The sequence below is a fragment of the Trachemys scripta genome, chromosome 5 (assembly GCF_013100865.1).
Source record: "Trachemys scripta elegans isolate TJP31775 chromosome 5, CAS_Tse_1.0, whole genome shotgun sequence".
NCBI lineage: Eukaryota > Metazoa > Chordata > Testudines > Emydidae > Trachemys > Trachemys scripta.
The window spans coordinates 87,562,131-87,698,435 of NC_048302.1; the positions used below are offsets into that span (position 1 = coordinate 87,562,131).

Genomic DNA, 136,305 nt, shown 5'->3' on the forward strand with positions numbered 1-136,305 from the left:
AATTTAAATGGTATATTTACATATGCAAATTTTATTAATATATGAATCATTTTTGCATAATGTCTCAAGCAAATTTAATATGTCAATTATCCATGTTGATATGCAATAGCAACTTTATGTCTGCCTTCGCACCAGCCTTAATTAACCCACCACTAATGTAGTGAGATATAGGTTTTTGAATGGCATTAATTAAAAAGGAATCTGCTGTATGTACATTTTATTTCTTTATCATAAGTCATCAACATAGATATCAATGCTGATGTAAGAATGTCAGCTTCTAACCAGAGATAACTTGAGTTTTTTCAAGAAAAGAATAATTTAATATGTAACGGAGGGAGTCTCAGTGAAATTCCTTTCAGGGAGGGATATACAAGACTATGTTTGAAATCAACATTACAATACACAGTCTCTTATAAAGATGGATTTCACCCAGGGGTGCTGGAACAATTTGTATAGTGAGGGTGCTGAGAGTCATTGAACAAACTGTAAACCCTGTATATGATGGAAACCACTTCAAGCCAGGAGGTGCAGCAGCATCCTTAGTTCCAGCACCTATGATTTCACAGAATCTCAGTGGGAAAAAGCACTTTTCAGCAGTCACCAATGTAGTCAAAAATTGAGATAACAGAATACATTTGAGCAGTCCAGGGCAGTTAGCAGCAGCAGTGATTGTGTTAGCACTACAATTTCATGTGCTCTATTATGATTCTAATTCTGCTCTGAAATACAATTGAACAGAATGTATAAGATGCAAGTTATTGCAAAATTTGTCCCCGGTGTTTAGACTATCTACATTGTTCTGAGCTCTTTGATCTCCAAAGATTCACAATGCACTCTTCCTAGCATACCACTGCCAGTGAGCTCTTTGAAAATATTATTCAGCACTGTATGTATAAATTTTGCCTTTGAAAAAACCTAAAGATTCCTGGATTGATCTTGGGGGGGGGGGGGGGGGGGGGGGGGGGGGGGGGGGCGAAAACACACCAAAATCCCTTGAATACATACACAGTAAACTAGTCAAATATGAATAATTCAAAGGGTGAAAAAACTTGTTGCTTGAACTAGTTCATGAGAAAATTTAAAGATGTGGATGCAGTCATTTCAATATATGCGGTCTCTATAAAAATAACGTATACAGTTCTTATACTTCATTTAAGTGTGAAAAAAACAACTATGACATTCATTCTGTCCCATTTTTATTCTTATTCCATTCAACTATGATGTTTGTTGTAAAAAACTTTTTATTGATACACACATTGAAAGATCCCAAAGCACAACTGATACCCAAACTATTGCATCATAAATTTTCCAAGGATTGACTGAGGCACCTGGCAAAAGGTATAAAACAGTGACCTAAGGCAAAAGAATAGAAGCCTCTAAAAGTCACTATTCTTATTTGCAGCAATCGAAATTCTGAATAATCTAAAATGTGTCACTTTTGACAAATATCCACAATTAAATATGTAAAACAAAAACAATTTTAATAAAACAATGGTCCCTTTTAAAAACAAAACCAGTTTATTATGCATAGCAACACTAATATTTTAATCATCAACATAACTTTTGTTATTTGCAGAGGGATGACTTGAAAGGTTAATTTAGTAGTAAATAACGCAAACTTTATTCTTTAACTCAACATTACAATAACTTTTATTAAAGACATTTAACAACCTGTATAACTTCATAAATCAGTAGAGTAAAATACTTAAGGATTCAATTTTAAAATATTTGTAATGTTTTCCTTAACATGAGAATATTGTGGAAACATTAATAATTCATACAAATAGTGAGCGCTATTCCATTACCATTTGCTGCCAGTGCTATTTAAAAAATTATTATACATCATACAAAGAGAGAGTTACTAAAATGTAAACTTGTCTTATATATGCAAACAGAGTTTCCAAATACTGCATATTTACATTCATGGTAGATGGCCCTTTGAAAGTGTGCTTAATTAAAAAAGGATGTGCTGAGACACAGTAACTTATACGGTAAGTAACAAATAGTAGGAATCTCTTTGGTTAGTATCCATTTTTAGAGTCTTTATAGCTATCTTTAAAATCTTGAAATATGCGAGTATAGGTTGCTTATTGTTTCCACACACTTCACAGATACAGTCCTATATTTTAAACTCATTGTTATAATGAAATATAAGACCAAGAAAGAGCCTTTGATTGAATAAGTTTAACAATGAAAGTTGGATTTAATAAATATTTTGCTTAAATTCCTGAACTGGATTAAAACTGTCTAAAGTGGAGTTATATGTATAACGGATACATTTCTTATATATCCAATGTGTAATTTTCTTCATTAAGATTGTATTGTTAGTTTCTGTTGCCTACTTTAATGTTCAGAAATAGCTAAATAATTTGATGCCTTTTTATGGGGTATCTAGCATTATTTGGTAGTGATAATTTCTACATTTTAATTACTAAACATTAAGTGAAATTCAACTATGACCACTATTATTTTTAGTCTAATTAAATAAATGGCACTAGGTCCCCAAAATGCACACAATACCAATGTAAGACAACAGCTACCTATTTTTATAATAATACACCATTTATGAAGCATACATTGATCAAGCCGACAACTAAATTAATAGAAAATTAGCTACAGAATATTTATTATACACCATTAGTTATAAATAGCACTTAGCACAGAAAAGGGTAACTTCCCCCCCACACACACACACACCTACTAGCAGATCAGTTTCAGTGCCATTATTGTCAAGCACATTAAATTTTCAGGATGCATGGTGTGGTTTCTAGGTTCTCTTTAACCCCCTGAACTGTGTTTTTAAAATTAGGCATTTTATATTTAAAAAGCCAGAGCAGAAACATTAATAAAAATATTCTGCAAACTTTCACAACAGAAGAATAAAAATGTGTAGTTTGTAGATCTTAATATGAGCAAAATTGGTCAAAATAAAATGATAGCATTCACTGGAGATCTGCTAACGTTACAAGGCAACAATTTGCATGGGTGGTTCATTCGCCCCCTCCCCCCAACAGAATGAGAAATGATTAAACTGAAGAAATTGTGTAAGAAAACAGATGAAAACCAATTTTACATTCAAGACATCATAATCTTTAGTTTACCTATTCCAGTTCTTATGGAAAAGGTAAAAACCAGAAACCATGGATTATATATTTTAATCATGAAAACCAGCAGATTTCATAACTCATTACAATATGACGGCAGAGGTTCGTGATAAATGGCTTAGAGGAGGTTAAACAAAGCAATGTAGCTCTTGAAGGTGATAGTGTGGAACAAAAGTCATGTTTCTGAGACCTCTTGCTTTTCAGCAAAGGAAAATGAATACAGGATTCTTCTGGGAAATGCTAACAAAGGAAAATATTGAATAAATTTAAAAGAGCCAATCCAGCTATTAAATTCTCAGAAAGCAACGAAGTAGCACCTTCAATGAACACACTCAGACATTCCTAATTTTTTATTTAACAAAGACAGTTTTATAGTAGGAGATACTGCTTACATGCTCTTTTTTCTGATCTATTCATTGTGCATCCAACTGTTACTAGTGCATATAATCTTCGCAATTTCTTTCATTGATATTAACAGGGAAATATCACAGGTAGCAAAACTGATGCTAATCCCAGGCTCACAACAAACAATCACACACATGTCCTTTAATAATCTTCAAGGAAAGACTAGCCATGTCTAACAATAGAAAATAGCCCTGAACATCAAATAGCCCTGACAAGCAAGAATCGTTGAGTAGAAGCAAAGAGATGCTAATGAGTGAGAGACAAGGTCAGGATGTGAGGAAGCATAGTACAGTGCTACAGCTTTCCGTGTGGGGAAAACCTAACTGCTGCCATTTACGCTGAAATAACATTTGTTAGGGAAACAGGAACGTCCTACCTCTTTCACTCCTCCGTTTGGTGAGCAGCGATGTAGTGTGGGGTGGTTTCCTTTTGCGATGGATGCAGCAGCAGCCGCCCAGCCTGTCTCTCAAGCAGCCTCCATTGCTCTCCCCGCGGCTGCCACACCATGGCAATGCAAGCTCAGTCACTCCAGTGATCACATGCTCCCTGCAACCCACCAGACCCAAGTTGGGCAACAAGAGAAGGCACGCTCCCGCTGCCTCGCCAAATGGGAGAGTTTGGGTAAAAGTTGAACCCTGCCGAATTGTACAGAACTGCTCCTACTGGGGAAAAAGGTAAAAACTGGATTCCACCTGGATCCCGGTGATATTTGTACCCAAGCCTCCAAATTCCATTGCGTAAACAGAAATGTCTAACTCTGGGGTTCTCAAACTGGGGGTCACGAGATTATTACATGGGGGGGTCACGAGGTGTCAGCCTCCACCCCACACCATACTTCACTCCAGCATTTATAATAGTGTTAAATACTTTAAAAAGGGATTTTAATTCATGGGGGGTGGGAGTGTATCGCACTCAGTCCTGTGTTAAAGTGGTCACCAGTACAAAAGTTTGAGAACCACTGGTCTAGCTGCTTCTACTGCACAAATAAACCAATTCTGACCACTGATTGGTTCTGGTGCACTAGCACAACAAAAACCCGGTTCTGGCCTCCTTAAGTAGACAACAGGTTTAGCTGCTTCTACTCCAGCAATGAAACACAGATACCAAAGCATCCCAATTCAACTGAACAGAAACCCTGGCCCTGGTGGCCTGTCACCCCAAAAATCTGGCACCTACTCTTCAAATTTCACTGCCTAAACAGAGAACATGGTTAGCCTTTGCTATTTACCAAAAAAAAAAAAAAAAAAAAAAAAAAAATGTAGACACCAACACAGCTAGGTGCAACAGCAGAGCAAAACCCAGATCCAGCCCCTGATAGGCATTGGATCTTTCTCAGTCCCTCTCCCTCAAATTCCACTGCCTAGGTAGAAAACATGTTGAGGCTTAGGAGTGACTAAAAAAATCCAGACTCTGATGCAACTCACAGGAATAGTGCCACAAAATCTTGGATAAAGCATCTGGACCCTAGAGCCTTACCAGTTTTGGCTCCAGAAAGTGCACCATCAAAATGGAGAGAAAGTGTTGCTTCTACTGTTCCACCAAAAATATCTGGACCCAATAGACATTTGTACAAGAAAGATGCAAAAACTGCACTTTCACCACTATAGTATCTGAATGCTTTACAAGCATTAATTTATTTTCACAATACTCCTGTAAGGTGAAAGTGTACGATCTCCATTTTAGAGAGGAGGAGCTGTCACAGTTGCGCTACTTACCACTGGTCTGGCGCCTCCATCTCATCATTTCTGGGGATTAGCTCTTGAGGCCAACACCCTTGTCTGTAGCTTGCATACCATCACTCTGACTCTAGGCTGCAGCTCCTCTCACTGCAGGACCCACAGCATCCTCTTTGTGATTAAGCCCTCTGGCTATGTCACTCAGTGTTCCCCTTCTGGGTTTCAACCCATTAACAGTCCTACGCAATCTTCCAATTCACTGCCCCAGATCCACTCCCTCAAGCTCCAAGAATCCTTCAAGAATCCTCCTCCCTCTTACCAGGGAATAACTGCTGCCTGCTTTTCTCAGCAGCCCCCAAACACTCTCCCTTTTCCCAGGAAGTTTCTCCCCTTTCTCAGCAGCTGCCCCTATCTGTAGACAGCTTCCTGCACAGGTGAGCCTGTTCCTAATTAGCTGCCTCCAGCCAAAAGCTCCAGTATGAAACCTAATTAACTGATTGGAGCCATCTACCCCAAGTCTACTCTTGCAGGACTATGAGGGGGAGGGGGAATCTCACTCCATCACAGGAGCTGTGGCACAGAGTTTAAGGTAAAAAATGTGCATTAATTTTGGGTGCCCAATTTGAGATAACAAGAACTGGAGAATTTAGCATTATATACAGGGCTGGCTTAACCTTTTGTGGGCCTAGCACCAAACATATTTGTGGACCCCCATAGGGGCAATGCAACATGGCGTGGGGGGAGGTTGGTTCCTGGAGCGAGGGGCCAGCCAGGAGCAATGGGGCATGGCATAGCATGGTAGGGGTGCCCTCACTCTGCCCAGCCCAGTGCGAGGGCACTGTTTACAAACTGGCAGTTGCCAGACACACAGTGGCCTGCTGCCAGCATGCCCCTTCCCCTTGGGGGCGGGCCTATGCCATGCCACACGGCCCTCTCCCCAACACCCCCGACTCCCTATGCCCAGCACCCCCCGCACAGACTTGCCCACATCCCCACCACAATGCCCAGCACACCACACAGAACCCCCACTCCCTAGCACCCCAACACACACATCTCCCACTGACAGCGCCCTTTCCCACAGCCCCACCACCACAACGCCCCAAACAGACCCCCCACTGCCTGTCATCCCAACATGCACAAACCTCCCCCACTGCCCAGTGCCCCCCAGAGACCCACTTCCCCACACCCTGCCCCCCAGCCACACTCACCAGCCCTTCTGAACCAGCTCAGAGAAGGGATCCCCCCTCCCAGCACAATGCTAGGGGGCAGGACAGCTGAAACTCAGGAGCACAGAGGGGCCCCATCCAGCCCTGCCTGCCTGGCACTGGTGGTGCCCATAGCATAGAGGAGGCATTTCCTTGCAGGGGTGGTGGAGGGCAGCTGCCCACTTCTCCAGCCTGCCGCTTCCACAAAGTGGCAGGGAGAGGTGGGCCCCGGCAAGCCTGAAGCGGATGGTCACCGGCCTGGAGCAGCAGCGACTGAGGGCTCTTCTCCACCCCTGTCCCTGGCAGTGCTGGGGGTGGAGAGGTGCCCATCCCTCAGCTGGCTGAGAGAAGCGAACAGTGTGGGGAAAGGGGGGAAGGGCCAGAGGGTGGAGAGGAGCCAGCAGCTTGGGATGCATCGTGGGCCTGGTGCCATGGCACCACTGTAAACTTAGTACTGATTATATAGCACTTTGTGTTCAAAACACATGTCCCAAGTCCCCTTGACTTCAGTTGCAGCTATGAGTGCTGAGAACTTCTGCAAGTCAGACCCCTTGGTATCAGGTCTTCAAAGATCTCTGTGTAGCTTGAAAGCTTGTCTCTCTCACCAACACAAGATAAAAGATATCCAGTAAAAGATATTATCTTTGGTCCAGTAAAAGATATTATCTCATCCTCACTGTCGCTCTAATATCCTGGGACTCAAAGGCTACAACACTGCATACACCATAGAGAATTATGCCACAGGAGGAGAGTGAAGGTGTGTGTTAATGGCAGAAACAAAGAGAAAGGGGTGGGCTATTGCGGAAATCTAGATCACTTTTCTTATACAAGTTGTCCCATTGAGTTCATCATCCTCATCTACTCAGAATATCACCTTCATGAAGCTTTTCAACAGTGACCACTGCAAGATTTCTCTAACTCCTTAAACATGTACCCATTACCTGATGCAGTCTGTGTATCTAAATTGTGCATGACCTAGATTGCAAGTTCCTTGGAGCAAGGACTGAAAGGACTGCATCTTATTTTATGTACGCATACTATACTTGGGTGGCTCACCCCTTAAAGACTGGAGGGCTGGGGCTAGTCAACCTTGATTACAGAATGAGTCAGATTTGGGAGAGATTAGGGTTATTGCCCTATTAAGGGCAGGAGGCTGCAATGAGGGAGGAAATACTCAGGGATTAGAGGCTCCTAGGAATGAGCAGGTTCTAGCAGAGACTCATCAGTAATTTTCCTTGGACTCCAGGGAGATACTGATGAAGGTGGGAAGCTGAGTAGCAGATACTGCTTCCAGCCTCCTGGGGAACCTGCATGGCGCATATAAAAAGCTCAGTGTTCTAGAGAGCTTTTCCTGCCAGGCATCTCAGGAGGGGAGGTGCAGGGCATATCCCAATCTCCCTGTGTTTGTGTGTGGCTCTGAAGTCTGAATTTCAAGCAGTCACACACACAAAACAGTTGGTGTACCTGGTCCCGGTCAGTCTGTGACTGTGAGGAGCAGGAGTGAGTGGAGGGGCTAAGGGGTGCAGTCCCAGTCCAGGTAAATTTGTGTGTGTGTGGGGGAGGAGGCAGTGAAACCTGGCTGGATGGGGGAGCCACAGCCCCCCCAGAGTGGGATGCTGCAGCAAGGAAAGTGCACTGAAACCCCTCAATCTCCTTGCAGAATGGGTGAGGGGGCAGATGCTGCATGCAAGCAGGGCTTTGGAGCTGTGCTCCGGCTCCGCTCCAGCTCCGGGCAAAAACCTACTGCTCCGGAGCTGCTCCGTGCTCCAGCTCCAGGCTCTGCTCCAAAGCCCTGCATGCAAGTCCCACTCCCCTACCCCTTTTTTATTTCTAGTCCTAGTTTTGCTGCATACAACATTAAGTTACACATTAAAATTATTAAAATACATTTGTGCGTATTTACATTATTACTAAAAAAAATTCTGGAATCTGTATAAACACTCTCCACCCCTTCTGGACTTGTTTTGAAAGGGTAAGGGTGTGTGTGTGTGTGAGTGAGTGACTTGGCAACTCTGGTTAGGACTGAGACTCTAGCAAGGCAGGGCTTGGAAGTGGCCTGTCAAAACAAGGAAACCTTTCCAGGTAGGGAGGCCTGGGCGAGGCCCTGATCAAGCAGGGGAGGGACTACAAAGGCCCTAGATAGGAATGCCTGGGAGGAGGAAGAGAAACTTTGTGTTGAATAGATTTAGAAATGGGATTGTTTTGGGATTTTGAGTTTTATTTGCAGTTTACTTTAGACTAATAAACCCAATCCCCAAGGATGGCTTTTTTGACCAAGAAAAAAACAGAAGTTTTATTTAAACAGTCCAAGGGGAGAAACTGAGGCAGGCTATAGCATCACCCCAAGCCATGAGGGGGCACAAGATAGGCAGCCTGCCCAGTTACAATACTCAACTAAGAAAGGTTAATATTAATTACAAAAAATAAATTGTAGAGAGTCAAAAACTGTTTATTTAGAGAATAAAATGTTTTAATTGTTTTTTAAATAAAATAGAAAGCAATAGTCTTTATCTTTAAACAATGAAGAACAATTTGATTTATTTCTGGATAGCTGGGACATGTAATTTATGAATCACTATTGAGTATAAATCTCTTCCACTGTCCAGAACTGGTGCACCGGACACCACACACAATTCCTCATTGCTCTTGCAATGAACCTTTGGTCAAACTTGATCCATTCCATAATTAAATTCATATTGGTTATAAGACTTCAGCTATTTAAAAGTGTTAACTCTGCTACTTTAGATAAAGCAGAGGAAGAGAATGCTGTGAGAAGACAATTTCTTGCTGCAAGATACGTATTGATAAAGGTATGTTTTCAAAAAATGTAATATTGCAATGACTGAAATAGACAATCATTTTGCCTGACAGATATGAGTGCACCACAATGACTGCACCATTATTTATCACTGCAACTATTCAGTGACAGTATAATCTGAGTGGCTCAAGGAAGCAACTGTTTCAGGCAAAGAACAAATTATCCAGAGAGGAAAGGTAAAAACCAGTTACTTACAGTAAGTGTGGGTCTTCGAGTGCTTGTCCACATATATTCCACTGTTGATGCACGTGTACCCAATGCACTCAAGTTTGCATACTTTTGACTTGCAGTGTCCACTGGGTGCCATGCCTGCACCTTAAATGTGTTTGTACCTTCGAGGGCGTAAAGAGCAGAGCAACCCCCAGTGCCTCTCAGTTCTTTCACCAATACAGAAGCCAGGTCTTATTGAGACCCTGTAGTAGTGTGGGCAGATGACAGGAGTGAAATATATATGGACAACACATCTCAAAGAATCACAGTGACTGTAAGGTAAATAATCATTTCTTCTTTGAGTTCTTGTCCAGAGATATTCCACTGCTGGTGACTCACGAGCCATAACCTGGATTACCAAAGCTGAGTGCTAGTTTACCTAAACAAGACTCCTACCAAAATTGGCATTAGATTAGGATGCTTCAGTGCTGGGTGAACATGCACACTGAGCCCCAGTGGCTGCCCTACATCTATCTAGTATTGAAACATTTCTCAAGAAGCAACAGAAGCTGAGTGTGCTCTTGTAGAGTGAGCTGTCACTCTCATTGGTGGATCTATGCTGGCTAATTCATAGTCCAGCCTGATGCAAGTTGGAAGCGAGTCAGAAAGTCTCTGTGTTGAAATGGCCTGACTTTCACCTCATTCTCATCCCCATAAGCTATGAACTGTCTGGGGGATACTCTAAAGGCATTAGTGTTATGAATGTAGAAAGAGCATGCCCTGGAAACATCTAGGGTGTGAAGCTTAGCTTTAGTATGAAAGTGGTTTGGGGTAAAAAACACAGATAGGTACATAACCTGGTTTAGATGGAAGCTGGAGACTACCTTTTGATATGAATTTTGGGTGAGGTCTCCGGGCCAATCTACTCAGCACTGGTGAGGTCTCATCTGGAGTACTGAGTCCAGTTTGGCTGCCACAATTTAAGAAAGATTTGAACATACTGGAGAGAGTCTAGAGGAGAACAATGAAAATGAGAGTTTTAGAAAACATGACCTATGAGGTAAAGTTGAAAGAACTGGGCATGTGTAGAGAGGTGGGCACATAAGTCTTTAAATATGTAAAAGGTTGTTATAAGGAGGATGGTAATCAGCTGTTCTCCATATTCACCAATGGTAAAAAAAGTAGCACCAAGGGGATTCAGATTAGAGATATAGTTAGAAAGTTTGGTCGGGACACGGGACAAAGAAGCAAATATCGGGACGTCTGGTCACCCTACTTCCAACCCTTTATTGCTATATGCTGCTCTCAGAGTAATTCCATGGCTATTGTTTGTTGTTGTTTCGGTTTGGTGGAGGTTTCAGAAAGTGGAGGAAGTAACCAGGAGAATAGTCATTTCAGACTTGATTCTCACACGGAGGTATTTTGTTGCAAATCTTAAAGTGGAAGGCAATTTGGGTAAAAGTGATTAAGAAATGATAGATTTCATGATTTAATGAAAGGAAGAAGTGAAAGTGGCAGAATAGGACAAAAGACTTAAAAAAAGCAGACTTTAAAGAACTCAGAGAACTGGTAAGTAAAGAAGACGGAAAGGAAGGCAGGGAAGAAAATCTAAGGAAAAAGTTGTTCAAGAGAACTGGCAGTTTCTCAAAGCCCCAATATTAAAGGCACAACAGCAAACTATCCTGATTTGAAGGAAAGATAGGCAGAACTGGAGCTCTTAATTACCTGAAAATCAAAAAGGAATCCTACAAAAAGTGGAAATGCAGACAAACATGGACACATTTGCTAAGGAAGAGTACAGAAGACTGGCACAGGCATGTAGGGATAACAGCAAAAAAGCTATGGAACAGAATGAGTTAGATCTAGCAAGGGGCATAAAAGACAATAAGAACTTTTTTTTTACTACATTAGGAGCAAGAGAAAGACCAAGGAAAGTGTAGGTCTTATATTTAGAGATGAAGGAGAGCTAATAACAGACAACATCAAGAAGACTGAGGCGTTTAATCCCTATTTTGCTTCACTCTTCACTAAAATGGTAAATTGTGACCAGATACTTCACATATTTAATATTAACAACAAGACAAAAGAACACAAGCCAAAATAGGGAAAGAACAGGTTAAAGAATATTTAGAAAAGTTATATTCAAGTCAGCAGGGTCTGATGGATTTTATCCTAGGATACTTAAGGAACTACCTGAAGCAATCTCAGAAGCATTAGAATTAATGGAGGAGGGGTGAAGTCCCAGACAACTGAAGAAGGGCAAACATAGCATCTATCTTTAAAAAGGGGAACAAAGAGGACCAAGGGAATTATAGACCTGTCAGCCTAACTTCGATACCTCCTGTTCTGCCTATCTTTCCTTCATATCAGGATAGTTTGTTATTGTGCCGTTAATATTGGGGTTTGAGAAAATTATTTAAAAAATTGTAAGCACGTAGAGGATAATAGGATTATAAGGAATAGCCAACATGGATTTGTCAGGAACAAATCACTCCAAACCAACCTAATTTTCTTCTTTGAAAGGGTTACTGACCTAATAGTGGGGAAGCAGCACTTGATTTTAGTAAAATTTTGGCACAGTTCCACATGACATTCTCATAAGCATACTTGGCAGGGGGATATCTAGTGGGATTCTGCAGAAGTATATCCTGGGTTTGATACTATTTAATATTTTCATTAATGACTTGGATAATGGCATGGAGAATATGCTTATAAAATTTGCGGATGTCACCAAGCTAGGAGGGGTTGCAAGCACCTGGGAGGACAGGATCAGAATTCAAAACAACCTTGACAAATTGGAATCAACAATATGAAATTCAAGAAAGACTAATGCAAATTACTAAACTGAGGAAGGAAAAAATCAAATGCACAACTACAAAATGGGGAATAACTGGCTAGACAATAGTACTGCTGAAAATATCTGGGGTTATAGGGGATCATAAACTGAATATGAGTCAACAATGTGATGCAATTGCAAAAAAGGTGAATATCATTCTGGAATGTATTAACAGGAATGTCTGATGTAAGATGTGGGAGGTAATTGTCTTAGTTTACTCAGTGCTTGTGAGGCCTCAGCTGGAATACTCATTCAGTTCTAGATGCCACACTTTAAGAAAGATGTGGATAAATTGAAGAGAGACCAGAAGAAATTAACAAAAATGATAGGAGGTTTAGAAAACCTGACCTATGAGGAAAGGTTAAAAAAAAACTTGGGAGGTTTGTCTTGTGAAAAGAAGACAGAAAACCTGATAATAGTTCCCATTTGTTAAAGGCTGTCATAAAGAGGATGGTAATCAGTTGTTCTCCATGACTACTGAAGGTAGGACAAATAGTCATGGACTTAACCTGCAGCAAGATTTAGGCTAGGTAGTAGGATAACTATAAGGATAGTTAACCACTGGAATAAGCTTCCAAGTGGGTCTGTGGAATCCCTGTCACTGCATCTGAAGAAGTGAGTTTTTTTTATCCACGAAAGCTTGTGCCCAAATAAATCTGTTAGTCTTTAAGGTGCCACCAGACTCCTTGTTGTGTTTGTGGATACAGACCAACATGGCTACCCCCGATACCTGTCACTGTAGGTTCTTAAGAATAGGTTAGATGAACACCTGTCGGGAATGTTCTAGGTTTATTATGTCCTACCTCAGAGCAGGGGGTTGGACTATATGACTTATTAAGGTCCCTTCCAACCCATTTCTCTGATTTGATGGCAAATACAAAAGTGTCATAGGCTTCTTGACATAGAGGGGTGCATTTTGCTCCCTCTTGTTTGTTTATATAAAACATGTCTGTGGTAATAATTCACAATTTGAAATGTTAGTTCTTTTAAAATGGGAGGAAAATTATGCATGCCCAATAACTAGCTCTTAGCTCTAAGATACTTATATGAAGGTGTGTTTCCTGAGAAGTTCACATACCTTGTGTCTGAAGGTTGTCCAAATGGGCTCCCCAACCAAATCTTTCACCAACATCTTTGAAGGCATTAGTGGAGACAATGGTACTTTCCTTGCAGACTTTCAGAGAGTCTTTCCACCAATTAAATGACATGATTTCTGGGGGAACATGCACTGACATATCCAGGTGATGCCTGCTGATATAGACTTTAACCACCCTTTTATGCAAAAAAGATGAAGTCTGGCAATATTGAGTTACGTATATGCAGAAGGCCATGTATCCTAGGAATCTGAGACAAGCCCTCATCAGTGTCTTGGGATGAACTTGCTGTTGGGATGAATGGGTCCAGTATAGTCTGTCGTTCTTGTGGCAGACAGGTCATTGACATCTTGGAGTCTAAAACTACTCCTTTAAAATCTATTCGATTTAGAGGTTAGTATTAATTTTTCTTTATTTTTAGACCTAAGGAAGCAAAAAGTTAGAGTCCATTGAATGGTTTGTTACTTGTTGATGCAACTTTCCATGACTGACACAGTTTTCCAAGTATGGATAAACCTGGACTTCTTGTTTCCTGAGGTAAACTCTCTCTACCATTAGGCATTCTATGAATATCCCTTGTGCTGTTGATAAGCTGAATGGTAGCACCCTGTCCTGGCAGTGGGAATTATCCACTTACTCCTTTTTGTGGGCAAGGTGAATCTTTATATGGAAATAAGCATTTTGGAAGTGAAGAACTACATACCAGTCATGTGGATCTAGGGCTGGAATCATTCGCAGCCAGAATCCATCCTGAACTTGAGCTTGCCAATAAAAGTGTTTAGCTGTTTCCTGGAAGTTATAAAGCTTGGTTTACGCCTTAGCCTCCCCTCACCATGAGGCCCCGCCCCCTCTGTGGCCCTGTCCCCTGCTCCTCCTCTAACCCCACTCAACACCCCACCCTCCTGGTCCCATTGGAGGCCAGAAGCCAAAGCATTGCGCAGCACTGGTTGTTCCCAGGCAGTAAGAGCTGCCCGGCTAGGGGACCTGGCTCCAGGGCTGGCAAAGCCCTGGCAGAGCTCGAAGAGCAGTGACCGCAGGGGGCAGGACCCAGGAGCCCAGGCCAGAGTGGGTCAGTCCGGGCCACTCTGGGGAGCCCTAGACTCTCCACCTGACCTGGGCGGCATGCCTCAGCGAGCGGGGACATGGGCCAGGGGCTGCTTTTGGACACCCCGTCCCCTGCTGGGGCTTACTTCTCTGCTGCTACTGGAGGAGGAGGATTATAAATTATCTTTAGACTCTGTCCCCAGAAGCTCCTGATTGGTCTTTTCTGCATTGGAGTCATGGCTCTTTGGGGTAGGACAGGGACCTGCTGTGCCAGTCTGAGTCCGGTGCCCTACCAGTGTAAGCGTTGGCTGGCTAGCCACAGGCAGGGCATAATTCCCCAGCTGTAGAGCCTGTAATTTTATGTTGGAGTCATGATTCCTGGGGTAGGGTGAGGACCTGACATGCTGGTCTGACACTGAGCTCTGTACCCTGCTGGTGTGAGGGTTGCTGGCTGGCAACAGTTAGGGCATAATTCAACCTTTGTAGAGCCTGTAAGTGCTGCCTCAGGGCAGGTCTACGCTAGGGGGTTAAGTCGACCTAAGTTCTGCAACTCCAGCTACATGAATGAAGTAGCTGGAGTCAATGTTGCTTAGGTCAACTTATTGTGGTGTCTACACTGCACTGGGTTGATGGGAGAAACTCTCCTGTTGACTTACCTTACATTTCTCATTCCAGTGGAGTACCTGAATTGATGGGAACGCGATCTGGGGTCAATTTAGCGGGTTGATTTAGACCCACTAAATCGATCCCCGGTGGATCGATCGCTGCAGTGTCGATCCACAGTAAGTGTTGACATACCCTCAGGGAACATTGCGTAGATTTAAGCAGGGGGGGTTGCAGGACAGCTCTGTCAGATCTGAATGGAGGCAGAGAAGTCTAGCAGGGAGATGCTGCAACAGTGGATCCAGGTGGTTGAAACCACTACTCTGCCAGATGAGGAGAATTATAAATACCAACGGCAAGAAAATGAACAAAATTAAAGGTTTTTGAACAAAATTGTTGCAAGAAATTGAACCAACTTTTTCCACTATCAGAGGCAGAAAATCTGGTAGCCTGAGCTGAAAGGTGACCCTTGTCCTAGAGGCTCCAGCAACAACATTGGATTGCCTCTAAATTCTGCAGGTGGAGAGCATTAGACCACAAGTAATGAATGAAGAGAGAAGCTGTACAACAGAATAAGGCACTGGCCCCCTTTCTTTTTGGAAATCGGAAAGTAATCAGAGTTAAACTCTTACCCTCTGTGTTCATTTAGTATTTCTTACATGGGTTCAAGATTTAGAAGTGATTGCACCTCCCTATGTAACTTACTCTTGTGTGAGAGATCACTGAAAAGGGATAGGAAAGGTGAGGGTATGGGGGCTGGGAAAGGTCAGGAACTTAATGAAATATTTACTTCTACAGCTGCCAGGACGCATTGGTCCATAGTGATAATGTTCTAGACCCCCCAAAGATGAAATAAATGAATCTCAAATGGAGGAAATATAACAGGAAGATCCAATAGAATTTGTATGCTACTCCTCACCAAATTAAATCTGCTGCATTGATGATGATGATGATGATGATGATGAGGGCAATGAGCAGACTTGATGTTGGATGGAGATGACTTTCCTCTGTGGAAATTTTGGCACTTTCTAGAGGGTTCAGGTTACCTATGTCAGGTATAAAAAGATTGCCTCCGCAGCAGTTGAGTTTTAAAGTCCTTCTGCTTTGGTGTCTGGGCATATACCCCTAAGGATTTAAATGTAGCATGTGAGTTCTTCAGAAAGAATAAGGCCTCCGTTATTTTAACATTGAAAAGTTTACATTCTTCAAATTGAAGATCCTCAGTTCTTAAGGGATCCCTGCTGACAAACCACAAGGATCTCCTCAGATCAAGGGAGGCAGCCATGAATTTGGAAGCTATATTTACAGCATCAAGGGCTACTTGGAGGGATTTAATCACCACCAGTTGACCTTTGTCAATCAGTGACTTTAACTCCTTCTTGTTTACAAATTTAGATAAGGAGTCCCAATTCAAATAATCATAGGTTGCCAACAGGACCTGGTAATTGGCAACTCATTTGGAAACTTGATGCAGAATAAGTTTTCGAAACACACTAACTTTTTGTGTCTCTTGCCTTTTAGTGTCCCATTTTGCTGGCTTTGTTTCAACCTCTCATTCACATCAGTGACAATTAATGACCCCGTGCTGGTGGTCATAGAAAATTGCTGGAAGCTCTGGGAAGGCACTTAGAAGTGATGGTCTGCTCTCTTTGATGCTGGTGCCAGAGAAGCAGGCACCTGCCAGAGCAATGTAGCTGGCTGTAAAAGCCCTTTGTTGGTCATTGCAAGACATCCTAGCACTGAAGTGTGCAGGATGTCCAGGAGCTTGTGTGGTGTGCTGAATGTCCTGGACCATCTCCGCTGGAATCTCCAATGTGTCATCCATTCTGCTTAACAAGTCCACGAATGTATTGTTTACCTCATCGAGGTCAACCACAGGTGGGGGTATAGGACTGACCTCTGCAAGTTTACTTAGTGGTAAAATTAAAGTGGCTTATCTTCACTGAGTTTTTAATCTTGTGATAGCTCACAGGCTACCTGAAGAGGGAGATACTGGTCTCTCCAGGAGGAATGTTTTCAGATGAGACTCCCTAGATCTTTGTCTCCTCCATAATGTGGCTCTTGCCCAGACACAGTAAACATCTGGTGTGCCCATTACGGAAAGGCATCATCATCTCCATGAAAGCCAATTTTTAAAGCCTGGAGATTCATGTTCAATCATAATGACTAATCCTGGGGCGCAAACTCAGGCAAACCAAACAATTTTCTTCCTTAAATGGAGAAAGGAAACAATAAAAAAATCTAACAACATTAATGACTAAATATTAAGTACTTAACTATTTACATCGCAAAGAATAGGGCACACAGTGAGTGGAGATTGGGCACTGTATGATTGGTAGCCCCAGGCAGTGAGAAGGAAGTGACAGGTGGTTGGGGCCCTCTCCTGGAGGTGAGAACACACTCAGGGCACAGGTGTGGCCCCCAACAGACACTGCTGGCCAAAGGAATCTGAACTCAAGTGTATTGGGTATATGTGCACCAACAGTGGAATAGATATGGACAAGAACTGAAAGAAACTATTAATTGTTCTCAAGTTGTTCCAGCATGTAGACCATATGTTCCTAGAAGTGGTTTTATGGAGGACCTCCTCCCATCTCTGAACTCATAACAGCTTTATGGCCACTACAACAGTTACTTATATGGAAAAGAAAAAGTAATTTATTTTTACCTATTTTAATGTTATTGAACAGCTAGAGGAGGAGAAGCCAGCACTATGATCAGCCAGCTCTCTGCAAACCACCATAAAGCCCATGGACAAGAGGTTGCATGTTTTTTGCACGAGCCTAACAACAAACAACTAAAAATGAAACTAACTAGCTGAATAAGAGTGGTATGAATTAAATATTGCAGACTGGAAGGAGTGGTCAGCAGTGCTAGAAGTGTGCTGATTTGAAATGGGTTGCAGGCGTCAGAAATACAATTTCTAAAAGGTGAGCCGGGTTGCTGAGAGGTGCACATTTTTAGTACTATGTGGGGAAAACACACTGATTCCATCACTTGCCAACCTCCTTCTGGGGTAGAACAACAAATTAATGGTGCAAGCAGCAGGCAGTGCTTTCCTTCTCTCCCCCTCAGCAATCCAATACCATTGTTACAGGAGGAGAGGGGGAGGACCCAATATAACACGAATTCGGATAGAATGCGGTAAAACAGTGCTCCGGGGGGGGGGGGGGGGGGGCGGGGCTGCGCACTCCGGTAAATCAAAGCAAGTTCAATATAACGTGGTTTCACCTATAACGTGGTAAGATTTTTTGGCTCCCGAGGACAGCGTTATATTAAAGTAGAGGTGTATGTTCCCTGCTCCCACTCCCCTTCCTTAAGCAACACGATGGTTCCTTTGCTCTTCCCCCTCCCTACAACACCCAACTGGGTGGGAGAAGGTGACCCCACTGCAGCCTCTCTCCCACCATGCTCCAAGACTTGGGAGAAGAAACCCAGGAGCTGCAGGTGTAGCATAGGGGCACAACAGATGTGGAGACAGTGGACAGAATTGATTTGATGGTTAGTGTCAGTGGCCAGACAGATATGGGGTGACAAGACTTTTTTAAGACCCATTAAGTGTTGCTGGTCAGGATCCAGAAAAGTCTTAGTGCTTCTTTACTTTTTATCTATATGCTTCTGTGTAGAGGTTAGATACTGCAGATTTTCTTGGCTTCTATTAACTCATCATCACTTAGTGAGGGGAGCATTTCTCAGTTTAGGAGGGTCTGAGAAAATTAAAGTTTCAAAATGCTTTCTAAAATCCTTGTTTAAAAGGGCACTGACTTTAATCATCTAAAATTTACCGAAGCCAAGAAAGTAGAGAAGGTCAAAACAGCTTAAAGTTTAAATTTTTTTTTTTTTAACTGTTGATACTTTTAACCCACCAATCCAGACTGGTAGGGTTACTCTCTCCCCAGCATAAGCCATCTAGAAAGCAGACTCTTTGTGCTCTCCAGATTTCTCACATCTCTAGCAATCCACTCTAAAAAACACAGAGAGGAAACAGTCAAAATAAGTATCCCTTTTGCTTTATTTTCTGGAGTCATCAATATAAAAGCTAGGGAAAAAAATACCACAAGTCAGGTTGAAAGCATTTTGGGTGTCATAAGTCCATCAATGACTCCACTTGGCTGTCCTGTCCTGCTCCTTAACTTACCAGGTTAGGAAACTAGAACCTGTCAAAAAGCTGTTCCAGTTTCCTATTCCCCTCATCTTGGCAAGGTGCAATAAAAAAACAGCTCTTCAAAAGAGCTGACACTCTAGCAAAGAAAAATCATTATAATATCTCTGATTGACTGCAGGTTTGTTTTCAAACTAGTAGGCCCTTAGGATCAAACATTAAGCAATCAAAATAGTTTACGCACATCATCACACTGAAATAACTTAAACCTCTCAACCTTTTTCCTGTTTTATACTTACTGAACTAAATTAGAAATTGTTTTAGCTCTGTTGGTCCCAGGGTATATGAGAGACAAGATGGATGATGTAATATCTTTTATTGGATCAACTTCTCTTGGTGAAAGAGACAAGCTTTCGGACGACACAGAGTTCTTCTTTAGGTCTGGGAAAGGTATTCAGAAGCCTGGTCTATACTAGAAAAAATTCACACCCCTGAGTGACATAGTTAAGCTGTCCTAACTCCCCTATAGACAGCATTAGGTCAACAGAATAATTCTTCCATTGACCCGGATACTGCCTCCCAAAGAGGTGGATTACCTATGCTGATGAGAGAACCTCTCCTTGTAAGCGTAGGTAACATCTACAGTTGAAACGCTACAGTGACACAGCTGCAGCTGATCAAGTGTAGACAAGCCCAGAGCATCACAGCTAAATACAAGGTGGAACAGATTGTTTAGCATCAGCACTTATTCTGAGACCATTAAAGGTGAAGTATCCTGTTAACATCTCTTCAATCATAAGACAAAAATAGAGGTTAGTGGGTTACAGAGGTGACCCACTATGCGTGGGGTGGAGGGGACTGGAGGGTCATGTGCCCCTCCAGATTTGCTCCTTGGCTTGTACTGAACATGCTCACATGGACTGACCATGCTCAGTAACACTGCTGAAGCTAGCTGTCCTCACTTACCCCCTCCCCCCCACACTATCGGCAGGCACAGGTAGTCTCTGTTACTACAACAGTCTGTAAGCATAAATCCAGTGTGTTTATTAAGACCATGATTGTTAGGGTCTAGCAAAGTTATGAATTTAAGCTCCCAGGCTAGTCTTTGAAGGTCTTGTGCAGGTTACCTTTAGGGATGAGGACAGAGGTCATATATGGAGTGATTGTTTTGTGAAAAGTGTTCACCCATGGGTGATACAGTGTTTTTGTCTTATTTTTGTGTGCAAATTCATTTGAGAGCATAGTGATTGACACCCACATAGTCATTGTGGCATTTAATGCACTGGATGAGGTACTCCACATATTGTGATAGGCATGTGTAGGACCCAGGGATCTTGAAAGATGTGTTGTGGCGGTATTGATCATCATAGCAGTGGAAATATATATGCAAGTTTTGCATCTGTTGTTCTGGCAGGGTCTGGTGCCACTTTAAGTAGTCTATCCTGATCTGAGGGGAGCTTGCTTCTGATGATGAGCTTGGAGAGGAAGGGGGGGTGTTGGAAGGCCAGAAGAGCTCTGTGCAAGTTTGAAAGTTTGGCTTGGTCTACACTAAACCCCCAAATTGAACTAAGGTACGCAACTTCAGCTACGTGAATAACGTAGCTGAAGTTCGAAGTACCTTAGTTCGAACTTACCTCGGTCCACACGCGGCAGGCAGGCTCCCCTGTCGACTCCGCGGTACTCCTCTCACCGAGCTGGAGTACCGCAGTCGACGGCGAGCACTTCCGGGTTCGACTTATCGCGTCCAGACAAGACGCGATAAGTCGAACCCAGAAGTTCGATTGCCAGCCGCCGAACTAGCGGCTGGGTATAGATGTACCCTTTGTCTCTCAGAAGTTAGTCCAATAAAAGATATTACCTTTTCTCTATAAATTAGAAATTGATATTTTACATCATGAAATGGTATAATTGTTACATTTATTTGTACTGCTTACCATAAAACATTCAAAATAAAGTTGTAAAAGATGGTAAAAGAACAAAACTATAGTCTAATTTTCAATGATATTTTAAATTCACAAAGCTAGATGGCACAAACAACTATTTCAGTTTACTGGAGTATTGATATTTTTGGAATGGCAACTGGTTGGTGATCACATAATTCTACATAGCTGAATGTTATTGTAAGAGTTATCTGCAAATAGTGAAATTAGTAAACAATTAACATTTGTTGAGTTATCTAAAATTAAAGATTTAATTGAGTAAATATTTACATCTAATTTTGCAGTTTCTTTTCCCAAGTGAAGAACAGTATCGTCCAAAGAATGGAACACTTGGGCCTAGTCTGCACTACAGAGTTATGTCAATGCAAGGCGGCTTACGTCAATCTAATTATGTCATGACTACACTACAATGTTCCTCCCACCAATGTAATTCACCTGCGAAGTTGACTTAACTTGACCTCTGCAAGAGGCCTAGCACTTAAGTCGACATAGGTTGATGCAGTGGCAGTATAGACACGACGTTACTTATGTCTACTTTAGTGGCCTCTGGGAGATGTCCCACAATGCCCTGCCATGACTGCTCTGGTCACTGTTTAGAACTCCGCTGCCCGGTGGCCAAGTACACAGGAATACACCCCTCCCCTTTTTGAAATTCCATTTCCTGTTTGCTCGGCGTGGAGAGTTCACCTAGCCACTTCCCAACTAAGCATGCTTGCTACACATTCCAAATGCACTCCTGCCTGGAGTGCACAGGAGATGGTGGATCTCCTGGTTCTGTGGGGAGAAGAGGCACTACAGGCAAAACTCCGATCCAGCCATAGAAATATGGACATTTACCAGCAGATCGCTTGAGGTGGGCTACAAGAGGGACCCCCATGCCTTCTCCCTCCCGGGCAGTACTCACCAGGGCTGGGACTGCCACCACGGTCTATGAATACCTGGCTGAAGTTAAAATGTATTGCTTTAAACTTGGGTGGATTAAAGGGAGTGATTTCAATATAGCAAGTTTTCCATATGCTTGGAGTATGCACTCACAATAGTACCTTTGTGCATTGTGTCTTTTGCAGCTGCAAATGTGGCCTTCACCTCTCCCTCCACACCAGTGGAGAGGCTGAGCCAGATAAGGAGGAGAAGAAAGAGAACCTGGGATGACATGTTTCTAGAGATCATGCAAGCCTCTGGAGCAGCAGACACCGAGCAGAGGGCATGGAGGATCACACTGACAAAATGGGCACAGACACTGAGGACAGGAGAAAAGCTCAGGAGAAGGAGCACAATGCACAGCAGGAGATGATGGTATGCATATCCTTCAGATGCGCTATCTATTGCCCCACTGCAGCAAAACCATTCACTATCTCCAGCACACTGCCCAACTCCAAATTGATTCCTGACTGACCAGTAGCAGTCAGGCATTACAAGATTCCACACGGCGATCGCCACTTGCTTCTCCACTGTCAAGGCAGGTCTCATTTTGGTGTCGCTGCACAGGAGGGCTGGGACAAGTTCCTCACACAGTTCCAGGAAAGAAGTGACCTTGTGGCTGCAGAACTTTTGGATGCACTGCTTGTCATCCCATACCTGCATAATGATGCGATCCCACCAGTCGGTGCTTGTTTCTCAGGACCAAACGGGCACTCTATCATGTTCAGTTGCTCTGCGACTGCCAACAGCAGGTGGGAATTGTTTTATTCCATGGCTTCCAGCAAGGCTACTTGAAAGGAATTGTCACATTCTGTGCGGCAGCTCCGGAAATACTGCAGGATCAGGCACATTGTGCTCGCAACACTCATCACTTGTATGAGTGATGGCTTGTACACACTACCGCTTAAGTCAATGCAACTTACTTCGCTCAGGGGTGTGAAAAAGCCATCCCCTGTGAGTGAGGCAAGTTACATTGACTTAAAGCAGTGTCTACAGCGTCTACAATTACACAACGGCAAAAACTATGGGACATTCATGCCATTTTCCTAGTCACCCATGCTACCCAAAACACCCTACGCTAGATGGCGATGAGTTGCATAGTGGGATAGCTACCCATGGTGCACACTGCTCTGCATTGATGCAAGCACTGCTAGTGAGAACACATAACACTGACACAAGGAGCATAGTGTGGACATACACAACCAGCTTAATTACTGTGGCAGCTGACATAACTTAGATTGACTTAATTTTGTAGTGTAAACATATCCTTGCTCTTTTCACTTAGTATTTTATTATTGAAAAAGTTTGAGAGTAAAAAGAATGTAAATTAAAAGATTTAAAAGCTACTGCTGAGACTATCCAAAGCGGAAACAAAATAGAATAATGTAAGAACGTACTTTATATAGTTACTGTGAACCTCATCCTGCAGCACTAATGTCAATGAAAGCTTTGCCGTTAGCTTCATTTGGGGTAGTATCAATCTCTACAGTATCATTTCCCTTCACCCCATAAAGGACAAACCAACAATCTGTTAAAAATAGAATTGTACTCTTTCTGTATAAGCAATTCCCTTCCATGCCCCCAGAAGCTGAAACTAACCAATTTAAAATATTTACAAGTAATTTTGTGTGTTTTATGTTGCCACTTTCAGTCCTTAAAATCTAGTCTCTACACAGATGACTGAACTGACAAAATATGCCACCTTCATACAAGAATAAAGCTTGTATATGGTAGCAACAATATATTTATGTTAATTACAATATTTCTATTGAGACCATATTTCCAGTTTAAACACATTTTATTAAGTCACAATCTTAACAATCTTATTGCAAAATACTGTAGATTGGAGACCAAGTGTAGCGAAGTTCAAAGTTTAATTCTTCCATGTTATTTTATATGTTCTTTACGTCTTATTGGTGTCCATAATGGAATCTGGGAAGTACAGGATTTTCTTCAAAGTTATATGAATGGAATGCTGTAAATCAGTCAGCAGGTATGCATTACAACAGTATAGGTTTCCCCTTCTAATTCTATACATAACACCAATAAATACTTGTCACATTATCTTTTGAATTACTAAATACTATTAAGCGCTATTCAAATTTAACATTTTGGAGAAGGACAATTAAGATGAATCCAAATATACAGTTATCTGACATAGATCAGCTTTAATGTGTTATAAAAAAATGAATGTAGCACAGTACATAACCTACTTTGACCTAAACTTTGAATAATTGTCTGTCACATTTATCAGAGTTTTCGTAAAAAGATTAATCCTCACTGCACTTACCTAGTAGCTCTATATCCTAATAAGGCCCTGTGTCACACCTCTTTAAAAACTTGAACTCAACTGCATGAACAATTCCAGATTTTGTTCTGTTCTTTAAAAAAAAATAAAAATTGAAAAATATCTCCAGATTTAGTTTGGAAATAGTCATATTAAGTAAAATAGAACTATTGTGTAATATTTAGTACATTATAATATAGTACAAGTTTAAAATCTCATTTTCATTACTTTTCATTAACATTGGCAAAATAAGTTTTAAAATATAAATGGTATTACAGAAGATATTGCAGAAGACTAGACTATTCTTTTTATTAGAGATGACATATAAAGTAAATTTATAAAATACAATTCTTGATTTGACACTTCTTTGTTAAGAAGAAAAATCTACAGCAAGGATGATAATACATTCAGAAAATAAACCGATTCAGCAAGACATGGGGTGTATAAAAGCAATGACATGCAAACAGAAAACACTTGTAAAAAAATCCAAAACACATGGAAATCAACCAGAACCATAACAAATATACTATACATGAACCAATCTTTAAAAAAGTCCAAGCCTGGTTTTGCTCAATATTAGCTCATGCTGTAGTATGGACAAATTTCTGAAGCCATATCTGATTTAAGCAAATTTAAATTAGTAGAGAAATCAGAAGTTGTTGCATCAGTTATTCTGACCCAGCTTCCTTCTTTTGTACCATGAATTTCTATAGCTATTACACTAGCTTTGCAAAACTGTCATGCGACTTTGTTATAATGTGTGAATTTTGTGCGTCGACAAGCAATGAAAAGCACCCATAAAAAAAACCTTGTCACCCCCAGATAAATGGGAGAATAGAATTTTGCAAGGCTGATTGTAGGACACGTGCACACACAAATTCACAAGTTATCACTGATTTGAAGCAAAGTCAGAGGTAGAATTCATGTCAACCTTCATAATTTTCAAAAGTCCTTGAAACAAGTTAATCCTTCTGTTACAAGTTTAGTTTTAAGACTATCCCAGGTATGGTTATTCCTTGAAGCTCACATTTCTGGGTGGGGGGAGGAAGAAGAAATTTTAAAAATAAAAATGCTGTAAGCAGATGTTTATATCAATTCAACCAATGGTAAAATATATAATAACATTACCTTCTTCATAGTTTATTCCTAAATTACTTGAATCAGCCCATGCTATCACCCACAGAATTTATTTTAATATACTATTTCATTCTTGACACATGTCGCACAAGCACTGGACAAAAGTACAATGTAAGACAAGGACAAGAAGAAAGTTATTAGGTTAGACTAAGTGGCTTATAAAAAGGGGAAAAATTCCCAGTATACAGTATAAAACAATACAATTGACAGAGCACACTTCCACTGTGGAACGCTGCAAGGAAGGAATAAATAAGAAGTAAAACCGATAAGAGAGAGAGGGTAAAAAGTTCACGGGCAGGTCAGAATGCCAAGAAACAATTATGCATTGGACTCAGAACTGGGATTGGACAAATCTTAAATTTGTGTATGAAATCAGATATTTCAAGAGTATTTGGATTCAAGCAAAGTCCATGGAAAAAGTACAAATATTAAATGGTATCTCTTCTGTTAACTTTGTGCAATTTTGGGATTTTTGGTTCCCCTCTGACAGTTCAGACATGATCTAGTTAGACAAGTCAGCTGTGGTAGCATACATGGTTACTAAATACTTTCTGAAAATAAACAAAGCTCATTCTCACTGTCCTTTGATTTTGACTTTTCATTGAGACGTAACATGTAGTGGTGGGTCACACAAACCTGTAACCAGGTTTGTAACATTGACAGGCCACATCTAAAACAATAATCTTTGTAAAAATGTAGAGACATACGTGAGTGTCCTGCAAATCTCTTGGACAGCAAAATATTACAGGCTAGCTACAGATTCTGATCTACCACTGATAGACTGTGCCTTATCATGACCTTGAACGTTCAGACCTTAGCAATCAGAAATGGAAGAGTCCCCAAGATGCATCTTGGGAAGCTGGCAGTTTGTGCTTGAACCTTTCAAAAAAATCAAAGTTTTTGCTGCTTAGCCTGGGGCTTGGCATCCTGAGGCCTCTGCTAATGCAGAGGCCCAGCACCTTCCAGGTATCCTTCAAACCAACCTAGAAATAAAGAACAACCTCTTAACCTGTCTCTTACCTCTTTTGTGGAAGGTAGAGGGTTGGATAATGGATCCCAAGAAACAGAATCTGACCACACTCGTTTTTGCCTTCACGAGACTGTCCTCTGCCAAAATGCCCATTTAGCAAACCTTCAATCTGCTAAACTGCCTACTGAAAGCCAAAAATCTCAGGCAAATGTATCTATGGGTATCAAGTGTGTTGGAGGATTTTCACACTCAATGCTAGGCCATTTCCAATCCCTCAGACTGAATTCCATACAATTTTGCTAGGGGTGAGGACTGATAAACTGGTTTGACTTTTTCCAAAGCTCATACTAGTATTTACCTATGTATCTATGTTATCTACCTTAGTATAAGATTCCTATAACAGTGTATGTGTTATTAACAGGTAGCTCCTAGTATGGGTTGTTGCTCTTCATTCTTAGAGCATCCCAGCGTTAGAGTCGTGATTCAGGGGTGTTGAACTATGAGGCTTGTCCTTGACCATCAATAATGCTACCATCAAGTGCTAATGTAAAAGGTAGAAGTAGTCAGTGGCATTCTTTGGCAGCGTGTGCTTGCATTTATTTAGAGAGAGAGAGAGAGAGAGAGACCTATCTCAGAGAACTGGAAGGGACCCTCAAAGGTCATCGAGTCCAGCCCCCTGCCATCACTAGCAGGACCAAGTACTGATTTTACCCGAGATCCCTAAGTGGCCCCCTCAAGGATTGAACTCACAACCCTGGGTTTAGCAGGCCAATGCTCAAATCACTGAGCTATCCCTCCCCCAATTTTGCCACCTTACATGTGGCTAGAGTGGTATATGGATGGATTGGATGATATGATTTCTGGCCTGGAGCCCATAGTGGTTTTATGCACGAGTCGGATGACCCTAGCACCTCTCTCTACAAAAATGAGGAAGCATGGCTACTCTGAGGTAGAGAGAAGGAGAGGAAGAATTGAAGGCTGTCTTCCTCAGTACCCCTGGATGTCATGACATAAAAAATTCCTCCAGCTTTCGGGGTATCAACCTGACAAGTCATTCTCATCTTTCCATGTAGTAGTTTCAGGTTGATAGATGAGATGATTTGTGTATCTAATGTGGTGTAGCTGTCAACCCTGGTCTTTGTGAGGCCATTAATGCTGAGAATATCAGAGCAAGGTGTGGTGAAGAGTGTGTTTAAATGAGGTTTACCATGAATGCCATAATCTCAGAGTAGGCTATGTGCTTGGACAATATCTACAGCTGACTAGGCAAGATGCATGGCATACATCACCAAAGCTGAAGCAAGGAAACAAATTTATTAGACTGCACAAATACTCAAGCTCTGGCCAGTACAGGACACTGGATATGTTTACATAGCAACCAGACACCTGCAGCTGGCCCATGCCAGCCAACTTGGGCTCACGGGGCAGTTTCATTGCTGTGTAGACTTCTGGATTCGGGCTGCAGCCTGAGCCCTGTGACCCTGAGTCAGCTGGCACTGGCCAGCCGTGGGTTTTTCTTAGTTGTGTAGACATACCCAATTATCAGCTCAGTGGCACAGACATGCCCCAGCTCCCATCCCTCCCTCCCCCCGGCCCCCGCCCTTACTGGTGAAGAGGTTTAATGATTTTAGAATTTTAAAGCTATGGATGTCAAGTATCAGAGGGGTAGCCGTGTTAGTCTGAATCTGTAAAAAGCAACAGAGGGTCCTGTGGCACCTTTGAGACTAACAGAAGTATTGGGAGCATAAGCTTTCGTGGGTAAGAACCTCACTTCTTCAGATGCAAGCTATGGATGTATATCGCAGTCCTGTTCTATAAGCAAAATCAAAGGAGCAGGAATTCATTGTAATATTTCGCTATTGGAGAATAACTAGCATTTAATGTTTTCAGTCAGTACTAGTTATTGTGTTTAAAACACTATAAGAGTGTATCTATCATTGGAGTGTTTAAATATTTCATATGCACCAAAACATAAAATGCTGATTTCCTGCCCCCCATTTCAATTTAAATACAGCTGTATTTAATTCTTATGTGAACACTTAATCTTGACAAAAATCATCAAATTACTTACTTTTCTGCTGTTGCTCGATCAGTTGTTCTTACAATTGCACGCTCTGGAGAATGAGAAGGAGATCTAATTGTTGAACTAAGTGGAGATGAGGTACGTACAGAAGATGTGGAAAGACCATGTCGACGCATTTCCTGAATTGCGCGCTCTCTACCAAGTAGACAATAATTTTGTTAAACACTAATTTGTACATACTTATCTTTATTACCACTATTAGCATTCATATTCTGCCACACCATATTTCTCTGTAGAAATTATTAAATTATAAAAGAAAATGAAAGGTGATAATTTAAATGGATAGCATATATACATTTTAAATATAAATGTCTCAATTATATTTAAGGGACACAGATCATTTTTTAAAATTAATGGTTAAAAGTAACATTTAAGGGTACAATAAAAGGTTAGAAAAAAATTCTCTATTTTTTCAGTTTGTTTACTTTGTGAATTTGACAACACTTTGTGTAGTCAGTCTTGTTCTTCTGTAAACTCAGTATATATGTTTTTTGTATGGTCTCCCATACCTCAAGAGGTGAGGAAAAACCCCTACTTACCACCTGAGCTGGAACTAACATGGACTATACCAGGGGAAAGGATTGGGCCCAGACTAGGAACGAGTCTAGTCTGTGAAAGAAGCTTATTGGAACATCTGAGGCTGAGATGTGATCTGTAATCAGTTTCTTAATGTATTAGGCTTAGACTTGCGTGTTGTTGCTTTATTTTACTTGGTAACTTACTTTGTTCTGTCTGTTATTACTTGAAACCACTTACATCCTACTTGTTATACTTAATAAAATCACTTTTGTTTATTAGTAAACCCAGAGTAAGTGAATAATACCTGGGGGAGCAAAGAGCTGTGCATATCTCGCTATCAATGTTATAGAGGGCGGACAATTTATGAGTTTACCCTGTATAAGCTTTATACAGAGTAAAACGGATTTATTTGGGGTTTGGATCCCATTGAGAACTGGGTGTCTGGGTGCTGAGCAGTTTTTGGTTAAAGTCTGCAGCTTTGGGGGTGTGGACCAGACTCTGGGTCTGGGTCGCAGCAGGCTAGCGTGTCTGGCTCAACAAGGCAGAGTTCTGGAGTCCCAAGCTAGCAGGGAAAAAGGGCTCAGAGGTAATCTCGGCACGTCACGTGAGAGTCCCAAAGGGGTTTCTGTGACCAAACCCGTCACAGGTGTCTCCTGGGCTTGATCCAGTTGTAAGAATTTTGGCCAATGCATTATAACTATATTGTTGCTAGGATATAAAATATGAGGGTATATATTCTTGTATTGATATTCTGAATGTAATCAACACCAAGAGGTCTTTGGACTAATAAAGGAATGCTTGTGTGAAAACTGAGTTATAGTAAACCTTAATAAAATTATTAGGAAAACTATTTTCAAACACACAGTATTGCATTAGCAGCTACCTTAATCATAGGAAAGGAGGATCACCCCACTGAAACAAAAACAACACAGGTGCTTACCGTTCAAATCGTTCAGTTGTCAGTTGCCTTTTTAAAACATCATAGTCCGTCTGTAGCTGTGCAACTTTACTTCGAAGTATGGAAACTTCTCTATTATGACTGGTTCTAAAAATAGCATGAGAAGTAACAAAAAATTTTCGTAAACTGTTGCACACTTTCAGCTGGTATCTTAGAGGAATTAGGAAAAACAGAAATGAACAAGGGAAACCAAAAAATGAAATAAGAGGAGTTGTTACTTCAACAACTCAAAATAAAGTGAGAATCAGAAGTGATGGGAAGAATTGAATGAATACAATGACAAACTACTGGATAAAGCTAACCTGTAAAAGACAGAAGTGTGAACTTGGAAGTCCTTCAATAAATTCATACTACAGTGCATCATATTCCTTTATAGATAAAAATATACAGTAGAACCTCAGAGTTACAAACGCCTTGGGAATGGAGGTTGCTTGCAACTCTGAACAAAATGTTATGGGTGTTCTTTTAAAAGTTTACAACTGAACATTGACTTAATACAGCTTTGAAGCTTTACTATGCAGAAGAAAAATGCTTCTTTCCCTTTTTTTTAAGTAGTTTATGTTAGGGCTGTCAAGCGATTAAAAAAATTAATTGCGATTAATCGTGCTGTTAAACAATAGAATACCATTTATTTTAAATATTTTTGGATGTTTTCTACATTTTCAAATATATGAATTTATATTACAACACAAAATACAAAGTGTACAGTGCTCACTTTATATTTATTTTTTATTACAAATATTTGCACTGTAATAAACAAAAAAATTGTATTTTTCAATTCACGTCATACAAGTACTGAAGTGCAATTTCTTTATCATGAAATTTGAACTTACAGATGTAGAACTATGTACAAAAAAACCTGCATTAAAAAATAAAACAATGTAAAATTTTAGAGCCTGCAATCCACTCAGCCCTACTTCTTGTTCAGCCAATCGCTCAAACAAGGTTGGTTACAATTTGCAGGAGATAATGCTGCCCGCTTTCTTGTTTACAATGTCACCTGAAAGTGAGAACAGGTGTTTTCATGGCACTGTTGCAGCCAGCATCACAAAATATTTACGTGCCAGATGCGCTAAAGATTCATATGTCCCTTCATGCTTCAACCACCACTCCAGGGACATGTATCAATGCTGATGACAGGTTCTGCTCGATAAAAATCCAAAGCAGTGCGGATCAACACTTGTTCATTTTCATTATCTGAGTCAGATGCCACCAGCAGAAGGCTGATTTTCTTTTTTGGTGGTTCGGGTTCTGCAGTTTCCGCATCGGAGTGTTGTTCTTTTAAGACTTCTGAAAGCATGCTCCACACCTCGTCTCTCTCAGATTTTGGAAGGCACTTCAGATTCTTAAACCTTGGGTCGAGTGCTGTAGCTATCTTTAGAAATCTCACATTGGTACATTCTTTGCATTTTGTCAAATCTGCAGTGAAAGTGTTCTTAAAATGAACAACGTGTGCCGGGTCATCATCTGAGACTGCTATAACAGGAAATATATGGCAGAATGCAGGTAAAACAGAGCAGGGGACATACAATTCTGCCCCAAGGAGTTCAGTCACAAATTTAATTAATGCTTATTTTTTTAACGAGCGTCATCAGCATGGAATCATGTCCTCTGGAATGGTGGCTGAAGCATGAATGGGCATACAAATGTTTAGCATATCTGGCACGTAAATACCTTGCAATGGCGGCTACAAAAGTGCCATGCAAATGCCTGTTGTCACTTTCTGGTGACATTGCAAATAAGAAGAGGGCAACATTATCTCCCTTAAATGTAAACAAACTTGTTTGTCTTAGTGATTGGCTGAACAAGAAATAGGACTGAGTAGACTTGTAGGCTCTAAAGTTTTACATTGTTTTGTTTTTGAATGCACTCACGTAGCAAAACAAAAAAAAAAATCTACATTTGTAAGCTGCACTTTCACGACAAAGAGACTGCACTACAGTACTTGTATGAGGTGAACTGAAAAATACTATTTCTTTTGTTTATAATTTTTACAGTGAAAATATTTGTAGGCAAAAATAATATATACTTTGATTTCAATTATAATACAGAATTCAATATACATGAAAATGTAAAAAAAATCCAAAATAATTAATCAATTTCAATTGGTATTCTTTATTTAACAGTGCAATTAAAACTGCGATTAATAGCGATTAATTTTTTAAATCACGATTAATTTTTTTGAGTTAATCGCTTGAGTTCACTTGATTAATTGACAAACCTAGTATTTTTCCCTAACTTCATTTCCTGAAACAGATAAACCTGATCTGATTGAGAAAGTTTCTTTCCTGTAGCTGAAATCTACTCATAATAGTAACTGGGAGGATGGAAGCCCACATCAAGAGTCGTTAAGAGTTTTGGACTCTTATGGAAGGTTTGAACACACAAACTCTTCTAACAGGTGCACACATACAAACAATGATGCTCTCAGAAAGAATCTTTTGACCAAGTGTGGAGGGTTTGATTATGTAAATAAGTGTTTTCATACAGTTCAAAAGATTTTTCACAATCAAAATACAAATAAAATAAAAAATTTACAACTCAAAATATTGGAAGAAATGTAATTGTCTGTTTTAGAACTTACAGTTTGCTCTCTGCAAGAGTTAGCTTGTCTTTAAGTAACTGAATTTCTGAATCTTTCTCATGGGATGTTAAATGATTCTGAAACTCTTTGTCTCTGCTAGTAGCGAGCAGCGTTTCAAGATTCTGAATAGTAAGTCGTTCGCTGGACAATTGCTTTTTTAACAGCTCTGCTTCTGACTTTATATCTTCTAATTCAGCCAGAACCTAGGGTATAAAACAATTACTACAGTAAATTTGTTACTAGCCTGATATTTAATGCTCACTATTTATGTAGTATTTTACAAACAGATACGTGTGGGTACAGTTTTCACATTCTCTGAAAAATACTAATTTGCAGTTTATAAAAGATTTTTTTTAAACAGACAAGAAATTATGTTAAAATGGAGTTACAATTAAAAATACATATCAATTTTAATGTAAGGGTTTAGAAAAAACACATTATAGGAATGTTTTAATAATCCCTAAAATAAGCCTTATAAACCCAGGAAATTCAGAATTGAGCTTAAATGTATAAGAAATCTAAATGGTTAAGATGGAAACATTCAGTTAAGGCACCTAAACAATTTTGTGCCTTGTAGTGACAATACAAAAAGGAATAAATACCTCAAGGAGATCAAGATTAATCTGGACCCACAAACATTAAAATGCCTTAACCATAATGGTATGTTCAACACATGATTATTTTAAACTTAATCTTAATGATTAACCTTAACTCTGCTGTGTTACCATTTTTAACCTGAGGGTTTTTTATTTGTCATGTAACTTCAGAATTAGATACATTATATTAATTATTAAAATTAGTCACTTTAATAGACATAAAAACAAACCATCATGATCTAAATAAAATGGTCCTAGATGTATAGTAGGTTAATATGTATAGTAGGTTAATAATCAGTAGAAAATTTAAAGATTGTACAGTATATCAAGAATTAGTGCATACATGCACACACACACACACACACACACACCCTATTTCCTATTCTAAAGGAGCCCCAGTGAAGTATATGTGCATGTCAGAAATGATTACTAGTAAGGGGGGAAAAAAGAATTATTAGAGCTCCCTCACGTAAGGAAATCAAATTGTGTATCTGTGCTATAATAAGTGCTATATTAGTCGTTGCTTCTTACCCTTTCATAATCCATGTTTTTGGATGTTAGCTGTCGTGAAAAAAGTTCTTTGCTAGACTCAAGTTTCATGCACAGTTCCCTCATAGAAGCCAGGTCAGCTAATACAGAAGACTTTTCTTCTTGTTCGTATTTGAGATCCTCTTCCAATCTGGACATATTTTTTGTAATTGAAGACAGTTGAGATTCATATGCTTGGTGTGCATTGATATGCTAAAAGAAAACAGACAACAGTTAAGTGGTTGTGGATTTCCCCCCCCCCAGTGTTAAAAGTTGCATAACAAAGTTACATACATCTAAGTATCTTTGCCCTGAGCTCTAAATTGAACTTCAGACTACCTTACTTTTTTTTTTTTTTTTTTTTTAAATCATAGTTTTTGTTTAAAAAAAGCACAACCCTAAAAACCAGGTTTCTCGGAAACTTTTGCAACCATTTGAAGGAATACACAGATATTAAACAAAAAGCAGAAGTAGACTATAATGGTGTTTCAGAAGAAAATTAAAACTTAAAAATTAAAGACTGAACTCCATCTTTTACTCAACTGCCAATCTTGAACTTATCATGCTTTTGTCAATGAATTAAGAATGTCAAACACAAACGTAGCCTATCTCTGCTTGGCTGTTATAATCTTTTTGATCTTCAGAAAGACTGTTTCTTCGAATATGAAATTCTCATTTGATATAACTGGAATAAACTAATATGCTGTTATAAGAACCAAAAGTTTGAACTAATACTTAACTGAAAAAATATCACAAGAACATTTTGTCCCACTTAGTGAAATGGAATTATTGGAAGATATAGTGGCACTATTTATTAATATCTACTGAGATCATGCAATATCTAAATTCTCCATTTTGAAGTCTTCATACAAGCTCTACCAAACAGTTTCTCCACAGGAATGTAACCCTGCTCTACTTAACAATAGTTACTCCACAGGGCAAGATGACTAAGAGCCACAATCTGCCTTTCCTACTCCAGAGGGGTGCAAATGTACCCTGGGCTAGAGTTATACCTGTTGCAGCAAATGCCCTCAGGCATACCAGCACAGCTGCACTGGCTGGTACATTAGGTGATTGGAGCCAAGGTTTCACCCACTCCCAAACCTTCCTATCCATATACACTGGGTAGGTGGGGAAAGCGGTGTGAGTAACCTCAGAAAAAGAACAGAGGAAACAAAATGCAACAGACATTTCACTGTCTACTAATCACAATTAACCATCAAGGATCTTTCAAATACTTTGAAAAATAGACACACATTGTAGTCTTACTGTTCTTAGTATTGTAGATTTAACAGAAGAATCTTGTACATTTGTATTCTAAAGAACTATGTTTTCTGCTTCCAAAATTTCTGTTCCTATTCAGCCATATCCTGTTGCTGTTTACCTGTAAGTATACTTCAGTGTTCTATTTCATACGAAATAGAGGTTGTCCACGTTGCCTTACAACTGCTCAGCTACAAAATCAAACTCTGATTCAGAGGACAAAGATATTGCCTCATTCAAAACCTCAATCTATTCACTAGATTCCACATCAACTCCAGTCCCTAACATAGGGTTACCATACTTAAATAAAAAAAGAGGACCCTCCATGGGATCCTGGCCCCGCCCATTTCCCACCCCCAGTCCCGCCCCAACTCTGCCCCTTCCCCGCCCCAACCCCGACCTAACTCCGCCCCCTCCTCTCTCCCACTCCCAGCCACGCGGAAAGGACTGCCCGAGCGCTACCGGCTTCACGGTTTGCCAGGCAGCCCCCAGACCCTGCGCCCCCGGCCGGTGCTTCCCCAGCGCAGCTGGAGCCCAGGAGGGGAAGCGCCCAGCCGGGGGGCGCAGGGTCTGGAGGCTGCCCGGCAAACCGTGAAGCCGATAGCGCTTGGGCTTCGGGCAGCCCCCTTGCCTCCGGACCCTGCACCCCCGGCCGGGCACTTCCCCTCCCGGGCTCCGGCGGCGCAGGGTCCGGAGGTATGGGGGCTGCCCAAAGCCTGTAGCGCTCGGCTCTTAAACAGAGCCGAAGAGTCGGAGAGGAGCAGAGCCGCCGCGGCCGGAGGCTCTGCTCCTCCCCTGACTCTTCGGCTCTATTTAAGAGCCGAGCTGCCCCAGTGCTACCGGCTTCGGGCAGCCCCCATGCCTCCGGACTCTGCGCCACCGGAGCCCGGGAGGGGAAGTGCCCGGCCGGCGGCTGGGGTCCGGAGCAAGGGGGCTGCCTGAAGCCGATAGCGCTCGGGCAGCTCGGCTCTTAAACAGAGCCGAAGAGTCAGGGGAGGAACAGAGCCGCCGCGGGAGGGGAAGTGCCCGGCTGGCATTTTCCCGGACACGTTCGGCTTTTTGGCAATTCCCCTGGACGGGGGTTTGAGTGCCGAAAAGCCGGACATGTCCGGGAAAAACCGGATGTATGGTAACCCTACCTAACAACAGCACAAAATCTTCTTCAGCTCCTCTGATTTATGTAAATAAATGGTAATTTCAGATGGGCTCCATTGAGCATGTTCAGAGATTTGAGTAACAATAATATAGCATTACAGAGTGCTAATACTGGTTTACATTTCTCTGCAGCACCTTGCAAAAAGGGGGCCTTGATCCTTGGCTTTGGCTAGTAGGTACTACTAATATATCAACACCTCCACTACTGCCTCTATGATTACCACATGGAGCCTTTCAGTCAAGGAACTCAATGTGCTTTGAACAAATAATTAATCATGCCCTTGTGAAATACTGCAGGCAAATATCACACCTATTTTATGGATAGGTAACCTAAAAGGGTCTTAACATACTGGCAAACAATCTCCCCCCTTCCCCCCCCCCGACAACTGAAAATCTATCTCTGTGGCATCAGCAGTGAGTTAAGTAGAATAGAAATGATACTATTCTAGCCAGAATTGCAGTTACCATTTCAAATATTCTGTGTCTGCCTTCAAAACATTCAAGGATAGAAGTTCATTTCCATGCAAGCATAGCAAATGTTCCTTATCTTCTATTTAAAAGCAATTAAGTATGAACCATTTTCCTTGATAGGATTCAATTTTATTGGGTGGTATTGGTTATTACCTCTTGAATTTCTTTTTCTAAAAGTTCCACTCTCTCTCGAAGATGTCTTCTATCGGTATCTACAGAGAGGAGTTCAAGACGTATTGAGCTGCTTTCTCCCTCAGCTTGATGGGCCTTGACTTCCCAGTCCTCAGCTTGGCTGTGGAGCATTCGGAACTTCTCTAACAATTCTTGATTTTCTTGCTCCTAGTTGAAATAAAAGTAATCACTTTATAATTAACTATGTGTCGCTGCAACAAATGTCTTGTACCTTCCAGTCGTTTAACCCTCTTTGTACCTGCAAGCCGCATCTGTTACACTACTTCAAAGGAAGGCGTGGCCTTCGCCATATCCCTGACCCTGTATGAAGGCATTCATCTTTCTCTCCCTGGAGAGAGTACATAGCTTCATTCCTTAAGCAAGTGCCAAGCAGCAAATGTATCCCAGATACGGCAACCCAACTCAGTTTATATTAGAAGTGGTTTTTTAAGCAATTTACAGAATAGACACTATTGTTTGAGGATACATACCTGTCAAGGATACCACGAAAAATACATTAACAATACTTTTTACCTCATATTTTATCTCTTAAGGTAGGAATTTCTTGCTATTCTCAAGATCAAAGCTATATTGCTATTATCATTTCTACCAAAGCTGCAGTGTATCTGGCAAAGATATCCCTAAAAGACGATCAGTCCGGCCTATTAGCTCATTTTATTAGCTCTTCTAGCTTTAAAGTTTTCAGTCATTACAATAAATACTCAAATTTGGATTACTTTATCCTAACAGGGTTTTCAATGCATACATTACTAGGGTGACCAGACAGCAAATGTGAAAAATCAGGACACGGGGTGGGGGTAATAGGAGCCTATATAAGAAAAAGACCCCAAAATCAGGACTCTCCCTATAAAATCGGGACATCTGGTCATCCTATACATTACTAGCTTTAAAATACAGAGAAAAATTTACATCTACAAACCTTAATTTTATTGTAGGCTAATTAAAACAGTCATAATTATAACAACATTTATTAAAAACACACTATTGCCAATTTACAGACTTTATTTCCTCACCTTCGAAGCCATTAAGCTTTCAAATCTGGAGACTTCAGATATGTAATTATGAACTCTAGTCTTCATTTCTTCTTTTTCACGTACTGCTTCTTCCAGTTCAGTAGTGACTGCCTAAAAAAAAAAGATTACATGAAAACTGAATAGTTTATTAAAATAAAATATACTAAAGTAAGCATGCCTGTGAAGTGCCCTATATTTTACTTTCTTCTGCTTTGGGGTAGTTCATTCAGTAAATCTGATTTCCATCCAATATCCTGTTAAATTCTACATTGATCACGACATGGAGGTGAATGAACGACAGAGAATGGATTTTAATTGGCATGCCACAACTTTAACAAAATACCTGGGAAATGGTATTATGCCCCCCGTTCTCACATACCACTTATTTCACTGGATTCAACTTGAGGGAGTTTAAATAGGCAAGGGCGGATGAGAGCCAACCAGTTAGCCCATTCTTACATCCCCAGCCAATTGAAAGGTAATCGGCTCCCCACTCTGTGAACATCCATTGCAGTTGTTTCAAGATCCCTCCACTTTTGACTATAGGGGAATGGCATTTTCCCTACTTTCTCAGTTGAGTAATCTGAAGCGGAGAGGGAGAAGTGACCTAAACAACAGACTCTTATTGTTACTTTCACAAGGTCTCCATTTACAGTTTTCAAATTAACACTCATGACTCAAAAATCAGAAGACTAGCAAAGTGGCTGAAACTTAGACTGAACTACAACCAGAAAGAATTTTTTTGTGAAGCACCTAAATTAACATTTGTTATTGTGCTGGTTAATTCAAACTAACTAGGAATCAATTAACTTGAGTTACAACACAACCAAAAGCTTTAATCAGATATTTTGAGTTACATTAATATATCCTATGACCCAATGTTTTGCAAGTTAAAAAAACAAACAAAAACAAAAATTTGTTGAGAATTTTTTTTTTAATACTTCAGTAATCTACATCCAAATTTATTTTATAATTAGAAATTATGTTTTTCTTAATGGAGAATGAAGCATTCGCTAGGTTTGAAAAAATTCTTAATGGTTTTGAAAAGGTCTTTTTGAGCAAACTCAAACACTGTGTCATCTTTCTTACTGATTTAATTATGACCATCATATTTAAATTACAGCTGTTCTGATGCTTGAACCCCAGGGTGCACAAAATTTGAAAGACAGTGATGCACCAAAAGGTCAGTCAAACCTGATGAGTCCCTTAAACTGTGTCCATTTTACATGTAGACAGCTGGATTAACATTTCTTATTTAATTCACATGACCACCTTCTGAAGTGTAATTATTACATGGCATGTCTTAAAAGCCAATGGTGCATTAAGAAAATAAGCATATTCTCAAAGTGTTAGAAGTTAATTCATTGTGGGTCCTCTGATGGATACAATCAGTCTAACAAGATGGGTTTTCATCTCTATTGCATTTGAAGAGGCACAAGCAACAAATAAAACTTAAATTTCAGCCCCAAAATACATTTTTCAAAGAGTTAGGATTGCCTGAGAAAAAGTTTAGAATGGAAAGTCTGTCTCTACTTTAACTATAATGTTTCATATATGACAATGGTGTAATAAAATAATAATATGCATGCTGAAAGCTAACTACTATACATGTTGGCCTTTTTCTACACACATTGAAGGTCACTGCCATGTGATAAGGGATTTATTCTCCTATCAAAAGTGTGGGGAAATTATGCATGTAAATGCCCCACATGTCAATGGGAGAACAAATCTTTTGGTATTTGAGAGGATAATATAAGAATTGAACGCATTTTGGATTCCACAGGTGATCAAACAAAGGAAACAAGTTCTTAAATTTGCAGATATTTAAATTCAGCCTAAATATGTTCATTTCAACTCAACTGTTCATAATATTCTAGTATTCACAAGAATGCAGAACAGCAAAATATTCAAAATGCATAAGAGACTATAGCAGTTTTGGATTTAGTAATACATGCAGACGAAATGCAAGTAATCTTTGATGCAGAGATGGTGTTATCCCATTGCCCCCTCCCCTCAACACATACTAAAAACATACTCAAGGGAGGGGGGGCCTTGAGCTGCTTGGGGGCCCTAAGCAACTGCTTAGTCTGCTTATGCCTAACACCAGCTCTGCTTTGGTGTACTTCATTATCAGGCACTACTTTCATACCTGGTTTTCTCTGGTCATTATAGCTAGATCATCTTGTAATCTTCTGTTCTCCTTCAGAGCCATTTCCTTCACTCTTCCTGTTTCTGCAAGCTCTACCTGAGATGCATCAAGCTGGCGACGGAGACTAGCTATCTCCCGATCTCTGTTACTCAGCGCCTCCTTTAGTTGGCTATCAAATGGGTGATTTTGAAAACCTTAAATAAAATTTCCCTTCTTGCATTATAGCATATACTGCTTCAAAATGTTAGATAAGCTCTGAATATACAAAAGCTTTAGGAGCAACTTACTAATTTATTTCTTGTTCGGAAGGTTACTATAAACCATTGATACTCAGACCTCAGTAGTTCAAAAGCCAAATTAGCAATCAACATTACCCAAAAGAGCCACCGTAGCATGAATTTATTGTTTCATTTACTACTTATATATAATATAAAATAATATATTATTCTCACAGCAAAATCACTGACCAAATATTCTACAATTGGTTTGTAACATAGTAAAAGCATCCTGATTGGTTAATAATTAACTCACACAGTGTTTTAATATCATGTGCTGCAAAGAGCCACAGGAGACACATTTAAGAGCCACATGTGGCTCCCAAACCTCAATCTGAGTATCACTGCTATAAACAAATTACCACTACATGGATCTTGTGCCCCTCATGTGTGATGGATTAAAATTTGCATCGCTCAGAGTAAACTGTTGAACTGCCTATCAGCATAAAATGCTTAACTGCTTGTGGTGGCTTGGGCAAGTCATCATTGAAGCATGTAGAACTGTTGAGGGTTGGGCAAAATGTCATTGAAACTGGTGGGTGTAACTGACGTCCTTCATGTAAGATGACAGAGTAGATCTGGACAGGAATTTTCTGAATAACAGTTTTTCCATTGGAAAATACTGATTTATCAAACCCAAAACTTCTCCTTTGAAAGGGGTGGCAGAAGCTAAGAAGATGCAAATCACTGAATTAGGCAAGACAGGGACTTGAACCTAGGTTTCCCACATCCCACTTGAATGTTCTAATAATTCTCCCGTGGGTCTCTCTCCCATTGGAGCTGTTCAACTTTGTATAAATAATTAAATATTTATTGGGTTAGAAAAAGAAAGACCAACTATAGACCAGTGGTCGGGCACTTATCTGGTATGTAGGAGACCCAGGTTAAAGTCCCGGTCCAGTGAATATTTATTTATTTATACAAAGTGGAACAGCTCAACAAAAGAGACAGACTCACGCAGAATAGCCAATAATCTGGTAGTTAGGGCGCTCACCTGACATACAGAAGACCTAGGTTCAAGTCCCTGCTCTGCCTGGTTCTCCCATGTTTCTGCATCCCAGGTGAGTGACAAAACCGCCAAACTATGGGGGACGAAGAGGGGAAATGGATCTCAATTTTTTTTTGAAAGGTCGGTTTCATCCCACTACGGAACAGGATATTTTTCAAAATTGCTGAACTTCTTAGACAGGAAAATTGTTTCCTATTCAGCTATGGCATAAGAAACAGTTAAGTTCCTTTGTAAAACAAGAACAGCTTCCATCCCAAACACAGGCATGGCACTGCCCAAAACAAAGGCATACCTAAGGGAATTCAGGAATTTAAATTAAGTGAGTGGAGGGGGCTAGGTTGGGTATTGTTTCTAATAGAGGTTACGTGCATGTATGTGAGAGAGAAGAGGAGAAACACCACAGAAACAGAGACCGAGCAGGAAACCACACACAGCTTGAACAAGCACTGACAGTATAGCTGAAAAAAAACCTAGAGAAAGCTTTTGGGCTGAGTGCTGGCTGAAAGGGGCCTGGAGCAGTGAGGAAAAAAAAAAACACTAATCTTTTCTAACTGCTCTTCTTCTAGATGCATTGCACATGTCCATTTCACTCCTGGTGTGAGTGTGCCTTACACAACATTGTTGGAAAAGTTTCCCTCAATGTTACCCGTTGGAGCAGCTCAAGCACCCTCTGCTGCCGCACACCACTATGTGCTGATATGAAAGGCCTCAGAGCTCCCTCAAATTTTTCTTGCCAAGCAGGTTGTGGAATGGACATGTGCAACACGTCTTGAAGAAGAATAGAATAGTTCTTGGAGTGATTGCACACGTGCATTCCGTTCTTGGTGACTCACAAGCTGTAATACAGGAGGAAGGAGCAGAGTTCATGTATACACAGACTGGAGTATAATTCATCCAAATTTAGCATTGTCTCTGGCATACTGAATAATGGAATAACGGGATGCAAAGACATGAACTGAAGACCAGACTGCCACTCTACAAATGTCCTGGATAGGGCCTTGCACAAGGAACGCTGTTGAGGCTGCTTGCGATCTTGTGGAATGTGCTGATAGTTTGGCAGGCAGGGAAATACCTGCCAGGTCATAAACATGAATGCATAAAGTTATCCAAGATGAAAGTCTCTGTGAAGGGACCAGGAGACACTTCATTCTGTCTGCTAAGACCAGGAACAGTTGGGTTGACAAACAAAACTGTTTAGTCCTGTCTATGTGGAATGCCAACGTTCTTCTAACATCTCAGATGTGCAGATGATGTTCTTCTCTATTTTCATGTGATTCTGAGTAAAAGGTAGGTAAGTAAATTTTCTGATTAATATGAAAATTAGATATCACTTTAAGGACATAAACAGGATTGTATAAGGCAGTTTGGATGTCAGAGCATCCTGGAAACTGGAATTGTCTCCTCAAGCATCCCATCAAAACACCTGTTTAGCACCCCCCGGGTGTCATGGAGTAAGCACTGATGCAGAAGCAGAAGGAGGGGGAGGTCTACGTATAAAATTGCAACTCTTCTTTCTCTGCAGGTCCTGCCAAGGAGCAGCAGCAGAGTAATGGCGGGTCTGCTGTGGGAAGAAGTGCATCCTGGGTGGGGCTGGAGCATAGAACCCCAGAGACTTTAGAGTTGCCCTAAAGTCTTTCAAGCCCTGGAGCTTAGGATCAGTTTGCCCTGAAAACAGCAAGGACCCTTCAAAGTCTGTTGGACCTCCTATGGAAGCCTTAAGGTTTGCAACCATGAGCTCTTGCATGTGCCCACTGCACAAGCCATGGATCTAGCCGCAAAGTCCACTGCATCCAGCACAGCCTGCAGTGAAAATCTAGCTACAGATTTCCCCTCTTCAGCTAATGAGAATTCCTGCCTCGTGTCCTCTGGCAGCATGTCTCTAAACTTTAAAATGGTGTCCCAAACAATAAAATTATACTGATCCAATAGTGCTTGCTGGTTGGCAATCCTGAGTTGCAATCTCCCAGTTAAATAAGTTTTTCTACCAAATAAATCTATTTTTTGGCATCATTTGATTTGGGGGTTGCCCCTTGTTGCCCTTGCCATTCCCTTTCACTAGTCGCAGACACCACCAGAGAACCCAGAGGAATGAGAAAATAAATATTCAGACCCCTGGGAAGGCACATAGTACTTACATTCGGCCCTTCTTGAGGTAGGGGGAAGGGATAAAGGAATCTGCCAGAGAGCATTAATAGGGTCCATAATTGCCTCGTTAATAGGTAAGGCCACTCTCGAAGGCCCTGCTGTGGCCAAAATATCAACAAGGCAGTGTGAGGATTCTTTAACCTCCTCCATCTGGATCCCCAGGCTTAAGGCCACCCTCTTTAACAACCCTTGGGGGGCCTTATAGTCATCTGGAGGAGGAAAATGCCCTCTGAGAAGATTACGGGACTCGTTTTCCAGCAAGGTCTTTGTGAGCCACCTTTTGCTGCTCAGTACCAGACTCAGGTACAGGCAGCAACTGGTGAGTAATGTGCCCCATGTCTCTCCGAGGATACAGAACACGAATGTCTTGCGTATACCTAGAAACTGGGGGAAACTGAACAGATTCCAATATGGCCAGTAGACTGGTGGTGGACAACGAATGTGAATACGAGCTTCCGTTAAACACTTTGAATAGCTTGAGTGTGGGTCGCTCAAGGGCATTGGCCTAGCGCAAGAAAAGCCAGGCTTGAAGCCCAGTGACTGAGGCATCTCTCAGTACCAAGTAATAGGAAAAAAACCCATCTATGTTCAAAAAAGAACACTTATGTTATCTACACTATTAACTAAGCACTAACATGGTAAATCTAGAAAACTATCTACAGTTCATTTACAATGAACACACAGAGCACTTGCTAAGGCAAGCCAAGCAATTCCAATGACCATCATGGGCGGTAAGAAGGAACTAAGGGAGCTTTGGGGGCGGCTGGACCCTTTATACCAGTGCACAGTGGGATCATGATGGATTCCCCATCACTAACAATTTTTTAATCGAGGTTTGATGTTTTCCTAAAAGATATGCTCTAGGAAGTATTTGGGGGAAATTCTAAGGCCTCTGTTATACAGGCGGTAAGACTAGATGACCACAATGTACTCTTCAGGCCTTGGTATCTATGAGAAAACACACACACAAATCTGAAGATCACAGTGATTGATAATCTGGTAAGCATATATACCCTACCATCAAGGAACAGGAATTACTCTTATTATTTGTATTCTGATAGTGGCTACAATAAGTTAGCTACTGCCCACACACAGGAAGCCAATTCCTCTTCCAAACAACTCATAATCTAAAAAGGCCACAATCAAAGGGTGAAGGACAGGGATAAAACCCACAATAGAAATATACATTATATATTTCTATTGTAACATATATATTTTATATATATACACACACACACACACATACACACACACACCCCTACATAAACACACACACATATATATAGCTTTTCTCCACAGATGTTTCATATACATCAATGCACCAAAACTCCAGTTAAGCTGACCTTCAAACAAAGTTTAACCTTTTAAAAAAAATTTCAGCAGTTAACTGAAGAAATGTCTGAAAGGTGACAACTAAAAAAGGATGAGCTGAAGCCTAGATCAGAAAAAGAAACAAAGAAGGTAGTTTAACATGGAACGCATCTGTAGGGACCCTCTGATACCAACTGGCAAAGTGCACAGGGAGTGCATAGGGCTTTACAGTATTCCCTGGGTCAGATGTATGCACAATAATTCACTGATGGGAGGCATGTAAGTTCTCTATTGAGAGCCAGTAGCCCACTGGCTGACATAATCATTGTGAAATGTGTGTGCAGATAATATTTGAGTTATGTATCTAGAAAGCAAATTATGTTCTTAAGGTCTTGGAGTTAAGGAAGATCACCAGGAGGTGACATACCTTGGAAATGTTCCTTTCAGGCAGGAGATAACAGACACCTATCACCCTGTCTGGTCATTCGCGTATTGTATGCCTCAGAGTTATGCCTATTTGCATACTGAGCCACAGGCTAAATCTACAAGACAGGAAGTCTACAAGATGAAACAAACAGCAGGGGGTGTTTATGAGTTAAAAAAAAGGATGGGACTGGTTTATCTTCATGGTGAGGGAAAAGGGCAAAGAAACGCACTGAAATCCTTCACCAAGGAGGTAAGCTGACTGCAGGTCTGTCTCATGAAAGAAAGGTCACTGCCTAACCTGTCTGTAAAGTGTTGCAAAGATTTTGGGTGAGCCAAACTCTACAAGACATAAGCGTATCTAGTGACTTAAGTTTAGGATCTAGAATGCATGTTATGATTCTATTTTATATGTAAGCAATTTTTTCCAATACTACTACTTGCTATTACTTGAATCTCTATGCTCTGTTAATTAAACTTATATTTGATTTCATTATAAACATACATAAATGCTGTGTGTTAAGCGGAGTGGTGATCTGAGGTAGAACTGGTAAACTGGGGATTACTGTTTCTTTGGAAGCTGCAAATCTGTGAATTCTGCAAGTGTCCCATGGACCAGGGCGAGACACTCTAGGATGACGCTCAGAGGTTTCAAGGATAGGGTATGCCAATCGCTAACCTACAGGGTGACAGTGGAGCCAACAAGGCTGAGAGGGGAGTGTTTGTGTTGCAAATGGCTGGAGGAGCTGGGCAGCTAACTCATGACAGGCACAAACAAGGCTTCCTCATGCTAAAGACAGATGGTTGTGAGGTGCCTCACAGCCCCAGGAGCCCTCGGGAATTGTCATACATATATGCCCTGCTGACTGGGGGAGAGTTGCATGGTTTAAAACATATCTGTAAAACACTGAGGGCACTAGACTCAAAATGGTAATCTCTATGCTATTATATCTGTGGAAAAAAACATTATTACCAGTTTTAGAACACATAAGAGCTATTTTGACTTTATTTGAGAAGAACAGACTCAGCAAGAGATTTCCTTAAATCTGAGAAGATAAAGAAGTGAAGAAAAACACAAGGCAATAAATTCTATTAAAGGTTTCTGACAAGCAAAGATTGGCAGCCTTTTAATATTTATCTGGACTTCTATTTTCCAGAAGAGGTTAAAAATAGTAAATTGTTAGTGAATTAGACATAATGATGTAATTACAATAGTTCAGTATGATTTACATTGTTCCATATTGTTTTATAGTTTTCAATACTTATATATTTTATCATAATTGCTTGTGGCTTTTGTGGACAGTTTAAATTTGTAAAACTTTAAGGACAATAAAAATCAAGAACAAATTTTGAAAATAATAAATTAAATAGCTCAGTAATTTGATTTGTATGAAATGGGGAACATATAGAGCTATTTGCATACGTTAGTAATTATTGTTTATTTAAAAGCACTCTAAAGCTTAGGCATCCAGTAAGGTGCCTCAATTATTTTGCAAGTGTTCCGTGTATGCTTAAATAGATGGTCATATCATCCTCAGGTCTCCCTACTCGTTATCTGCTTCCATCTAAGCACGGTGTACTCTGCATTCTATCAACTAGGTGTGCAGTTGTTATGCTCTTATGCTGCAGTTTTACCCTAAAAAGTGACTTTGTAAAAATGGCCTGATGGCTGTCTTGAGTCGTTTTAGATAAAGAGACCTTTTTCTAACTGATAGCCCCACAAACCCACCCAGTAAGAGTTCAAACCCAGCACACTGCTCGCCCGCGCTGCTTCCCGCTGCCCCCATTGGCCCAGGACGGTGAACCGCGGCCAGTGGGGGCTGCGATCGTCCGAACCTGCCGCATCAGCGGGTAAATAAAACTGGCCCGGCCCGCCAGGGTGCTTACCCTGGCGAGCCGCATGCCGAACGTTGCCGACCCCCTGTTATAGACTAACAGATGTATTGGAAAATAAGCTTCCGTGGGTGAATACCCACTTAGTCAGACGCAGCCCCATGCATCTGACGAAGTGGGTATTCACCCACGAAAGCTTATGCTCCAATACATCTGTTAGTCTATAAGGTGTGTGATACAGCATGGCCAGAGGGCAGCAGGAGAGGGTTAGAAGGGAGCCTTATTCCCTGTACAGGGAAGAAAGTTTGCTATAGATTAATTAAAGCACCTGAAGCCAATTAGAGCAACTGAAGCCAGTCACCTGATAAAAACCCCCTGCTTCAATCAGACAGGGGAGGAATTGAAGCAGAGAGGATTGATGTTGGAGCAGAGAACAGTTTGGAGGGAAGCAGAGGAAAGTTTGGAGAAGTGCTGCGGTGGGCTAAGAAGACCAAGACTCTAGGTAAAGGGGCACCTGGCTTGTGCAGAGGGAGGGCAGGAAGCCCCCACAAGCTGAAGGGCAGGAGAGGGAAGTAGCCCAGGGGAAGGAACTAGTTCAAGTGGTTTACCGCTATCCCTATGGCCCCTGGGCTGGGACCCGGAGTACAGAGCGGGCCCGGGTCCCTCTCTCTCCACTCCCCTCCTCTAGGACACTAGTGGGGCAGTTAATATTCCAGGTCAGGGGCAAGAAATGGCGCCCTGAAACCCCTCCTCCCCCCCCCAGAAGAAAAAGCGCGAGACCCATCATAGTAGTGCCGGTAATTTGCCACAGGACTCTTTGTTGCTTTTTACAGATCCAGACTAACACAGCTACCCCTCCGATACTATACTACATGTGATAAATCGACCCCCGCTGGATTGATCACTGTCCGCCGACCCGGCGGGTAGTGTAGACAAGCCCTTAGAAGTGCAATTTAAGTGCTACTTATAGGAAAATTAAATGCACATAAGTTTAATTACCCAGATAAACAATTGCTATTGCAGCTTTTAATCCTCACCATCCACACCTACAGTATTTGAGGGGAAGTGTCTTCTGCAACGAGATATATTTTTTCCACAATGTAAATCATACTCCCCTGTTTGATAACATATATAATTAAGTATATGTCACCAAAAATACAATAAGAGCCTGGCTGCTAGTGCTTTTATTCTGCAGAAAATATTGATCTTAGGAAAATAACAACGGAAAATCATTTCAGTGATTACTTACTCTACAGAGGATTCCAGTTCTGACAGAGTTAGTCTCAAATTAGCAATTGTTTTTTCCTATGAAATAAATATTAAATGTATATTACATATTATGCTGCAGAATACCCAGAATAATTCAAACTAAGCATAATTTACTTTAAAGTAGCATTTATAAAAACTTTAATTTAACTATTCAGCAATAGGTAACTGGGGTTTTTAAATGTTCAAATTTCCAAACTTCTTACAATAAAAATGAAACTTAGGACTAATTTGAAATTTGTAGAAGAAGGATATCTAGCAGTTAAGGTAAATGGGAGTCAGTAGATGCAGGTTATATCACTGCATGATGTAAATACCTTGCAACGCCAATTACAACAGTACCATGCGAATGCCTGATCTCAATTTCAAGTGACATTGTAAATAAGAAGCACACAGCATTATCTCTTGTAAACGTAAACAAACTTGTTTGTTTTAGCAATTGGCTGAACAAGAAGTAGGACTGAGTGGACTTGTAGGCTCTAAAGTTTCACATTGTTTTGTTTTTGAGTGCAGTCATGTAACAAAACAAAACAAAAAATCTACATTTCTAAGTTGCACTTTCATGATAAAGAGATTGCACTACAGTACCTGTAGGAAGTGAATTGAAAAATACTGTTTCTTTATCTTTTTTACAGTGCAAATATTTGTAATAAAAAATAATATAAAGTGAGCACTGTACACTTTTTATTCTGTGTTGTAATTGAAACTAATATATTAAAATCTAGAAAAACATCCACAAATATTTATAATAAATTTCAATTGATATTCTATTAGTGTTTAACATCATGATTAAAACTGCGATTAATTGTGAATTTTTAAAATCAAGTTAAATTGTTTTGAGTTAATTGTTTTGAGTTAACTGCAATTAATTGACAGTCCTAATAAAATTAAATCCTGAGCAGAGGGCTGGCACAAGACCCAAGGTGCAACTTAAATCTTTAACACAGGGCCTAAGCAATACAAAGGCCTTCTGCATCACAACAAAATCTTGCCCTAATTTTTGCATACTGCTTTGAGATCCTCAGATGGAAGATACTAATCAAGTGCAATACACTAAGTACTGTTAGTGCACATACCTTGTTAGCTAAGTTGTCATCTAAACATGCAATTCTTTCTGTCTTTTCATCTACAGTTTCCTGAAGACTGTCCTTTTCCTTATCCAGGACACTAATGGTACTTCTGAGCACATTCACGGTCTCATCCTGTGAAGAGCTCTTATGGTTTAACCTATCTGTAAGAGAAGAAATGGGTGTTTTTGTTGGTTTAAATATAGAAGATTAATGCAAACAAGAATATGAAGTGATTACCTATTTTCTCCTTTAGCTTTGCAATTTCCTCTTGAGCTGATTGAAGTTCATCCTTTTTAAGAGAGGATTGGTGCTGAAGATCTTCAAGGGACCTCCGTAGTTGTTCATTTAATAGCCTGAGAAATCAACAGTCAGTTGAAAATACAAGACTCTAATATTTCAAATACATTCTTTGACCCAACTATCAAAGAATTAGAGAAACTGAAAGGATTATCTAAACCATCGCTCTGTGGGATTGTTTTGATCAGCCAAAGTTATTTTCATCATCTCAATAAACCAGAACAAATGCAAATAATAAAACCAAAATCCCAGTTTTGCAAGAGGAAAAAGATAAGTGGCCGGATTTTCAAAGTAGCACAGCAACTAGAAATCCCACTGAAGTCAACAGGAGCGTATCTTTAAAAAAAATTAGTTTATAGTATTTGTTTTGTAGAAAGACATTGCTGTAAGCCAACATTGAGCAGAACAAAACCTTGTAAAAGTGTCTTGAGTAACAACTGACATTTAAATTTGTACATTTAAATCTTTGTACTAAAAATTTACAATATCCATATTTATCTTACCCCCTCCATAAATAACAGTTATAATTATGAGGAATTTATTAAACAAGAATTTGTCACTTGAATGAAGACTTCTCTCACTGTTTTATCAACAAGCACATTTAACTTTCTGAAGATTTTCAAGAAAATTATCTACCAGTACAGAAGTTCTCAAAACTTTATCAGTTTAACGTGACTTCTATACAGATCCCTCCCTATTCATACCAAGCAACTCTATGCAACTACAGCAGTTGCTTATATAGAATACTGGTAATGGGGAAGTATTTAGTGATTTTTAATCATTGTTAGTGGCTCAATCCTGGAGGGTGGCTCTTGTGTTAAGCAGGGGATATCCTCTACATTTTCATCTGTTTTTAATGACATCCAGTCTCCTCTTCACAATGAGGAGACACAGATGTCTGGAGGAGCAACTGAAAACAAGGCGGTGGGGTCAACTGTCTGAATCACCAGTAAATGCTCTAGGGACCACAGTTTCCAAATGGTCATGTTAGTAATATGTCACAGAAGCATGGTACTGACTTTATAGTTAAAAGCTGCATTGAGTGTTCTATTGTAGGTCTTATTTTCATACACTCCTCTCACCTTTTGATCTGAGTGAGCAATTTGTTTAAAATTTCTGTATGTAATTCTACATGGAAATTTTTTTCCAGATAATTTCATTTAAAAAAAGATTACATATTCAGTAACTGTTGTTCTTCAAGATGGTTGCACAGGTCCATTCACTTCAGGTGCCTGCATGCCCATGCACTGGAGCCAGAAAAAACTTTTTCCATAGCGGTACTGGTTAGGGTAGCACATGCACCCTCACATGCTCATGCTGTTAGCCCAGAGTACAGTAACTCCTCGCTTAACGTTGTAGTTATGTTCCTGAAAAATGTGACTTTAAGCAAAACGATGTTAAGCGAATCCAATTTCCCCATAAGAATTAATGTAAATGGGGGGTTTAGGTTCCAGGGAAATTTTTTTCACCAGACCAAAAAACAAACAAACGGTTACTCACCTTTTGTAACTCTTGTTCTTCGAGATGTGTTGTTCATGTCCATTCCAAGCAGGTGTGCGCGCGCCACATGCACCCCAGCCAGAAGATTTTACCATAGCAGCATCGGTAGGGTCGGCTTTGGCGCCCCCTGGAGTGGCGCCTTCATGGCCCGCCAAACCTCCACCCCCTCAGTTCCTTCTTGCCGGCACTCCGACAGAGGGGCAGGAGTGTGGGTATTGGAATGGACATGAACAACACATCTCAAAGAACAACAGTTACAAAAAGATGAGTAACCGTTTTTTTCTTCTTCGAGTGATTGTTCATGTCCATTCCAAGCAGGTGACTCACAAGCCTGAACCTAGGCGGTGGGGTCGGAGGTTACTGCAGACTGGAGTACTGCGCGGCCAAAGGCTGCATCATCTCTGGCCTGGTGCGTGATGGCATAGTGTGCCGTAAAAGTGTGGATTGAGGACCACGTGGCCGCTCTACAAATTTCCTGCATCGGGACCTGTGCCAGGAACGCAGCGGAGGAGGCCTGCGCTCTTGTGGAGTGGGCCATGATAGGCGGGGCTGGTATGTTAGCCCGACGGTAGCATTCTTGGATGCAGGTTTTGATCCAAGAGGAGATCCGCTGTGACGAGACCGGGAACCCTTTCATCCCATCAGCCACAGCAACAAAAAGTTGGGTTGATTTCCTGAAGGGTTTAGTCCTTTCAATGTAGGATGCCAGGGCCCTGCGAACATCCAGGGAGTGCATCCTACGCTCCTTAGCGGAGGAGTGTGGCTTCGGATAGAAGACCAGGAGAAAAATGTCTTGACACATGTGAAACTGGGAGACCACCTTCGGAAGGAATGCAGGATGCGGCCTGAGTTGGACCTTGTCTTTGTAGAAGACAGTGTATGGAGGCTCTGATGTCAGTGCTCTGAGACTCTCCTGGCTGATGTGATAGCCACTAGAAACGCGACCTTATACGAAAGATATATAACAGCGAGCACGAAGCCAGAGGCTCGAAAGGTGGCCCTGTGAGGACGGACAGGACCAAATTGAGGTCCCAAGCCGGGACTGGTTGACGAGTATGCGGGAACAGTCTGTCCAGGCCCTTGAGGAAGCGACTAACCAATGGGTTTGCAAAGACTGAGCTACCTCCCGCTCCAGGGTGGAATGCTGAGATAGCCGCCAAGTGGACTCGAACCGAAGAGGGGGAGAGTCCTAATTGTCTCAGATGAAGCAAATGGTCCAGTTTGAGAGGGATCGGGGCGAGCAAAGGAGCCTGTCCCCGCTGTTCGGCCCAGGTGGAGAAGCGCTTCCACTTGGACATGTACGTGGTCCTGGTGGAGGGTTTTCTACTACTGAGAAGGACCTGCCTGACCTGATGAGAGCATTGCATCTCCACAGGCTTTAGCCATGGAGCATCCAGGCTGTGAGGTGGAGCGACTCTAGATTTGGGTGACATAGGCGACCCCAGTCCTGTGTGATCAAGTCTAGGAGCAGGGGCAGCCTGAAGGGCGCCCATATGGACATGTGCAGGAGCAACATGTACCAAGGTTGGCGCGGCCAGGCTGGCGCTATCAGGATGACACGAGCGTGATCCCTGCGAGCCTTGAGGATTACCCTGTGAACCATGGGAATCGGGGGGAAAGTGTAAAGTAGGCCGTCTTCCCAGGAGAGGAGGAAGGCATCCGTCAAGGACCCCGGATCATGTCCCATGAGGGAGCAGAATTGCTGATACTTCCTGTTCTCTCTCGAGGCAAACAGGTCTATCTGGGAATGGCCCCTGAGCTGGAAAATTGAGAGTACTACATCCCGGCGGATAGACCACTCGTGACTCTGAAACGAGCGGCTGAGAGCGTCCGCTAGCCCATTCTGCTTTCCCGGTAGGTAGGATGCGGTCAGGTGAATTGCGTTCTGTACACAAAAGTCCCATAATGCGAGGGCTTCCCGGCACAGGGGAGAGGAGCGTGCACCACCCTGTTTGTTGATATAGAACATCGCTGGTGTGTTGTCCGTAAGGACAGAAACACACCTGCCTGCGAGGTGCGGTTTGAAGGTCATGCATGCTAGATGCACTGCTCGTAACTCCCTGACGATGTGTAAAGAAAGGTCCTCTTGTGACCAAAGACCTTGGGTTCTGAGGTTCCCCAGATGCGCTCCCCACCCCAGATCCGACACGTCTGTTACCAGGGATAGAGAGGGCTGGGGGCTGAGAAAGGGTACTCCCGCGCAGACCTCCTGTGGGTCAAGCGACCAGTGGAGGGAATCCAGCATCGGGCGAGGGAGCGTTACTACTGAGTCTAGGGAGTCCCTGGCCAGCCGGTACACCTTCGCCAACCAGGTCTGGAGCGGGCGCAGTCTGAGCCTGGCGTGGCCCACCACATAAGTGCATGCCACCATGTGACCCATTAACTTGAGGCAATTTCTTGCTGTAGTGATAGGGTAACATTGGAGACCGAGAATAATGTTGGACATGGTCCGAAACCTGGTCTCTGGGAGGTACACTCTGGCATGTGTTGAGTCCAGGACCGCCCCTATAAATTCTATTTTTTGGGTTGCAGATAGTGTGGACTTGGCCTCGTTCAGTAGGAGGCTGAGCTCGAGAAAAGTCTTCCTGATGAAGACCACCTGAGCCTCCACCTGTTCTTTGGCACGGCCCTTGATGAGCCAATTGTCCAGGTAGGGAAACATCTAAATTCTCTGCTTGCGCAGGAAGGCCTTCCATGACTGCCATGCACTTTGTGAAGACCCTTGGGGCTGCTGACAGTCCGAAGGGTAGAACTGTAAACTGAAGATGGGCATTGCCTACAACGAATCTGAGGGATTGTGCCTGTGCTGAGGGATTATTATGATATGAAAGTATGTGTCCTTTAAGTCGAGAGCGGCATACCAGTCTCCTGGATCCATGGAAGGTATGATGGAGGATAGGGAGACCATGCGGAACTTGAGCTTTTTTACAAACTTGTTTAGACGCCGCAAGTCCAGAATAGGTCTGAGGCCCCCTTTCGCTTTCGGTATTAGGAAATAGCGGGAATAGAAGCCCCTGCCCCTGGACTCCTGAGGAACTTCCTCCACTGCCCCTGCTGCGAGGAGGGACCGCACTTCCTGAATTAGAAGTTGCTTGTGAGAGGGGTCCCCGAAGAGGGACGAGGAGGGGGGCTGGTAGGGTGGGAGGGAGGAGAACGGGATAGAATATCCCCTCTCTACCGTGCAGAGTACCCAACTGTCTGACCGATGTGATTTGGGCCCAAGCACAATAGAAGGGGGACAGATGTGACAAAAAGGTAGGGTTGGACAGATCCAGAGTTGTGACCCCGACCGTCCCATCAAAATGGGGGCCTAGGCCCCGGTGGTGGCCTTGGTTGGGCAGATGATGGGCCGGAGGGCTGTTGTTGCTGCCTCCTTCTGCCGGTCCTGGCCTGCCTGCGCAATGCGTCCGTGCGGTTCTGAGGCTGGTACGGCTGCGGGGCCTGAGGCAGCCTGAACTGCCTACGTTGGGTAACTGGGGTGTGTAAGCCCAGCGATCGAAGGGTAGCTCTGGAGTCCTTTAGGCTATGCAGCCTCTTATCTGTCTTTTCAGAGAAGAGCATGGGCCCTTCGAAGGGGAGGTCCTGGATGGTCTGTTGGACCTCATGTGGAAGGCCTGAGACCTGAAGCCAGGCTCCCCGTCTCATGACCAGCCCAGTTGCCAATGTGCGAGAGGCTGCATCTGCCGCATCCAAAGCTGCCTGGAGGGACGCTCGAGTAATTAATTTCCCTTCTTCAACTAGGGCTGAGAACTCAGTTCGCGATTCCTGAGGAAGGAGTTCAGTGAACCTAGACAGTGCCAAGCATGTTTTGTGACCATACCGGCTCACTATAGCCTGTTGGTTGGCTATACGCAACTGCAGCCCCCCTGTGGAATACACCTTTCTTCCAAACAGGTCCAACTTCTTGGCCTCCCTGTTTTTTGGTGTAGCCCCTTGGAATCCCGACTCTCCCTTTGGTTGGCCACATCGACCACTAGGGAGTCCGGGAGAGGGTGGGCATAAAGGTGTTCATGGCCCTTGGAGGGGACAAAATATCGCCTCTCTGTCCTCTTGGCCGTGGGGGCTAATGAGGCTGGCGTCTGTCACAAAGTGCAGGATGTGTCCGCAATAGTCTTTATCAGCGGTAGGGCTACCCTGGACGGGCCCAGGATGTCGACCACTGGATCCGTATCCACTTCGATCTCCTCAGCTTGGATCGAGAGGCTCTGGGCTGCACGTGTAAGCAACTGTTGGAGGATCCTGTTGTCTTCTAGGGCCGGTGCTGCTGAGGTTCCCGCGACCGCCTCATCAGGAGAGGAAGAGGAGATCACCTGCAAAGGGCCTTCCTCTATACCCTCAGTCCTCGTGGGGACCTGCGGCACACGGTACTCTGGTTGCGTGGCCGGTGCAGGTGCAGGATGTGGCACTGCGGCTGGTACTGGGGTCAACACCAAATGACGAGGCATGCTGGTCGGTGCCTGTGGTGTCGGGACCATGGCCCCTGCCGGTGCCGGTGTATGACTAGGCGGTACCGGGATCTGTTGTGGCACACTCCTGTCAGACGGCAGTGCCGGTGGTGGAGGCATTTGAGCCGGAGCCACCGCCGTCGATGAGACCGATGCGGACCTTGAGCGGGGACCGTACGCCTGTCCCACGGACTGATAGTAGGCCCAGGGAGTCCAGAACGGCCACTGGGGGGGCGGTTGCCACTGCTGTTGCCACTGCGGTGGATAAGGCTGGAGGCTCACTTGCGAGGTCGACTGCCTGCTCCTCGATCTACTGGAGCGGTACGACTCCGCCTCCGAATCTGAGGTCTCCGAATAGGAGGACCTAGGGGGAGCAGTACCCACTGTCGCTGGGGAGCGGTGCCGCTGGACTAGAGAATGTTCTCTCTGCTCCAGTGCCGCTGGGGTGGAGCGGTGCGGGGATTGCGGCGATAACATAGCCGGCTTGCCCCATGATTGTATAGGGGGTTGGGCCATGGTCGGAGGCTCTTTCCACCGGCGCGGCAATGCTGGCACTGGGCGGCTTAGTAGGTCAGAGGCTGCCTGCAATGCTTCCGGCGTCGATGGGAGGCGCACTTTCTCAACGAGGTCCAGGGATGTCTGCCTGTCCAGACTCAACCGTACCCTCTACGGGGCGGGAGTCAACGGATTAGCAGGATTAGTCTGCAGCACGGCCTGTCCCGCAATACACCGGCCCTTTAGGGTCCTGGTGGAGTGATCGTCCCCTCACAGGCCTCTTCTTTTTAATTGGCACCGCGGATGGTGAACGGTGCCTCATGGAGGCCGATTTCCTATGTGCTGACTCCCTCCGGTGCCGGGGTTTGGAGGTTTTGGCCTCATGACGTATTACCGGTGCCGGGGCGCTGCGCACTCAGGATGAAGTGCTGGGCACTGCGTTGGTTGGCCCAGGGTCCGAATATGGCCGCAGGGCCACTTCCATTAGTAACACTTTGAGCCTCTGCTCTCTGTCTTTGAGAGTCCTGTGGCCAAATGCCCTGCAGATAGTGCACCTGTCTCTTTGGTGGCTTTCTCCGAGGCACCGTAAGCAGGAAGAGTGCGGGTCACTCTTTGGCATGAATTTCCCGCAGTCCTTGCAGAGTTTAAACCCTGGGGACCCGGGCATGCCCCAGCGGGGCGACGAGTACGTTGGGGAAAACCCCCCAACAACTATTTATCTATACTAACTCTAAACTAACTAAACTATTTACAAGGAAGAAAACGGGACACTGCCAAGATTGCTGAAGAGCAAGCGAAGTTCCAGCTAGCCGTCACCGGCGGTAAGAAGGAACTGATGGGGTGGAGGTTTGGCGGGCCCCTATATATGGCGCCATGAAGGCGCCACTCCAGGAGGTGCTGAAGCCGACCCTATGGACGCTGCTATGGTAAAATCTTCCAGCTGGTGTGCACACAGCGCGCACACCTGCTTGGAATGGACATGAACAATCACTCGAAGAAGAACTATATATTATATAGATATACACAAAGTATACATTTTAAACAAACAGTTTAATACTGTTCACAGCTATGATGATTGTGAAGCTTGGTTGAGGTGGTGAAGTCAGAGGGTGGAAGACGGAGGAATATTTCTCAGGGAATGCCTTGCTGCTAAATGATGAACTAGCACTCGGCTGAGCCCTCAAGGGTTAACACTGTTGTTAATGTAGCCTCTCACACAAGGCAGCACGAACACGAGGGAGGGGAGACAGCATAGCAGACAGAGACAGACACACACCTTGTGTGTGTGTGGGGGGAGAGAGAGAGAGAGATGCACACTGCCCCTTTAAGTAAGCTGACCCACTCTTAAGTGCATTGTCTTTTTAAATGGATCAGGAAGTTGAGAAAGCAGCTGCTGCCCCAAGCTCTCTCTGTCTCCTTCCATCTGTGTCCCCTCCCTGCTCTATATAGGGAAGGGGTAAGTGCGGTGCAGGAGCAGGGGGGAGGGGGACACCCTGACATTAGCCCCTTCTTGCCCCCCTGCACAGCAAGCAGGAGTCTCTGGGAGCAGCTCCAAGGCAGAGGGCAGGAGCAGCACATGGCAGTAGGGGGAGGGACAGCTGAACTGCCTGGCAATTGATAGCCTGCTGGGGGGCTGCAGCACGGGGAGCTGATAGGGGGGCTGCCGGTCCACCGTGGTTACAAGCCCCCACCAGCTAGCTGCAACGGGCTGCTCTTCCAGCAAGCAGTGGACAAAGCAGGCGGCTGCCAAACGACATTAGAAGGGAGCATTGCACAACTTTAAATGAGCATGTTCCCTAACTGATCAGCAACGAAACAACGTTAACTGGGACGACTTTAAGTGAGGAGTTACTGTATAGAGGAGTGGAGATGCCTTGACACCCATTCAGTTCCTTCACACCAGAAGCCAGTGCTTGCTGTGACTCCAGTATAGGGGGAAGGAGGGAGGAGTATGGAATGTACATATGCAACACATCTTGAAGAACACAGCGAACAGGTATGTAACCATTTTTTCTTTGAGTGCTTGCACGTGTCCCTTCCACTTGAGGTGACACACAAACAGTCCCAGATGGAGGAGGGAACCAGAGTTTACCTCAACAAAGACTGCAGCACCACTCTCCCAAATATAGCATCATCCCTCAAGGCCTGGGAGAAAGCATAATGAGTAGTGAGCATATGAACAGATGACAATTGCAAAAGCCACTCATGGAAATGTAACTCAGGAAAGCAGCTGAATGTGCTTGAGCGCACAGAGTGCACTAAAGCTCTTTGAGGTAATTAAATGTTTGCAATATCATAGTACAGACAAATGCTGGAGGAGATCCAGGAAAAGATATTCTGAAATAATGGTTTTTCTTTCCATCCTATCAGTAAAGGATATGAATAACCGAAGAGATGTCCTAAACTCTTTAGTCCCACCCAGGTAGAAAGCCCATGCTCTGTGAATGTCCAAAGTATGGAGATTTTTCTTATTTTTGTGTGAAGTTTCAGAAAAAATTGTTGGCAAGTATTATAAGTCTGATTCAAATAAACATCTGAATGCACTTTAGTGAGAAATTTGGGATGTGGCTACAAACCAACTTTGTCCTAGTAAGATACTGTATAAGGAGGGTCAGCCTGAAGTTCTGCAACTATTCCGGTTGAAGTAATAGCTACCGGGAATGCTACCTTCATTGAGGGATGAGACAATGAGCACGTAGCTCTAGGTTTGAAAGAGGATTTTATTAAAACCGAGAGAACCAAATTTAGATCCCAGGGTGGAGCTGGGTCTCTAACAGATGGGAAAAGCCTGTTCAAACCCTTCAAAAACCTAATAGTCACAGGGTTGGAGAACAGATCTCCCATCTGTAGAAGAGTGAAATGCAGAGATAGCAGTCAGACAAACCCTGAGGGAACTGATCGAGACACTTTTTTCCTGTAAGTGAAGCAGGAAATCCAGAATACACTGAATAGGAGCCTGTGATGGAGAAGTATCTTTCTGCTGGGAATACACAGAAAACTTCTATTTCATGAGATAAGTGTATCAGGTGGAAAGCTTTCTGCTGTTCAGACGAATGCTCTCCACTGCAGCAGAACAGATAACCTACACTTCATTGCTTGGATGCTCCATTATTGACTCCACAGGAAGCTAAGAGGATTGGGATACAGAGCCTGGTCCTGTGAAATTATGTCCAGAATCTGGGGAATGGTAATGGGAATCTCAAATGGACAGGTTCAACAGGGCCAACAACCAGTGCTGAAAAAGCCAGGCTACAGCGATTAAAATCAGAACAGCATGATCTTGTCAGTTGGCCCAGGACTCTCAGCAGCACAGGGATTGGCAGAAAACAAAGAAGTTTTCCCTTCTAGGAGACCACAAAGGCGTCCAAAATGGACCCTGCGCTGACACTTGCCCTTGAACAAAACTAGTGACACTTCCTTTTCTGCTAGAAAGTTTTGAGATCCAGGAAGATGAGATGCTTTGAGGGTAATCTTGTTCTTGATGAAAAGGGACAGAGGTTCAGTACTTCTTGCCAAAGGGGTCTGATCTGGGATTTCCCTGTTTGTTGAGGTCAACCATTGCAACAATGTTGTATGTAAGCACTTGTACAGAACAGGAACACTTGAAAGGCCAGACAAATAACTCAGAGCTACCTGACATTGATCGTCCTGATCAGTCTACAGACTGAAAGCTCCCTAGATTTGCTCCCCAACTGAGGAATTAAGCATTTGTGACTAAGGTCACACAAGGCAGAATTGGAGCAAATGGAACTCCACTACATACACTGGCAGGGTCCATTCACCAGTCCAGGCAAGACAGAACAGTTGCAGGATCAGTTGAGTCTGCATTTCGAGTAGATGGTGAGATACACACTTCAACCACTTCTGCAGGACTCGGAGGTGAATTGTGCCATGTGTTATACACAAGCTGCCGTGTGACCTAGAAGTTTCGGGCAGTTCCTTACTGTTGTACAAAGATATAACTAATTCTTTGCACGTGTTGAATATTGCTTGAAATTTGGCTTGAGGCAAATAAGCTCTTCCTGATGTCAAGTCAAGAAGAACTCTTATAAATTCAATTTCCTGTATGGGGAGAAGAACTGATTTGTCTTTGTTGATCATCAGGCCAAACAAACAAAATAGGGATCAGATCTTCTCGATGGCTTCCTTCACTTGCTGTCTGGAATGACCTAAGATCAACCAATCACCCAGATATGGATATACCTGGATTTTTGTCTTCCTGTGATGTGCTGCCCCTACAGCCTGCACTTTGTGAAGACTCAGGGAGGCTGATGACAGACCAAAAGAAAGGAGCATAAACTGGTAATGCACACTTGCTACAACAAACCTTAAGAACATTTGGTGACTCTGATGAATGACAACGTGGAAATCGGCATCCTTTAACCCGGGGCAATGAACCAATAGTTGAGTTTGGGAATGGATAACTGAAGATAGGATAAGCATATGAAACTTTATCTTTCTTATGTACTTTTTGAGATTTGGCAGTCTAAAATAAGTCTGAGGCCTCACTTTGACTTTGGGATGAGAAAATTAGAGCTTTATAAGTAGGTTGAGAACATTTTACATCATTAATATTTTCATCATTTAAGAAAAGATTTAAGAAAACAAAGATGTTTTTGTAACTTTCAATTTTTCTGCACACAATAAATAAAGTAGAAAATTTAACATACTGAGAAAAAAAAGCCTAATTCAGTACAAGTTGTGGGATGCAAAAGAAATATTTAAATAAATATAAGCCATAACAGGCCCCAAAGAGTCTATTCCTGGGCTTCAGTTATCCATGGCTCTCCTACTCCCATTCTATCTCATGGATCCTCCTACAAATATCCCAACTGCCCTGCCTTCCACATAACATCTTCATTCCCTCCCACGTGCCCTGACTAGTCCCACAAAGACCATTGCCCAACACACCACATTTCCTTCTTCCACAAAATATCCCCCTTTGCAACACTTAACTTACCCCATGCCCCTCCTCCCAAAAAAATATCCTAGTTCCCCAAATCTACTCAAAACAAGTCCCAGCTCCCCAGTGGTCTCCTTCTGTGCCCATTGACATACTCCTATTCCCCTCATGGTCCCACATTAACACTTTGTCTACCCCCCACAACCTCTAAGCCCTCCTGTTATTCCAACACAACCTCCAGATACTCAATAGGAGCACCCATCCCAGACAAGCCTAAATAGCTTGCCATACTCCTGCTAGCCTCAACAGGCTTAAGGGTAGAGTGAGAGGACATGAGAAGACTCTGCTCCTGAGCTCCAGATGGCCACAGTTCTAGTATCAGAGGAGTAGCCGTGTTAGTCTGTATACACAAAAACAACGAGGAGTCTGGTGGCACCTTAAAGACTAACAGATTTATTTGAGCATAAGCTTTCGCGGGTAAAAACTCCCACTTCTTACAGCTCTACTGCTGCTCTCCCAATGGTCCACAACATCACAGCTGCCTCACCGTATCTGGGTTCTGCTCCAATGGTAGCGACATTGAAAGCACTACAGCAAACAGGGCCCCAGGCAGTTATCAGAGTATTGACTTACCTTATACTTCATCTAAATCAGTAGTACTTCTAGCGGAAGTATGAGTATAATCAAGACATTGACATGAGGGAAATTTTAGAACAATAAGCCTAGTCATTTGTCAATATAGACTGGCTCTCTGTGAGATTAGTAAGGCCAAAATTGTCAAAACTGCATACATAAAATTAGATTTCAGTGAAACCTAAAGAGTTACACCAGTCTGAAACTGGCATAATCCAGGCCCAATGTTCCAGTCTGTGAGGGCTTTCTTCTCCACCCTAAGGAAATGCATGTGCAGCACCTGTTAGAAACTTCATTTTCCTCCAGGATCATACCTAGGGAAAATGGCTGTTGGGAAAAAATGAAATAATTCTGAGGGCAGAAAAATTTTAAGAGATCAACCCTGACTACTGCCTTGTTCGTAGAACTGAGATTGGAACTCCAAAGTACAGGGGGAGTAACATCACGTAGATGGGGGAAATTACCCCATTATAGAAATTTAATTTTTTTTTTTTAAGTTAACAAATGGGTTTAGTAGCATTTCTTCTCAAATTGCACATACCAACCTTTACTATAATTTAGTGAACTGTTCAGTTTTGGAATTTTCTTTACTCCAACTTAGTATAAAAAGTGATGGACGCTGTACGAAGATTTTCACAGCTTCGGGAGTCTGTGTTTTTTCATGTTGGCAATAAGATTATCTTTCACTTGCAACTGGCGCTTTAAAAAATATTATTATATTTCCTCACTATACAACTACACTGGTAGCCCAGGAGAATCTAAGGCACCTTTTCCTACTAACGTTTTCTTGTCAGTGCAAGACAAACAATACCAGGATATTTTAAAAACATTTTATGAAAGTTTTACCATGAGTTCTCTATCTCTGTCATGTTAACGTATGACAAAATTGTATGTTAATTGCTATAACAGGACACAAAATTTTAAGCTGAACTTACTGAAGTGAGCATAACTCAGCTTTAAATTGTGAAGAGTCATCAGATGTCTGGGCAAGTTTATAAGACTTTGTTTTTAATTCATCTTCCAGAGAGTTTATTCTTTCTTTCAGTACAGAGATTGTACTCTTCAGTTCAAACTGTTGCGTTTCAAACTGCAATTAAAAAAAAAAGAAAGAAAGAAAGAAAAAAAGACATGTTGTCTTTATTTCCTTTAGAAATCCATTACAGTGGAATGATTTTACTTTAAAGAAAATTTATCTAAAGGGTTTTAAAAAGCCATTCGGGTGAGAAAAAACTTCTGTTAGAAGTTTACTCACTAACATGTTACTTACCCCAGAAACAGTGTTTTCCAGTTCTGCGATGTCATGCTCCATCTTTGATTTCTCAAAGGCTGCTGCCTCCTGCTGGACCTAACATGGAAAGAAATACAGAATTACTTGTAACAGTAAGTAATTTTTTAGACTGGAGTATGATTTAAGATGGCAATGCTCTTTGCAGAATATAAAGTTCTAAAAGAAAAAAAGCCTTATCTTCATATGCACATGATTGGATGCAAAGCACACGAACTCCAGAGCTTCACCTGAACAAACAACAATGTAAGTATGATACAACGTTTCTCATGATTTTGTGAGGATACTTGCAGATGTCTTTAAACCTCTGTGTGATTCAACCTTTGGGAGAATTTGTAACAGAAAAAGTAAATTTCCTTTCCCCTTATGAAATAGTCTCAGGTGGGTTGCTATAGAGAGAATACAAAACCAAAGTAATGCCAGATATGGTAGGCTAAGACATCAGAATTCTAAGCTATTTTCTAAAAGATATTGTCAAGGTTTAAAGTAATTTTTAAAATCCATTTTCATTTGTTACAAACAACCTTAGAAGCTTGAAGCTTAAGGTCTGCTTACAAATCAAAGTCATCTTTCCCCATTTCAGCATTGTATCATTATTTACTGCTAAAGCACCTTTATCTACCTTCTGATTTCTATATATGAGTATTGTGATGTCATCAGATAAGCTTGTGCACTTCCTCAGAAATCTGTGGATGATGGCTCTTTACCAAGGGAGCTGTGGCTCTGGTCTGATTTCCCCTTCTTCACAGACTTGCTTTGTATAAATGGCATGCCCAAACCAGACTCCTTCCATCCCTTGCTGCTGCTGCTTTTCCCATTTTGGGGAAGCCACTTGGGACTAAAGAATTGGAAAACACGCCTTATAGTGATTGTTAAGCTAAATAGATTCAAGAAGCTCAAAGAAGATAAAGGAGAGAGACTTGGTCACAGTCCATAAGTACCTACATGGGGAATAAATATTTGATAATGGACTCTTCAGTCTAGCAGACAAAGGAATAACACGATCCAACAGCTGGAAGTTGAAGCTAGAAAAAATCATACTAGAGATAAGGTGCAAATTTTTAACAGTGAGGGTAATTAATCATTGGAATAATGTAACCCCGGGTTGTGGTGGATTCTCTATCCATGGCAATTTTAAAATCATGACTGGAAGTTTTTCTAAAAGATATGCTCTAGTGCAAATAGGTATTCGTTCAGCGAAGTTTTATGGCCTGTGTTATGCAGAAGGTAAGCCTAAATGATCACAATGCTCCCTTCTGGCCTTCAAATTTATTGCTACGTCTACACTATGAGCTAGGGGTGTGAGTCCCCTGCTTGTGAACACATACCTGCACTAGCTCTCATCAAGCTAGCATGAGTATATATAGCAGCGTAGCCGCACTAGCATGTAGTAGTAGTGGAGGCATAGATGAGCCATTCCAAGTACTTACCTACTGGTTTCGGGTGGGTTTGTACTCGGCATGACCCAGCCACGCCTTTCCAGCCACTACCAGTAGTACTGCAACTACACTGCTGCTATCAAGCTAGTGTGAGTATGTGTACACAAGCAAGGGAAATCACACCCTACTTTGTAGGTTAAACATAACCTATGACTATAAAAGGGTAGAGGTGAGGGGAGATCTAGCTCCCCCATGCCAGCTGATGCAGTGCATCACAGTGGCATCATCTGTGAGTACATGAATCATCAGGTACTCAATTAGGGGTAGGAAAGCAACACCAGCAGAACAGCCCTGAGTTCCAGAATGTTTAGGAGGAGGGTGATCTCAAGAGACTACCATCTCTCCTGTACCTTCTATAGATATATTTGGTCTCCTGTTGAGAATGGATTACGTTCACTTGAACTAGTATATGATATACATGTTATGTTGTTATACAATAACTGATGCTAAGTGAAATTGTACGATGGGGTATGTTGTTTGATGAAGACCAACATAACATATGGTGCTGGGTGTATGGATGGCATGGACTTTTGGATGGAAATACCACCTGGTCTGTTTGTTTGGAACTTTGGGAGTTTTGAATTTGAAGGGTTATTGGTTAGCTCCTGAGAAGATGGGGAACAGGATCATAGAGGGAGTCAGAGAACTATATTGTGATCAGGAAGGGAAGCACTACTGGGCTCTCATAAAATTAGGCTTTCCTTCTGAAAGTCAGAAGTAGAAGGGATACTGAAAGCAGTTGCTTTTTCTGATATGTTTACTCTAGTTAAATAAAAGTATACTGGTTTTTCAAACTCAGAAGTCCCAGGCATAGTAAATCAGTGGGGGTCTGAAGAGATCTGTGGGGTCCTTGAAATAGAATTAGGCAAAGCAGCCAGAATTGCCCAATATTCACAGGCAAGGGTTCGGAGAGGAAGCTTAGAGGGATTACTAGTAATCCAGAAACACCGGTTTTGAACAAGGCGTGTGCCCAGGAAGGGGCAGGTTGTGACAATTTCCCACCCTGGAATAGAGGCATTCAAGACAAGAATCTTTGTTGGTGGTTTTTGTGAAAAGGACTTTCTGCTGCGTACATGGGTTGGATCTGTCAGTTTAAAGAAGAAAGACTTCCAGAGGGACTACAAACACTTAACCCTTCCTGTGTTTATTTGGCAGATATGCAAATCTCATTCACCCTCAGATAAACTCTGGCATGCTGGATGATGTACATGCATGCTGACATGTGCCTCAGTAATTTGAGGCAGGAACTCACTCCTGAGTGCTGGGGTGGGACCAGAGTTGATTGATGAGGTCTATCATAATCTGAAACCTCTTTTGAGGGAGGTATGTTCATGCTGACTTTTAATTTATTAGAGCCCTATAAACTCTGGGTTGAGGTCAGAGTCCATTTTTAAACTGTTGACTCTGAGCCTCAGGGTGGAGTATCTTTTGAAGTGAATCTGTCATGTGCTGAAGGGGATTTCCCTTGCACCAGCCAGTCATACAGGTAGGGAATAACCTGGATTCATGGTGATCTAAAATGTGTGACCATCACAGCTAGGACCTTGGTAAATACTTGTGGTGCTGTGGAGAGGCTGAAAGGTAGAACTCTGTATTGATAATGTTAGGTTCCTACCAGGAGCCACTGATACTTCCTGTGAGCTGGAAGCATAGAAATGTGGAAGTAGGTATCTTGGAGGTTCAAGAACCACAAACCAGACCATGGGGCTGAGACGGAGCAATGAATGACGGCACTGAAGATCAAGGATGAGTCTCCACCCTCTGTTCTCTTTGAGAATAGGAAGTAAGTGGAAACAGAATCCCTTGCCCCTTAACTCCTAAGACACCTCCTCCATTATTCCCACTTGTACCATGGAGTCTTATCTCTTGCTTCAGTATTTTCTCATCAGAAGGGTCCCTGAAGAGAGATAGGGAGAAAGGTGTTTTTTTGATGATCTTAGAGACCCACTGGTCTGGGGTTATCCCTGTCCAAGCCTCCCAGAAAAGGACAGGTGAGTGTCAAAGAAGGGATGAAAAAAGAAGGGTCCATAGATGGTCTGGCACAACTCTTGCCCTGTATATCATGTTTTCTTGAAGCCCTGGATTGTGGGACAATGAGGAGGAGGCAGAAAGTCATCCGCCACAGAAATGCTGTCTCTTCCCCAGGGCCTACAAGGATCACTATTGCAAGTAATAGTGGGGCTGCTGCCTCTGCCTGTATTGCTGTAGCTATTGTCTTGGAAACTTCCTCTTAGGGGGCAGAACTTATAGGCCCAGGAATCTCACTGAATCCCTTGACTATTAAGGTATATAGGGTGTTGTCCAGGATGTTGCTGAGCTCATTGCCCCCATACAGGAGGTCCTCAATAGTAACCTGGACTACATGTGGAATTCCTGATGCTTGTAACTAAAAAGATCTCATAGCTACAGCAGTGGCTGTTTATCTGAGAGCTGTATCAACTGTGTCAATTGCTGCTCAGCGTGCTGTCAGGGATGAAAGCTACCATAAGACCTTTTATTTTATCCAGGTGATCTATGAAGAACTTGTCCATAAAATTAGAGAGAGTTTGTCCGATAGCATGAAGCCATATTTGGAAAGTTGCACCTGGTAATTCACTATTTTCACTTGGAGGCTTGTGAAGAGTAAGCTTTCTTCCCAAAGACATCAGACCTTTGCCTGGTCTTGCTTGTCTCATGGACTGCCTGAACTACAACAATACCTGGAGAGGATGTTGGTAAAAGTACTTGAATCCTTTTTCATGGACCTAATACCTCCTCTGTCTGCCCCCTTTGATGTACTCACAATAGGTTCTGGTGTGTACCAGATGAACTTTGCTGGCTTTGGCATGGTGCGTTGTCCCGACAAGAAGGGTTGTATGATATCCAGCAATTTGTGCTGCTTCTCCTGGATGACTGCCAGGGAGATGTTCAATGTCTCTGCCACGTGACAGAGCAAGTCCTAAAAGACCTTCAGCTCTTGTACCAAGGCAGATGACAGAGGGTTGACCACTTTGTCTGGCAAGGAGGATGAAATGACTGGGATGGAGTATTTCAAGCAAGTGCTTGTGCCACTGTATTCCTCCTTTCCCTATACCATTTGGGGTTGAGCTGAAACAGATGGGAGTTGTTTCTTTGGTATGGAGAATCTGGTTCTGAAAGCTGCAGTTTGAGCCAATTTTTTTTTTGAGTATGGATTTCCTCTTCAAGGGATCAGTATGCCATGGTTGGTATGAGTAATGTGGAGGACACACAGGTGATACCCTATGTGACCCAGATGACCTTCCAGTTACCCTGATAGATCTTGTCAGTGCTTCTTCTCCAACTCCCAGTGCACCAGCCAATGAGGTGAGAGGTGGCGCTCCTCAGCTGAAAGGTGAGGGAATCACTGTACACTGCTCCCCCATCTGCCCAACCCCTGTGCATCCAGACCCCCTCATACCCAGACCCTCCCACCAAGCCTCACCGCCCCACACCCAGAACCCCGCAACGAGCCCCAACCCCCCCTGCACTTGGACCACTCCAACAAGCCCCCTGCATCTGGATCCCCACCCCACTGAGCCCCACTCCCTCAGCATCTGGACCCCCCCCACTGAGTCCCCCACAACCAGACCCCCCTTCCAAGCTCTAGTCCCCCCCTACATCCAGAACCCCCCCGCCCCTGCTAAGCCCAAACCACCTTCACCTGGACCCTCTGCAGAGTCCCATTACCGTTGCACCCAGAACCCTCCAACAAGCCCCTGTGCATCCAGATCCCCCAATGAACTGCCCGCACCCAGATTGCCCTCTCAACCCATACCTGCATGCTCCTACGCCAAGCCCCTCAACACTTGGATCCTGCCTTGATGAGCCTGCCTGCCCACACCTGGTGCATCTGGCAATGAGGGGCAGGGCCCTGGGGTGTTTCTGGGGCAGGCCCAATCCTTGCACTGTGTCAGAGCTGGGTGCATCAGCATGCCAGGAGTATCAACATGTACCATGCCTGCAATTGAGCTTACCCTGCTTCTGCTTCCAGATGTTGGTCCAGCCTGGTTCCAGATCCTGCTTCTTCCTACTTCCTATCCTGCTCTGGCCTTGTTTCCAAACCTGCTCCTGTTCCCCTCCATATTCTGACTTCGAGCCTCTGCTTTACTTCTGGCTTATGTGTCTAGTTTACCCTACGGCTCTGGCACTTAGCTACTGTCTCTCTAATACTGATCCTTGCTCCCCCTCCAGCTCTGCCATTCGGCTTCTGTCCTTCTGACTCTCAGCTTGTTCCTGGACTCTGCTCCCCTGGACCAAGCTCTAACTGATAGGCTGGACTCCCATTTCAACCATTAGTCCTGACTGCCCAGACCCAGTCAGCTACAGTTTGAACAGCCCAATACATAGGTAAGGCCCACCTCGCCGACAGACCCCATTCAGTCCAATTTTTCGCTGGTGGAATTGGTGGATGGGCCGTACAGACCTTGCAAACACAAGTGTTCACCCTGCAGGTGTAGAAAACAGCCCTACAAGCCCAGGTTTCACCCTGGCTCCAGCCTCTCAAGAGCCAAAGGTTCCACTTCCGGACAAGTTTAATGGTGACTGTGGCTGGAGATTTCCTAAATAATGCCAGCTCATCTTCTTGCTACCCCACAATGCGCCTCACAGATCAGGCCTGAGTAGGTCTCAACATTACTCAGAAAGCCTTGGCCTGGACCTCCCGCTCCGTTGGAATAGTCCAGCCCCCTCCTGGGATAGGTGAATCAGATCATTCAGGCCGTGATGGTTATCTTCAGTGACCTCCACTGCACCTAAACCTCTGAAACTGTACCAGCTATTTACAGCAGAAGCAGATGCCTCCAACTTTGCACTGGGACAGTCCTCTACCAAATGGCAGCCTCTGATGGTCCGCTTCACCCTTTAGCCTTTTACTTGCGCATGCTTACACCAGTGCTGCAAAACAATGACATCCTTGATAAAGAGCTACTTGCCATCAAAGTAGCCTTCAAGGAATGACAGCATTTCCTGGAGAATGTCAGGTTCTCTATCCAAGTCCTCACTGACCACAAGAACCTGGAATTCCTGAAGAAGGCTTGGCACCTAAAACAGTGACAGGCCCACTGGTCCCTCTTCTGTATTTGGTTTGACTTCTTGGTGACCTACTGTCACAGAGCCAGGAATGCGAAGAAAGGTGCATTATCCCAGAAGGGGGAGTACTGTGAACTTGACCAAGAGGCTCCATCCATGATCCTCAAACTGTCAAATTTTATTTTGAGTACCACTGTCCATAACCTGCTACCCTCGATGGGTTCCCTGCTGCCTAATGATCCCTTCGTAATTCAGATCCACGAAGCCCTAGACAATGTTACCACCCATACTGCCTTTCTGTATCTTAAGGGGCACATCTACATACACAATGGTTCACCCAGGCTGCAAGTTCTACAAATCAGTCACGATCCTCTTCTGGCAGGTCACTTTGGTCAATTCAAGACCCAAGCCCTCAGTGCCGAGGAGTTTCTGGTGGCTGGCCCTGCACACTTCAACAGCAACTTATATCTGGTCCTGTAACCTCTGCACTCAGACCAAAATCCCACATGAAACTGCTCTTCAGCCCTTTTCCATTCCACCCCAGTCTTGGGCCATCGTGTTGACGGACTTCATCATGGAACATCCGCCCTCCCAAGGATTCTAGTGGTTATTCATCTCCTGACAAAGATGGCACATTTTATACTGTGTCATAGCCGCCCCACTGTCCACAAAATAGCCCGTTTGTTTGAAGACGATACCTTTCACCTTTATTGATTGCCCTCAAGCATAGTATCCGACCAGGGGTCACAGTTTATTTTGGTGGGAATTTATGTGCCTCCTGACCATTGAACTTCGTCCCTCAACTGTTTACTACTTTAGTACCAACAGTCAGGCAGAGAGAGTCAATCAAGTCCTAGAGCAGTACCTAGGCTGTTTCCTATATTACCACCAGGATGACTGGTTGGCATTCGTTCCCCCACCCTGAATTCACCTACAACTACACACACACACTGTAACTCAGAAGACCCCCACTTCATGAATTATGGGTTCCACCTTTGGCAGCACCCTGAAATCCCCTTGCCTTACCAGTACCAACCATTGCTGACCTCGCTGTGTAGGTTAACCAAGTACATCAAGAATTCAGGCACCAGTTAAAAGAGGCTAAGACAGTGTACAAGCACCACGCCATTAGCCAACCGATACCATCAGCCAACCCCCAATCTCATGGAAGGGGATAGGGTTTGATTGTCTGCACAAAACCTGCAATCCACCCGTCCATCCCTGAAGCTGGACCACAAGTACTTGTGGCCATTTAAGATCACAGAACAATTTAACCCAGTAACCTTTCGATTACAGCTGCCAGAATCCCTTCAGATCCTCCCCATTTCCACATCTCCCTCGTGAAATCTTTATCAAGAATTTCTGCCTGCACTACAGTCCTCCTCCTCCTTTAATAATTGTGAAGGGCCAAAAGAAACTTGTGGACCAGCAGATTCTGGACCCTCACTGAGTCTGGGGAAGACTCCAATATCTGATTGACTGGGAGGGATAAGTCCTGGAGGAGCAGACATAGGAATCCGTGGAACATGTCCAGACCCCAGACCTCCTGTGTGCCTTCCTGCCTAATCCAACAGCCCCAGGGTTCCTGGGAAGTGACCCTGAAAGAAGGGGGTGCTGTCAGGGACCAGACCAACTACTGGCCTGCTCCCTGACTAACTTCACTGTTAGGCAACCAAAGAGCCCAGCTTCACTGCCTTGGAACTGACAGAGTAGCCAGAGCACCTGACTGGCTGCTGGTTTAGCTACCCTGCTCATAAGTCTGGCACTCACAGCAGATCTGCAGTTCCTCAACATGTATTATGCCCACAGCCACACTTGTCCTGCTCCAGCCTGCTTCCAGGCCCTACTCCAGACTTGTTTCCGAATCTGCTCCACCTACTACCCACTCTGGTTCCAGCCTCCCTTCCCTCCAACTTCTGATGTCAATCCTTAGCTACGGCTCTGGCATTCAACTTCTGTCTCTCCAGTACCAATCCTTGGCTCCACCTCTAGCCTACAACTCCAGTTTACCCACCGGCTCTAGGATGTGGCTTCTGTCCCTCTGGTACTGACCCTTGGATCGTTCCTGGACTGTCCCCCCACTGGACTCAGCTCTAACTGGTAGGATAAACTCTTGTTTTAATCATTAGGCCTGACTGCCTACAGCCCCATCAGATACACCTGTCATTAGAGCCCGGTGCAGATACAAATATGTGGATCCATATCCAACCTGCAGGCATCAACTTGTATCCGACCCATACTCCATCTTTTATCTATATTTGCATCCACACCTCACCTGCAACAGCAAGCTATGTCACAGTGCCTCTCAGGAAGAGCCTGTGTATTGTATAAGAAAACTGCCTGGCTTAACAAATGTGCACAATATTATTATTGTTGTTATTATTTTAAACATCAGTCTTACTATACAACAGGCATCAGAACAAATAGCCTTTTATTTTATTATTTTTAGTGTAAATGTCTAAAGTCAATAATGCTCAAAATAACAAACTAAACTATAAAATTTAAAAAAATCTCAGCTGCCTATTTAGCTTGTGAGTTATAAAGTCATCACACTTAGAGCTCAGCAATCTCAGTTTCTTTGCACCAGCCACTGTTCTCCCTGTGGAATCATGTAAAGAGAATACTATCTGAGGGCTACAGTGCTTAATTATTGCCCGGGCTTGGCAGGTTATCCTCCTAAGGGGGCGGGGGAGAGGGGAGGAGCAACAACAGGCACTCCATGACTCCAGGTCAAGGGGGTAAAGGTGCTCTCCGGCTGCCCAACCAATGCCTTATTTCAGCCCTGGCACCTATTGGCTTGACAGATCATCCTCCGCACCCCCTCACGGGGTTGGGAAGAAAGAGGAGCAACAACAGCAGGCACTCTATGACTCAGGTCAGTTTTCCCAGGTGGGTGCAGGAGGGGGGTGCAAGGGTTAGGGGCACAGAAGAGGGAGTTCTCCGGTTGCCCAGCCAGTGATTTATTTGTGCCGTAACAGTCAGTTGGAGAGGGAGGCAGCTGCTTCTGCAAAGTAAGTCAGGAAGCCAGACTGACTGACTTACTTTGCAGAAGCAGCTGCCTCCCTCTCCAACTGACCTGATACAGCAATGAAGTTGGGAGAAGTTTCCTATATTGCTTGACTGTTTAAACTACAGATAGGAGCATGGGGGATTTTCCTACCTGTCTTGATCTATCCACCTCCCCTTTCTCTATATACAGGGAGAGAGGAAATATAGGCTCTGGAAGGTGGGGAAGCAGCCTCATAGGCTATGAGCTACAGATGGCTACTTTCCCGCATTTGAGATCCTGTATTTAGGGTCCTGTGCGGATACAAAAATTTGTATCCGCATCGATTCACAAACATGGTCCACGGATATAAAGCAGATATCCGCATATCTGTGGGGCTCTACCAGTCATTGCTCTTTATCTGAGATAAATGAAAAGCCAAGAGGCAAAGAAAACCTAGCAAAAAGTTTAACTACCAAAAATTGAAAACTTTGAAGACTAGCTGGTTTCTTGCTAAGCAAGGAACAAGGATACCATAGGGTTCTGTCTTGCAGTGACAGGTGACAAGAAAGAACCACGTGTTGCAGCCGTACCGTCCTTTGTCTCTTCTGCTGTGGGAAGCAGGAGGGTACGCAAAGCACAGGCAAACTTCCCAGACACTGCCATTTTAAAGAATCTGATCTTGCACATATGACATGCACCAAGATTGGAATCTATATGAATAACTCAAAAAAAAAAAAAATCTTAGCTCTAAGTATAATATCAAATTAGAAATGTTTCCACATAGAAGTGAAATCTGGTTCTATTTAAGTCAATGGTAAAACTCTTATTGGTGTCAATGGGGCCAAAAGTGAAATCTTGGTGTTCATAGTGACAGGTTGCAAGGCAAAACACAGAAAGAATACCATATTGAAGTAAACAAAACAATATAATGAACTAAAGCTTCAGAACGTTCAGTGAATCTAAACACTAGACACTAAATGATTAAATTAGCTCTAATGTCTAGCCAGAAGCTAGCAAATAAAATACCAGAGAGGATATACTTTATTTACATATTTGTGGAGCAGTTTTTAATATCTAGTATCTACAGAGTCCCTTCTGCAACACTGCTTTTATAGCTGTATTTCCATTTCCAGTGCTTAAAAATAACTTGAGGCTTAACAAAGAAAACAAAAAAGCCCCCAACATTACTGAGCATAGGTTTAATGCTTTTTTTTGCACCAATAAAATGAAACATGCACGAGTAATTGCAACATTATATCCATATATTTATTGCAGATACATACTGATCCTACCCATAGTTTCTCCTGACAAATGCATTCTTTGATGTATAAGGTGATCGTTTTACAAGTGCAACGTTTTAAAATTTTGAATTTCCAGAAAGCTCATTAATCCTGCACAGACTATACAAGTGGTCCAGTGGTGGTGTTCAGTGGAGAAGAAAACTGAAGCTGTAGGCTCTTAGTTATAATTATTACTGCATAAATAAGCAACACATCAGAAGTTCCTCTCAGAATTCATAAGAGTAGATATTCACAGATTAACATAAAAGGCATTATTTATATTAACACATGCTCACCTTTAGTTTCTCCCTCAGACTTTCTTTTTCTGCCATCATTCTTCTGAAGTCAGCTAATGCAATGTCTCTTTCCTCTTCCACGTGACTTTGAGAAACTAAAGTATGCTTTGCCTCTCTTCTTAACCTATTTAATTCATCCTGAGACTTTAAAAGAGCACTGCTTAGTAGTATCCATACATTCAAAATAGTACATTGTATATAATGTTAAGAAAAATGACAAACTGATTTTTAGCATTCTGATTACACTAGATATACTGCATTTCTTTCTAGTTGTTTCCTAGACATCCAGAAAGTGCTCCTTAAGTCGTACAAAGGCAAAGAATTCTTGATTTTCCCAAAATACACTTACTTCTTCCTTATGTCCAAACCCCCTTCTGTTCTCATTCATTACTTTCTCCTCCTTCCTCTCCAGCTTCTATCCTCCCCTACCTTGCTCATGAATTCTCTCTCCCTTATCTTCCTAACCTTTCTATTTCCAAATTCCAAGTACAAGGGAGGTTTAGGTTGGACATTAGGTAAAACTTCCTAATTGTCAGGGTGGTTAAGCACTGGAATAAATTGCCTAGGGAGGTTGTGGAATTTCCATCATTGGAGATTTTTAAGAGCAGGTTAAACAAACACCTAGGAATGCTCTAGATAATACTTAGTCCTGCCATGAGTGCAGGGGACTGGACTAGATGACCTCTCAGGGTCCCTTCCAGTCCTACGATTCTATAAAACAGGTAAAGCTGTAAAACTGGATTTAAAATATTAGGTGACTTAAGGCTTGTCTACACTGCCCTGCAGTTTGGACTATAAAGGGTGTGAACAGCAGTGCACACCAAAAGTGCTGTGTTCTAATTCCCTCATGTGGACTCTGCTGGCACAAACTAAAAGGTTCCTAATTCACGTTAACGTAGTCCCATTTGAGAACTACGACGTTAACAAGATTAGGAACCTTTTAGTTTGCTCCCGCAATGCCTACACAGGGGAGTTACAGTGCAGCACTTTGGTGTGCACTGCTGTTCACACCCCTGTAGTCCGAACCACAGAGAAGTATAGACATAGCCTTACATAGTTTACATATTAACTAGTGACACTAATAAGGCAGATTACAATTTTAACTCCTATCTACCTAATTTAAGATTTTCTACAACACTTATCACTGTAGTATCTAAGGAATTAGATCTGCACAACAAATATCCTAACTGAATTCAGGAAGACATAGTAGCCACTACTAGAATTTCTTTGAAGTTAAGATACCAATTTATTACAAAGCAATAAAATCAGGAATTACCTACTTAACAAATAATTCTAAATTTGCAATCCTATTACAGTAGTTACAGCTTGTTATATCTTGGTTGGTCTAAGCTCCCCGGATCCCACCACGCTGAGCCGCCAAGTCCCTCAATCCCTGCTTTTTTTTTAATTAATAAACAGTACTACAAAGTGTTAGTCAATTAATTTAATGGCAATTAGATCACGCCCTTAATTTCTTACCTGTTCATAAAGGACATTTAATTTGTCTCTTTCTGCAGTCAGTAATTTGACATTGGATTGAATTTCTATCATGTGTTTTTCAAATCTATCCAACATAGATTGTAGTTCATCTCTTTCCCTTGTGATCAACCTCACATCTTCACTCTGCAAAGTAAATCAGAAAATACTAAATAGGTATTAATATAGAACATTATTAGTAACATCTATAAAATATATATTTCTAGGCAAAAGTCAGCAAAATGGAGCCCCAATCCTGATTCGGTTTCTATGCTTTACTGTAAATAACAAACAAGGAACAGTTTTCCCAAAACCTGACAAACCACATAGGGTATGTCTATACAGCAATTAGACACCTGCAGCTGGCTCATGCCAACTGGCTCAGGCTAAGAGGCTCAGGTTAAAGGGCTGTTTAACAGTGGTGTAGATGTTCGGGCTCGGGCTGCAGTCCAAGTCCTAATGTCTACACTGCAATTAGACAGCCCCTTAGGCCACGCCCAAATCATCTGGCAGAGGCCAGCTATGGATTTTTAATTGTTGTCTAGATACTTACATGTTAGGGTACCTTAGATTCCCAGATAGACATACCCTTAGATCTCTCTTGCTTCTTTCCTCTTAAATTTGAAATAAAAATCTTTTTTTACAGATTGAGCAATAATGGAAAACTTGAAAAATGTCAACAGTAAAAGAAGGTTTCAGAGTAGCAGCGATGTTAGTCTGTATCCCCAAAAAGAACAGGAGTCCTTGTGGCACCTTAGAGACTAACAAATTTATTTGGGCATAAGCCTTCGTGGGCTAAAACCTACTTCATCAGATGCATGGAGTGAAAAATACAGTAAGCAGTATATATATTACAGCACATGAAAAGATGGGAGTTGCCTTACCAAGTGGGGGGTCAGTGCTAACAAGGCCAATTCAATCAAGGTGGAAGTGGCCTATTCTCAACAGTTGACAAGAAGGTGTGAGTATCAACAGAGGGAAAATTATTATTATGGTTCACAGTTACTTATGGTTCATGTTGCGAATATAATTTAAAAAGACAATTAGGGTAAATAATTTTCTGCAGTTAATATTTAGATTATATTTGATCACTTCTTGAATGGAACGAATATATTTCCAGCAACAGATCTGCATTGCTTTTTCCACCATTCGTTGATAAAGGGGGAGTTACCTTTTCTGGAGACCTACGGCATGGGCTAGCTCTTCGTTTTATCATCTTTTGAAGATATTCTAGCTCTCTTTTATAGTAATCCCTGTCTTCTTCTAAAGTCTTCACAAACGCATCTAGTCGAGAAGGTGACTTGTCTCCAAAAGCTATACCATATTCTAACCTCATTCTCTCTACTTCTAAGACAAGTTCTCGTTCTGCAGAGGAAAGCAAGAAATAACAAAACTAGCGTATCTATGAATAAGACTATTTTCTTATTGACAAAACTACAGAGTTAACTGTATTTGCCTAATATACGAGTAAAAAGTTTTAGAAGTATTTCTAATATATTGCAGCTAGAAAGGTATGCAACAAAATCACACATACAGAGACACACACACACAAAAAATAAAATAAACAGAACAGTAGCCACAATCAGTATACTGCAGTTCCATAATTTATTTTGCGTTAACAATTAGAGTATACTATTCAGGACAGACATGTATCATCTACAGGGTTAATAAGATTAGCACAAATAAAGCCTAAAATCACTATAGAAAGTATGTACACCCCTCACGCAGAAAAAAATGCAACTCTACAGCTAAATTATATCATGCATGCACAGTTTCAGTGCTGGAATATTTTGATGGAAAACCTTAAGCCTTCATACAATTATTTTTATTCCAAATATAACAGGATCCTGATTTAGTGTTATTTCTACTTACAGATAAATATATTTAAGATTAAGATATATTTAAGGGAATCAATATTTAAACATTTACCTATAATTTCAAAGTTTTCAACTTTTTCTGAAAGCATTTGTTTCTCTTGCTCAAGCTGGTTTAACAATAGTTCAAAATTTTGTTTTTCATCTGCTTTTCCAAAGAGTTCATCAGCCAGCCTCTCTTTTTCTCTCCGACATGAACATAACTCCTGAAACAAAAGTACTGAAAAAGTTAGTAGATTCCTAAAAATGTCACTAAATAAAAATTAAGCAAAGTATTTTAAATAAAATAATTTAACATTTTATTAACTTTCTAATTATGATCAGAGGTGCTACTGTTTAACCAACCCCATGTACAAAATTTTAAATGTTAATGAATATGTATCATTTTGGTGCAATTTTTTTTACTATAATCAAGTGTAAAGTAAAAATACATTATGCTATTATCATGCATTCAGAACTCTGCAGTCAGCAATGAAACTAAGGCCTTGTCTACACTATGGGGGAAGATCGACCCAAGTTACGCAACTTCAGCTACGTGAATAACATAGCTGAAGTCGATGTACTTAGATCTATTTACCACGGGGTCTACACTACTCAATGTCGACTGGAAACAGTCTCCTGTCAACTCCCTTTGTGCTTCTCATTCAGGTGAAATACAGGAGTGGATGGGAGAGCGATCGGCAGTCGATTTAGCGGGTCCCGCTAAATCGACCGCTGATTCATTGATCACTGCACGTCGAACTCCCAGTAAGTGTAGACAAGCCTTAAGAAGAATCAGGTCAGTTTCATTCTGCTGCTATAAGAGGGAAAAATAATTTAAAAAATAAGTGGAGAGGAACGAGCAAAGGAAAGAAAATACGACTAAAGCAAGAGATTTTAGTAAGCAGGTCTGATCAAACAGTATTTCGTAAATATAAAATATTTGATTAATTTAATTGGCATTAGTTAAATAATTTGTATGACAATATTTTGTTGTATTCAACCAGTTCTGTATCTGCTCAAATACTATTTGGTGCATATTTTTCCTATTATTAGATCATCCTACTAAATGAATGCTTTTTTAAAAGCATATTTTATATAAAGTTGATTTTATACAATACTTAAACAGTGCCACTACATGATGTGTTGTTTTAAACTACAGGAGACAGACTTCAAAGGACATGGGGACACAGGTATTTTTCATCTGGACTGTTAAACTTTGTTTCCAACCTAGCAAGTGCTGGGTAAAAAGTTGGAAGTCCTGATTAAGAGGTTGAGCAGTTTCTATATGAAGAAAATTCTCTGAAATGTCCTACTTGGGTGTGGTGAAAATAATTATACCATTACAAATTAAGGACCGTGACATTGGGGAAGGAGAAATGATACCAGGGAAAACTCAAGGAAAAGATTGTACTTTACACAGAAAAGTCTTTTGTAATACAACATGTAGAAACAAATACAAAAAGAAAACTACAATGCTTAACCAAACCGTTTGTCTACAGAATTGTTTTCTTTAGTTTATTCAAATTTACAACAAAATGATAGGATGGGTCATTCAGCTTTTTAACTTTGGAATCTACTCTCTAAGCTATTTTATTAAAGTTCTTAAATATTATAGAAGATATTCATGCTGATATACATTTTCTGTTTTAAAAAAGCTAACCGATCTTTTAATTCCTGTAAATTAAACAATTTATCTCATAAGGATGAATGCATGTTAAAACATTCTATACAATATATGATAAACAGAAAAAAAGAAATCACAACTTAATTGGCGTTACCTGAAGAAACCTCAATTTGAAAAGGTTGTTTTACTTACTGACTTAAGTCTTGTTATTGTTTCTTCAAGATCCTGTATTTCACTATGTTTTCTTTTAATTTCTTTCTATTAATCAAAGTTAACAAATATTAATAAAAATGAAGTATTCAAAATTATAATAATTCCTTTAAAATCAAATATCCCTGAGATTATATACAAAATATTTTTGTGAGAAATATACAATTCTCTTTTAAAGTGATTTCTACTTTGCTAAATTCTAAGTACATGTACACAGTAAAGTGCAACGTAAGCTGAACTTAATACCTAAGAATCTACTAGTCATCACTTACTTGATCGAGAGCTTAATTTCCATGCTATTTATTGAATAAAGCACAGAAGTACTGAAAATGTCCTCAACTTGCTGCACACAGACTTATATTCCTCTTAGAACATAGCGATTAAATGAGCTATTGCTTGATTCCTCAGAGCAGAACCCTCCAAACCCAATTATCATTGTTAGAAAGATCTATCTTGTCCCAGGAGTTCTTGGTCTCAGGATTTATTTATTTATTTTTTTAAAAAACAGTCTTCTTCCTTCTAGAAGCTAACTACTCTTTAAATAACTGTCTTGCCTAAAATAGTAAAGTGACAAACTAAGAGAAATAAACTCTCTTCTATTAGCATGCATGATGGTCTATTTTGTGCATTTTCCTGCTCATTCTTAATAGAACAAAGAACAAAATCTTAAACACAAAGCACCAAGAGATAAAACTTGGTTTGGGTTTCTGGTACTTTATAGTACTATACAAAGCTTTGTGATGCCATAGTAACAAAAATATATATATTTAATCAAGGTGTAAGGATAGTCACCTTTCAATGAGAAATTCTATACAACATTCTAAGTACATTTCATAATGTTTTGATCTGTAGTAGGAAAATAATCCTTGTATCCTTTAAATGCAGATTCAACGCCTCTGACTTGAATGGGAGTTGGATCAGATCCATAACAACAGAGCAAATTACAGTACTTACTTACCTTAGCTTCCCCAATTTCCTTATCTGCAGTCTCAAGCACAATTTCTTTGTGTCTTTCCAACTGCTGTGCCAAATGGTCTATCTCACTCAGTTCTTGGCATAGTTCTTCATTTTTATTGCTTAAATGAACCACTTCAGTAGTGACATTTTGTTTGGTGTCCAAAAGGTCTTGTATGCGATTTTCAAGCTCTCTGTTTGTTTGCTGAAGATATTCAACCTATGATGTATTTATAATTAAAACAGTAATATTAAATACAAAATTGTCAAATACTATTAAAGATGATAGTAGAATACCTCTTCCACTGCTTCTGAATCACTATACCTGCTTTACACATTAAAAACAAACAACATCTCTCCTTGTAAAAAATTACATTTTAAGAATAGGAAAAACTGCAATAAAAGTTGACATAAAAAAAAAAAGATTAACATGGAGTTAAGGTTGTAGACACTCAGCAGTGCCTTGAGCTCCTTGTACCCTACCAGAACACGAGTTTAATTCCCCAAACCCAAATGCCGAGAAACCAAGAAGTGTGGAGTTAAGACCCACTATCACCTTTAAAAGAAGCTTAGGGCTAGTCTACACTAGAAGCACTACATCAGCACAGCTGCTCCACTATAGCGCGTCTGGTGAAGACACTCTATGGTGACAGGAGAGAGCTCTCCCATCGGCATAATAAATCCACTTCCATGAGATATGGTAGCTATGTTGGCTGGAGAAGCTCTCCTGCCGACATAGCACTGCCCACACCGGCGCTTAGGTCAGTATAACTTATGTCACTCACACCCCTGAGCGACGTAAGTGCTCGTGTAGATCTGACCTTAGTATTGTAATAAAAAGCACAAACATCAGAAAACTGGGAAGTGCATAGCCAAGCTAAGGGAGCTGGAGTACTGAGGTTGCAAGCCTGCATCATTCCTGAAGGACATTAATGGGTGAGCATCCATGTCTCCACATATTCACCCCTACCACAGCCTCGGGGGCATTAATGGATGGAGAATCTATGTTCCTCACAAGTCCCCACTTGCTCTCCTCTCCCCATTCCTACTATGAACCTTGACAACCCCAATACCTTTCCCCCCACCCAAGGTACTGAGGGGATATCACTACCTCCACATTCCTGACCTCCTTGAATTTCCGCCCATGTCACCTGTAGCCTAGGGAAGGAGTTTGCCCACCTGGAGAAAAAGGGTGGGCCAGCCTGGGACTCTTGAGACCCAGGTTCGATTCGCTGCTCTGCCCTTGACTTCCTGTGTGCATGACCTCGGGCAAACCACTTTGGGTATATCTACACTTGGAGATAGGGGTGTGATTCCTAGCTTGAGGAGACAGACTTGCACTAGCCCACATCAGGCTAGCATACTAAAAACAGAGTGTAGCCATGGCAACATGAGCTGTGGGAAGGGCTAGCTTCCTAGAGTATGTATGTAGGGTCTCCAATGGGCAAGTATTCAGGGTGGCTAGCCCATCGTGCTGTCACAGCATTTTTAGCATGCTCTCTCAATGAGGGCTAGCATAAGTATGTCTCCTCAGACTGGGAACCACACCCCATCTCAAAGTTGAAACATACCCTTAGTCTCTCTGTACCTCAGTTCCATATCTGTAAGCTGGGATAACGATATTTCTATTGTTCACAAGGATGTTGTGAAAATAAATAAAACAAACATTCTGAGGTGCTCAGATATTACAGTAATGGGGGCTATATAAGCTAACTAGATACACAGTTATCAGCAGTGCTTGCTCTAATAAGTCTCAGAGACTCATTAGACAAGCATTGCTAGTAGCTAGGGAAATGCGTTCCGTGGACCACTGGAGACATGAGGGGTGGGGGCAGTAAAGGGGAGTAGCAGTACAAGGGGAACAAAGCATGACCCATTGGTTCCCTTTATGTTATGGGGAACTAGAGTATCAGGGAACAGAGCAGAAATGGGGGGAGGGGATTAAATGGGGATATGTATGTCCCTATATAGATTCATTTCCCCAGACTTAGGGGGCTCCCTCGCTATAGGAGTCCTATAAAGCAGGAGCTGCAATCTCCACTCCATATTATCTCACTGTGCTATTACATTATGAATATGGGAAAATAATGCAACTTAAGACAAAATAAATGCTTCCTTTTAAGAGGTCTATTGCTGTGTTCGTTTTTCCCCTCAGTACCATTTTTAAAAATAAGTACAAAGGGTTTATAAAATTGACTTCAATGAGACAACACACATGAGAAAAATTACCCACCTTCATGAGTGTTTGCAGGATTGCAGCCTAAATTACTCACTTCATTAATTTTGATCTTCAGTTAAACAATGTAAGCAATTTTCTACTTTTTAAACACATTTATTTTCAATTTTGGAATCTCAATTTTTCAGCATTCTTTAACAGTTACTATTTAAAGTTGCTAATTTTAATTTTAAAGTTTTTCTTGAGATACTTATTTCTATTTCCCAGTCAGAATTGCCTTTGCAGATTAATACTCCTGATACACATGCTATGAACATGTGAATGTTTAGGGGGAACTGCATAGCTCAAAGGCACCACTTTTCCAGATTCTTTGACCCTATAATGCCAAAGACGCAAGTGTATATGCAAAGACAATGTAGTTGAAGACTCAGAGTTAATTGTAAGTAACTTCTCTTTTCAGTGCACAGTTTCAGTCCCTCACACACAGAAAAAATATAAAGGACCAAACAAAAACTTTACTGTTTTCAAATTAGTCCAAACATCATACAGAAAGTTTACAGTTTGAACATAACAAAATGAAAGTTTCTAAACAGATGTCTTACCAAAATTTTTAGTAAGAAACTGAGACCTTTGGGTTATAAACTGAAACTATTCTAAACATAAACATTAAGTCATTTAAAAATAAACTGGTAACAAAAGACATGATGCAATTTTAAATTAAGCATCTTAAGCTGATCTTGTTTCTAACATAAAACATACTTTTTAAAAAGAGGAGCTACAAGTCATTTATAGGTTGCTAGTATTTCTAAATTTGACAAACGAATGTGCATAAATGTGTTACCTGCAAATTTAAATGGGCAATAAGCTTCTCGTTACTTTTACTTCTGGATTCCAAAGATATAACATCATGAGAGCGACCACCATCCAGTGCTAGTACTAGACGTTCTATCTCTCTATCTCTCAGTTCAACCTTTAGGGAGAAAATATTTATTCCTTTCAAGTGCTTAGTTATCTCCTAGCCAGCCTTAGAAAACCTCTATTTTTGTATACATTAAAGAGATTGAATTCAAAGTTGCTAGCCATTTGTTTGTCACAATAATAATAAATATTTAACTGGATGACATACTGTAAGAGGAAATCTGAAAATTTAAAATCTCTAGAACATTAAAGGCAGTGGCGTAGCTGGGAAACGCTACTGCTTACTTTATTATATTTATCGCTTTTAAGTTGAAAATATTCAATATTTTAAAAGAATATTCCCCCCCTCCACCATTTTTTTGTTCATCCCCATTTAAATTTATGTATTTATTTTTGGTAACAATACAAGAAAAACGACAGAGTGGTTTGTGTTCATTTAAAATTAAAAGAAATGAATCTGCGGTAAAAATTAAATTTGAGAAGTTGCTTGAAAAAAATATCCCGTCCAAATACATATCTTTAAAAGAGTAAATAATAGGCACAAAAAGGGAATAGAAAGCACATATGCAAAGTACAGCAAAGGCACAGATCTTAGAAATTCAGGAATGCAAAATACAAAATACATACATGTTTTCAAAATCCAAAGCATGAGTTCAATCATGTCTTCATTACTAATGGTTATTATGATTGACATGTATAAATTGACCAAAAAAAAGTGTTTTTCAAGTGTATTCCCAATGTTAAATGTTTTCCCCAAGCACAAGCACATTCTCATTAAAAAAAGTAAAGAAGCTTACTAAACAAATTCAAAAGTGAAACATCTAAGTATTGACAGGTTTCAGAGTAGCAGCCGTGTTAGTCTGTTCTGCAAAAAGAACAGGAGTACTTGTGGCACCTTAGAGACTAACAAATTTATTTGAGCATAAGCTTNTACAATTGACTGATGTAGCATATTTGATGCAAAGTATTGGTTAAAGGTACCCTTTGTATGCGTTAGCTGGCAGTATGGTAGTGTGCCTGAGAAAGCACAATGGCACATCTATAAGCCACATTATGGAATACCAATACTTAGATACTAAGAAATTTATTTGAGCATAAGCTTTCGTGGGCTACAGCCCACTTCATCGGATGCATAGAATGGAACATATAGTAAGGAGATGTATATTAACTAATTAGCCTCTTAGAGTTGGTAGGGCAACTCCCACCTTTTCATGTTCTCTGTATGTGTGTATATACACATCTCCTTACTATATGTTCCATTCTATGCATCCGATGAAGTGGGCTGTAGCCCACGAAAGCTTATGCTCAAATAAATTTCTTAGTATCTAAGTACTGGTATTCCATAATGTGGCTTATAGATGTGCCATTGTGCTTTCTCAGGCACACTACCATACTGCCAGCTAACGCATACAAAGGGTACCTTTAACCAATACTTTGCATCAAATATGCTACATCAGTCAATTGTAAGCAGCATTGCTTAAACCAGTAGTTCTCAACCAGGGGTACACATACCTCTGGGAGTATCCAGCGGTCTTCCAGAGGGTACATTAATTCATCTAGATATTTGCATACTTTTACAACAAGCTACATAAAAAGCACTAGCAAAGTCCGTACAAACTAAAATTTCATACAGACAATGACTTGTTTATACTGCTCTATACGCTGAAATTAAAGTACAAAATTTATATTCCAAACTATTTATTTTATAATTATATGGAAAAATGAGAAAGTAAGCAATTTTTCAGTAATAGTGTGCTGTGACACTTTTATATTTCTATGGCTGATTTTGTAAGCAAATAGTTTTTAAGTGAGGTGAAACTTGGGGTACACAAGAGAAATTTGACTCCTGAAAGGGCCGGGGTACAATAGTCTGGAAAGATTGAGAGCCACTGGCTTTAACCGAATGAGGAATATTTTATGCATGAGTGCAAGTTATCAAAATTGCAGCCACACAACAGGCATAAACAGATTATAGTAATATATTGCTTATTTGGATAATGAAGGATTTTTGTCACCTCTAATATCCTGCACATTCCTTAGGGGGAAAAAAGAGGTTATAATTTGATTGTGTCAGGTGGCCAAGTCAATGATTCAGAAAATGGCAACAAGCTTCCTAAGGTCACTGATGCATTACTTCTGGTGCTCCTGTAGGTACTGTCCATTTTGTTTTATAGATATCCAGATTTGCTTGTCTCAGAGGAAAATGCATTAAGATCAGAGTTTAGAAATTATTTTAAAACCAGAAAATATCAAAAGGATTTTACTTTGTAAAGGTCCGACTTAACACTGTTCTTTCCTTCCTTCCTTCTACCCAATCTGATATTGGAAACTGATGTTTCCAAAGCTATTTGGGAAGAATCTCTGGTATCTCAGCTTGGAATAACAGAAGAACAGAATTTCAATATGAAAAGATTTCAAGATGCCCAGTACTTTGTTCTAAACTAAACAGTAACATGCATTCAAATTTCAACAAAGAATTTTATACAATCTTACCTGAACAAAAATAAAGTAAGGGGTAAGATCATTTGAATTACCGACCTTGTCTTGAATATTTTGAAAAGCAAACTAGGAAGGAAGAAAAATGCTGTGGCAAAGAGAAGATGGGACTTTGACATGGGATAGTCTCATGTTTGGTGCACTGGTATGAAAAGGCCACAGTTGATGTAACTGGATGCAATACTCATCTAAGGACTGGAAAAAGACCAGAATTCCTGGTCAGGCCCCTATGTATGCAGGCAGGCAGGCAGGCAATGTACAGGAAATCCAAACCAAAAGACTGCTACATCTCTAACTCTCCAGACGACTAGCCTGGAAGGTAGGAACAGCAAAAGAAAATCAACTGCTGGGACTCAGACAAGACCAACCAAAAGCACTGGAAAGTACCTGGTTATAAGGAGTGGCAAGAAATCCAGATATATACTCAAGAGGAAAAAAGACTGCTTTCAGGGAGATTTTGAAACAGCCATGAATTGGTGTACCTTTGCAATGGAAGGGAGTTATTTTATCTGTTTAAGCTGCACTGTGCTCAAAGGAAAGACAATTAAGGGGCTGGGTTGGCTGGATCATGGTCTGGGCAGGAGGTGAAGGAAGTGGTTGTGGGAAAGGCAGTGGAGATTTCGGTTCCTGGATCTTTTGCCTGCCTTGTTTGTTTATGGCCTAAGGCTACAGCTCTCAATACAGGGGAGAAAAGAGCTCACCATCACCTCCTTAGTACTAAGTACTGTTACAGGTTATATTTGTGACCCACAAGAAAATTCAAATTAAAAACACTTGCCTACAAGACTCTCCTGAGAGCAAGCAACCAACAATTGTAGATTGAAACTTCTATTCCTCTATCACTACCTTTAAATCACTGACAAAGAAGGTCTCTGGAGAAGCTGGATACAGTTTTGCTAGCATTTCATCACAGACTGAAAATACCTCAGTTTCAGCTGGTGATAAACTCCATTAAGGGTTATTCAGGGTTATCAGGGAAGTTAAATTGGATAAAATATCAGAAAAAGTGTCAGATTCCAGTGTGATGTTTCTATCATTTATGACTGTATGCAATGACAGCCTTTGTATTTTGGGGAGGGCCTCAGAAACGATTTTGCTATTACTCTCCCACACCAGTAATCACATCACATTATTGCACAGGACTGGCATTAGAATTTTTGAAAGGACCATTAGAATGACTTGGTATCCCTCTCTCCAAATTTTCAGGCTAACATCAAACTTCTCCGCTGTGGTAGAACTGAAGACCAGATATCAGAGGGGTAGCTGTGTTAGTCTGGATCTGTAAAAAGCAACAGAGTCCTGTGGCACCTTTAAGTCTAACAGATGTATTGGAGCATAAGCTTTCGTGGGTGAATGCATCCGACGAAGTGAATGCATCCAGACTAACGGCTACCCCTCTGATACTTGACACCATGCAAGGCACTGCATTTAGCCGTATGGAATGGAAATCTATCAACCTCATGAAGAAACTTGCACAAGTACAGACACATGCATCCGACGAAGTGGGCATTCACCCACGAAAGCTTATGCTCCAATACATCTGTTAGTCTTAAAGGTGCCACAGGACTCTCTGTTGCTTTTTGAAGACCAGATGATTATGATGGATAATGTGCATAGTGAGTATTTAAAAACATATATTAAGGGACAATTCTCCATATATTGTAGGGACTCGGGCTGCTAGGGCTCTCATTCACAAAGACTGGATACATACAGAGTAGGTGATTTTCTCTGTCTTTTCCCCAATTCAACTAGAAAACCCCAACTAGTCAACAATATTAATGTAACTTAATCACTCAAAATCCCATCATTTTCCCTAAAAATATTCAGTCTCCAGGGAAGCACAATACATAAAATTCATTAACCTAAAATCTGCGCTTTTCTTGCTTCTTCCCTTTCCTTATTAGTTCTTTACTTTTATCTACACACCATTTTGTTCTCATTTCTATCTTTGATCATTCTCTGTTTGGAAGGCAACATCTATCTTCCTCTTTTTCACATTTGCTCCCATTTTGCTGTCCACTGCCTTATTTCTTCCTGGGTTACACTGTCTCTACCACCCTCTCTAGAACCCAAGTATTCTCATCTCTGTCCTACATATTCCACCATGTTATCCACTGTCTCTTCAAGGTCCTCCCTCAGCTCCCTTTCTAATATTATACATTGCACTTAAGAGGTGCTTTTCAAACAAGTGATAATCACATGACTATCATTGTGGGGAAGGTTAGGATTATTACCTATATTTTACAAGCAGAGCAATTGAGGCAGAAAGCAAGTCAGTGTGGAATACAAACTTCCCCTGCTCCAAGACCCAAGCATAAATGACTAGATCTAGGTATCTCACATTAATGAGATACTTCTTGTGGCCTGAGGTCACTCTGACTCCTCAACAGAAGAGTTGGCTTAGCACAGGGGTGGGCAAACTTTTTGGCCTGAGGGCCACATCGGGTTTCTGAAATTGTATGGAGGGCCGGTTAGGGGAGGCTGTGCCTCCCCAAACAACCAGGCGTGGCCAGGCCCCCGCCCCCTTCTCGCCCCCTGACGGCGTCCCCAGGACTCCTGCCCCATCCGCCCCCTCACCCCGCTCCATCCACCCTCCCCCTGCTCTCTGTTCCCTGACTGCCCCTGGACCTCCCGCCCTGACTGCTCCCCACTGCCCCATCCAACCCCTCCTCTCATTCCTGACTGCCCCCCCCAGGATCCCTGCCCCCATTCAACCCCCCTGTTCCCTGCCCTCTGACCGCCCCGACCCCTATCCACACCCCCGCCCCCTGACCACCACCCTGAACTCCCCTGCCCTCTATCCAAACCCCCTACTCTCTGCCCCCTTACCGCGCTGCCTGGAGCACCGGTGGTTGGCAGCGCTACAGCCACACCACCCAGAGCACCAGGACAGGCAGCCGCACCGCCCGGCTGGAGCCAGCCATGCCACTGTGCAGCACAGAGCACCGGGTCAGGCCGCGGCTCTACAGCTGCGCTGCCCGGCAAGAGCTCACAGCTCCGCCACCCAGAGCATTGCGTCGGTGGCACAGTGAGCTGAGGCTGTGGGGGAGGGGGAACAGCAGGTGAGGGGCCGGGAGCTAGCCTCCCGGGCCAGGAGCTCAGGGCCAGGCAGGAGGGTCCCGCGGACTGGATGTGGCCCGCGAGCCATAGTTTGCCCACTTTTGGCTTAGCAGCAGACAGCTGAAAGGCAGCTTTCAGCAGCCCTAGAACAACAGACCTTACCCTCCCTTCAGAGCTACAAAATTATTTGGGGATCTCCCCCACTAAAAATTAAAGCAGGCATAGCTGTGGTTTTCATGAATCACAAAGATCAGCTGTGGGTAGCTGTTTGGTGGGTTATAACCAGCACAAGAATTTTTTTGGGTGGAGGAGGGGAAACAGTGACAAACAATCAGCCCTAACAAGCTATTTTAACTGGTTTACATTCACAAGGCTTTCTCTGAAAAAAAGGCTTTGTTGGGGAGGGAGAGAGAAAAAGAGAGAAGGAATCGAGGCTAGTGGTGCGGGGAACAAGGTCACATGTTTTCTCACTATCAGAGAAAACATGGTGAAGGTAGAACTCCAAGACAAGATTTGAATTTACCCTAAAAAATTAGCAAGAATTCATCAGTTTTAAAAGAAATCCACTTTTGGATGAGAAAACTAAAATCTTAATAACCAAGACCCAATTTAAGTAGAGTAGTAGATGTTATTAAACTATTTGGTTTCAAAATATTTGTAATTTTAAGTCTGCACATATACCCTGTTCCTGAGATTTTTTTTAAAGCATCTGTTCCCCATTAATTTAAACTGAGGGCATGGCTACACTTGGCAGATGTAGAGCACTGTGAGTTAAACCCGCCTTCGGAGAGCGCAGTAGGGAAAGCGCTGCAGTCTGTCCACACTGACAGCTGCTTGTGAACTGGCGGGGCCACATTTGCAGCACTTGCAGCGGCATTAGGAGTGGTGCATTATGGGCAGCTATCCCAGCATGCAAGTGACTGCAACATGCTTTTCAAATGGGGTGGGGTGGGGTGGAGTGTGACAGGGAGTGTGTTGTGTGTATGTGGGGGGAGAGAGAGTGAGTTTTTGGGGTGCTGAGAGCATGTCAGCATGCTGTCTTGTAAGTTCAGACAGCAGCAGACCTCCCACTCCCCTCCCACTCCCGCCTCTCTCTCTCTCTCTCTCTCTCACACACAGCATTCCACACTAATGGCTTGCATGCCGGCTGTCAGAAACGGAGCTTTGAAAGGGCATTTCCGCATTCCTACAGAAGTTCAAAACAATGACAAGAGCGGCCACTTGACTTAAGGGGATTATGGGACATTTCCGGAGGCCGATCAGAGCGCAGTAACGCAACATCTTGTTCACACTGACGTGCGGGCGTTGTATCCAAGGCGCAGCAAATGTTATTCCTCTCGCCAAGGTGGAGTACCAGCAGCGCTGTAGCTGCAGAATCAGAGTGCTCTACGTGCCTTGCCAGTGTGGATGGGGAGTGAGCTAGGGCGCCCGGAGCTCCTTTATTGCGCTGTAACTCACAAGTGTAGCCAAGCCCTAAGTCAATATTTTGTCATTTACTATAATCACCTTTTTTTTATTTACATATGTTTAAAAAGCCAATATTATTTATGTAAAAAGATATCCTACCTATCATTCCACATATGCAGAGTGCAAGTCTAAAAGTTGGTACTTTAGTCCAAAATAGGAATCTAATAAACCACATATGGACTAAAAAACTGCAAAGACAGTTTATCCTAACCAGATACATATTTTTTAAAAATAGTTTTCAAATAGGTATAGTCCAAACTTAACAAAAAAATTATCCTTAGGGTGTATATTTGTACATCAAAGTGATCCTGGAATGATTTGTGCTTGTATACATACATGAAAACCTGAATTTAAATGCCATTAAATATATGTTATTTAATGGAATCATTGATCCAAACAGAACATAAACAGTAGGAAAACATCTTTTAACATCTTTGCATTAGCAATTTCATCCAGAAGTGTAAAAACAAAACAGTATAGAATAGGAGTTGAAAAATATTACTAATTTATGGAACTCATTCTGACCATATTTGACACTTAATGCTTTTCCAGTAATGTAAAAATACAAATTATACACAGACTATTCCCAGTGTTACTGTGGCAAAAAACAAACAAACAAACAAAACCTTAAAGTGTTTATTCTACCTGTTTGCTATAATTTTTCACCCCACGTTCAGATATCTCCAGCTTTTCCTGCAATTCGGCTACTTCCAACTGAAGTTCATGAATTCTGAAATATATTTACAATATAGTGCATATGTCCAGATTGGTTTCATTCAGTAATTCAACACAAACATATTCTAGTGAGATGGAGTTTCAACAGTTTTCTATTAATATTTGCACCTTGCCCCCGCAAGAGATATATTGGACTAAACAGAAGAGTTACGGTCATGCATAATATAGGTACAGAGGCTTCAGTATGAAAAGTAGATGAGTTTTAACAGAAGAAAACCAGGAAGATATCAGAAAAGATTTTTTTAAATGACTAGAGCCTCATACAAGTTCAAGTTCCCAGGACAAACAAACATTCTTAATACATAAGCAGAAAAGGAAACAAACAAACAAATATATATATGACAAATATCTAAGATGAAACATCCTCTCCACAAAACACTGCCCTCTTGACTTCAATTCACAGTATTTGTACTAAAATTAATTTAAGGCACTATATTAGAATCTCAAGGGAAATGCTTTAAGACAATAAGCTGTTTATTAAATCTCCATTGCTAGTGTGTTATAGATTTGTAGTATTATACAGATAATAAGACAGAAAATATCATATTGCCTCTATATAAATCCATGCTACGCCCACATCTTGAATATTGCGTGCAGATCTTGTCACCCCATCTCAAAAATATATATTGGAATTGGAAAAGGTAGAGAAAAGGGCAACAGAAATGATTGGGAGTATGGAATAGCTTCCGTATGAGGAGAGATTAATAAGACTGGGACTTTTCAGCTGGGAAAAGAGACGACTAAGGGGGGGATAAGCTAGAGGTCTATAAAATCATGACTGGTGTGGAGCAAGTAAATAAGGAATTGTTATTTACTCCTTCTCATAACACAAGAACTAGAGGTCACCAAATGAAATTAATAGGCAGCAGGTTTAAACCAAACAAAAGAAAGTATTTCCTCACACAATGCACAGTCAACCTGTGGAACTCCTTGGCAGAGGATGTTGTGAAGGTCAAGACTATAAGAGGATTCAAAAAATGAACTAGATAAATTCATAGATGACAGGTCCATCAATGGCTATTAGTCAAGATAAGCGGAGATGTTATCCCTAATGTCTGAAGCTGGGAATGGGTGACAGGGGGATGGATCATTTGATGATTACCCGTTCTGTTCATTCCCTCTGAAACACCTGGCATTGGCCACTGTTGGAAGACAGGATACTGGTCTAGATGGACCATTGGTCTGATCCTGTATTGCCATTCTTATGTCATACACAGAAATTAAGAATGAAGAAATGTAACCTTTATCTTTTCCTAGAGAAATTGATTTCTCTGGTGTCATTACCACAGACATACATGAATGACTAAATCTCCATGCACTTAGAGGTTCTTCTTGGCAAAAAAAAAATCTAGAAGGGCTATAGAGTAGCAAATCAAGTGAATGTGTGATTGGTGCTGCAAAGCTTCATAGCAATGAGACATGAAATGCTATATGATGTCAAAGATTAAAGAATGATGAGAAAAACATTGTTACAATAGCAAATATATATTACCAACATTTCAACATTTTGAAAAAAATCTTTAAGTCACCTGTTATCAGCCACTTGAAGAAGATCTGCAACATAAGGGTCATCTGGCTGAGGAATTGGATAGGTGCTGACTCCTGAAGGAGGGACAGGTTGATCAATCTGCATGAGTTGACGCCTGAATGGAATGTTTCTTTTCCTGCCACCTAAAAATCCACAAATGTTTATTACTTGAAATTGAAGTAAAAGAGGATATTATATTTTCATCTGAAGTGAAGTATTCAATAGCTTCTGAATTGGCATGTTCCCTCTTTTCATCACAGAGAAGCGCCCATGAATAGAAGTCATACATTCTTGACAACATCCTTAATAAAATACTACACATTAATTTTGTCTAATTCCAATTGCCTCTACTTTCTACAACACAAACTGTAGAACTTGTTACTGTTTCACCAACCCTCGCCCTCTCAACTAAGCAGTGGCTACAAGGACAAGAGCTCCTAGTAACAACATTACTGAGAAAATGTTTAAACAACACTTTAAATAACTTTCAGATTCTGTTATTTCTATTTGTAATATTTTCAAACAGACAAATCTCAATAGTCATCATGTAATATATGCAGTGTTGTTGTAGCTATGGTGGTCCCAGGATATTAGAGAGACAAGGTGGGTGAGGTAATATCTTTTACTAGATCAATTTCTGTTGGTGAGAGAGATGAGTTTGTGAGCTACACAGGAGCTCTTCTTAAAGACAGAAGTAGGTCCAGAAAAGATATTACCCTATCATGTAATAATGCAAACAGAGTTCACTGACATGCAATTCCAAATTTAGTGGATTTAGCAGAGAATCCAGTGACTGGGTTTAAAAATGCCAGCGTTGCCTTACAGAGAAACATTAAGACAAATTAAACCCCCATTCAATAGTGAGATCAACAAATGATATGATAAATTTTCATTAACACAATAAAAATGAATAGAAGCTGCACAACATGCAACATACTGGCCCACATTTTATTCTCCTCCTCCTCACTTTCTGCCTTTGCTGTACATTTCAGTGTAAAAGATATGGCAATTTCCTGCAACATCTTGGACAAAATTTTATTGAATTAAGTGTAAGTATCTATGGCATCTATCATACTAAACAAAAAAGGTAATGTATTATTATGGGCTGGAATTCCATGTAACCTCTCTGAGGGATGACTACAAAGTAGAGTCCTGCAACGGACTATTTTTTTAATCCCATACCCATCCTGCCCCGCAATACCCACTCCGACTCACTCCAGCATTGTTTCTTGCATTTTTATCTCACTTCTACCCGCAAAAACTTAGATCCCGCAAATCCCACAAAAGAGACAGATTCCCCCATGATACTAAAACAGACAAAACAACTAGGGCTGTTGAATAATCACAGTTAACTCAAAAAATTTTATCGTGATTAATCGCAGTTTTAAATCACACTCAAACAATAGAATACCAACTGAAATTTATTAAATACACCTCTACCCTGATATAACAATGTCCTTGGGAGCCAAAAAAATCTTACCGCGTTATAGGTGAAACCGCATTATATTGAACTTGCTTTGATCCGCCGGAGTACGCAGCCCCACCTCCCCGGAGCACTGCTTTAACGCGTTATATCCGAATTCGTGTTATATCATGTCGCGTTATATCAGGGTAGAGGTGTATTTTGGATTTTTTTTAACATTTTCATATATATTGTATTGTGTTGTAATTGAAATCAAAGTGTATATTATTTTTATTACAAATATTTGCACTGAAAAAATGATAAACAGAATAGTATTTTTCAATTCACCTCATACAAGTACTGTAGTGCAATCTCTTCGTCGTGAAAGTGCAAATTTCAAATGTAGATTTTTTGTTTTGTTACATGACTGCACTCAAAAACAAAACAATGTAAAACTTTAGAGCCTACAAGTCCACTCAGTCCTACTTCTTCTTCAGCCAATTGCTAAGACAAACAAGTTTGTTTACATTTAAGGGAGATAATGTCACCTGAAAGTGAGAACAGGCATTTGCACGGCACTTTTGTAGCCGCCATTGTAAGGTATTTATATGCCAGATATGCTAAACATTCATATGCCCCTTCATGCTTGGGCCACTATTCCAGAGGACATGCTTCCATGCTAATGATGCTCATTAAAAAAATAATGCGTTACTTTAATTTGTGACTGAACTCTTTGTATGTGCCCTGCTCTGTTTTACTCACATTCTGCCATATATTTCATGTTATAGCAGTCTTGGATGATGACCCAGCATATTGTTCTTTTTAAGAACACTTTCATTGCCAACACAAAGAAGGTACCAATGTGAGATTTCTAAAGATAGCTACAGCACTCGACCCACAGTTTAAGAAAAGACGGTTACTCACCGTTGTAACTGTTGTTCTTCGAGATGTGTTGCTCATATCCATTCCATTAGGTGTGTGCGCGCCGCGTGCACGATCGTCGGAAGATTTTCTACCCTAGCAACACCGGCGGGTCAGCTGTGGAGCCCCCTAGAGTGGCGCCTTCATGGCGCTGAATATATACCCCAGCCGACCCGGCGCCCCCTCAGTTCCTTCTTGCCGGCTACTCCGACAGTGGGGACGGGGGGCGGGTTTGGAATGGATATGAGCAACACATCTCGAAGAACAACAGTTACAACGGTGAGTAACCGTCTTTTCTTCTTCGAGTGCTTGCTCATATCCATTCCATTAGGTGACTCCCAAGCCCAACTTAGGTGGTGGGGTCGGAGTGAGACATTGCTGTGTGCAAAACCGCTGATCCGAAAGCAGCATCGTCTCTGGACTGCTGCACTAGTGCATAGTGAGCTGTAAATGTGTGGACTGATGACCAAACCGCCGCTCTACAAATGTCCTGGATCGGAACATGTGCCAGGAAAGCAGTCGAGGAAGCTTGGGCCCTTGTGGAGTGAGCGGTGAGGTGCGGTGCTGAGACACCTGCCAGGTCATAGCAAGTCCGGATGCAAGACGTAATCCAGGAGGATAGGCGTTGTGAGGAGACCGGTGAGCCTTTCATTCGGTCGGCCACTGCAACGAAGAGTTGCGTCGTCTTTCTAAAGTGCTTTGTGCGGTCAATATAGAAGGCCAGGGCCCTGCGTACGTCCAGGGAATGCAAACGTTGATCCTGGCGAGTGGCATGTGGTTTAGGATGAAAGACCGGGAGAAATATATCCTGGTTGATATGAAAAGGAGAAACCACCTTAGGGAGAAAGGCAGGATGTGGACGAAGCTGCACTTTATCCTTATGAAAAACTGTGTAAGGGGGCTCAGAGGTAAGCGCCCTGAGTTCAGAAACGCGCCTTGCTGAGGTGATGGCTACGAGGAAGGCCGTCTTCCAGGATAGGTACAGAAGTGAACAGGTGGCCAGTGGCTCGAATGGAGGACCTGTGAGCTTGGAGAGAACCAGGTTGACGTCCCACGTCGGGACGGGCTGACGTTGTTGTGGGTACATCCGGTCTAAGCCCTTGAGGAATCTAACGACCATCGGGTTAGAGAATACCGAGGACGCGAGTTCCCCTGGGTGAAAGGCCGATATAGCGGCCAGGTGAACTCTAATTGAAGATATCGCCAACCCCTGCTGTTTTAGGGAGAGGAGATATTCCAAAATGAGAGGAATGGGTGCCTGCAACGGGGACGTGGCTCGTTGTTCGCACCAACAGGAGAACCGCTTCCACTTGGCCAGGTACGTGGTGCGTGTTGAGGGTTTCCTACTGCTCAGCAGAATCTGTTGGACAGAGTGCGAGCATTGCTGCTCTGCCTGGGTGAACCATGGAGCAGCCACGCCGTGAGATAGAGTGATTGCAGGTCGGGGTGACGCAGCCGGCCGTGGTCCTGAGAGATGAGATCCGGACATAATGGAAGCGGGATCGGTGTCTGAACCGAGAGCTCCAACAGTGTGGTGTACCAATGTTGTCTCGGCCACGCTGGAGCGATCAGAATTACCTGTGCCTGGTCTCTGCGCAATTTGAGCAGTACCTTGTGGACCAGAGGAAACGGAGGGAAGGCATAAAACAGGTGGTCTTTCCAGGGAAGGAGAAACGCATCCGAGAGGGAGCCCGGAGCTCGACCTTGTAGGGAGCAGAACACGTGGCACTTCCTGTTGTCTCGAGATGCAAACAGGTCTATCTGGGGAAACCCCCACTTCTGGAAGATGGAATGTATGATGTCCGGACGGATAGACCACTCGTGCGTCTGGAAGGACCTGCTGAGTCGGTCCGCTAGAGTGTTCTGGACTCCAGGGAGGAACGATGCCGTGAGATGGATTGAGTGGGCGATGCAGAAGTCCCACAGGCGAATGGCCTCTTGGCATAGAATTGACGAACGTGCTCCTCCTTGCTTGTTGATGTAAAACATGGCCGTGGTGTTGTCGATGAGAACTAACACACAACGGCCACGTAGGAGATTGAGAAATGCCTGGCACGCCAGGCGCACCGCCATCAGTTCCCGAACATTGATGTGCAGGGCTAACTGGGGTGCAGTCCACAGGCCCTGGGTATGGTGTTCGTTGAGATGGGCGCCCCAACCCAGAGATGAAGCGTCTGTGACCAGGTGCAGAGAGGGTTGTGGGGTGTGAAAAGGCATCCCCTCGCAGACCACATTGTGATCTAGCCACCAGGTGAGGGAGGTCAGGACCGAGTTCGGGACCGTGACCACCATGTTCAGGCTGTCCCGATGTGGACGGTATATTGATGACACCCAGGTTTGAAGTGGGCGAAGCCGAAGTCTGGCATGCCTGGTTACGTACGTGCAGGAAGCCATGTGACCCAGCAGGGTGAGGCACGACCTCACCGTGGTAGTTGGGAAGGCCTTGAGCCCTTGAACGAGGTTCTTGATGGTGCCAAAGTGGTTGTCTGGCAGGATGGCTTGTGCACGTCTGGAGTCTAGAACTGCGCCGATGAATTCTATTCTCTGGGTAGGTTCTAGAGTGGATTTGTCCTTGTTGAGTAGGATGCCCAACTCGTTGAATGTGTGCACTATTATGTGGACGTGAGCTTGAACTTGCTCCTTGGTGCGACCGCGTACCAGCCAGTCGTCTAGGTACGGGAACACCTGTATCCCTTGTCGACGAAGGTACGCTGCCACGACAGCCATACATTTCGTGAACACTCTTGGGGCCGAGGATAGGCCGAAGGGAAGGACTGCAAATTGGTAGTGCACCGTGTTTACCACGAATCGCAGGAAGCGTCTGTGAGGTGGGTAAATTGTGATGTGAAAGTATGCGTCTTTCATGTCGAGGGCGGCGAACCAGTCTCCAGGATCGAGGGAAGGGATAATGGCCCCCAAAGAGACCATGCGGAACTTCAACTTTACTACGAATTTGTTGAGTCCGCGCAAGTCCAAGATGGGCCGCAGACCTCCTTTGGACTTGGGGATCAGGAAGTAACGGGAATAAAATCCCCTGCCCCTTAACTCTATCGGAACCTCCTCTATGGCCCCCAAGGCTAGGAGCGTAGAAACCTCCTGTATAAGAAGTTGCTCGTGAGAAGGGTCCCTGAAGAGGGACGGGGAAGGGGGAGTGGGAGGGGGGGATAGAAGAAAACTGGATAGCGTATCCCCTCTCCACCGTGCGGAGGACCCAACGGTCCGAAGTTATAAGGGACCAAGCACGGTGGAAGTGGGAGAGACGATCCCGGAAGGAGGGGGCTGGATCCTGGGGGATGACTGGGGCGCCGTCCTCGACCGCACCTTCAAAAGTTCTGTCTGGGGCCTGAAGGTGGTCTAGGTGGCCCCTGGTTCTGGCCGGGTTGAGGGCCGGTCCACCTTCTTCTACCACCTCGCCCTCGCCTCCGGGCCGAGTCCTGTCTCTGACGAGGCGGAGGGGGGTAGAAGCGCTGAGGTTGCGGCCTAAATGGCCTGCGCTGAGGTCCCGCAACATGCATCCCCAGGGAGCGCATGATTGTTCTCGAGTCCTTGAGGCTCTGTAGGCGAGAGTCCGTCTTGTCCGAGAACAATCCATGTCCCTCAAAGGGCAGATCTTGTAGGGTTTGCTGCAGCTCCGGAGGCAAACCCGAAACCTGAAGCCAAGAGGTCCTCCGCATAGCGATACCCGAAGCCAGGGTCCTCGCAGCCGAGTCCGCTATGTCCAAGGAGGCCTGCAAGGAGGTCCGAGCCACCTTCTTACCCTCCTCTACCATGGCTCCAAACTCCTCCCTGGACTCTTGGGGAATCAACTCCTTAAACTTCCCCATAGAGTTCCAGGAGTTAAAATTGTAGCGGCTCAGTAGCGCCTGTTGGTTCGCCACTCTAAGTTGCAGCCCTCCGGCTGAGTAAACTTTACGGCCAAACAAATCGAGTCGCTTAGCCTCCTTTGATTTAGGCGCTGCAGCCTGCTGACCGTGGCGCTCTCTTGCGTTCACTGATGCCACCACCAGTGAACACGGTTGGGGGTGGGTATACAAGTACCCGTAGTCCTTAGACGGGACAAAGTATTTCCTTTCCACCCCTCTCGCTGTGGGTGGGATAGAGGCAGGAGTTTGCCATATCGTATCTGCATTGGTCTGTATCGTGCGGATCAGGGGTAACGCCACCCTCGATGGGGCATCCGCTCCGAGGATGTTCACGATAGGGTCCTGCACTTCCACTATCTCCTCCGCCTGCAGGTCCATATTACGGGCCATCCTACGCAGGAGATCCTGGTGAGCCTGAAGATCTATCGGAGGGGGACCTGTACATGATGTGCCCGCCACTGCCTCATCCGGAGAGGAAGAGGAAGATGCCTCCGGTGGTACGGGATCCAAGGGAGGGTCCTGATCCCCCTGCTCCTGGGCCGGAGCATCACCTGTACTTGGATCTATGGTGTCGGGTGGCGTGGACACGGAAGCCTCCATGCCCCCTGGCGGAGGCCGAGAGATGGTGGATTCCGGGGCCCTTCTAACTGAGTGACCCGAGCGAGAGGTCGAGGGTATTGGAGCCCCTTGCTCCTGGTGGTACGCCCACGGGGTCCAAAACGACCAGTGAGATGGGCCATGAGAGTGGTCCTCTGCCATCTCCTGCCAATGGCCCAAGTTCCGTTCCTCGGCTTGCCCTTGAGGGGGGTATGCCGATCTCGACAGGTCTTCCGAGGAGCGAGACACCGATCTTGATGGCCATGGCGGTGCCGAGAGAGACGAAACGATTCCCGTGGGCTGCGGTGCCGCACGGTGCCGGTCCGGAGATGATCTATCTCTGCGCGGTGCCGGCGAACGGTGCCAGGACCGCGATCGGTGCCGATGACCTCGTCGGTGCCGGGAGCCGGATCTGGACCTCGACGAGGACCTGGAGTATGCCCGGTGCCGGGAGCGGCCTCTCGACGTCGAGCGTCGACCGTAGCGGTGCCGAGAACTACGTCTCGACGTTGATCGGTGCCGACGATCATAGCGGTGCCGAGACGTAGAACGGTGCCGCGACGAAGATCTTGGCCGCGAGTACGACCGGTGCCGAGGTGATATTCGGTGCCGGGACTGCGAGCGGCGTGGGGACCTGCTTCGGGACCTGGACCGGTGCCGAGGTTCCAGCCCTTGCGATGGAGGGCGCATCAAGGCAGGTTTCCCCCTTGACTGGACCGGGCGAGTCAACGGTGCCGTCGGTGCCAGTGGTTGAGGCGGTGCCGGCTCTGTGAGAGCTATCAAGTCTCTCGCCGCCACGAAGGTCTCCGGAGTCGACGGGAGTTGTATTACCGCCGGTCTCGGTGGAGACGCTATCTGCACCGGACTCAACGGCCTCGGTGCCGGAGTCGACAGTGCTGGAGGCACCTGTTTCCGGTGCTCCACCGGCGGACTTGGCTCTACCCCCGGCACTGGGGGAGCCGGCGTCTTCGGCACGGAGGCCCCCGTCTTATGGGCTTTTTTATGCCCCGGGGATAATGACCGGCGTCGAGGTACTTGCAGCGGTGCCGACGAGGTCCGGTGCCGGGGAGGCTTGTCCAACACCACTCGCGCGGTCGGCATTGCCGGTGCTGCTGGGGCACTGCGCACCGAGGCGCTAGGTGCCGGGGCTTGGCTCGTAGAGGGAGTGTCCGGACTAAGTGCCGCCTCCATCAGGAGTTGCCGGAGCCGAAAGTCCCGCTCTTTCTTGGTCCTTGGTCTGAAGGCCTTACAGATCTTGCACTTATCTGTTTGGTGGGACTCTCCCAGGCACTTCAGACAGGAGTCGTGCGGGTCGCTCGTGGGCATAGGCTTAGCGCAGGAGGCGCACTGCTTGAAGCCGGGAGCTTTGGGCATGAGCCCGGGCCCGCGGCCGGGGGAGAAAGGGGGAGACGACCCCCTTAGTCCCCTGGACTACTATAACAACTAGAACAACTTTAAAACTATTTAACTATTTAACTACAAACACTAGAACTATAACTATAACTACAACTGCGAATAACTAACTAAGCTAGGGAGAGTGGAGGACAGCTATGCCGCGCTCCACAGTTCCAACGACCGTCAGGGGCGGTAAGAAGGAACTGAGGGGGCGCCGGGTCGGCTGGGGTATATATTCAGCGCCATGAAGGCGCCACTCTAGGGGGCTCCACAGCCGACCCGCCGGTGTTGCTAGGGTAGAAAATCTTCCGACGATCGTGCACGCGGCGCGCACACACCTAATGGAATGGATATGAGCAAGCACTCGAAGAAGAATCTGAAGTGCCTTCCACAATGAGAGGGACAAAGCATGGAGCATGCTTTCAGAAGTCTGAAAAGAACAACACTCCGATGCGGAAACTACAGAACCCGAACCACCAAAAAAGAAAATCAACCTTCTGCCGATAGCATCTGACGCAGATAATGAAAATGAACATGAGTCGGTCCACACTACTTTGGATTGTTATTGAGCAGAATCCATCATCAACATGGATGCACGTCCCCTGGAATGGTGGTTGAAGCATGAAGGGGCATATGAATCTTTAGCTCATCTGGCACGTAAATATCTTGCAACGCTGGCTACAATAGTGCCATGTGAATGCCTGTTCTTACTTTCAGGTGACATTGTAAATAAGAAGAGGGCAGCATTATCTACTGCAAATGTAAACAAACTTGTTTTCTGAGCGATTGGCTGAACAAGAAGTGAGTGGACTTGCAGACTCTAAAATTTTACATTGTTTTATTTTTGTACATAATTCTACATTTGTAAGTTAACTTTCATTATAAAGAGATTGCACTACAGTATTTGTATTAGGGGAATTGAAAAATACTATTTGTTTGTTTATTTATTTATTTTTACAGTGCAAATAGTTGTAATCAAAAATAAAGATAAAGTGCACTGTACACTTTGTATCCTGTGTTGTAATTTAAAATCAATATATTTAAAAATGTAGCAAACATCCCAAAATATTTAAATAAATAGTATTCTATTATTAACAGTGCGATTAATTGCGTGATTAATTTTTTAATCGCGCGATAAATCGTGATTAATTTTTTTAATTGCTTGACAGCCCTAAAAACAACAGTTGGTTAATATAAATATATATTTAACAAATTATCATAGTCTGTTTTTTTTGCTCACCCAATCCTGCCTGCAACAAAGTACATTTTACCTGCTCCTGCTATTATGGCAGCAGGTCCTGCAGGATCCCAGTCCCAATGCAGGGCTCTACTACACAGCAATGAAAGCCCAGGCTCAAGCCTGACCCCGTGTGTCCACACACCAATTGTGCTAACCCAGGGCTCGAACCTACGGTTTCAGGTCCCTGCAGGGCTGGAGAGTCTGAGCCCACGTTAAACTGGGACCTAAGGTCCAAGCCCTACTGCTTTTCTGTGTGCAGGCAGCCCCAGCTTAATTCAGGTTCTGGAAGTCCTCTGGAAATATCCCAGAGTTCCTGCTCCCAGAGAAGCAGTGCTGCAGGCAGCCAGGGCAGCAACTGGAAGCACCATTACTGCCTGGCTGAGCGTACTCCCCCTTCCTGCTCCAACTGCAGTGGCATCAACTCTGGCTCCTCTTCCTCTTTGCTGCTGTGCAGAGCTTGCCTGGAACACGGAGCAAAGTTGCCAGGTGGGAGGCAGCTCCCAGGATGTTGGGAGTCATCCCTCCCCTGGCTGTGCTGAGTGGGAAGCCCTGCATTTCCCCCTCCCTCCCGCTTGGTCCCTGCTCTGCTCTCTTCACCCCCCACCCTGTGCCTTCACGTTCAGGGGCACCCAGTCTGGGTGCGCTGTGAGGACGGTGAGTGGGAGCCAGCCCCAAAACCTCTCTGCAGCCTCCCAGGGATCCCTTATTCTTGCTTCCCAAGGTGCAGCAGAGGCAGGGATAAGGTATCCACAGGACATACTGCTTTGACTGAAGCAAAAAATGAATCCAGCTTAATGGAGAAAAAAGGAATTAAAAAGATGATGGCATTTTGCCAGCTGGTTAGCAACATCTGGTTAGTATTCAGATGCTTCAGTGGCAGCTAATCCTGCTCTGAACTGGATTAATTTTTAGGTTTAAAATATAGTTGCCATAGTTCACACAGAGCCTGGATTTTGGCACTCGTGAAGCATATAAAAGGAGGACTAGAAAGTGGAGCTGAGTGACTCAGTTACATGACTTTACCATTCCCACCTGGATCACTGTGGGTTCAATACTTTATTTGAATAAAAACCACCAGCTTTTCTATCCAGGCTAAATTTATATTTAATACATTTGAACCAACCGTCCCCCTGCCCCAAGCACTTTGGCCAATAAGCAGTAAGAATATAAGATGGCAAAAAGTAAAGTAAGAATACTATTTAAAGAAATGCAGTTTTCTTTAGCTCAGGAGAGTGAGCTGTCGGCGACGTTTCTCAACCCCATAAAGATTAAACATATGATCAAATCCTGCTAGCCCCCAGCTCCCTGCCCCTTACCGCGCTGCCTGGAGCTCCGGTGGCTGGCGGTGCTACAGCCACGCACCGCACAGCACAGAGCACCGGATCAGGCCGGGCTCTGCAGTGGCACTGCCCCAGGAGCTTGCAGCCGGCGGCAGAGTGAGCTGAGGCTGTGGGGGGTGGGGGAACAGCAGGGGAGGAACCGGGGACTAGCCTCCCAGGCCAGGAGCTCAGGGGCCGGGCAGGAGGGTCTCACGGGCCGGATGTGGCCCGCGGGCCGTAGTTTGCCCACCTCTGCATTAGATGGTAGTTCAATATAAAGTCTTCTCAAACTGCAGTCATTCTACTGAGACAGTCACCAAATGAGCTAATTATACAGTGTATGTACTCATGTACTCCTTATGGGCACCTAAAATCCCACAATTAGGAAACAAGGAGGGCAGTAGAATTTTCCCCCAGTACAACACATTAATAGCACAAGAATGTTGATACTGGGGGCAGAAGACACTAGGCACTCTGGGATAGGGTTACTTTGACTTGGGTCTGTGTACTGCAGTGTGGATGCCAGAGCCCAAGGTTCAAACATGGATCAGAAAATCCTTAACCTAGAGTTAAAATGCACTGTAGATGCTCAAGCCCAGGGTTCCCTGAAATGGGTCAGCTAGCTTGAGTCCCACTAACCTTAGGCTTACATTGCAATGTAATGTTATGGGGAGATGTGATGTGAGGCCTGAATGATCGAAGGACTATACTGAACAATATGCCAGATAAGAAGGGACTTTTGGGACAAACCTGCGAAGTGACTAGAGAGAGGTTAATGCAAATTCCTCATCTCCAGTTAGTGTAGCTTCAAAAGACTGGGTGTTCTCCTGTGAGGAGTAAGCAATTGTCTGCTGATCACCTGTTACACGAGGCCAAGCTCAAAGGTCCAAACTGTATAAAGGAAAGACTGAACTATTCCTGCTTGTTCTGGTTCTGAATCTAGGACCATGTCTACAATAGCAAGCTTACAGCGGCACAGCTATACCAATGCAGCTATGTTGCTGTGAGATTGCTCGTGTGGCTGCTCTATGCCAACGGGAGGGACCTCTCCCGTCAACATAGTAAAACCACCTCAATGACCGGCGATAGCTATATTGGCGGGAGAAGCTCTCCCACCAACAAAGCACTGTGCACATTACCACTTATGCTGGCAAAACATATGGTGCTTAGGGCATAGGCGCTGACTCCATGGGTGCTCCAGGGCTGGAGCACCCATGTGAAAAAAAAAATGGTGGGTGCTGAGCACCCACCGGCAGACCCCCTACCAGCACCTCCCCATCCCCCCAGATCAGTGCCTCCCACTCCCTCCTAGCGCCTCCCGCCTGCCATAGATCAGCTGTTTCGCGGCGTCAGGAGGCACTGGGGGGATGGGGAGGAGGGAGGAGGAGCGAGGGCACAGAGTGCTCGGGGGAGGAACTGAGCGGGGAAGGGGTAGGAATGGGAAGAAGCAGGGCGGGGTAGGTTTGTATTGTTTTTAATACGTTTGCTCTGTAATGCTTTCACCTTAACAATAAGCATGCTTGCTTATAAATAGCTGTGTGGTAATTTATAACTGTGGGCCATTATGCTGTTTACAGCCTTCAAAAAGTGCAGACGATGGGGCTTGCTGGGAATACCACAGTGTAGGCAGGGAACTGTGCCACCTGGAAAAACACCCTGTCAGGAGGGAGAGAGACATGGCTCTCTATCCAAGACACATGATGGCTGAGAAGCTGGAAGCCTAAAAGAAGCTAAGAGAAGCTGGGTGCTCTTAGCAATCCTGGAGGGGGGACTACAGGTGCAGTTGCCCTGCACTGTATCACTAAACATACCAAAATTATACGTTTGACATATGCTTTGACACTAATGGATGTCACATTGAGAAAAATTAAGATTGCCTGTATGAAAGAATAATTTCCACGGTCAGAATATTATGGAGCAACAAGAATCCTGGGATTCACCAGCTATCATATGATCATATAAGCATGGAATTGCAGACCAGTGCAAGTTTCTACAGCTACACAAGAGCCATAGAACTCTTATTGCTACAAAAATACACCTTGAGTGATGCTATGTTAAAAGGTTGCAGCTAAAAAATAAACCACCATAAACAAAGCTATGAGATAATGTTTCTGTAGTAAAAAGGCGTTCAGTATAGGATTGAAGGAATCCTTCCAGTAATTCTGAAAGATGAGCGAGAGAATCACACCTGAAAATTTTGTGCAAATTCCCCAGCAGCAAAATTAAAATCAAGAGAATTGATTGGATTTTGACAGCTCCGTTCATTGTGTCTTTACAAAGCCACTGGAAAGTTTTTCAGAAATGCAGAAGTGAGTCTAAATTAGGAATTAATTAGCAGTAGAAGACAAAACACAGTGGGGAGAGATAAAACAGAAGGGAGGCTGAAAAAGTGATCTAGTAGTAGTGCATCAGCATTTGCAAATAACTTTCACATCTTCCTAGGGAAGCATGGGCTAGGATTTCTGCTTCTCCAGCACTCGACAAAAGGGATTCCTTGTGTCACTCTAGTGACCAACTCTGGCCAAATGATGTGTCACTCCTGTTCAGTAAACAACCTGTCTCTCCTTAAAATACGCCTTTTAGTGAGATTGCCACCACTTATCTATGTCCTACTAGCAGCAAAGCTCTGAATTAAAAAAAATATATATATATATATATATATATATATATTAAAATGTCAAAAGGATAAACAAAACAACATTTAGGATATACTTGATGTGACTAAACTTACCTCCTCATTGTTTACTGATGCCTCTTTCCTTACCCTTCTTTCCACCCATAACGCCAAATGGTCTGTCATTAATTTCATTACCTTATCAATCTAATTTATATTACAGATGCTTTAAGCAATCTTGGATATTTGCTTGTAAATTAAAGAGCCATGTGCACCAACAGTTTTTTTTATATTGTATTATATTAATAAAAAATATGAGGGACAGCACTGACTAGTTTCAGAGGCAGTAACCACTAGTTCTACTAACCAGAAGATTAAATATGATGTATGATCTTTGTGCATGGAATAGGGGTAATTGCAGCAGACTCTTGAGCAGGAAAATGAGAGGGGAAAGAAAGGAGTAAAGCCACAGACATAAAAGAACAGTACAATGGGTCATCAAGTAAGAAATTAACAAAAATCCCAAGGGAGGAGCATGAATGCATGGAGGTGAAAAAGAGTAGAAGATAGCTTAATGTTGGCTAAATTGCACATGGGTTTCTTTCAGATGCAAATAGTGGATGGGTAACCAAAAGAACTCAGAAGTAAAACCTTAAATGTTGCAGTTCCCCACGAACATTTCCCCATTTGAAAGAATGTGGGAAAGGAAGTGAAAGAGAGAAGTTACCCTAACAAGTGAAATTAAACACTAGCACATGTTCATTTATCAGAGAGACCTGCAGAGAGAGACTACTTTAAGTTCTTTGAGTTCCCAGAGGGCTAGATGCTTGGTGCGGTATGATTGTTTAGTACTGGGGTGGAAAACTGACTTCAGCTGCAAAAGCCAAAGTTCGTCTTCACTACCCGCCCTATCGGCGGGTAGCAATCGATTTATCCAGGATTGATATATTGCGTCTCGTTAAGACGCGATATATCGATCCCTGAATGCGCTCATCGTCGACTCCGGAACTCCACCAGAGCAAGCAGCGGTAGCGCAGTTGATGGGGGAGCCGCGGCCGTCAATCCCGCGCGGTGTGGACCCCAGGTAATTCGATCTAAGATACTTCGACTTCAGCTACGCTATTCGCGTAGCTGAAGTTGCGTATCTTAGATCAATCCCCTCCCCCCAGTGTAGACCAGGGGTAAGTAAGTGGCTCAGAGAGGATCAACCAGATGCAAGGATGATGATACTGAAACTGTACAGCCAAAGTAGGTTCTCATGTTACACACACCCATCTTGCTATCAGCATACCAGTGAAAGGCAGGGGAGAGGCATGATTACTAAAAACAAGGAGGTTGCATTTAGAAGCCACTATATTACTCTGATTTTGAACTAAGTTTACAACCCTTTGTGGCTGTTACAGGACAGCAGCCTTCAGACTGCTCTAACGGGTTAACTAACATGATGCTGACCATTACTGTGAAGTCAATATAGACAGGGACAAATCATATTATCCACGACCAACTGTACAATGTTAAAGACAAACTACTGAGACATGGGTTTACCCATGACCAGCTGACAGTGTTAAATATGATTTGCCATTGGTAGCAGAGTCACGGTCAAAATTATGTTGGTTAACATGATACCCTTTAAGATCATGTTCTAACTATGTAATTTTCCAGAGGCAACTCATCATCTTTCTTTGATAACAATATGTTACACAAATCTTTCTTAAACATATGGAAAAGCAGACTTGCAGAGCAGAGTGCCAAAAGTTTAAGAAGATAATCCCAGCTTCTCATCCTTACCTAGAAAGTAGAACATCACAGTTTGGGAAAAGTAAGACTATCTAGGATTGCTTTATATGCAGTGGTCGTACCTGGAGTTTGTACTACTGCTTGTAGATTCTTCTCCTGAAGTTGCTGAATTTTTTCAGTCTTGGCTTTGTTATCTCGCTCTAATGATCGAATTTTATGTATATATTGATTATTCAGAAATTTCAAGTCAGCTGTCTCATGTTCAACCTTTCTTAATGTGGCCTTCAAGTCTAGAAAAAAACAAAACAATAGCTATCAATATTCTAATCGTACAAAAATATGCATAAAGGAGTCATATGTCCTCATTTTCAAAAACATGACAATTATACGGGAGCTGATACTGTTATGTAGTTCTTTAGCTTTTTGTACAGTTGATGCAAATTTTCTCTTATTATTACGAATACGTTTTTCAGCTGCTAAAGTCTTACTTCATGTAAGTAACATCTGAGTTTTATTTACAGATTATTATTATTATTGTTATTTTTATTCAGTATAGACAGACTCCAGTGGAATGAGGTGGAGACTTCTAGTTCTGTCAAACTCTAGAACACAGGTCACGAGGGTGATGTGCAAAAGCAGCTTAAAGCTCAGCTTTGCCAATGATCTCAGTGATGCTCTGTGCAGGCTCTTCCTCTTGAGTTGTGCTGCTCTAACTTATGCCAGGCTGCAACAGACACAAGGGCTCAGAAACATCCTGGCCACATCCTTTCTTGGCACCTTAAAGCCCAACAGATTTATTTGGGCATAAGCTTTCGTGGGTAAAAAAACCACTTCTTCAGATGCACGGAGTCCATTTGAAGAAGTGGGTTTTTTATCCACGAAAGCTTATGCCCAAATAAATCTGTTAGTCTTTAAGGTGCCACTGGACTCCTCGTTTTTGTGGATACAGACTAACATGGCTACCCCTCTGATCCTCTTTCTTCTAGCCATTAACTAATTATCCTTCTATGCCATGAATAGTAAGTGGCATAAGCAATTATTATGACTGCTCTGTGCCATCCGAATATCACCCTTAGACTGATTTGCTCCTCCTTTGAAAGGTTTAAGATGTCTTTATAGCCAGGACTATGCTGGTGGTGCAGCAAAGAAAACCATCACTGGCTCTTCATTCATAGTGAGGATAGTAATAAAAAAAGAAGAGATAAATATACTGGAATACTGCTTTTGCTGATTATATTTGTCATTGTGATACTATTGCACAAAAGAGAACAGACGCTTTAACTTTCTCTGTCAATATTAAGGATATAATTAAGATGTACTACCATCTTGACACTGCAGTTAATTTTATTAAAGGTGGTGGTAAAAGTATTATGATACTAATTTTTTGCAACAAATTTTTACTTTATCTGTGGAAGCTTTAGGAACACAACGAAAGTCCACTGACAATTGATTTTTAAATACAGCCCTAAAAGTAATAATCATTTTATATATATTATACAATTGAAGGGTATATTTTACTCTACTCTATTAATGTACGTGGTATTTGTTTTGATAGGTCTTTCTTACTCTAAGTTAATAAAGTCTTCCTGAAAATTTCAACATGAGGCTGTCAACTTCCAGACTAGAATGTGCCAGTGGCATGTTGTGTGTGTTCAAGACTGGAACAAGATCTATATTTTATGTGGGCAGAACAACTTACTCTGGAATTTACTTATGATAGTCATGGGCTAAAATGAAGTCTGACCTCAGGAATCTTCAATTTTAACTCAGTGTAATAAAAACACAAACTGGACATCTGTGGACATTATTTCCCATGAGTGTACTGAAAAAGTTTAAAACCTCTTCAGTATTGAAACACATAAAACAAGATCCAAGTTTTTCTTTCAATTTACAAAATGTTTATCTGCAAATTCTGGAGAGTTCATACTGTAATATTTAGCCCAGATACTTCTAAAATAATTCAGTGATAAACAATGAAGATCTGACATTATACTTATTTCCTTTCTGACCATTCATTAGTATGAAAAACTCACAGATAAAAAAGTAAAGGCATTTATAGGATGAACATTGCTTATTTAAAGAACAGGAGTACTTATGGCACCTTAGAGACTAACAAATTTATTTGAGCATAAGCTTTCGTGGGCTACAGCCCACTTCTTCAGATGCAGAGAATGGAACATATAGTAAGAAATATATATACATACAGAGAACATGAAAAGGTGGAAGTAGCCATACCAACTGTAAGAGGCTAATTAAGATGAGCTATTATCAGCAGGAGAAAAAAAAACTTTTGTAGTGATAATCAAGATGGCCCATTTTAGACAGTTGACAAGAAGGTGTGAGGATACTTAACATGGGGAAATAGATTCATTATGTGTAATGACCCAGCCACTCCCAGTCTCTATTCAAACCCAAGTTAATGGTATCTAGTTTGCATATTAATTCAAGCTCAGCAGTTTCAGTTTCGTAGCAGGACTGCTATGGGTATCTGCATGGCGCCACAGTATGCCAACATTTTTATGGCTGACTTAGAACAACGCTTCGTTAGCTCTCATCCCCTAATGTCCCTACTCTACTTGCGCTACATTGAGGACATCTTCATTATCTGGACCCATGGAAAAGAAGCCCTTGAGGAATTCCACCATGATTTCAATAATTTCCATCCCACCAACAACCTCAGCCTAGACCAATCCACACAAGCGGTCCATTTCCTGGACACTACTGTGCTAATAAGCGATGGTCACATAAAAACCACCCTATACCGGAAACCTACTGTCCGCTATACTTACCTATATGCCTCCAGCTTCCATCCAGGACACACCACACGATCCATTGTCTACAGCCAAGCTCTAAGATATAACCGCATTTGCTCCAATCCCTCAGAGACAAACACTGACAAGATCTCTATCAAGCATTCTTAAAACTACAATACCCACCTGCTGAAGTGAAAAAACAGACTGACAGAGCCAGTAGGGAACCCAGAAGTCACCTACTACAGGACAGGCCCAACAAAGAAAATAACAGAACGCCACTAGCCGTCACCTTCAGCCCCCAACTAAAACCTCTCCAGCACACCATCAAAGATCTACAACCTATCCTGAAAGATGATCCTTCACTCTCACAGATCTTGGGAGACAGACCAGTTCTCGCTTATAGACATCCCCCCAACCTGAAGCAAATACTCACCAGCAACCGCACACCACACAACAAAAACACTAACCCAGGAACCTATCCTTGCAACAAAGCCCGATGCCAACTCTGTACACATTTATTCAAATGACACCATCATAGGACCTAATCACATTAGCTGCGCCATCAGGGGCTCGTTCACCTGCACATCTACCAATGTGATATATGCCATCACGTGACAGCAATGCCCCTCTACCATGTACATTGGCCAAACCGGACAGTCTCTACACTAAAGAAAAAATGGATACAAATCTGGCATCAGGAATCATAACATTCAAAAACCAGTAGGAGAACACTTTAACCTCTCTGGTCACTCAGTAACAGACTTAAAGGTGGCAATTTTGCAAAAGAAAAGCTTCAAAAACAGACTCCAACGAGAAATTGCTGAGCTTGAATTACTTTGCAAACTAGATACCATTAACTTGGGCTTGAATAGAGACTGGGAGTGGCTGGGTCATTACACATATTGAATCTATTTCCCCATGTTAAGTATCCTCACACCTTCTTGTCAACTATCTTGATTATCACTACAAAAGTTTTTTTTTTCTCCTGCTGATAATAGCTCATCTTAATTAGCCTCTTACAGTTGGTATGGCAACTTCCACCTTTTCATGTTCTCTGTATGTATATATATTTCTTACTATATGTTCCATTCTCTGCATCTGAAGAAGTGGGCTGTAGCCCACGAAAGCTTATACTCAAATAAATTTGTTAGTCTCTAAGGTGCCACAAGTACTCCTGTTCTTTTTGAGGATACAGACTAACACAGCTGCTACTCTGAAACATTGCTTGTTTAAATAATGAGGACCAATATCACAAACAATGGTATTTTAAGAAAATGATAGTGTGTCATTTATCTTATGGGCCCTGCAAATCTAAAAGAGAACTTCTCCCTCCTTTCCTGTTCTTAGCTGCTAGGACTGGAAGGGATCCAATGGCTTTCGCTCATCTGCTTAGCATGATCTGAGCAACTTTGTGAGAAACCAGTCAGAGAGCAGGATTTTCCATTAGACCTGCGGCTTCCATTAATACCCTTCAATTAAAGGGCACATCAATTCTGAAAACAGACAGTAATGTGGTTGGTTTTTACTTAAGTGTATATTCAGAGTGAACTCTATTTACTTTAATTATTAAGATACTATTTTTTTCCTTTTAGAAGTGTATAGCTAATACAACTCTGCAATATTGAACTAGATTCTCTTCAGGATTGTTAACTAAATTCCAGTTACAGAATTTTTAAGCACTTTGAATCTACGGATGAAAAGCATTTTTATAAGAGCTAAGTCTTTGTGATGAGCCAGAAAGAACATTGGCTTCACTGTTAGATTTCAGGGTAAGTTTGCAATTTGCCAGATGGGGGAAAAAAAACAAAACAAAACACAAATTTGAAAAATGAACAAATTTGATTTAAAAGTCACTGAAAGATCATAAAGGTAGAACCACATAAAAAGACTTTTCATTCATATGTATACACACATAGTCCCTTTTCAGAGTAAAGCCACACTTTAAACAGCAATATTCCTAGTATTTTAATTTTTAAGCAATTTTTCCATGTTGTATAACAGTGATACTCAGACTTCAGTGGTTCAGGAGTCAAATTAGCAATCAACATTACCCAAAAGAGCCACAGTACTGTGAATTCATTGTTTCATTTACTATTTTATATATTAGATATATATATATATAATATATAATATATATTTAATATTATATTAACCAATCAGGATGCTTTTGCTATGTTGTTAACCAGTTGTAGAATACTTGGTCAGTCATTTTGCTGTGAGAATTTTTTTTATATATATATAAAAAAATCTCACAGCAAAATGACTGACCAAGTATTCTAAAAATCTCACAGCAAAATGACTGACCAAGTATTCTACAACTGGTTAACAACATAGCAAAAGCATCCTGATTGGTTAATATAATAACTTAGACTGGTTAATAAAATCACACAGTATTTTAATATCATGTGCTGCAAAGAACCACAGAAGACACATTAAAGAGCCACTTGCAGCTCCCAAGGCTCATTCTGAGTATCACTGTAGTAGAATTATCTCAGAAAAAAATGCAACTTGACATGATCAGTATGTTAACGTATTGGAGTTCAGCAGCCTTTAGATTATAGAACAAACATTTGTACATTTAGGCCCCAGGCTGTAAACACACTGAAGTCAATGGGACTACACATGGGCTTAAAGTTAAGAACATACAGAAGAATATGCAGGATCAGGGCCATATGTGCAATCTGAAACAAAATCCAGTTATTTTTGATATTCAAAAAGACTGAAAAGTATCTTAATTTTTCATGTTACCTTTAACATGACGATCAGATTGTTCTTTCAGTTTCAATATTTCTAAATGTAATTCATTATTTTCCCTGGTGAGTTTAGCATTCTCTGCTTTATAAGGTTCTAGAATAGCATCAAAATTGCTGCATTCTTTTTCAATTTTTCCAGCAGATAACTTTGTACTGCGCAGGCTCTCTGTTGTATGGACAAGGTCACTGAAATCAAAAGACAGCAGATAGTCTAAACTCAGGTAAGAATCCTACCAAATTGAAAGTTATGATCCCAAATGGTTATTTTGTCCTTAAAAAGGCAGTCATGTTGTTTGAAACCATTTTAAAATTACTTGTTTAATCTACTAGAGAGATGTTAAGACTCCCTCTCTTATACACAGGTACATTCCAAAACATAGGTAATATAAAGTCAGAATTTTCACTATAAAGATTTGATGATAATTCAGTGCAAACTTCAAAATATTAATGCAGTATAATGCAATAGACTTAAATGTGGCTGGTCTTTTCTTTCTGGCTTTAGTCTAGAATTACTGGTTACAACTTGCTAGATATTTAGAAAGGATTCTATGGTTACATAATAATGCTGGCAGAACGGCCAGAGGCCACCAATAATTAGTTTCTGTAACATACCAAGTGTCTGTAAACCAAAAATGTGGGATTAACAAATGTATTCCTAAAATTAGGCCTAACTAATTTTCCCTAAAGAATTCTCTTTGTGAAGAAAAATTCACAGCAGCACACGTAGTTTTATTGTTTTAAATAGAAATCTTCTTAAATTTTCAATATGGAAAATGGTATCCTATCAAGAAAGCTTCTATCTTCAATAATCAATTAGATTATCAATTTTTTCTTATAAAGTATCTTGTGTCTATGGATATCCTGGACCTGGTTATTCAACCAGGAACCAGGTTGATCTGCTCTCGTTGCAGACAAAATGAGTTGCCTTGAGTTTTGTTTTTTCTAAAATAAAATGTTTTATGTTGCTCTTCAAGGATAAACTGCAACACATGAGCTTAAAAATTGGGTGGACAGATTGGTTTGTCCATTAAGACTGAAAATGAGAACTGGCATAAAATGCATAAAAACACAATGATGAATAGTACAGAAAATACTATAGTGCCTTTATATAAATCACTGATGCAGCCTCATCTCGAATACTGTGTGCATCCCTTCTCAAAAAGGAAATTTCTGAACTAAGGGTGTTCAAAGAAAGGCAACAACAATAATCAAGGGCATGGAAAAACTGTCATATGAAGAAAGAGTGAAAAGATTGGGATTGTTTATGTTAGAAAGGAGATGAAGAAAAAGAGACATGATAAAAGTATAGATGGTATAGACAAGGCAGATCAAAAACTTTGGTTATCCCTGCCTCATAACACAAGACCAAGTGGACATTCAATTATATTAAAGGAAAGGAAATTCAAAATTGATAAACAACATGTAATTAAACTGTGGTAGTCATTGCCACAGGAAGTCACCGAGGCCAAGAATTTAAACGTGATTCAAAAAGGTGTTGGTGTCACTAGGCATCTCCCTAGGTAACTCGGGAGGGTGGAAGGCCACTAGTGTCAATGAAGCCTTCCTGCACTAGGCCCAAAAGAACCAAACTTCTCCTATGTTTAAACTCTAATCGACCGCACAAGCCAGGTGCAATTGGAATATGTAAGCAACCAGTTATCTGTGTGCAACCCCCTGCTCACACCAGTATCAAGCTGTAATAATGAGGCCTGCATGTTTCTGGCTGAAGGGAAAATAACAGTTCAAAGGGAAAAAGGACAAGATAACCGTTTAAAGAAGTTACTAACAAGCTAGGCTTATAGCTGCCAAAAATGACTTAACTGCTTAAATGTAATTGCTATTTGCTTAGTAACTGTTACCAGGGAAGGGAGGGGTAGAGGGGGAGGAAGGGGGGGGGTGAGGCTTAGCTGCAAAAATGTATAAGAAGAAAGAAACTGCTTATGATAGTGTGCTTGATTTGAAACTTGCCAGTCTTCTTGCACTGCTTTGGGATCCCAAATAAACTTTGATTGCTTCTCCACCCTGGTGTGTTTATTGGCACGAAGCACACCAAGCAACGAACCCCGCTGTTGCTGTCCTCGGGCACTCTGTGCCAGCAACAAAAGTATTGGTATTGATATGTATCTCAAGAATATTTAGTTACCATAATTAATTGTAACAAATTTTGTGAAAGGAACATTAAACCTCATACCTCAGAGGGCTCAAACCAATCTACTGGTACTCAGGATGAGACCTAAGTATGGGGCAGATTACTCCACATCTGCTGATTGTGGGGTTCTTACATCTTCCTCCAAAGCATCTGGTGCTGGCCACTATCCGAGACAGGATACTGGACTAGCTGGACCTCTGTTCTGATACAGTATGGCAATTCCTGTGTGCCTAATGGCATCAAAGCCATCAAACAGCTGAAGAGTGGATGAGTTGTCCTCCAGAAATACTACTTAGCTACATTCATTTTCTGCTTTATGCAACCAGTTGCATCCCATTACACATTTCAGTAAATGTGGACACAGATATATACATTCTACCCACATAAGATTATTAAGAACCAGAATCAGGAGGTAAGTTTTCATTTTTAGCCTCAGTTTAGACATTTTAAATTTTTAAGTGAAGATCATCAGCCTTTATAGAGACCAGTAAATACCCAGTTGTCCTAGGATTTTCTTAACTTGTCAATACTTAGAAACTATCCCAATAAAATCTCATAAAATTTTAAATGTTCACTTTAAACAATTTCTCATTTGACCCTATTTCAATAGAAAATTTTGTTTTTGTTTTTAAAGCAATTTTTTAAAAGAATAAGAGTTTTCCACTAGTTTTATAGTCAAGTAGCATGCACTGCTATGACTAATGTTCTTTTTAAAGATTTCCCTTTTGTTTGGATACCTAAAAAGTTTTTCCACCAGAGGCAAGCTCTCCACTCCCAAGGGTTGTCGATAGCCCAGCTGATCTAGCCTCTTCCTGAGGTTAATGAACTTTCGCTCTGCAGCCGTGCTCATTGTGAATATGCTTCAAAAGTGATTTTATCGCTCCCAGCAAAAACAAGGTGATCTGAAAAAGATTATAGAATATATACAGAGTTTCTTTCTTGCCACTATACAACATGAATAAGTAAAAGTAATCCTTTCTGGTAAAATAAAAATAAATAAATAAATAAATAAATAGTATTTTTGTATATGAAATATAGATTTCTATATACCATATTTACTCGTCCATAAGCTGAATTTTTTTAGTAAAAAAGGGAAGCATCAGAGAAGGGGGTTGGCTTATGAACGGATATAGAGAGGGAGAGGTGGGACACAGCCCCTCCCCCCAAGAGAGGGGGCAAGGAGAGGCAGCAGAGCCAGAAGGGAAGAGGCAGGGCCAGAGTCTCTCCACTTCCGGCCACGCTGCTCTCCCCACAGCCTCCGAAGCAGCTGCAGCTGGCGGGCTGGGACACTTTGTTTACTTAGGTTTACCTCCGTGCCTGCAGACACTCGGCTTATCCTGATGGCCCGGGAGCCAAAGTTTGCCGACCCCTGAATTATAGGGTCAGCTTATGAATGGGTCATAAAAAACTTCCATTTTTTACTTATCCATCTTGCGGGGGTTGGCTTATAAACGAATTGGCTTATGATCGAGTATATACGGTATGTTCTCAATAAACTGTGTAACTAAAAGCCTTTATTAAAAGACACCGTCCATTTACACTGAGTTTTATTATAAAGAAATTATTTATCTAGATTTTTATACTATGCCTATCTGAGCTCCTCACTTGAGGTATACACACAAAAAACTCTCTCTTTCTCTTTTCCCTCCCAACAGCAAGAACCAGACTTCAGGGAGATATTTTTATGCGAAGACTAACTCAAAGTGAATTCTGCACTTTCTGAATTTTGTGGTCATTTTGATCTCCACCAGGAGTGAAATCCATGGACCAGTTCTCAAAAAGATTTTGTTTCCTTCACATACAAATTTCACTCAAGGTTGACATTTCCAGTGGATTATTACTCCTGGGGGAATTCTGCACCACTGTGCATGCGCATAATTAATATGCCATGCATATTTTTATTTTTATTTTTGCAGAAAATAGCTTCTGCTAGAAAGTTAATGCACTTCTGCCTTTTGCTCAACAGAGGGCGCTGTGGCACTAGAACAGAGCAGCTGCTCCCAGCCAGTTAAGGAAGAGAGAGAGCCTTCAGTGCCTTCTTCACAGCGCCTGTCGGGCCAGGTCAAGAGACAGGGGATATGGGGAGACAGACAGTAGGGAGCTGCGGGGGGCGGGGGTCCAGTGGCTCATAAGGGCTAGTAGGGGAGGACACACTGGGGCAGGGGCTGAATGGGAGTGGTGGCGCAGGGCCACAGTGGGGAGGGAGGTGCAGAGCCACATGGGGATGGGGGAGGGAGTGCAGGGCCACATGGGGATGGGGGGATGGCTGAGTGGGGGAAAAAAGACACATAAGGACAGGGGGTAGAGGTGCAGGGACATATAGGGATGAGGGGAGGAGGCTGGCTGAGGGGGTGCAGGGACACAAGGGGAGGGGGCTGCAGGGCTACGTGGGGGAAGGGGAATGGCTGAGTTGGGGCACAGAGACACATGGGGATAGGAGGTTCAGGGACAGGTGGGGACCACCTGTAGTCAAGAGAAGATTATCCATAAAACCACCCAGCACCATCTTTGTACTATGTCCTGGCCTGAATCCTCACTGAAAAGGGACCCAAATACCGGCAGTGCCTAGGGAGAGTTCCAGATAAAATTGGCAAGCTTCTCTGTTAGCTTGCTTAGAAATGGAAGGTTAAACATCAGGCTTACTCCTGGGGGAATTCTGTGCCACTGCGTTTGCGCAGAATCAATGTCCCTGCAGAAAAATGACTTTCTGACAGGGAAGCAAAGGGAAGCTGCAAGAGCGGTCATGCACCCCTCCCTAGCAGCGCAGGTACATTGTTTCAGGCACCCGAAGCAGTTGGCGGAGAGGTAAATCACTGGGACACCCCAGCCAGTGGCTCCTATCCTGCGCCAGGATCAGCTGCTAGTCCTGGCTGAACTGGAGGCAGGAGAGGACGGGCCTTCCTCTTCCCCTGCAAGGAGCAGATGGGGCTGTGGCATACCCACCCCCCCAAAACCTCCCCCTGGTTGCAGGAAGCTCAGCATCCTCTCCTGCTTCCTGCCCCTATCGCTCCTCAGCCACGTGGGGCAGGTATTATTATACGAGGAGCTTCTCCCCCATCCGCCCAACCCCTGTGCATCAGACCTCCCATACCTGCCCCTCCTGTCAAACCTCACCCTGTATACCTAGACACACACACCCAACCCTCCATACCTGAACCCACCCCACTGAACCTCAACCCCTGCATCTGAAGCCTCCCTGCAACCAGACACCCTGCCTCCAGACCCCCAGCTCTGCACCCAGACCATCCTCCACTGAGCTCCCTGCACTCAAACCCCCACCCTGACAGGCCCCACCCTCCTGCACCATTCCAAGCCCCCACATCCAGATCCCAAACTAGCTGCACCCAGACCCCCACAGCTGAGTAGTAACAGCTAATTTAGGCCCCTTCATTTTGTATGTAGAGTTGGGATGTTTTCCAGTGTGCATTACTTTGCATTTATCAATACTGAATTTCATCTGCCATTTTGTTCCCCACTCACCCAGTTTAGAAAGATCTCTTTGTAACTCTTCGCAGTCAGCTTTAGATTTAACTTTCTTGAGTAATTTTGTGTCATCTGCAAACTTTGCCACCTCATTGTTTATCCTTTTTTTCCATATCATTTATGAATATGTTGAACAGCAGAGGTCCCAGCACAGATCGCTGGGGGACCCTTAAATTTACCATACTCCACTGTGAAAGCTGGACATTTATTCCTACCCTTCATTTCCTATCTTTTAACCAGTTACTGATCCATGAGAGGACCTTCCCTCTTGTCCCATGACTGCCGACTCTGCTTAAGAGTCTTTGGTGAGGGACCTTGTCAAAGGTTTTCTTAAAGTCCAAGTATACATATAGAAATGCAGATTCCAATTGCAGAAATGGGTTAGCAATTTTTTGCTGCACTGGAACTGTGGCCTTATCCCTGCTCCTCCTCTTCCCCCTGAGGCCCCACATCCCCTAGCCAAGCCGGAGGCTGGAGCCGGGCACGGTAAGAGATGCCCAGGAAGCCCAGGCCACTGTAGGGCACCCCAGACCCTCTACCTTCCCTGGGTGGGGAGCCAGGCGCCCAAGAGCAGCCCCCACCCAGGGCAGGTGGAGGGTCTGGGGTTCTCCACAGTGGTCCAGGCTCCCTTGATGATTAAGAACATAAGAGCGGCCATACTGGATCAGACCAATGGTCCATCTAGCCCAGTATCCTGTCTTCTGACAGTGGCCAATTCCAGGTGCCCCAGAGGAAATGAACAGAACAGGTAATCATCAAGTGATCCATCCCCTGTCGCCAATTCCCAGCTTCTAGAAAACAGAGGCTAGGGACACCACCCCTGCCCATCCTGGCTAATAGCCGTTGATGGACATATCCTCCATGAATTTATCTAGCTCTTTTTTGAACCCTGTTATAGTCTTGACCTTCACAACATCCTCTGACAAAGAGTTTCACAGACAGACCGTGTGTTGTCTTTTAGCATCTTAGGGGCAGAGGAAGAGCAGGGGGCAGGTCCCCGTGGTGAGGGCTCCCAGCAGGAAGAGACTGGCTCCACTAACAAGGGCCGCACTTTGCAGCACCTTATCAGCTCCCTCCCTGCAAAGCGCAACCACTGCCGCTCCTAGTTGCTAAAAAGTTAAAAAGTGGGTGGGTATGTCCCACCCAGTTCCAGAGATCGTGGCCCCACAGGATATGGGGGGTCCCAAATGTTTTTTTTGTGCCCAGTGCCCCAATAAATCTTAATCCGCCTTTGGTCAGCACGGGGTGTTTGCACAGATTGTAGAGATGGGTCAGGGTGTGTGCGCGCACATAGTGGGGGCAGTGGGGTTGCAAAGGTTACAGGAAGGATATATGTAAGGACTAGGAATCAGCATGGGATAGATGGTGGGTAAATCACAGGGAGGCCTCAGGATGGGAAGGTGGCTGGCTGCAGCTGCGGTCAGAGGGAGGGGCCGGGTGGGAGTGGACGCAGATCCCCTTGCCTGCATCTAGTGCAGGGATAGGCAACCTATGGCACACATGCCAAAGGCAGCACATGACCTGATTCAGTGGCACTCAAACTGCCTGGGTCCTGGCCACCGGTCCGGCGGGCTCTACATTTTAATTTAATTTTAAATTAAGCTTCTTAAACATTTTAAAAACCTTATTTACTTTACATACAACAATAGTTTAGTTCTATATTATAGACTTATAGAAAGAGACCTTCTAAAAACATTAAAATGTATTACTAGCACGCCAAACCCTAAATCAGAGTGAATAAATGAAGACTGGGCACACCACTTCTGAAAGGTTGCCGACCCCTGATCTAGTGTAAGGATGAGAGCGGGCCAGGCACACATCAGATCGGGGTACATGCCGCACAGTGGGAGCACAGACACACCTGGGCACAGACACAGTCACTCCTAGGAGGGGCCGGCTGGGATAGGCGGCGGACACATCTCAGGGAGGGGCGCACAGGGCTTGGGGCGCGGGCTGGGGGGACGCAATGATGGTAACTCAGCCCCACCATCACTGTCCGTTAACACCCGGCGGCACAGGACCGCCCAGCCCTGCCGCTAAGCGACGCCGAGTCCCTGCTTCCAGGAGCCCCGGGTCACCCCTCACCAGACCCGGGCACCGGAATCCCCCCGGCCACGGGAGCTCCCAGCCCTCCCGCACCTGACATCACTGTCATCAATGTCGCCATAGTAACAGACTGTGACCCCCCGCAGAGCTCGGCCCTTCCTTCCCCGGAAAGTGGCGGAAGCGAAGCTCCGGGAGGCTCCTAACGACCGCGCCCCTGACCTCGGGGGCGAGGGACACTCACCGGCGACTCCGGCTCCGCAGGCCTCGGCGCCGGCAGCTGGGCCGAACCAGCGGTTTGAAAATGGCGCGCGGAGGAAGGTCCACTTCCGCCCCGTCACCCCAGCAACCGGGCAAGCGCGAGCTGCGCCGCGTCCCGCACCAACTGCCGCAGTGCAAAGGTGACAGCGAGCAACCCCTAGCGGCACCGGGGCTCCCAGCAGCCTCTCCTCCGTCGTGGCTGCCTGGAGTGTCTGCCCGCCCGCCCGCTCGTGTCAGCGACCAGCGCGGGATCTGCCTCTTAGGCCTACTGCGGGTGGGGTCCCGGCCCTAGAGACCGGAAAGGAGCTGCACACCACCAGGGCGGCCCAGGCCGGACGGTGCTGGGGTAGAAACCCTCCGCCTCGTGCCGCATTCGGCAGCAGGGCAAGGGCGCAGCCCACGTAGTCTGTCTTTGCAAGTCGTCTTAACTGTGGAAGCACCGTCCGTCTGCGTCACCTAGCCCCGGCCTGAGCGGCGCCTCGCAGGCACCGAGCCACACTCGCTGCACCGCGGTGGTCAGTGGGTGGCTGGAACGTTATAGGACAGCGAAAAACCCCTGTCCCAGCATCAGGGCTCTGGCCTGTTTCTGGAATTGCCCAATTGCTAGTATTGCCAGCCCCAAGTATTCGAAAATTATGAGTCAAGCAGCAGAAAATCCCGAGTGGCTTAAAAATCATGGGCCTTTAAAACTAATAGAATAAAAAAAAAGACCCATTGGGTGCTTTTTGTTTTCCTTCTGGTTCTTGAACCTTTGAAAGCAGGTCCCATTTTCAAGATTTTCTCTGCAATAAATATTTAATAAATAACCTGAGATTTTCATGACTGAGAGAAGGGACTTTAAGATGATGAATAAGTATTGCAATGTCTGTGAGAAAATTATGAAAGTTAGGGTATGTCTACACTACAAAATTGGATCAATCGATTTTATACAGTCGATTGCATATGTCCACACTAAGCGCATTAAGTCAGCAAAGCGTGTCCCCACTACTGTGGCTAGCAGCGACTTATGGAGCAGTGCACTGTGGGTAGCTATCCCGCAGTCTCCGCCACCCATTGGAATTCTGGGTTAAGCTCCCAAGGCCTGATGGGGCAAAAACATTGTTGCAGGTGGTTTTGAGTACGTGTCGTCAATCGCCCCTCCCTCCGTGAAAGCAACGTCAGACAATCGTTTTGCGCCCGATACCAGGGTGATTAGAAGAGCACAGCAAGGCGTGCTGCACATCAGAGAGGCTTTGAAAACCAGTTTCATAACTGGCCAGATTGCTTTGGGTTGGTGTGCCACGGTCTGTGGGAAGCATGCTTCTGATTATGATCTTGGCAAGGTTGGTAGATTATTTGAAAGCCAGAAGAGGGAGTTCAGTAAAGATCTTTCAGGATGCGGTCCTCATCAAGTATGGGTTGTAATTGTTTGATGAAACCCCACATGGATTCCAGTTGCAGAGTTCAACCTTGTATTTAGCTGTGACACACTGGCTTTTCCCAGACATGAAGAATTCTGTGGAACTCAAAAGCATGTCTTTTTCATCAACAGAATTTGGTCCAGTAAAAGCTATTACCTCATATACCTTGTGTGTCTCGTTTCCTGGAGCTAACATCGCTCCAACAACCTTGCAAATAAGAATTACCGATAGTTAAAAAAACAAACTCACACTTGGCATGGAAACAGGTTTTTCCACTAGCAGTATGTGGCTTTAAAATATTAAATATGTTTGACAATACGGCCGAAGCAGTACAGAAAAAATTTCAAGTGCACAGCTAACACTCAAACAAGGGAGGGATTCTATTACCATGCATCCCCATATAGTTATCTGGGCAGGTATTTGGTTACAAGCATTTACACACATTTTATGAAATAGATGATAAACTCAAGAGATTTACCAACTTTGGAGCAAGGTGTGATGGAGCTTATAAAGTCAGCATGCTGCTTGGCTCTGGATTTAAAGAGTTTACAGCACACCTTTGTTGCATAGGCTAATTCACCCTGCAGAAGAAATATACAAGCTTCAGTCATATATTCTATACAGCTTGTAAAGCGTGCAAGCTGAATAGTAGCATGGGATTTTTTCCTTTCTTAAAATGGACAGGAGATTAAATGCAAAAAATCCTAACAATGCAATATTAAAGTTGTATAATTTATCTTTGATCAAGAATCCGTGGTCAGACAGCAATTTATTATTGGTGTGTTAGATACATTTTAACACAAGAAATATCTTAGTGAAACCAATGGCTCAGAAATGTCAATAGAAGTTCCTGCCATGTGTGCATGCAAGTACACCTCTACCCCGATATAACTTTGTCCTCAGGAGCCAAAAAATCTTACAGCGTTATAGGTGAAACCACGTTATACTGAATTTGCTTTGATCCGTTGGAGCGTGCAGCCCCGCCTCCCCGGAGCGCTGCTTTACCGCCTTATATCCGAATTCATGTTATATAGGGTCGCGTTATATGGGGTAGAGGTATACATGAATTCAAAGTTGTTTCTTTGGAGAGGTTTTCCTTGATAAATGTAATAAGTTGTTGAAGATTTATTGTTTGTATTTAATACATACCATTAAATACACAGTTATGCAATGTGGACAAGGTAGTATTACAGTGTAAACAATGTAAGAATATTCAAAAATAGGTGCCTAATATTAGACTTTCAAGTCCATACTTGGGGACCTAAACAAATGACCTTATTTTCAAAGTGACTGCCACCCAGAAGCTCCCATTTGGGTACCTAAATATGAACTTGAGAGCCTTGTAGTTTTGAAAAATCTTGGCCCTTAAGATTTTGGAATTCACGCATTAAAAAAAAAATTAGCTGTCTTTATGGTAGTAGTGCAGACTTTCTGCTTAATGTATGACTGAAGTTCAGTCATGCTTTAGTAAATACCAGTAAAAAAGTAAATGTATGCTTAGAGGAAAATTATGTATTGTTTTCTGCCTTGTCTTGGGTACCTCATTTTGGACTTAAGGGAAGGCTGATGTTTTTGTGGTGAACAGCTGAAGAATTAATGAATACTCTGGAATAAAAAGTTTATGGGACACTATGTTTGAAAGATTATTTTTACTTAAGATCAGAAGAGTTACAGCCACATACAGTCACATTAATTCTCAAAACATGAATTTAGTTCGTACTTTCATGGACCGAACTCGACATCCATATATGACAGCTTGAGGCAGAAAAAAACTAATTCTGTACAATCTTTTTAATGGTTACATAATTACCAGGATGCAAAGTACTAGTGTGAAGTCATTTGACAGTAGTGTCCTTTCAAAGTGCTAAGAATATACAAAGGTAATTGCTGTTAGCAAGAAAGTTACAGATTTAAAAAAATCTTGGGCACCAGTGGGAGAAAAATTAAATATTAAGTGTTCATGAATTTAATGCTTTAAAACAGTGCTTCAACCGAGCAGGAAAACAACACTGCTATTTAGACTTTTCATTTTGCATTGAAATATATCCGAGATGGAAATATGACTAGACATTTATAGAACATTTAAGAATACATATGCTGCTTATTTCATCTTCTTAAAGCAAGTAACATTCATAGTACTTGATATTTTTCAAGCATTTTCCCCTTGTAGAAGTTTAGTGAGACTGTGCAATACTGGAGCAGTAGTCTAAGATGTCCTGGATAGTGAATTCCATGGTAACACCTGATCCAGGATAGCAACGAGCTATCAAGCCTTCAAAGTGTTTGTATTGGCGTATAAACTCATCTTGCATAGAATGCCATACAACCTGCCGAAGAAGAAATACAAACTAAAGTAAGTGACATTTTATCAAGACAAAATTCAGAAAAAACAAGATTTTTGTTGCATAGAATTTCTGTAAGTCCCCTTCTATAAACATTTATACAACTTCTACCAAGTCAGAATGACAAAAGAGAGGTTTTTGGGTTGTTTTAAAAAAAAATATCATAAAGCGTTTAAATACAAATATCTCATGTAACTAACTGAGCAAAGAGGGTGAGATTTTATAAAATCCTCAGTGAAGTGGCCTAATTCTTCTCCCTCTAAAGTCAATGAAAATTTCACTACTTATTTCTATGGGAACAGAATTAGGCCACCTCTGACCACTTTTTAAAATCCCATTCATAGCACTGGAAGAGAATGAACTGAAAGTATTATTCTGTGCCAAAACATATGTATAGAAATAGATGAATTTCCAGATCAGACAAGTGGTCCATCTAGTCTGATATACTATCTCCCACACTGGCCAGCACTAGATGTTTCAAGCTTGCAAGAAACCCAATAATGGACAATTATGGTATACTCTAAGAGAAGTTTCTTCTTAACTCCTGTTAGTGGTTGATTCAGTTTGTCAAAAGGAGTAGAGGCAATTGGGGGTGAATTCCCCTTTAAGAAAACTCAACCCTCAAAACATTCCATTTTGAGGAACTCACGCAGGGCTCCAAACCCCCCCCCACTTATTTTCAGAAGAGTCCTGAAGCTCAAGGCACATCCCCCAAATGGGAGTATGCAGAAACAACACCTCAAAAGAAAAAGTTATGGCAAGTTACTAATTTACTGATGACGTACTTCCCAGAATACAGAGCTGTAGTTTACACAGCATTCTTTTGGTGCAAGTCAAGATGCTAATTTTCTCTCATTCCAGAGAAGCAGACTAAAGGCTATTCTACAAAGTAGTAGGATGTTTGTACAGGCATTAAAACAATCTGAGATGTCAGATTATTCTTTATACAAATCTGATAGTTTTACCTGAAGTAAATTTTCTTCTTCACAAAGATGTTTGTCCACCTTCTTATAGAGATTATCCAATCCCTTCTTCACTTCCTTACCAGGATATTCCTTTATAACTTTGCGAAGCTCTTGTTTATTGAAAGCCAGTTGGTAACTTACTTCCTCTTCTCTTATGCCTTGTGCCACACGAGCTTCAACACCCTCAAAGAAATGCTAAAATACAATTATAGTATTAATATAATCATAAATGTAGGGTAGTGTATTTAAGTGTGGGAATACAGATCCGATGGCACATCTTGTTTCCACATGACAAAAAAACCTGACTTCAATGAAACAATACTGATTTACATCAGCTAAGGATCTGGTTCCACCCAACTAAACAGAGCAGTGTCTGCCACCACCGCACTAGAGCACTGGTTAAGCATTAACTCAGAAGGAAAAGTGTAACCACTTCTTGTAGCAGGGTTTCCCTTGAAGTCTTCTGTCAAGTGCTGATCCAGCCTAAAACTAACAAGATCATAGTCTGAAGAGAAATAGCAGAAGAGCCGTGGATGTCTAAAGAAGAAAAAATAAAAAGCAGTAGCAATGTACACAAACATGAGATCCTAAAATATGCATTCCAGAGCGGAGTGGGCCTTCAAAAATGTATGTAGGGAACTTCATAGTTTAACTCACATTAGGTGACAAACAAGCATTTTAGATTTTTTATATATCTATATAGAAAGACATTTCATTATGACTAATTTCTCAAGCATAAAAATTCTTAATTTTCTAAAAAAACATTAAAAACTAACAATCCTAATTATAGTAAAACATAATTAACAATATTAAATACATTTGATATGCACAGCAGATATATCTTACAAATCTCATTATGGTATCCAATTGAATAGCTCAGTTTAAAGCAAAATGTGCTGCCATATATATGGATCTGGTTTTGGCAATTAAATGAGTATTAGGGTTTTTTTGTTTTGTTTTTTGTTTTTAAAGTAGTTTAGAAACAGGGTGATAATGCTTTTACCATCTGTGGTGGGCAACAGCATCCCCAAGCTCCTAATTAGTGATGAAAGTTAGTGTTGGAAAAGAATACCTGTCTTCACATGAACATTTGAGTAAAAATTCTGCAATATATTGCAGTCATGGAGGTGTTAAATCATTGTCCTGGCGGGAGATGAGAGCCCTTTGGAAGTCACCCTGATTGGAAGTTAACAGAACAAGAAATGGCACATCCTCACACGCCTGGAGCAGCAAACTCAAAACGTGCAAACTAGTTTTTGGAGAAAGACAGCTGTATTTTGCATTAGAAATATAGTTAGACCAAAAGATGCTTACATTTAATTTCTCAAGAGGCTGTCCCAAGGAGTAGATGACATAAGACTGGAGATGATCAGTGTATTTCTGTTTAGCTTCTTTTTTTTCAGCCTCAAGACATGAGATTTTCAAACGAGAGAGAGTTGCAAAAATACGGTGGAAGTTCTCCATCATGACCACATCCCTGGGTGTTTTCTGGCTTTCATTTGCTACTTTCTCCACTAAAATCAAAACAATAAAAAAAGATTCAACACAAATCTCTTAAGGTAATTAAAATTTCTAAATTATGGGAAAAAAGAGAGCTTTGTAAGATGAATTCAAAAGAACCAACTATAGGAACAATTCCAGAAAAGTGTCTTTGGTTTTCATGTCAAGAACAGTCATTTGTAAAAATTACTGTTATTTTAAAAAATTTTAGAGCCCTTTAATTTTAGAAAGATCCACAAACTAAATTTCTCTAGGAAGATTACCTCCTTAGGGAACCGTGTGGGATAAAACAAACAAAAGTAAGAATTCCTGGTAAGTTGTATCCTTTTAAGCAGAAATGAGGATTCAAACTGATGACTTTTTACTTGGCAAGTCTGCCAAAATGATTTCCATTGTTGAACAAGTGAGTACATGAGAATATACAAAGCAGCACTTCACATTAGTCCTAAGACTACAGAGTTCCACTCCTTACATATAGAGTATAGAGAGTAATTTATACATATTTTAAAATAATATACGATACTTATTTACATGACTGATCCTTTTGTTTAGCAACAAGTGATTTGTACACATTGTGGAAGTTTACAAACAATTTATTTCCCTTTGAAGATATTTATGCATTGTAGCAAAACTTGAAAAAAATTATACTAAAAAGTATTTATTCTAGGCTCCTTTTGCTGTTATTGAAGATTTTTGTATTGTAATATGAGCTCTATTCTGCATATCCCAACTTTTCTTACCACGAACAATTTTTACTTAGAAAAGAACAGGAGTACTTGTAGCAGCTTAGAGACTAATAAATTTATTTGAGCATAAGCTTTCGTGGGCTTGCATCTGATGAAGTGGGCTGTAGCCCATGAAAGCTTATGCTCAAATAAATTTGTTAGTCTCTAAGATGCCACAAGTACTCCTGTTCTTTTTCCGGATAGAGACTAACACGGCTGCTACTCTGAAACCAATTTTTACTTAGAATATCAGTGTCTATTGCCAAAGTTATTTTGTCCTTCCAGTCTCTCTTTTTAAACAGGAATGCACATAAAGGTGCCAGATCGATAGTCTTGATGATGGAAGCACTCATTTGTCCACAAAACAGGCCAATGCTAATGTATATTTCCACATACTGCCCCATCATTGCTCCTCAACCTAGTTCCAGATCACCACTCCAAGTAAACGTGTAGTAAAGTCTTTGTGCCCATTTATCCATTAGCCTTCCCACCGAAACAACGAGGATGCCATTTGTGATAGTAATTTTTGTGGCACGAATTCCTGTGCTCTAGAAAATTAACTGAGATCATCAATTCATTTCAGACACATCACTGAATAGTCATTAGGAAAATACGTCGCTGCCAATTTTGGTCTTCCTCTCTTCCATTCTATCCAAACCGTGGCAGCTACAGATACCTTACTGAGCAGCCTTGCAATCCCTGATTGCATTAAGTTCAAACCCCTCACAATAAAAACCCTGCCTATATCTCTGCTGTCTTTTTGTCTTAGTATCATCCTCAGTCGTCCTTCCTATCTCTTGTCTTTTTTCCACTTGTAGCTTTGTGCTTTTTTTTGAGTCTACTCCCAACTGGTTTGGAGCAGTCTGTGCCCTCTTTTCTGCTAAGTATCCTATCTCTCTCTCAAATATCTTCTAAAAAAAAAAAGTTACCTTTTCCGTAACTTGTGTTCTTTGAGATATGTTGCTCATGTCCATTTAACTTAGGTGTGTGTGCTCACCACGTGCACCGGTGCCGGAAGTTTTCCCCTCAGCAGTATCTGTAGGGGACCGGCTCTGGCACCCCCTAGAGTGGTGCACACATACTGTGGTATATAAGGCGCCTCCGGTTCCCCCCCCCCCCCCCCCCAGTTCCTTCTTGCCGGAAACTCTGACAGTGGGGAAGAGGGGGGGCGGGCCTGTGGAATGGACATGAACAACACATCTCGAAGAACAGTTACGGAAAAGGTAACATCTCTTCTTTGAGTGATTGCTCATATCCATTCAACTTAGGTGACTCCCAAGCAGCACCCCTCGGAGGTGGGTAGGAGTTCACGGACATGTAGATTGCAATACAGCTCTGCTAAACCCAGTGTCATCCCTGGCCTGCTGAGCGATGGCGTGGTGGGCCGTGAACATGTGCACCGAGGACCACGTCATGGTTCGACAGATGTCCTGGCTCAGGAAGTGTGCCAGGAAGGCCGCCAAAGATGCCTGAGCACTGGTCCAGTGGACTCTGATGATCGGTGGCGGAGGGACTCCCACCAACTCATAGCTGGTCCGAATGCAAGAGATGATCCAGTTAGAAATCCTCTGCGTGGACACTGAGAGGCCCTTCATCCTATCAGCTGTAGAGATGAAAACCTGAGTTGACTAACAGAAAGGTTTTGTCCGATCTAGGTAGTAAGCCAGAGCCCTTCTTACATCCAAAGCATGAAGGTGCCTGTGACGCTTTGTAGCTCGGGGGAACACCCTACACCCCCATGTTCATCTTTATAAAATGATGGTGTAGTATCCAATGCAAAGTTTGTCATGTTGGGTATCTTCGGAAAGCTCATGATGCACTGAGCATGGTTGTTATAGTAATTATTGCAGTAATGTTATATAGGTTATAATTTCATGTATGTTGTTATGAGGCTGAAAATGTATCCTCGTGGCTTAAAATAAGCCCAGACAAAAACTCTCCAAGAGCAGAGGGGCAGTTCACACCTCATCAGGGCAGGTATGGGACAAACCCAGCCCAGCCTCACAGGAACAAAGGACACTGGCCTAGGCAGCAACAAAAGAATCTGTTAGACTTTCGAAGGAGTCACCCCCCTTCCTTTGGTCAGTTTGGAACTGCAATGAGGTAATGTTCAAGGGGGAGGGGGCAAAGCCAAGAGGAAAGAAAGAACATGATAAAAGGGAGAGACATTTGCCAGGCTCTCTCTCTCTCCCACCTAAATCTACAGACACCACACCAAGCAACTGAAGCAGTGTTCAAAGGGGAGAGCCTGTCTGAAGAGCAATCGGCCAGCCTGTGGTGAGAAACATCTAAGTTTGTAAGGGCATTGAAAGTGTTAAAATCAGCTTAGAATGCACTTTGCTTTTATTTCATTTGACCAAATCTGACTTGTTATGTTTTGACTTATAAATCACTTAAAATCTATCTTTATATAATGAATAAATCTGTTTATTCTACTTGAATCAGTGCGTTTGGTTTGAAGTGTGTCAGAGATTCTCCTTGGGATAACACCTGGTACATATCAATTTCTTTGTTAAACTGACGAACTCATATAAACTTGCAGCGTCCAGCCGGCATAACTGGACACTGCACGACGGAAGTTCCCAGGGTTGTGTCTGGGACCGGAGGTATTGGCTAGGGTCATTCGGTTGCACAATCCAAGAAGCAGCTTACCTGCCAGAGCCTGTGTGCGAACAGCACAGGAGTGGGGGTTCTCACAGCAGAGCAGGGTGAGGCTGGCTCCCAGAGTCAAGAATTGGAGTGACCTAGCAGATCACCGGTCCAGATAACACCAGAGGTGATCATCACAGCTCTCTCTTCACTAGTCTCATGGGGCTTAGGGCAGAACACCAGAAGGAAGATATCCTGGCTCATGTGGAAAGCAGACACCACCTTGGGAAGCAAGACCAGGTGGGGCTGGAGCTGGACCATGTCTGTACAGAAGATTGTGTACAGCAGTTCTGAGGTCAGGGCTCACCTCGCCGACATCACTGCCACCAGGAAAACTACCTTCCATGATAGGTGAGACAGGGAGCACAAGTCCAAAGGCTCAAAGGGTGGGCCCATGAGCCTGGACAGAACAAAGTTGAGATCCCACTGAAGGGCTGGGGACCAGACTTGATGAAAGTCTCTCTCAAGGCCTCTAAGGAACCTGATCATCATGTCATATCACATCACATCTGCCCCTGGATTGGTGGATGAAAGGCCGAAATGGCTGCCAGATGCACCCTGATAAAGGAGCGCGCCAGGCCCTAGTTCCTTAAACGAAGCAGGTAGTCCCAGATTGACTGCACCAAAGAATGCGAAGGGGAGATGCCCTGTTTGGCTGCCCAGCAGGAGAACCTCATCCAGTTTGTCAGGTAGGTCTGCCTAGTCGAGGGCTTTCTACTCTCGAAGAGGCCCTTCTGGACCCCTTCCAGACAAGCCCATTCATCTGGGTTCAGCTAAGCAACATCCATGCCATGAGGTGGAGGGATGCAAGGTTGAAGTGCAAGAGTTGGCTGTGATCCTGTGACAGCAGGTCCGGTCAGTTTGGCAGGGGTCAGGGAGGGATCGCTGACAAGCTTAATAGCATCCTGAACCAGTGCTGGTGAGGCCACCCCGGGGCGATCATGATAACCTGAGCCTTGTCTCTCTTGATTTTCACTAGGACCTTGCTGATGAGTGGAATTGGAGGGAATGTGTACATCAGGCTTCATGCCCACAGCAGGAGAAAGGCGTTGGAGAGGGAGCCCTTGCCCAGGCCTCATCTGGAGCAAAACCAGTGGCACCTCCTGTTCTGCCTGGTGGCGAACAAGTCCACTTGGGGAGTTCCCCCACCTCTGGAAGATCATGCCAGCTATCTCCAGGTGGAGCACCCACTCGTGGTGAGAGGAGAAGTCCCTGCTTAGGTGATCTGCTAGTGCGTTCCTAGCACCTGGAAGGTGACATGCTTCTAGATGGATTCCGAGTGCCTCTTGGCAGTGGGCCAAGGATCGTGCTCTGCCTTGCCTGTTAATGTAAAACATCGAGGCTGTGTTCATGAGGACTCTGACCACTCTGGCCAACATGTGAGGTAGGAAGACCGCGCATGCTCTGCGCACCACCCTGAGCCTCTTATGTTTATGTGTAGCGTCGATTCCTCTGGGGACCACATACCTTGGGTCTGGAGGGTGCAGAGGAGCGCCCTCCAGCCAAGGTCTGAGGTGTCCTAAACCAACTCCTTCCAGGACATTCCCGGGGTCAGTCCACCATCGAAGCGAGGTAAGTATCGTCGCGGGGATGGTGACGACCTTCTCCAGGTGGTCCCTGGACTGGGAGTAGACCGTCACCAGCCATGGCTGCAGAGATCACATTTGGAGCCTGGCGTGACACACCACATATGTGCACGCTGCCATGTGACCTAGGAGGCGCAGGCAAACCCTGGCCGTAGTCCGTGATGTGGTCCATCAATGCCCTGAATCTCTCCAGCAGCAGGAACACCCTTGGCGCAGGTCAAGTCGAGCACCGCTCTGATGAACACTGTCCCAACTTCCTGTCACTCCGCCTGGAGTCAGATCTGGAGCATGATCGTAGGGACTGGTGGCACTTGATGGATCCACGACGGCTTGGAGCCGGCGATCTACGTCTCGCGCTTGACAAGCGGTACCAGGATAAGGAGCAGGACTGGGAGTCGAAGCAGGCCCAGTGCCGGGAAGCGCCCGCACACAGTGATGCCCTCCTAGGGGATCGGGAATGGTACAGTCAATCCCTTGACGGGTCCCTGGAGCGGTACTCCTGCCAGGGGGTGCGTGCCTCCAAAGGTCTGCGCCCGGTGGCCAGCAAGCTGCACCTCGAGCCTCTCTGTCTGTGCCCAAGGTCCAGGGACTGAATAGGGTGGTGCAGCCCTACTGCAGTCAGATGTGTGGTGGCTACGGGAGGGTGAGCACTAGCGGGACATCCCCTGTGACGGGGAATGGTGGACTGGGGACCAAAGTGGTCCAAACGCGGGTTTACCCCATGACCAGGGAACCAGTAGCTGATATGGGTGACACCAGGAGAGACGTGATCTCCTGCGCCATCTGCAGGGCTTCCTGCATGGACGGCACCCGTGGCTGACGGAGGCCTCTGCCGCTATCCGGGGTAGCAGGCAGGGAGTGGGTTGGGCTACATCACTCCCCTGGAGCTTGGGCCCGAGATCCCAACGTGGGTGAAGAGTGGCCCAGCAGGGGACCTTGCTTACACCCAGTCTTATCCTTTCCCTTGTGGGAGGTTGGAGATCAGCCTCATCCTGCCTTCTTGGGCTACTTGGTCGGAGCCATGGATGGGGACTAGTGCCAGCTAGTGAACGGTCCCAGTGGGGCACCGCACACTGAGGTACTCTGTGCCGAGTCGGAGCATTGCTCCGGTGTTGGGGTGAGGGCCAACTCCATAAAGAGCGCTCTTAAACGAATATTGCACTCCTTCTTAGTCCTTGGCTTGAAGGACTTGCAAATTTTGCATTTCTCACTAATGTGTCCTTCGCCCAAGCAACACAGACAACTGCTGTGTGGATTACTAACAGGCATGGGCCTCTTGGAGCAATCACAGGGCCTAAAACCTAGGGATCGGGGCATGCCCCGTCCTGAGGCAAAGTCCTGTTCGGTACTTACAAAGTCTTTAACTATAGCTAAGGTATTTATAAACGTTAATAGAAAAAAACATACAGTATAATACAAAAGATAACTAGTTCGTATGAACAAGCAGCTACATCACTAACTGAAGCAGCAACAGTCCAGCAGCATCACTGGCAAGAAGGAACTGAGGGTGGGGGGAACCAGCAGTGCCCTATATACCACGGCATGTGCGCGCCACTCCAGGGAGTGCTGGAGGCAGTCCTCCACGGATACTGCTGAGGGAAAAACTTCCAGCACTGGTGCATGTGGTGAGCACACACACGTAAGTTGAATGGACAGCAATCACTCAAAGAAGAATGCACTTTTGTGAATCCTTCCTATCCTGATGATCTCACAGATATTACCACCACATCTTCCTATGCCTCTGTTTTTGCTCTTTTGGATTTGTCTCTTGGACTGTAAACTCTTTAAGTGTCATCTCACTTGTTTTGTGATGTACTACATACATTTGTGATGCTATATAATTCAGAGTGATGACTGAAATAAAGGTGAAAGTCTCAGTAATTAATTGGAGTCTCCAAACTCCTTCTTTATAGCCTTTAAGAAGGTGAATATTTTGTTTTTAAAAGCTTTTAATAGTTCCGCTCAGTAACAAAATATAGGTACATATATAGAAGTTAAAAATTCATATACATTTTAAGATAAAATAATGAATATTTGTCCCCTACCTCCCACGCAGAACCCTGAATGCTGGTCAGAGCAGGGATGCTGCTTTTCAAATAGTCTGCTTTAAACATTAAAAATGCACCTATGTTTTAAGTTCACTTAACGCATACTAGTATGTTACTGATTTCAGTCATTAACATTTTCTAAAAATGATGGTGCCAAAAATTTCAATCCAGATTTGGTGTCAAAGGCTTATGACAAGATTATTAATAATTATTATTATTATTTTTAATAGTAGTAAATGTACTTTTCAAATTTTTGGGACTGGGATGCCCAATAGTGCTGCCATCTGGATCTGTCTATGTGGGAAATATGCTTGATCTGCAGAACAAATATTGTCTACCAAATTGCTGTTCTGCATTCTCCATTGGCCAGTTTATGGAAAGCTATTAATGTTAGTTTCAGGGGGGACTATATATTCTGCCCTCCCAAACGGAGGAAAAAAGTACATCAGGCAGACAAAGAATGGGTTTGTGGAAGTATGTTGGGCATTGCAATAGACCTTACCATTGATGAAAACACTTCTTATAAGTTTTATGTAGGCTTTATCTAAATCTCCTCGTCGCTCTGCATTTTTGAAAATAGATTCAGCAAGTGCTGCAAATTCTTCAAATTCAGCAACAAATGTAAGGATCCCAACTTTACTCTTCTTTGATATCTTTACCTCCTCCATCTGTTTTATTTGATTGCTCTTAAGTTAAAAACAAAAAGGTTAATTAGTCCCTAATATTTTTTCTGAAACTTGACCTAAAAAAAGAAATAAGAAAAATACTCAAACACATTGAAAAAAATCAGTAAGTTTATTCATATAAGACTTGAATAATGTTCCTTTTATCTTTATGATGTTATGTTTTTTAAACCTTTTAACCCAAACAAACCTTTAATAAATCAGGGTGACGCACTATGAAGGAATTTATGAGTATACCAAATCTTTGAGCTTTTATTTTCTTCCTTTCGGTTTACCTTTTCAGCTTGGAAAAGAGACGGCTAAGGGGAGATATGATTGAGGTCTAGAAAATCATGACTGGTGTAGAGAAAGTAGATAAGGAAGTGTTGTTTACTACTTCTCATAACTCAAGAACTAGGGGTCACCAAATGAAATTAATAGACAGCAGGTTTAAAACAAATAAAAGGAAGTATTTCTTCACACAATGCACAGTCAACCTGTGGAACTTCTTGCCAGAGGATGTTGTGAAGGCCAAGACTATAACAGGGTTAAAAAAAGAACTAGATAAATTCATGGAGTATAGGTCCATCAATGGCTATTAGCCAGGATAGGCAGGAATGGTGTCTCTAGCCTCTGTTTGCGGAAGCTGGGAATACGTGATAGGGGATAGATCACTTGATGATTACCTGTTCTGTTCATTCCCTCTGGGGCACCTGGCACTGGCCACTGTCAGAAGACAGGATACTGAACTAGATGGACCTTCGGTCTGACCCGGTAGGGCTATTCTTATGTACCTTACATAAAGAGGTACATATTCTAGAGCGTACAAATATCAAGATAGTTGTTTATTAAATTAAATTCTCATATGCAGCCAAGTTAAAAAAAATCTAAGAAAGGAATCAAACATTGTTTTCTTCCTTTATTGAAAGTTGGATTATCAGTAAGTTTTGTCTCCGATTCTTGGCTAGATCTACACCAGAAACTGTTGTCTGTATAAAATGTTGGTTAAGGATGTGCTTGGGGTTTTTCTGTTTATTTTTTTTTTAAATGACATTTTTATACTGGCAAAAGTCCTAGTTAAATGCAGTTGTACTGGCAAAAAAACAGTCCGATTGCGGACATAGCTTATTTTAGTCATGGAACTATTTTCACCAGTAAAAGCTGTGTTAACATTAAGTAGGTTTGCCAGTATAGCTATATTGGCAAACCTTTTCTATTGTAGACTAGACACCTGTCTCCTTCACACACATACTTTTTGATTCTGATAGGGTCATAAAAAATGTCTTTATTAACATAAACCAAATTTTGTACAGCAAGTCAGGTGACCTGAGGGCTAAAGTCTGCATGCCTTGCTCATGCCTATAGTTTCAATGAGATCACTGGTGAGAGAAAAGTAGGCAGGATTTGGCACTGGAATACTAAGAATCTGAGTTCTTATAAGTGACTGCGTTTTTCCAGTTCCTTCCTGAATGTTCATTAGACAAAGCTAACCACCAATTATTTAAACATTGTTGCAAGTCCACCCAAGTTAGGGTTACCATACGTCTGGATTTTCCCGGACATGTCCGGCTTTTGGGGACTCAAATCCCCGTCCGGGGGGAAATCCCAAAAAGCCGAACATGTCCGGGAAAATCCGGCACCGCTGGGCCGGGGGCTGGCCCGGGGCCGGCGGT

General features: G+C 42.8%; 3 protein-coding genes across 10 annotated transcripts in view; all 3 read right to left on the bottom strand.

Annotated features, from left to right (window-relative positions):
• CRACD (capping protein inhibiting regulator of actin dynamics) overlaps positions 1–4,013 on the bottom strand; it is a 221,209-nt gene extending 217,196 nt beyond the window's left edge. For all 3 annotated transcript variants that reach the window (XM_034772261.1, XM_034772262.1, XM_034772260.1), the window contains exon 1: positions 3,886–4,013. The gene's annotated coding sequence lies outside the window, so the exon portion shown is untranslated. The remainder of the gene's footprint in view (positions 1–3,885) is intronic.
• A 19,664-nt stretch (positions 4,014–23,677) lies between these two features.
• CEP135 (centrosomal protein 135) lies at positions 23,678–120,860 on the bottom strand. Of its 5 annotated transcripts, none has more exons than XM_034772390.1 (26): positions 120,739–120,860; positions 115,706–115,870; positions 112,815–113,005; positions 107,436–107,603; positions 92,227–92,368; positions 90,608–90,692; positions 82,863–82,991; positions 79,850–80,065; positions 78,874–78,939; positions 77,131–77,281; positions 76,373–76,566; positions 75,205–75,348; positions 73,726–73,869; positions 62,676–62,753; positions 62,344–62,495; positions 49,373–49,488; positions 49,142–49,296; positions 48,049–48,104; positions 39,804–39,972; positions 37,655–37,765; positions 36,603–36,788; positions 33,564–33,773; positions 32,437–32,639; positions 29,835–29,939; positions 28,364–28,406; positions 23,678–24,279 (listed from the first exon to the last, which is right to left on the bottom strand). In XM_034772390.1, the coding sequence occupies exons 2-25, from the start codon at positions 115,816–115,818 to the stop codon at positions 28,382–28,384; spliced, it is 3,309 nt and encodes a 1,102-aa protein (XP_034628281.1). In that variant the 5' UTR covers positions 115,819–115,870; positions 120,739–120,860; the 3' UTR covers positions 23,678–24,279; positions 28,364–28,381. The 5 variants fall into 5 exon arrangements, with proteins under 5 accessions (XP_034628281.1, XP_034628280.1, XP_034628277.1 ...); XM_034772389.1 differs by having other exon boundaries at positions 23,678–25,216; XM_034772386.1 differs by having other exon boundaries at positions 28,364–28,510; positions 120,739–120,859.
• A 2,925-nt stretch (positions 120,861–123,785) lies between these two features.
• EXOC1 (exocyst complex component 1) overlaps positions 123,786–136,305 on the bottom strand; it is a gene marked incomplete in the record, with an annotated part of 61,527 nt that continues 49,007 nt past the window's right edge. For both annotated transcript variants that reach the window (XM_034771114.1, XM_034771113.1), the window contains 4 exon segments: positions 123,786–124,482; positions 125,463–125,657; positions 126,777–126,976; positions 134,473–134,656. In XM_034771114.1, the coding sequence (XP_034627005.1) occupies positions 124,330–124,482; positions 125,463–125,657; positions 126,777–126,976; positions 134,473–134,656 (732 nt within the window).

Coding starts and splice junctions, on each gene's coding strand:
- CEP135 (XM_034772386.1), bottom strand. CDS start 115,818: ATGAGCACGGCTGCAGAGCGAAAGTTCATTAACCTCAGGAAGAGGCTA. Junction 48,105..49,141: donor ATGACAACTTAGCTAACAAG/GTATGTGCACTA, acceptor TTTATTTCATAG/GAAAAAACAATTGCTAATTT. Junction 36,789..37,654: donor AAAGCTTAATGGCTTCGAAG/GTGAGGAAATAA, acceptor TATTTCAACTAG/GAGCAAGAAAATCAAGAATT.